The sequence below is a fragment of the Apodemus sylvaticus genome, chromosome 3 (genome assembly GCF_947179515.1).
Source record: "Apodemus sylvaticus chromosome 3, mApoSyl1.1, whole genome shotgun sequence".
Lineage (NCBI taxonomy): Eukaryota > Metazoa > Chordata > Mammalia > Rodentia > Muridae > Apodemus > Apodemus sylvaticus.
Window position 1 is genome coordinate 147,806,249 of NC_067474.1, and position 140,448 is coordinate 147,946,696.

The window sequence follows — 140,448 nt, forward strand, 5'->3', positions numbered from 1 at the left end:
TTGAGTGTTACAGAAACCACACCATAAGCTGCACCCTTCGGCTCAGCACTGTTGCAGAGAATCGTCTACATTATAAACAGCAACACTCCTTCCTTCTGATGCCCAGTGCTCTCCCTGCTGTGACCACCACTTATGTGTTTCTCCCAGTGATGGTCATCTGGGCCTGTAAGGTCCAGTGTCACACACACACACACACACACACACACACACACACACATCTTGCCATGTGTTATGGCTCAAGTCTGTAATTAGCACTCTGGAAGGCTAAGGCAGGAAGATTGCTTCAAGTGTGGGGCTAGCCTGGGTTATATATCAACTACCTGTCTCAAAAAAATATATGCGGGCAGTTAAAACATATCTATTATACATCTACTGATGGTTTCATAAATCTGGTTCCTCAGAGCCCAAGTGCTGGTGCCATGTATGAATATATTTACATCTTTGGTATTTTCTGTGTATGGCTGTTTTGCCTACATGTATGTCTGGGTACCATGTATATACAGTGCCCAAAGGAGGCCAGAGAGGATGTTGGATCCCCCACCTCCCCAGGAGTTAGACACTTGTGAGCTCCCGTGTGGCTGCTGGGAGTCAGATCCATGTTCTCTGCAAGAGCAGCCCGTGCTCTTAACCACTGAGCCGCCTCTCCTGCACCGTGTGAAAAGTTTACATTGTGATTTTTATCAAATTTCATTCCCCCAAAGTCTCGAGAGGAGCCAATATTTATTTTGCCAGTTTTATAGAAGAAAATCTGGCTTCATGATGCCTTTGATGTGACGTTTATTCGAGAACACAAATGAGCACTCTGCCTCAGTCCTTGTCCCGGTGGCTCGGTCGGTACACCCTGTGCCCAGTGAGCCACCTCTGTGTGCCCTTTGCCCTCTTACCCTTTGACCTCCTCACAGCACCAACACCCAGTCTGGACACATGTCTCCAGTGTTTTTGCCCCTTAACGTGTTACTTGTCTTTTAGTCTTGTTTACAGAGCAACCACAGGTTTAAATATAGTCTGCCCCCCCCCCCCCCCGTTGTTTATGATTTGGATCATCTGGGAAGCTGTGTGTGGCAAGCCCCGGGTTCCAGCTGGTGGGGGAGGGGTGCAGTAACAGCTGGACTCCCGAGCTGGCTCTCTGAGGTCCAGGCAAAGGGGCGGCAGAGAGCCACTGGCTGGCCGTGTGCCTGGCACGCTTCCTACAGTTCTTTCCGGGCCCTTCTGGGGAGTTCAGGGTGCCTACTGGGCACGGCACCCTCTTCTCTGGAAGTGTGGGAGTCAGCCAGTATGCCCGGGGCAGAAGAGGAAGAGAGAGTCCCTTAAACTCAAGCTTGTGTGAGCATTCTCTGTGCCTCTGTATCTCTCTCTCTCTCTCTCTCTCTCTCTCTCTCTCTCTCTCTCTCTCACACACACACACACACACACACACACACACGAATTAAAAATGCAGTTATCTACTTGGGCTGCCATAGGAAGACTTCCTCAGACTAGCAGGATTTAACACTAGACATGAATTTCTCACAGCTCTGGAGCCTGCGGAGTCCCTGGCTGGGCAGGCGCTCCTGTATATCTTCCTCACTGTGTGCAAGAAGGGAGGCCGGACTTGCTGTTGCGGTCCCCACCACTGTTCTCATTACTTAATTTTTAAGGCGTGGCCTTGAATTTCAAACGGAAGGGAGGCCTCATCTCTACGCATCCCCACTCCCGGTTATGGCTGTGAATCTGGGGGGGGGGGAATGCAAGCTTCTGGCTCCTGCAAATTTTCTGGGAGCCTAACGTTGGACTTATTACCGAGTGTGTGTGGGCATATGACGAAGTTTCCTTATCTGTTCAATGGGGATGGAACTGGGACGGACCTCATGAACTAATAAATCAGGATCTATAAAATGCTTACGACAGCCTCCTGGAAATCCCTCAGCAGCTCCCTTCCTTGTGTCCACACCCTTGTGCGAGCCCCTAGAATTTAGTCACAATGAGAGAGTCTGCCTTTAGAGACGGCTCAGTGCTCGCCACTAAGTCTGACCTGAGTTCTAGTCCTGGGCCCCACACGGTGGAGGGAGAGAACTGATCCCTGCAGGCTGTCCTCGGAACTCCACACACTCACACACAGCCGTGCAAAAGAAATAAATAAAAGTTACTTAGAATTCCAATAGTGTGTGGCTTCCAGGCCGCCTGACAGAAGGCTCTGCCGTTGCCTCTATCTTCTCATTCTGAGCCACGATTTAGGAATGCGTGCTCAGGTACCTGAACTAAAGGAGTGCAAACTGTAAACCCCGAGGAAGCTTTCTTGAAAGTGACTCCCCTCGCTCGGATAAACGGACCTGTAGTCCAGTCAATGTTTTTAACACAGACTCTCAGAGGCCCTGAGCCAGCACACCAATGTAGCAACTCTCAACTATGGGAGCCTCCAAAACTGATAATCTGTGTTTTGTTAGTGTTTTAAGCTAAATCTGGGGATAATTTGTTAGGCGGCAAAAGACAATCTGTAGATGGCGGTTGTGGGGCGAGGAACCCAAGCTGAGGTGGGCAGGCACAAGGTGCCAGTCTGGGCTGCACATGCAGACTTCACCTCAGAAAGAGGCGAAGCCAGCAACTCACACTGGAAATCTCAGCTCTCCAGAGGCTGTGGCAGGAGAATCGGGTGGGAATCGAGATCGGCCTGGGTTATGTTGCAAGTTCCTGGTCAGTCGTGCTTACGCATTGAGACTGGGTATAGCTCACTGATAAGGTGCTTGGCTAGCATCTGTGAAGCCCTGGGCTCCATCCTCAGCACCACAGCAGGCCAGATGTGGTGGTACAGACTTGGGATCTCAGCACGCAGGAGTGAGGCCCGGAGGGTCAGGAGTTAGAGCTTATCTTGAGCCACACACTAAACTCAAGGCCAGTCTGGGATGGATGGGACTTACTCTCAGTGAACAAGCACACAAACACATATTTAGACCGGTAAGTTCCACCAAGCAGAAGGTAGCCATCCCTGCCTGCTAACCAGGATGATAATGGTTTTCGTGAAGAACTGTCAGAGATCAGACAGAGGCTCCCTCTTCATGCTGTAGAAAGCTAGAAGGCTAGCCATGAAGAAGTCTAGACTCTTGGTCCAGAGAGATCTCTGTGCCTAGCTGCCATTTCACGGGTCAGCAATCTGACATGCCTGGAGAGGTTGGCTACCCTGCCCGAGGTGACAGAACTGTTGCCATAAAGCACCTGACCTCACCTGCCTTGGTCCTTAGTGGCTCTGGGACTCCACCACGTCTCACACTTCACAAAGCCCCTTCATGATCTTCTTGGGGCCCACCAATCCACACAGCTGCTTCATGTGCTTGCAGTTACATCTCCTGAGATAGCCCCTTTAGTTATTTGATTTTGTTGAGACAGGGTTTCTCTTTGTATCCCTGACTGTCCTGGAACTCGCTATATAGACCAGGCTGGCCTCAAACTCACAGAGATCCTCCTGCCTCTGTCTCTTGATTGTTGGGATTAAAGGCGTGTGTTTCCATGCCTAGCCTGAAGTCCCTTTCTTTAAAGAGCGTCCACTCCCCAGAGTCTTCAAGCTGTCAGGAAGCATTGCCTAGACCTGGGGACAGTAGAAGAAGGCCATGGGGCTTCTGGCCCAGGCTTCATGTGCTGAGCTCCTGGGACACTCTGCTCTCTTCTGTGGCATGTGGGTCAGGACCAACGGACACCGTCCTGGCCCCTGGGACAGTGCATCATGACCCAGAACCCATGGGCTCAACTCTGCCAACTGCACTACCTTTAGCCTCTAGATCAGATGACCATCAGTTTGGTCCTGTGATTTGGGATGATTCTTCACTGAGGGTGATGTCAAAGCCTATGACGAGACCTCAGGCCCTAGCCAAACAACCGTTCCTCTCTGTCCCTGTCCCTGTTCCCGTTCCTGTTCCTGTTCCTGGGGGGAAGTCCAGAATGAACCCCACAGCCGGGGGAGGGGAGCAGGTGGGAGCAGGAAGACACCTGAGACAGATCTGCTCTGTGGTGTACTGTGATAGACCAGGGAAACATTTCAACAAGCCAGAAACAGGGGGGTGGGGCATGAAAGGGAAGATGGGGAGATTCCTTCCCCTGTGGCACCACTACCCCTGCAATTTCATCATCTTGGGCCAACTCCAAGAATAGGCCCCTGGGGACAACAAAGGGACCCTTGGGGATCTACTCCAATAGTTCTTCCTTTTGGTAGATGAAGCCATTGGTCGTGGGTGTGGCCTTCTGGGTATCATGTTGCAAGTTTTGCTCAGACAGAGTCACAGCCTAGGTTCCAGCCCTTGGCCAGGGCTCTCTCCTATGAGCCAAGAGGCCTCAAACTCTCAGGTTTCTGAAAAGTCCCTTTTCTAGTGACAATCCCAAAGAGCAGAGACTTAGGGATTAAGTTCCAGCCCTACCCGTACCGATTGTGGATACGCCGTAACTCCACATGGCGGTCTGCTCCCATCTGTAAAATGCAGACAATGATGAGGACCTGTGTAGCTGAACATTCCAGCCAACCCTGTTAGTGCCTGTCTATAACCCCGGCTGCTTGGAGACTAAGGCAGGAGGACCAAAAGCTGAAGTGTAAAAGGCTACAGAGTGAGCTGAGATCAACCTTCTCATCTTGGTAATATGCCATTTTACAAAAAGAAAGAAAAAGAAAAAAAAAAGATTGGCAACACAATTGAAAGAAAGAAAAAAAAAAAAGAAGTAGGTTTCTTCCTAGAGTCCACGGCCTTTCTCCCCAGCCAAGCATGTTGACCAGGTTTACAGAACCAGCCATAAGTTCGCCATGATGTATCATGGTGGCCTGTACTTGTAATCTCAGCACTTGGGAGGCAGAGGCAGAATGATCAGGCCTTCAAGGCCATTCTTTGCCAAGTTCCCAGTGCTACACGAGACCCTGTATTAAAATAATAAATAAATAATAAGTAAATAATTGAATGAGTCTTGCCCTGCACTCCTTTGATCTCAGCACTTGGGAGACAGAGGCAGGTGGACCTCGGTGAGTTCACAGCTAGCCTCGTCTACACTGTGAGACTCTGACTCCCCTCAAAACAATCCTGGGCCCAACTCTCCACTGATGATTCGTATTGATCGCTTCGGCTGCCCGTCTCGTGACTTTCTAGTTTGTTCTAATGACTGGTAGTGATTTGATTTGTAATTTCCTGGTGATGCTACTGGCTGTCACTTGCTTCTGGTGGAGTTTGGCCATGTGACTGCAACCATGTCTCTGAACCTCTGCAGATCATCTGGCAGCAGGTGCTACTCTGGCCCACTGAGTCACTTGGAATGACAAGACGTATGGAAAAGCCGCGGTACGAAGCACTCAGCAACCTCTCTAACTCAGTAGCACAGGTTTGAGGATTGCTCTGCTGTTTGTGGCTGTGTGACTTGGGCAAAGTCAACTCCCTCTCTGGGCCTCATGTCCTACTGGGAGAGGAGAAACAGCTCTCCCTGGAGGACAGGTGTGAGGCTTTTGCCCAGTGCCACCCACGCGGGAGCTTCTGCATCTCACCCCTTGACTTTCAAAGGCCATGGCAGCCGGGCGGTGGTGGTGCATGCCTGTAATCCCAGCACTTGGGAGGCAGAGGCAGGTGGATTTCTGAGTTCAAGGCCAGCCTGGTCTACAGAGTGAGTTCCAGGACAGCCAGGGCTACACAGAGAAACCCTGTTTCAAAACAACAACAAAAAAAAAAAAAAAAAAAAAAAACCCAAAAAACAAAAAACAAAAACAAAAACAAAGGCCATGGCCTTACCAGCGTCCAGGCTGGAGGCTGTCCCACTGTCCCTTTGCTGGGCCTCTGCACCTGGCCTGCCCAGCCTGGCTGGGGAAGTCAACAGGAAGCTGTGACTCATTCCTCCCCAGTGACAAGCATGTCCAGGACACAGACAGCAGCCGGGTTCTTCCTCCTTCAATGCAACCCTGACCCAATCCCTCTCTGCCACTGCCCAGGCTGCCCTTGTCGCCTTCCCCTTGAGCCGTTCTCCATGACTGGGTTTCTCAGTGTAGTCTTTCTTGGTTCTCATCTCCTTCTCTCCCCTGCCCCCCTCAGGTGGTCTGGTATCAACTTGTCCCAAACACACCTCCACAGAGACACAGGGTCGGTCTGGGCTGTGTGTCAGAGCCACTGCTGCAGGCTGTGTGACCTTTCATGGGTTGCTTTCCCTCTCTGTGCCTGACCTGTCTGTCCACGCGTGGGGGTGCACAGTGGACTGTACAGGTGAAGAAATAAAGCAAGGCAGGTGAGTGCCTAGCACAGTGCCTGGCATGTAGCAAGTGCTCAGCAAACACCAGGCACCAGGATTTGGGAATGAGAGGAACCGCCAGAACCTCAGATATTGACACGGCTCCATGCTACAGCCCAGGTCGGCTCTGAACTCAAGGGCTGCCCTCGCGGCAGTCCTCACGCCTAAATCACTACGCCCTTTGCTTCAAAGGCCTCCTCCTCTAATCTTGCTGGGACTGGTTCCTCCTCATCTCCCTTTTCCTGAGACCGGGTCCTCTGCTCTTAGGCCTCCCTCTAAGTTTTTTTTTTTTTTTTTTTTTTTAAGATTTATTTATTATTATATGTAAGTACACTGTTGCTATCTTCAGACACTCCAGAAGAGGGCGTCAGATCTCATTACGGTTGGTTGTGAGCCACCATGTGGTTCCTGGGACTTGAACTCAGGACCTTCGGAAGAGCAGTCAGTGCTCTTAACTGCTAAGCCGTCTCTCCAGCCCACCCTCCCACCCCCTAAGGTTTTTTTATTTCCTGGGAAATAATTGAGAATTGAACCTAAACCCTAATCCCATATGCCAGGTAAATGCTCTATCATGAAGTCATATCTTCAGCACTCTTTTTTTAATCCCCTTTTAAAAAGATGTATTTATTTTATTTTTCACATGGGTGCTTTGCATGCATGTATTTCTGTGCACTGTGTACAGCCAGAAGAGGCATCGGATCCCCTGGAACTGGAGTTACAGACAATTGTGAGCCACCGTGTGGGTGCTGGGATTTGAACCCGGGTCCCCTGAAAGAGTAGCTAGGGCTCTTAACTGATAAACTATCTCTCCAGCCCCTATTATTTTAAAATTTTATTTTATTTTTATGTGTATTTTATTTTATGAGTATTTTACCGGTATGAGTGTATGTGCCACAAGCATGCAGTGCTCATGCAGGCCAGAAGGGGGAGCCAGACCCCCAGGAAGGGGATATCTGCTGTGAACCACCTTATGGATGCTAGGAACTGAACCTGCTCTGTCTAGTCTTTTTATCAAGGAGGTGGTGGCACACACCTTTAATCCTAGCCCCTGGTGGGCAGAGCCAGGTGTTTACAAAACAAGTTCCATAACAGTCAGGACTACACAAGAAACTCCCGTCTCTTAAAAACCTAAAACACTAAAAAGACAAAAACAAACAAACAAACCCCAAAACAAACAAACAAAAAACTTTTTTTGTTTGTTTTGTTTGTTTTTGTTTTTGTTTTTTGAGACAGGGTTTCTCTGTATAGCCCTGGCTGTCCTGGAACTCACTTTGTAGACCAGGCTGGCCTCGAACTTAGAAATCCACCTGTCTCTGCCTCCCAGAGTGCTGGAATTACAGGTGTGTGCCACCACGCCCGGCTGCCGTATTTTAATATATGTATTAAATCTTTTGGGGTGGGGTGGTTTTGGGTGAGGGTTCATGGTGGTGACAGGGGTGTGTAGTGACAGTATTTTGTTATTTTGTTATAGGGTCTCATGTAACCCAGGCCAGCTTTGAACTCCTGCCTCAGCCTCCTGGGGAGCTGGAAATATAGGCTTGCAGATCACTCGCTCTTGAGCTCTGATCACGCCTGTCTCGAGCGCCATATACCCCAGCACCTGGTCAGTTCTTCCTGGGGCCCAGGAACGAACTTGTATACTACGGAGCGCCAGCAGAGCCTCTGGCGGACTTCCAGGTGTCAGGGCAGAGTTCTGAGGCAGAACAAGGGAGTTCATGGTCGACTCCTTTCTGGGCTGTGAGCATGCCGACACAGGGAAGACAAATGAACCTATGAAGGCAAGTTGTCAGCTTTGGCCGAAAGCCCCTTTACCCACGGAGCCGTTGTGCTGGCCCTCAAGAAAGCCTTGTCAGGATGAAATGTTATGATTGGCTGAGGGCTGTCAGGGTGGGCTGCCCAACATGGGAGTCTCAAAGGACTCTATTGAAATGCTTGACTGGCGTCTGAGATAGGGTTCACAGAAGGGCTATCCCAAGGCCTCAGAGCTACTCAGAATCCAGAAGGGGAACAGACCAAGGTTGGAGTGCTGGCTGTTAATCCTTTGAATGCCAGCCCCAGCCCCCCACCCTGCCAGGTCCCATTCCCTTACTCCCAACTGAACGGGTGAGGGGAGGCGGAAGGGGGGGCGGAGACCAACTTGTGCAGGAAACTAGGGTATCTGGCTCTCCCCGAAGCTGGCTCTGAACAGTCTGTTCTTGTTTACGACCCCCATTGCAGGGTGACAGCGATTGCTCACCCCTGCATGTGATCTGAGAGGGCCAAATCTTTGAGGCCTGGAGGAAACTCAAGCCCCAGCCAGCAGCTTGGCTTCGGAATGCTCAGCTGGTCCCCTCCCGGGGCTCATGTGACCGAGGTGCAGCTATAAATATCAGAGGGGCCTCAGACCAAGACAGAAGTCGGGTGTCCGGGGACGAAGACAAAGAGGATCCGAGTGGGCTTGGGGACAAAGACAAGCCTTCCGTTCCACTTGGTGTGACGCAGGTGGAGGACACAAGTCGCATTTTGAAGCAATATGGATTATAAATCTAGCCTGATTCCGGATGGAAATGCTATGGAGAACCTGGAGAAGCAGCTGATCTGCCCCATCTGCCTGGAGATGTTTACCAAGCCTGTGGTCATCCTGCCCTGCCAGCACAACCTCTGCCGGAAGTGTGCCAACGACATCTTCCAGGTCAGCGCTGGGCAGGGCTGGGACCTGGAATTCCCCTTCCCCTCCCTTCCCCCATCCCCCCCTAGACCCCTGACGGCCTCTCAGACGCCCCTCCTTCTCAGCCTAGGGCGTTTCCACCACTTGCTCCGTTGAGAAGTCACACAGGGAAGGGCTGGGGGCAGGGAAGGGGCTAAGGAGAAAGGGGTCCTGCTCCGGTCCTTCTCTACGAAGGACCCATTTAGTCCCCACCCTGCCCACAGCTCCCTGCTCTGCCTGGACTGCTCTCTGTTGAGTCCCCAGTCAAGGATCAAATACCTCAAGCGATAAGACTGGGAGGTGGGTAGAGAGGCGAGAGAAACCAGGCCCTGGGGCAGGAGCCAGCACTAGGGTGGCAGGGGGCCCAGACTTCAGGAGGAGGGTGGTAAGAAACACGTGGTCACAGCAGCATCTCAGAGGCTGTGTACTCTGACACAGAGGCAGAAGGGACTCCATCTTCCTGAGGCAGGAAAGGGAACAGTTGAGGGTCCAGAGCCACGACAGGAAATCGTCTTCCAAACTCAGGTCTAGTTGCATATGCCAATAATCCCAGCACTCAGGAATCCGAGGCAGGAGGATTGCTAAGAGTTTAGGGTCAGTCTGTGCTACCTAATTAGTTTGAGATAGCAAGACCCTACCTCAAAACTAAACCAAACCGAAAACAAACAAACAAAAAAACCTTTTCCCCCACAATTATCTTTAAAGTAATATCCTAGGAGCTGGCTCTAATTCTAAGACCTGTGGTATCAGTGGTAAACTGAGGCATAGAGAGATTATAGTTGCTTGTCTAAAGTCACATGACTTGAACTCCCTGTTGGCCCGTACTGAACCTCTCGCTGTTTGAGTACTTCAGTCACACGGGAGGGCTGGTTCTAGGTCAAGACCAGGAACCGGTAGGTGCCCTTTGGTTTGGCCAGCGTGTTTGGGGCAACTGGGGTAAGGAGAACTGAGACTGGAGAGGGTAGGAACGACCGCCTCATCTTTGTCTTGGCTGTCTGCAGGCTGCGAATCCCTACTGGACCAACCGCGGTGGCTCAGTGTCCATGTCTGGAGGTCGCTTCCGTTGCCCCTCGTGCCGCCACGAAGTGATCATGGACCGGCATGGGGTGTACGGCCTGCAGAGGAACCTGCTGGTGGAGAACATCATTGACATCTACAAGCAAGAATGCTCCAGGTCAGTGTGCAGCTGAACAGCCCCGCCTCCTGCCCCGCCTCTTCCACAGGCTCCTCCCACCTCCGGGAGACTAAAGCTGAATACATCAGCACAGAGAGCCAGCACCCTCTAGGCAGACAGAACCTCTGCTCTTGAGTTCTGGGGATACTGGGGGCGTGATAAAGAGTCCCGAGACTAGGGTGCAGGTGTGTGTGTGTGTGTGTGTGTGTGTGTGTGTGTGTGTGTGTGTGAGAGAGAGAGAGAGAGAGAGAGAGACAGAGACAGAGAGAGAGTCTTCCTCCTGTGGGATTATTCCCATGTAGAGAGGGAAATGGAATCTGAAAGGACAGAAATCAGTTTGGCGTGGTGACTCACACCTATGAACCTATCTCCCGAGAGGCAGAGATAGGGGGATTACTGTGAGTTCCAGAGCAGCCTAGTTTACAGAATGAGACCCAGTTCACCCCTCCTCAATAACAACAACAACAACAACAACAGTAATACTAGTTTGGACAGTTACCCAAAGTTTACCAGTTGGGAAGGGGGTGATCTCGGCAGAATTGGTGTGTAGCAGGAGTTGGGCAGTGTTGGGCATCACCTCCTTGGGTGATGTTTACAAGGAAGACCGTCTTGGCTGGGGCTCAATGGTAGAACTTCCTTGGGGAGAGGCAGCCCTGAGAGTGCCCTGGGGGCTGGGATCCCAGCCCCAATGCTGATTGATCCATCTATCCACCAATCAAGTCAATCAGAACATGCCAACAAGAACTGAGTCTGTGAGGGCTGCTGTCCTCCTGGCTGTACAGCCTAAACCCTTCACCAGGCCAAGTAAAACGGAGCATTTCTGTAATTCCAGCGCCCAGAAGGCTGAGGCAGGAGGGCTCAGAGTTCAAACCCAGCCAAAGTAGCCAGACTCAGTCACAGGAATGGACAGTAGGATCTGTGTTGGCCAAAGAGAATGTCACTAGGATGAACAAAAATATTAGATCTCCACGGAGCATTGAATGCTGCCCTTGGATGCTCCGTGCAGTTCTTGTCTAGCCTCAGTGTGATATCACAAGGCCATCTCATCCCTGAAAGAGAGGGTGTGACCAACTCCAAAGTGAACATTCTGCGCGGCACTCATGGTAGAGATTGAACCTCACTAGGCAAATGCTCTACCACTGAACGACATACCCAGAGCTTGCATTTTCAAGATGGAGCCTTGACACGTAGCTCAGGCTGGTATCAACTTGAGATCCTTTTGTTTCTCAAACTCAGCTTTAAAAAAAAATATATTTATTTATTTTATTTTGCTTACAAATAGGTGTATTGCATGGGTGTACACGTGTACCTGGCTTCTGTATATATACCAGAAGAGGGTACTGGTTCCCTGTATTAGTATTTGGGAGTAATACACACACACACACACACACACACACACACACAATACTTCAAAAGAATAGGCTCTAACAGCAGTGGAGGAACAGCATTGCTAGTGAAAACCAGAGAAAGTGGGAAAAATAGAGAGCTTCCTTCTTCCATGTCCTTTATATTAGCTGCTGCCAGGAGAAGGCATGGCCCAGAGTAAAGGTGGATTTTTCCCACCTCAAAAAAAGATCTAGATTAAAAGTGGGTCTTCTCACTTCAAATGATTTAAGAAAAAACTCCCTGACCAGGCAGTGGTGGGGCACGCCTTTAATCCCAGCACTCAGGAGGCAGAGGCAGGTGGATCTCCAAGAATTTGAAGCCAGCCTGGTCTACAGAGCGAGTTCTAAGACAGCCAGGACTACACAGAGAAGAAACCCTGTCTCAACAAACAAACAAACAAATAAGCAGACCCAGCCACTTGGGTTTTAGTTATTTCCAGATGTAGCCAAGTAGACAAGAGTCAGCTATCACAGCGGCCCTGGAAGTAGGACTGGAGTTACAAATGGCCGTGAGCTGCTGGGAACCAAACCCAGGTCCTTTGCAAGAACAGTAAGCTCTCAGTGGCGAACCCATCTGTCTCTCTGCTCTTCTCAGGGAAGATCCAACACTTCTTTGTTACATTGTGTCTCGTGTCGCTGGAACACAGCACTACACATAGACTTTGCTGAGTCTGTGATGCCAGCTACGTGGGAGTCTGAGGCAGGAGGATCTCAGTTTCAAGGTTTACCCAGGCTACCCTGCAAATGCAGGGCCTGCCTGGATGACTCAGAAAGACGCTGATTCACAGTAAAAATGTACTAATGAGGTTAAGGGGCTGGGAAGGGAGGGCGCTGGCAGGACTCCTGTCTAACACTGTCCAGCCCCCAGTCTCTTCCCCAGACAACACACACATACATATACAGGGAAAAATATTTTTATCTATTATCATTATTAGCGTGTGGTGTGGGTGTGAGTGCACACCTGCCATGGCCCATGTGTGGAGATCAGGGAACAACTTTGTGGAATCAGTTCTCTCCTTCTGTCTTTACATGAGTCCCAGGGATCGAACTTGGGTTGTCAGCCTTGTGCTACAAGTACCCTTATCTCCTGAGCCATCTTGTCAGCCCACAGATGCCTATTTTGGATGATGGTGATGGTGGTGATGATGATAACAATGTAATTTATAGTATACTCATGTTAGCCTAATGCCTTTGAGTTTTAAAGATCATGTTGTTCCTTTGCGGTTTTTTCCCTAATAAGGAAAGACAATGGTAGTTAGTTGCCATTAACCAGGGTCTGCTCAGAGCTCTGCAGATCACATTCCAGCATGGTAGGCACAGCTCTGAGAGACTCCGAGGCATGAAGGACTGGGCCCAGGGAGGGAGGTGTTCTCAGGAAGCAGGCCCTCTCCATCCTGCTGCATACCCTGTACCACTGTCCCAGGGCATTGCCACAGGTGGCGCGGTGCCAGGGACATCCCTGTCACTATGGTCACCGTATGGGGTTCCTGGGCTCAAAGATGAAAAAAAAAAAACCAAAACAAAGTATTTGGACAGGGGCTCCTGGACGGGCTGTGAGCAGCCACACAGGGCTGTGGGGAGGTGCCACATGGACTCTGGTAGGGGCAGTCACTGTTGGGGAAGGATTGCTGTAAGGGACGGGGGAGTGCAGACATGGAATGTAAGGTCTCTCCAGCCTCGACTCTAAAACCCCAATGTAGGCTGGGAAATGTTGGAGAGGACCATGCCCAGTACCCTAGTGGGGGAAGCCATAAAGGGGCGGGGCGGGGGGAGACAGAAAGAAGAAACTCTGGGGTCGGCAAGATGGCTTAGTGGGTGAAGGTGCTTGTGGCCAAGCCCGATAAATGGAGTTCTATCCCCTGAGCCCACGTGGTAGAAGGAGAGAACAACTCCTTCAAGCTGTTCTCCGACTTCCAAGGAGAGGCACACATGCCTCCCCGCGCCCCCAATACACATATACTAAATAAATGCTGTTTTAAAACTAGAAAAGAAGAGATTCTGGGCCCCGGAGAGCCTTTGTAGAAGAGAGCTTTGCTCTGCGCTTCTGTGGAGCCCAGCCCCCCACCACGCGTGCTTGTATGGCTTAGGGTGCACAGGCTGGCCCGTTCTCTGAACTCTAGGGCACCGTCAGGATGTGTTTACTGATGGGCTTTTTCTACCTGTATTTCATTTCCACGGTCTCCACACCAGGTAGTTTACGTTATAGACTCAGGGAAGAAAAACAAGCAGGCTTCCCGGCCCGGTTGGAGGGTACAGTCTCCTGGAATAAATATAGACATGAACGCTGCTGTCGGAATAAATTGCACAGGCCCCAGCAACCAACTCTATGGGGCTAAAATTAGAGCACAGGGGTTGTGGCCTCTCCTGCCTGTGCTGCTGGGCCACCTTGGGAAGGTTCGTTTATTTGCTGCAGACACCTGTTGTGTCTCCCATAGGGTCAGCATCTTCTGGCCTGACTGGAGTTCTGGGGCCCTCCCCATACCCTCTGTGCCAGCTCAGGCCAGGTGCAGCACCGGAGCCTGAGTTTTAAGGTTGGAAACAGGTTTGTTTGATAGCGTTATCTTTCTTGCCCTGGGGCTCCCAGAAATTCAAAAGGAGACTGGAGCAGTCTGACCCACTGGGAGCCGACCTGTGGATGGACGGCTGCCTGGGCTCAGAGCTAGAGCAGGACAGGGACATGGGACAACCCTGACCTGTGATTCTCCTCCACCTCAGTCGGCCCCTGCAGAAAGGCAGCCACCCGATGTGCAAGGAACATGAAGATGAGAAGATCAACATCTACTGCCTCACGTGCGAGGTGCCGACTTGCTCCTTGTGCAAGGTGTTTGGGGCTCACCAGGCCTGTGAGGTTGCCCCTTTGCAAAGCATCTTCCAAGGACAGAAGGTACTGGCTACAGCTGCTGGTGCCCTGACAATCCTGGGGGTGGATCTGACCCTTGTGGATGTGCTGAGCCGGCCTTTCAGGAATAGTCCCTCTGGAGGGACTTCCCGGGCCACAGGGACAGCAGCCGTGGCCTCCCTGGGGAGGTGGCTGAGCTCATGGGTTATACTTAGAGCCACTTGAGAGCACCTGGGTGTGGCCGGAGGGAAGAGGCCATGGCTCCCCTGTCCTGTCTACCACTCCATGGTCGCAGACCTCTCCACTTGAGCCTCTCATGAAGTATAAGACAGATTTGAGGCTCTGCCCTGGGCCCTGGCGACCCAGCGGCATGACATGGTGTAAGCTGTCCCCTGCTTTCTGAACAATCTGTTCGCCACACTCCACTTGCGTTATTCTCTGCTAGAACTTTCCAGTTCTTTTCCTTCTCTCAGCTGGGATGGTAGCACAGGCCTTTAAGCCTAGCATTCAGAGGCAGGAACAGGATCATTATGAATTTGAGGTCAGCCTGGTTTATATATTGGGTTCTGGGCCATCCAAGGCAGCACAGTAGCACCCTGTCTTAGGGAGAGGGAGAGGGAGGGGGAGAGAAAGAGAGAAAGAGAAAGAGAGAGAGAGAGAGAGAGAGAGAGAGGGAGGAAGGAAGGAAGGAAGGAAGGAAGAAGAACTAGTTTTCCGTTGACCCTTTGTCAGTGCCTTGCTGTGTGTTTCCGGTTGCTCATTTCCCTTCTCTGGGCCTCATCTATCCATAAGGGACACATCTGTGGTAGTCTCCACTTTAGCCCTGAGCCACACCCCAGAAGGAGGGATAGCAACCCCCACTGGTGACTCTGTCAGAGACAGGGAGCATAACCACCACAGTGCTGTACCGCTGGAGAAACCGCGGGCCCTGAATTATTTCCGTCTCTCCTCTCTCACCCCCACCCCTACCATTCCAGACTGAGCTGAGTAACTGCATCTCCATGCTGGTGGCGGGGAACGACCGAGTGCAGACTATAATCTCCCAGCTGGAGGACTCCTGCCGAGTGACCAAGGTGAGGGTGCGAGCCGCCCTGTCCCTGCCCACGCCCACGGGGAGGAGTCCAGGGCAGCTGCTCTCTGCTCTCTGAAGACCTGAGCTATGAGTGCAGTTTGCAGTTTGGAATCTTGGGTGCCCAATAGAGGTGACAGGAAGGGACACAGCCACTCCTCCATTCCCTCGGCGAACATAGCAGTGTCAGACCCTGCTGAAGGACAAGACAGACCCAGTTGGTCCCTAACCAAAGACCCGCCAGTAACTCCCCGGATGTGTCCACCATTAATCATTTTGCTGTAAAGCGAAGCTCCTGGACCTTCAAAAGCTCACACTTGACTCAGGGGCTCTGGAGGGATGCAGGATTCTGCACTTCTCCCTTGCTTAAATTTTATTTTTTTATGTATATGGGTGTTTTGCCTGCACATATGTCTGTGTACCATGTGTGTGCAGTACCAGAGGCGGCCAGAAGAGGGAGTCAGATCCCCTGGAAATGGAGCTCAAGATGTAGGTGCTAGGAATTGAATTGGGTCTTCTAGAAGAGCAGCCAGTGCTCTTAACTACTAAGTTATTTCTCCAGTCTTCTTTCTCTTTCTACCTCTGATTTGATGTTTGTTTGTTTGTCTTTTGGGACAATGTTTCTCTGTGTAGCCCCGGTTGTCCTGGAACTCCCTCTGTAGTCTGAAATCAGAGATCCACCTGCTTCTGCCTCCAGAGTGCTGGGACTATAGGTGTGCACCATGGCCATGGCAGATTTGATTTTTTTTGAGACTAGGTCTTGTGTAGAACAGGATAACCTTGTGTTTACTATGTAGCCTAGGTTACCCTTGAATTTCTAATCCTCCTGTCTCTACCTGCTGAGTGCTGAGATTACAGGCATCACATACCTGGCTGGAAATCTGCATTTCTACTGAGCCTTGGCAGGCTGCTGGTTCTACAGACTGCGGAAGGCAGCTTTCCCAGCCAGATGTGATGGCACATCTGTAATCTCAGCATTTGGGAAGTGGATGCAAGAGGAGCAGAGAAGTTCTGGGTTGCCTTCCTACACATAATGAGTTTGAAGCCAGCCTGGGATACACGAGGCTGTCTCAAAAACAAGAGTAGAGAAAGAAGAAGAGAAAGGAAAAAGAAAGAAGGAAGCTTTCTCACTCCTGGAAGAGTGCAGTGCTCAGGAGGCAGAGGCAGGGGGATCTCTGTGAGTTTGAGGCCAGCCTGGTCTACAGAGTGAGCTCCAGGCCAGCCAGGGATATACAATTATGACAATGTCAAGAAAGAAAGAAAGAAAGAAAGAAAGAGAGAGAGAGAGAGAGAGAGAGAGAGAGAGAGAGAGAAAGAAAGAAAGAAAGAAAGAAAGAAAGAAAGAAAGAAAGAAAGAAAGAAAGAAAGGAGGGTAGGAGAGATGGCTCAGCGGTTAAGAGCACTGACTGCTCTTCCGAAAGTCCTGAGTTCAAATCCTAGCCCCCACATGGTGGCTCACGACCATCTGTAATATGATCTAAATCCCTCTTCTGGGGCCCTGTCTGAGGACAGCTACAGTGTAGTTACATATAATAAATGGATCAATCTTTAAAAAAAGAAAGAAGAAAGGAAGGAAGGGGAGAAGAAAGAAAAAGATATAAATTCTGGTCTCTTCTTGAGGAGGGTTGGAGCTGGTAAGACATGGCGGGGAGACATCATAACTGCAAGTGGGCTGCGCTGTGGAGGGGAGGGCCACGGCTTTGCTTCCTGTGAGATGGAGACTCTTCCTGCTGCATGCAGATAGGGCTGGGGCCCTTCTGTCTCAGAAAGTGGGTTGGGATGCCATGGGATGTGACCGTGGGATTTCTGTCCTCAGGAAAACAGCCACCAGGTGAAGGAGGAGCTGAGTCAGAAGTTCGATGCCCTCTACGCCATCCTGGATGAGAAGAAGAGTGAGCTACTGCAGCGGATCACACAGGAGCAGGAGGAGAAGCTGGGCTTCATCGAGGCCCTGATCCTCCAGTACCGAGAGCAGCTGCAGAAGTCCACCAAGCTGGTGGAAACGGCCATCCAGTCCCTGGACGAGCCCGGGGGCGCCACCTTCCTCTTGGTGAGTGCAGTCTGAAGGGGCAGGGGAGATCTGAAACTCCAATGGGGAGTTTAAATCTTGTTTCACTTTCGGTGAAATGCCAGGAATTGCCACTACAGGCTCCTGACTATAATCCTAACTCTTAGGCAGCTGAGACAGGAGGATTCCAAGTTCAGAGGAAATCAGGACAGTTTGGTGAAATATCATCTCAAAAGAAACCATACCAGGCTAGGCTTGGTGACACGAGACTTTGATCCTAGTACTTGGAAGACACAGGCAGAGCAAGAGGATCTCTGGGAATTTGAGGCTAGCCTGGTCGATATAGCAAGCTCCAGCCAGCCAAGACTGCATAGCGAGACCCTCTCAATAAACAGACAGACAGACAGACAGACAGACAGACAGACAGACAGACATAAAAATATTGGGAGTGGAGAAATGACTTCGTGGTTAAAAACATTCCTTGTGTCAAACACTTTTAATCCCAGCACTGGGGGAGACAGAGACAGGCAGATCTCTGTGACTTTGAGGCCAGCCTGGTCTACAGAGTAAATTCCAGGACAGCCAGAGCTTCATAATAGAGAGAACTTGTCTCAAAACAAAATACAAACAAACAAACAAACAAAAACAAAATACAACCAACCAAAGAAAGAAAATAATACTTTGGTTTTATTCTTGCAAAGGACCTGGGTCCAGTTCCCAGCACCTACATGGTGGCTGACAACCATTCATAACTCCAGTTCCAGGGCAACCAATGCCCATTTCTGACTTCCAAGAGCACTAGGCACATATGTGGTGTGTGTATATACATATATATGCAGGCACTCATATATTCACTTAAAACAAAAATAGATCTTTTAAACAACATCAGCAAATCCCAGAGGGGCTGGAGAGATGGCTCAGGGGTCAAAAGTGCTTACTGTTCTCCCAAAGGACTTGAGTTAGGTTACCTGTACCCATGCCTGGCAGCTCACAAATACCTATAAATCCAATCTGATACCCTCTTTCGGCCTCCAGGGGCTGCAACATACATGCATACATACATACATACATACACACACATACACACACACACACACACATGCACGCACATGCACACACGCATACACATAAACAAACATTTAAAAACATAAAACCCCCTATACTACCCAGACCACATGCCCTCAAGCTCTTGTGGTCTAGCTTCGTCCAGTCCATGTTCTACAAAGGAAGTTTGGTTGGCTCTCATCCAGGAGACTTCAGACATTGTGAGGGTGTGGTCAGAGAACCCTGGCTTCTGCCAGGACAGTGGAAGCATGCAGGGCTGTGTGGTGGCCAGCCAGGTACATGGTGCTAACCAGGGACAGAGAGAGTGTCCGTCTAACAGGGCAGGAATCGAGCTATGCCTGTACCATGGAACGGTACCTGGAGTCTATCCTTGGGAGTTCAATGTTAACCTCTGTTCCTTCTCTCCACAGAGTGCCAAGCAGCTCATCAAGAGGTCAGTATTTCCGGGAGTGTACCCCACATTCCTATTTTCCCTAAGGCTCCTGACACCTGCCCAGTAGGACCCTGCATATGAGTTCTGCAGGGATTGGGGCTCACACACACCTCCGACCATGTCCCCTACTTTCTTAGATCATCCACTCTGCATCTCCTCTTCATCCCCTCACTTAAGGGATGGATGGTGGGGCTGGGCTGGACCCACACAGCCAAGGCTAAGCCGTCCCTTCCCGCATGGAACCCGAGATCTCACGCTGCCTCTCTCCACACACACAGCATCGTAGAAGCGTCCAAGGGCTGCCAGCTGGGAAAGACAGAGCAAGGCTTTGAAAACATGGACTACTTTACTCTGGATTTAGAACACATAGCAGAAGCCTTGAGGGCCATCGACTTTGGAACAGGTAGGTAAAGGATGTAATGCTACTTTGCTTGTGCATATTTGACCTTCGAAAGGCAGCGTTCCTCTTGAGCTCTGAGGGGAAGCAGATTCATTTTAAAAAGTGAACTTTACACAGCCAAGGTTGACAGGTCTCTCTACGGAGCCCTGACTGTCTTAGAATTCTCTAAGTGACCAAGCTGGTCTGGAACACACATCTGTCTGCCTCTCTCTGCTTCCTGAGTGCTGAGATTAAAGGCATGTGCCCACTATACCTGGTTCCACAGCCAACTTAGTGATGAACCCAAGCACAGTGCCTGGTCCATCGTTGTTACTAAATAAATGAAGCGTGGATCCAAAGTTCATGACATCTGGCATTTAAACAGATCTGACTTCAAATCCTGGTTCTGCCATTTGTGTGTTATCTGTGTGATCTTTGGCACTCCCCGGAATCCCCGCCTTTGTGGTCTCTTGTTTTAGCTGGTTTTTTGGGAGGATCCATTACTGGTGATTGAACCCAGGGCATGGAGCCTTACTCAGCACCTGGGAAGTTTAGGCAGGAAGATGGTGAGCTGGAGGCCAGAGTGGGCTACGTCATCACAAGGATATTCCAGACAGGTTGTACTGTGTGAACATAACACATTGAAGGCTTGTCTATCCACCCCCAGCAGGGAGAGCATGCCAACAGCGTTTCTTGAGCCCATTCATGAAGATCAGGGTGGCCTCAGATTCCCAGAGATCTGATGGCCTCTATCTCCTAAGTGCAGGCATTAAAGGCATGTGCCACTACATCCAACCCTGAGCCCACTTACAGGTTAGACTTTGCAGCTCTGAGCTCTGGGAGGCTGCTGGAAAGATGTAAATCCCATCACTGAATACAATTCTAGGATGCGGTTCTGTTAGCGCTTCCATTTGTAGCTTAGGAAACTTGAGTTTAGACAGCAATCCCTTGTTCAAGGCCACACGGCTAGTAAGTGGCTGGTGCACACCTCACCTGGGGCCACTTGGCTTACAACACTAGCTGAGGACATATGAGACAATATGAAGACACCACGGGACATGCCTGTAGTGATTCTCTGGGGAAAACTATTATGAGCAGTAATGATGGCTTAAATTAAACAGGTCCTCTGCGTTATAGAGATTATGCATGGGTCCTGGATGTATAGCTGGAGGTTTTACCTGACAATTTTGTCGTTTTGCTTTTTTGTTTGTTTGTTTCTTGAGACAGGGTGTCACTATGTAGCCCAGGCTGTCCTTGAATTTGTGGCTAATCTCCCACCTCAGTTTTCTGAGTGTTGGGTTTCCAAATTAAAGCCATGGTAGGCACTCTGGTTTGTAGATAGGCTTGAGAAATGTTGACTCTGGGGCTGGAGAGATGGCTCAGTGGTTAAGAGCACTGTCTGCTCTTCCAGAGGTCCTGAGTTCAATTCCCAGGAACCACATGGTGGCTCACAACCATCTGTAATGGGATCTGATGCCCTCTTTTGGTGTGTCTGAAGACAGCTACAGTGTACTCACATACATAAAATGAATAAATCTTTAAAAAAAGAAAAAGAAAAGAAATGTTGACTCTACAATTCCCAGAGGAATTCCAGGCCCGAGGCCTGGAAAGGAGTTGAGGAAGGGGCAGGGTTCAGTTAGGAAGGTTTGAAGGTCACACCCCAGGATAGAAAGTGAGAATGCAGGCTGTGGGGGTGGGAGGTGGGGGAAGGGGGTAGGATGGAGACTGTTCCACTGTCCTGAACAGAACCCCACCCCACAAGACTGCCTCTCTGTGGACTGAGGCTGAAATCAGGCAAACAAGGAGATGCCGAGCCAGCAGATTTCAAAGGCTGAGCAAATTCCTTTCAGCCAAGGACTCTGATCCCTAAGAAAAGGCAATGTTTGCCCTGCCTCCCCGCCGTGATGTGTCGGTTCCTCTGAGATGCACAGAACGATAAGTGTGCCTCGTGGCCCCCTGAGGCCACAGACCTGATCAACCTGAAGGAGGAGGCAGGGGATAGGAGGCCGGACTCTGTGAGCTTGAGACCTACCCCCCAGGTCTCTGCTGCTCTAAGTGCCCTCTAGGCCAGTCTTCTAGTAGCTGCTATGAGAAGCCAGTCCCATCTTAACACAGCTGGTCTCCTCACAGATGAGGACGACGAGGAGGAGTTTATTGAAGAGGAGGCAGAAGAGGAAGAGGGCGTGTCCACAGAGGGTAAAGAAGGTAGGAGCTCTGCTCTGTGGCTTCCCTGTTGGAATGCCAAGCCACGCATAGCCAGGGTGTGTGCCTAGTGTCTATTATCATTACCTCTGCTTTCCTCTTTTGTTCTAAGTGGCGAGGATGCGAGCATATACGCATGTCTGCAGAGATATTGTGTGCTCAGGGGGGGCCCATGCGGGGCCCAAAGCTGGGCCCAAAGCTCTCCACTGCGTTCACTGAGGCAGGGGCTCTTAATAGAACCCAGAGTTCATGGATTTGCTAGTCTATCTAGCCAGGTGGCTCAGGGATCCCTTTTCCTGTCGTCTGAGCGCTGGAATCACAGGGGCTACAGCGGTCACCTAGCATTTCTTTGAGTGCTGGGGATATGAATTCTGGCCCTCCTGTTTATATAGGGACCCACCCACCAAGCCGGGACCCACCCACCAAGCCGTCTCCCAGCTGCTGCTGCTTTTTCCCCTTCTCCCCCTTCCTGCTTCACCACCATCACTACCACCTCCTCTTCCTCCTCCTCCCCTTTTCCTTCCGTCCTCCTCCTTTAAAGTAACCACAGTTTGCCAGGAGCTCACTGTGGAGGCCAGGCTAGCCTCTTTGGGCTTGGGTCAATGGCATGCATGCACCCCTAGCCTGGTCAGTGTTCTACCCTAGTTACTGGAGACAAATTCCAACCCGGCTAAAGTAACTGGCTCCTTAGAGTCTAAGGCAGCGGTCTCCGCCTGTGGGTCCCGACCCCTTTGAGTGGGGAGTGGAGGTGGGGGTGGAATGACCCTGTCACAGGGGTCACCTAAGACCACTGGAAAACAGAGATTTACATTTCAATTCATAACAATAGCAAAATCACAGTTACGAAGTCGCAATGGAAATAATTTTATGGTTGGGGGTCACCGCGACATGAGGAACTGTACTAAAGAGTCATAGCACCGGGAAGGTTGAGGACCACGGCTGTAGGGAACCTATAGCCCACTGGATTCTGACTGATAAATTCTACCCAGGCTGGAGATGTGGAAATTTGGCTTTATTTGACTTGTCACCATAGCTCAGGAGGCCCTGGGTCCTCTTGAGTCTGTGTCTCATGAGCCTGTGTCTGATCTTCTCCTTCAGGACACCAATGAGGAACCGGATGAGTGAGACACCCTCTGGACGCAGAGACAGAGATGGAGGTGGTGGGGGACAGGCCCATCTCGAGAGGGAGTTAGGGCTCCTTGGGGGGGGCACAATAGGGAAGTGTGTCTTCTCCCTGCTCAGAGAGCAGGGACTAGTGCAGAACCCACCACTACTGTGTCCAGCAGCTGCTGAAACACGATTGGAAATGTATCCAAAATGTCACAGGACACTTTTCTACGTTGGTGCAAAATATTTTGTATGTTTTTAAAATGTGATTTTTGTATATACTTGTATATGTATGCCAATTTGGTGCTTTTTGTACGAGAACTTTTGTATGATCACGCCTGGTCATTGTGTGACTGGGGAGTGTCACAGTGGGGAAGGAAACCAAGACAATAGAGCTGTCCACTTCCTTTCCTCAGCGGGAGGGCTGGGTCTCACTCAAAGGCCTAGAAAGGGCAATGTGCTATATTTCAGTGCCTGTCCCCAAACGTGGGGATAGGACTGAATTTGTGTTATATGTTGTTTTAATAAATGCACAAGGGGCTAGGCATTGGGGCACACACCCTTTGATCCCAGCACCCTGGAGGCAGAGGCAGTTGGATCTCTATGAGTTCAAGGCCAGCCTGGTCTACATGGAGAGTTCCAGACCAGCCAGGGCTACATAGAGAGACTTTGTCTCAAAAATAAAAATGAAAAAGAATAAAAAATAAACTCACAGCGCTCTTTTCCTGTAACTACAAAAGAAGTGTGATTTCATTTCGCTTGAGTATGTGTGTGTGTGTGAACGAGGGAGAGAGAGAGAGAGAGAGAGAGAGAGAGAGAGAGAATATGTGTATGTGTTGCTAGCAGTGAAACTGAGGGTTGAGGAAGTACTAGATGAAAGTTCTGCCCTGATCTGCAGGAGGTCTCAGCATTGGCCAACCTTTAATCCCAGCCCGTGAGAACTAGAGACAGCTGATCTCTGTCTAAAGAGACAGTCAGTGTCAATAAGCAGAAAGCCTGAGAGATGGCATAGCCAAGGCTAGACTTGTTTATATCCCCCACACTCCCCAACGTGAGCTTCACGGAGAACCAGTTCTGCCAATAGCCTCACTGAACAGGCTCTAGTTCTCCCAAAGACCTGCCCCTGGCCAGTCAGGGGTTTTATCCGGAAGTCCCATCCCAGGGCGGATAGCAAAGGAGAGTGGAACTAAGGTAGGAGAAGAGGGAGCAAATGTTCTGTGACTGAGTCGGCCACTGCTTCATGCAGGGCTCCTGCTAAGTGTCAGGCCAGACAGGGATGCACAACAAGATGTGGCTCCCACAACAACAAAGCTAGGGAATGTAGCTCTGCAGAAGATTCATAAGGTCGGAGGTTTGATCCCCAGCCCAGCACAGACCGAGTGAGGTGACAAAGTCTATCATCCCAGAACTTTTGGGCTAGGAGTAGGGGGATCAGGAGTTCAAGGCCAGTCTGGATTAGAGTCAATTTGTTTTCCTATGTATGTATCTATGTTTCTATGTATTATGTAGAGTCTATGTTATCTATGTTTATCTATGTATCTATCTTAGGGTTTTACTGCTGAGAACAGACACCATGACCAAAGTTTTTCTTTTTCTTTTTTTGTTTTTTTTAAAGATTTATTTAGCCAGGTACATGGTGCATGCCTTTAACCCCAGCACTTGGGAGGCAGAGGCAGGAGGATTTCTGAGTTTGAGGCCAGCCTGGTCTACAAAGTGAGTTCCAGGATAGCCAGGGCTATACAGAGAAACCCTGTCTCAAAAACAAAACGAAACAAAACAAAACAAAAAAAGATTTATTTATTATATGCAAGTACACTATAGCTGTTTTCAGACACACCAGAAGAGGGCATCTGATCTCATTACGGATGGTTATGAGCCACCATGTTGTTGCTGGGATTTTGAACTTAGGACCTCTGGAAGAGCAGTCAGTGCTCTTAACTACTGAGCTATATCTCCAGCCCCTGACCAAAGCAACTCTTATAAGGACAACATTTAATTGGGGCTGGCTTATAGGTTCAGAGGTTCAGTCCATTATCATCAAGGCCAGAGCAAGGCAGCATCCAGGCAGGCGTGGTGCAGGAGGAACTGAGAGTTCTACATCTTCATCTGAAGGCTGCTAGGAGAAGACTGACTTCCAGGCAGCTAGGACGAGGGTCTTAAAGCCCACGCCCACAGTGACACACCTACTCCAATAAAGGCACACCTCCTAATAGTGCCACTCCCTGGGCTAGGCACACTTAAACTACCACATTCCACTCCCTGGCCCCCCAGAGGCTTGTTCAAACATGTGAGTCTATGGGGACCACACCTCCATAGCATAATAAAAAATACATTTAGTCCAACTTCCAAAGTGCCCTTGTCTATAGCACCCTTAACAATATTAAATGTTCAAAGTCTCTTCTGACATACATCCAATCGCTTAACTGTAATCCCCAAAGCAAGAGAGGAAACCAGCTGGGCACACTCCAAACTCTGCATCTCCATGTCTGATGTCAAAGTGCTTTTCAGATCTCCAACTCCTCTTTCATCTTTGTTAACTGCAGCAAACTTCTTTCTCCTGGGCTGGTTCCACTCTGTTAGCAGCTTTCCTCAGCAGAGAGCCCACGGCTCTGGCATCTCGAACATCTTGGGTTCTCCAAGGCAACTTCAACATTACAGTTTCTTGTTCCAATGTCTGAGATCTACATATGATCTTCTGGGCTCTTCCAAAGGGTTTGGGTCACATCTCCAGCTCTGCCCTCTGGAGCACTCTAGGTTGACTTCACTCCTGTTCCTGGTGGTCATCCCATGGTACTGGCATCTACAATACACTGGGGTCTTCTGCTGCAACTAGGCTTCCCCTCTCATAGGCTCTCTTCATGGTGCCAGGCCTCAACTTCTTTACATGACCCTTCACTCCTGGACAGTCAACTGCAACTGATGCTGCACCTTCACCAACGGCCTTCCATGGTCTCTTACACTGCCAAGCCTCGGCTGTTCTCCATGACCCCTTCATGCCTTCAAAACCAGTAACACCTGGGTGACTCTTCGACATTACCAAGTCCAGCTGCAGGGCGAGGTACAACCTTGGCTATACATATTTGTTTCTTTGATGTCTGTGTTAGGGCTGTTTTTGTAAAATCATACGTATGTGGCCAAAGGAGTAAGTCCGTGTCCTCTAAGCTCAGTGAGCAGAGGTTACCTCCCCTCTCGCCCCCTGTGAGACACCTTGTCAAACAACTGGACGATGGGAGCTCTGGCTGAAAGCACTTAGCTTCCTTACAGTCTAATTTTTGATATTTTGTTCAGCTTTACTAATGTGGGGACCCATATCTCAGCACATCTGTGGAGGTCAGAGTGGAACTTACAAGGGGTCTGTTTTCTCCTCCCACCACGTGGTCACCAGGTCACCTGGCTTGGTGACAACCAGCTTCGCCTGCTGAACCCTCTTTAGGGTCTTGTTCTCAAGTATTTTCCCACAGAAGACTTTAAAGGCTTCAGAAACCAGAAGGAGAGAAGCCGGGTATGGTGACCTTGGATTCCAGCACTCAGGAGATTGAGGCAGAAGGATTAGGAAGAGTTCACAATAGCCTGCAATACACAGGTAGAGTATGTCTCAAGAGCGGACAGTTCAGGGCTGGAGAGATGGCTCAGCAGTTAAGAGCACTGACTGCTCTTCCAGAGGTCCTGAGTTCAATTCCCAGCAACCACATGGTGGCTCACAACCAACGGTAATGGGATCTGATGCCCTCTTCTGGTAGCTACAGTGTAAATAAAATCTAATGTAAAATAAAATAAAATAAAATAAAGAATAGTGGATAATTTAAAAGCCAAAGGCTTCAGCCTCCTTGAAATCGCAGCACAACTGGTACACAACATCCTGTTTCCACATCATCTGTTCGTGTTACTGAGTAGAGAGGCAGGCATTGTCTCCCTTCATCTTGTCACTTGTCAAGAGGAGATTCAAAGAAGCACTTCCTTGCTGCAGATAGGGAACTGACAAAGTACAGATACCAAGGTCCAACTTGGTGGACCAACGAGCTTTATCTGGGCTACTTACAGGCCTGTGGGTGAGAGGGTTCCTCCAGGTGCTGCCATGACTCAGACAGCAGCATCGCAGATACCCCACTTCAGCACAGGCGACAGGGCAAAAGTTGGAAACCTGGAACATTCAGCCTAACAGACAGTCAGCTCAGCAGGCTGGAGAGGATCCTTATCAGGCAGTTAAGTTAGAAATGCTTCTTCCTGGCAGCTCAGCTGTCCTCTGCTTCTAGTAAAAAAAATTTTTCCAAGACAGGGTCTCTCTATACAGCCTTATCTGTCCTGGAACTTGTTCTGTAGACCAGGCTTTCCTCATAGGAACCTGCCTGCTTCCACCTTCCTAGTACCAGGAGTGAAAGCATGCACCACCATTGCCCAGCTTTCTAATATGACCCTTTTGGGCAGTTCAGCTCATCTCAGAGTGTCTGCCTGTAGTTCAGGTGCTGCTTATGTATGCTTGGCGAAGGAGGGGCCTAGAGAATCTGGTCAGTTTCAGGAACTTCCTGAGGCTACTGAGTTGTTTACTTCCTGAGCTTAAGGTGCTTTCTCTACAGAACATCCTGTTGTTTCATATCTCTATAAGCATCCTCTCTTAAAATACCCGGTTATTTTACCTTCCCTTTAACATCCTGCATCTGAATTTGCTTCCTTTCAAGACACAAGACTTGACCTGGAAGGAAACTGCTACACAGTACATAAGCAGCGTCTCTCACACCTTCCTCTGCCTCTCAAGCCCTGGGATTAAAAGCATGAAGCACCACCTCCTAGCTTGAAGTCCTCTTGAAAACCAGTGGGAACTTTTTACAACAAGCCCATCTCTCCCACCCCCTTGTTGGAGTTTTAAATGAAATTTTTGTTTAGGTGTGTGTGTGTGTGTGTGTATGTGTGTGTGTGTGTATGTGTGTGTTGAACCCAAGGCCCCAAGAATGCTAGCCCTACCCTATTACTGAGCTACATCCTCAACACAAACTCTTCCAAATCAATTCAAATTCTTTCTGAAGATACAGGGAAAGGCTAGAGTCAAATACAGTTTCCCCTGCTAAACTCTCAAGTCGGAGTTTCAGATGCCAGATGCACGCACTAAGAAGGCAATTGATTTCCCAGTGGACCACAGCAGGTTGTCCACAAATTCAATTCAGCTCTGCTGCTGTCTTTCTGCAGTGTTAGGCCCTCAGGTCAGTCCCCCTTCTCTCCTGATGCCAAACACAAACTCCAGGTCATTTTATCTTCTTATGGCTTTCCTCCTAGGGTACCATCCATTTGCTAAGAATCCAGGGAAATGCTACCTTGACGTGTATTAGTTCATTATAAAGGATATCACGAAGGCAACAGATAAAGGACAGAGGGCAGGGAGAACGGGAAGGGGTGGAGTCACTCCATGCCCTCTCTAGGCACAACAGCTTCCAGGAACCTTCCCGTGTTTGCTATCTGAATCTTCTGTCCCTGTGTGCATATGTGTGTGTGGGGTGGGGGTGTTTGTGGGGGTGGCTGTGTGTATTGGAGATGTCTTCGTGTAAACACAATTAAATTGCAACCCTGGGGCATTTGATTGGACGAGAAAAGTGAGACCCAATGTTAATAGCAGGTGACAAAACCAAGCAGAGCCTGTCTGCTCACTTTCCTCGTCCCAGATACTGGGCAAGCCTCTCAGGTTGGTCAGGCCAGAGGATTCTTTTATGACCAGCTCCTAAGATTAGAATTTTAATGGCTTCAAGGGAGAAAACAGGGCAGGAGAATCAGTAGCTCGAGGTCACCCTCAGAAAATTCATGATCAGCCTGTGCTGGTTGATACAGTCTCAAAAAAACAAAACTAAGACCAAAAGGAATTAGTTAGCCTATAATCCCACTACTCAGGATGCTGAGGCAGGGGCATCTCAAATTCAAACCAGCCTTGGTTACATAGGGAAACTGTCTCAAGTCCAAATAAACCAAGTCAAACTAGATTTTATATATAATATATGTATATATTATAAATATATATTTGCATATACACACTAGATTATATATATGTATATGTATGTGTGTATACATATATTATAATATCACATGCATATTGGAATATGGATTTAAAACAAATCTGCTGAGCTGGCCATGGTGGTGTACACCTTTGATTCCAGTGCTTGGGAGGAAGAAGCAGGCAGATTTCTGTGAATTCAAGGCCAGTCTGGTCTACCAAGTTCCAGGACAGCCAGGTCTGTTACACAGAGAAACTCTTGTTTCAAAAAACCAAAAGCAAAACATTGAGAATTTATATGTTTTGCACCAAGGAGACAATGGGTGCTCTAACACACTGTTACAATCTTTCTACCTTAAGTAAGATATGACAGTAATCTGTGGCTGTCCTAAAGAAACTCCCTCGGACAGCACTTGCTGCCTCTCACCTAATACATGTTTGCAGGACCAGGGACTGGACTCAGGGCTTTCTGCCTAGTCGGGGTCCTCTACCGCCAAGCTCACACCCTAGTCCTTTTTCACTTTAAGACAGGGTCCCTGGCTAGCCTTCTGCCCAAGGCTCCTAAAGTCCTGAATTACAGGCTGGTGTGACCTTGCCAGATCCTCCTGCTTATTTCAATTTAATTTCACAGGTGTTAACGTGCCCACCCAGATGCTCAGCCCTACACCAGGCAGAGCAGGTGTCTTCGTTAGGGTTTTACTGCTGTGAAGAGACATGACCAAGGCAACTCTTATAAGCACAACAGTTAACTGGGGCTGGCTTAGAGGTTCAAAGGCTTAGTCCACTATCATCAAGGCAGGAACATGGCAGCATCCAGGCAGGCAGGGTGCAGGAGGAGCTGAGAGTTCTACATCTTCATCTGAAGGCTTCTAGAGAAGACTGGATTCCAGGCTGCTAGGGTGAGGGTCTTAAAGCCCACACCCACAGTGACACACCTACTCCAACAGGGCCACACCTCCTAACAGTGTCACTCCCTGGACCGAGCATATATGAACCATCACTCCAGAGGAGGAGAGTTCCCGTTCCTGCTCCCTCACCAGCTGAATTCCAGGCCTAAGCACCCAGAAATACTTGTTTCTTCTGTTCCCACTTCTCTAACTGAGACATTTGGTATGACTTTCTTTTCATTATTGTTTGTTTTTTTGAGACAGGGCCTGCAAGTCTTAAGTACCCCAGGCTGGCCTCAAAGTAGCAAGATAGCCAAAGAGAACCTTGAACTTCTGATCCTTTCCCCCCTCCCTCTCTGGGACGACAAGCGGACACCATCACACTGGTTAGGGTGGTGCTGAGGCTGGAACTCGAGGCTGCATGCTACCTGTCCTGGCCTTCCTCCAAGGTCTACAGTTTCATTCTAGCCTGGGCTACACATGGCCATAGTCCTTCCTTCTTCCCCGCTGGGCACTGGAGATAGGCTCCAAGGCTTTGTGCAGGACCAATGGATCAACAAACTACACCCCCCAGTTATGCTTTCCAAGATGAAGTCATGAAGAATCTGGGAGATGGAGTGACTGAGTAAGGTCATCAACCGGAAGGAGATACTATCAGCCATCAGCACTGGGGTGTGGGGGAGGGAGTCACAGGACCCAATCCCCCCAAAACAGACTATTTAGAATACTTGCAGCAAGCTGGCTATAGTGGCACATGCCTTTAATCCCAACACCTGCAGAAGCAGGTGGATCTCTAAGTTCTGAGCCAGCCTGGTCTACAGAGTATGGTGTGTTCCAGGACAGCTGGGCTACACAAAATACTTTGTTTCAGTAAAGGGGAAGAAAAGAGAAAGAAGGTGTAGGGCGTGGTCTTCGCGGTTGAAGGTCTCACATCATCTCTCAGGAATTTGCCTGCCTCCTGGGGTATACAGGCTGCTGCAGTGGGTCTGTTCCCCCCAGACTGCATCGGGTAAAGAGGCAGGACACTCACTGTTCTTGGTAGAGATGGAGATAAGGTGGCCACTGCAGATCGCAATCAGAGAGCGAAAGGCAGGAGGAACTTTCAAAGTGGGTCTGTAACTCCAACGGCCCAGTGGTGGGGTACCGCCCCAGCAAGGGGAGGCAGACGCATTCGCTGGCTGCAGCCACAGGGTAAGCTCACCAGCCCACTGCCACTCCCTGAAATCAAGAATCAAGCTCCAGGAAGTCTCTCTTCCCCTCACAGCTCCCATCAAAGCTGCTAGTAGTCATATCCCTGTCCTAAGGGCAAAAGATTTTCTTTCTTTTCTTTTTCTGAGGATTTATTGTTGTTTGTTTGGTTGGTTGGTTTTTTTTTTTTTTTTTTTTTTTTTTTTTTGAGACACTCTGTGTAGCCCTGGAACTTATTCTGTAGACCAGGCTGGCCTCGAACCCAGAAATCTGCCTGACTCAGCTTCCTGGATGCTGACATTAAATGTGCGTGCCACGATTTTCTAGAAACCCAAATTCCAAGGCTTTTTTTTTTTTTTTCTATAGGATTCCGGGAAGAGTGGGTGTTTGGGCCATCCAGCCCTAATTTAGCAACTCTAGGCAACTCTTAGCAAGTGCTTTCCTCTTTGCTCCAGGCAAAAGCTTTAGGTCGCAGTCTACACAGCTCCTTAGGGCTTGGAGATGCGGGGGACGGGTCCTGGGGGCAGAGCCGCGATTCCCTTTGCAGCCGGCCACCCTTCCCCCTCCCCGCGGGCTTTTGCACACGACGCGCGGCGGGCGGCTACACACGAGGTGGCGAGGGCCGGTGATAAAGCGGGCGGGCGCGGGGCGCAGCGGCAGGACCGGAGCGGAAGGTGGAAGGTGACTGCGAGCTGCCATCGTCCCGCGCGCAACTTCGAGGGCGCAGCGGGTGAGGCGGCATGCAGACCATGGACGAGCAGAACCTGCTGGAGAGCAAGCGCGGAGCCCGGTAAGTTCAAGCCCCAAGAGGCGGGAATCTGGGCGGCATCACACGCACCTCCTCTTTGACCATCTTGGCTGTGGTTGGTCCGGGCGGGGGCTTGAACTGGGACCCGACCGGAGGGATGGGGTGAGGCTAGAGAAAGGAATTTGGCGGCGGCCTCGTAGCCTCAGGGATCACCTGTCTCACCTGGCCTAGCACCCAGATCCCGATCGCTGCCTGCCGGTGCACCCGAGTGGGACGTAGGGTGCCGGGAACCCCGCCTTCACTCCAGCACTTTGATCCCGGGCAGCCCTGAGGTGGGGAGGCCCTGTGCCCTCGGGTGCACTGAACTGTGGGCTTTAGCTGCGCTCTGAGCCAGAACTCTCTGCTCCTTCTCTGAGCTCGACCGGACGGACTGCCCTGTGACTAGTTCGCAAAGACTCTGCTCTCAGCCTGGGAATGGGTGGAGGAGGAGGGGACCATCCTAGAACTAGGTCCCACGACTCACCTCCCCAGAACCACCCCATCCCCTTCCTAACCTCGGCTGCTTACCCGCCAGCCACTGCGGGGGTTCGGAGTGTTCTTAGTTGTTCTGGAAACTGCAGACCAGCAGTAACTCCCGGAGACTGGCGCAGTGCTCCCTCCCCTCCCTCCAGCTGAGCGGTTTTCTGTCCTTCCTCTTGCCTCCAGGTCATTGTTCGGATCTCTGTGGAGGAGTGAAGCGAGCCAGATCCCTGCTGTGGACCTGCCTGCAGTTGAGCTGGCTGTCCAGAGCAACCATTATTGTCATGCCCAGAAGGATTCTGGAAGTCACCCTGACCCCGAGAAGCAGAGGGCCCGACGGAAACTCTATGTGGCCTCTGCCATCTGCTTGGTGTTCATGATTGGAGAAATCATTGGTAAGGCCGTGTGTGTGTGTGTGTGTGTGTGTGTGTGTGTGTGTGTGTGTGTATTAAGTGAAGTTTTGAGGATAGGCTGATTTTTCATATTAATGCTAATGGCACTAATAGCTACCTGGTTTTGTTTGTTTGGTTGGTTGGTTTTGGTTTTTTGAGACAGGGTTTCTCTGTGTAGCCCTGGCTGTCCTGGAACTCACTCTGTAGACCAGGCTGGCCTCGAACTCAGAAATCCGCCTGTCTCTGCCTCTGAGAGTGCTGGGATTACAGGAGTGCGCCACCACTGCCCAGCATAGCTACCTGTTTTATTGGTTACCTTTTCTTTCTTTCTTTTTTTTAGAGCAGTTGGTTTACTAAGTAGCCTTGGCTGGCCTGGTACTCATATCTGCTTCTGCTTCTAGAGTGTTTGGAATTAACAATATGTGACATCACAACCACCAGTATTTTTTATTTATTTATTTATTTATTTATTTATTTATTTATTTATAGACAGGGTTTCTCTGTGTAGCCCTAACTGTTGTAACTCTCTTAGACCAGACTGGCTTCGAATACGGAGATCTGCCTGTCTCTGCCTTTCATGTGCCACTGCCACCGAGCTAATTTTTTTAAGGCAATCACTTGCCTCCAGCCGTGGCTCTGTAGTTAAGAGCACTGGCTGCTCTTCCAGAGGACCTGGGCCTGATTCCCAGCACCTAGATGGCGGCTCACCGGCATCTGTTACTCTAGCCCCAGAGAATCGGAGGCCCTCTTGCGGCTGCTGCGGACACCGGGCATATGGTATACATACATATATACCATACATATATGCATACAAGTAAGCAAACCCCATGCACTTAGGTTAATAATCAGAGATGAGAAGAGACCCTCTGAGGTTCCCTTTCAGTCCCGAGGTGAACTCGATTCTCAGTCTGTTAGGATTCAGATCTGAGACAAGCTGCTGTTACGCTATTTGACCTGACAAAGTGGACTTGGCCTCCAGGTTCTCCCAGCATCCCTCGGTCTCTACTTGGCAACCTCTGCGTTCTCCCCTGCTCCCCAGGGGGCTGACCTTCGCCCCCAGAGGCTCTTTCCTGTGTCACCAGACATTTTGGTATCCTGCTTTTCAGGCTTGAGCACTGACTGCCCCCCATATCCCCCCCACATGGTTTCTCTCTTTCTCTTCCCCCTCCTTTGTCTCCCTCCCCATGGCAACTTCCCTGGCCTGGTTCTTGGGACCAGTGACCTCCCCTGAGAGCTGCCCAATAACCCCGCCTTTATATTGCTTTATATGCTTTAATATGCCTGAGTTAGCTCAGTTCTCCCGTGGGGAGATGCTTGCCGCTATCTTTTCTTCTTTTCGTCTTTCTTTCTTTCTTTTTTAAAAAGATTTATTTATTATTATGTGTGAGTACACTGTAGCTGTCTTCAGACACAACCAGAAGAGGGCAACAGATCTCATTACAGATGGTTGTGAGCCACCATGTGGTTGCTGGGATTTGAACTCAGGACCTTCAGAAGAGCAGTCAGCACTCTTATGTCTGAGCCATCTCTCCAGCCCTTGGACCTCAACTCTTAAATCAGGCTGGCCTTGAACTCCTAGAGCTCTCCAAGTGCTGGGTTTAACGGTTTTCCCACCACCAGCAACACCGCGCACGCACAGGGCTCCTTTGTGTAGCCCTGGGCTGCCTTGGAGCCTGCATAGTAGCCCATGCTTGCCCCGACTCAGTGATTTCTGTCTCTGCCGGGTTTACAGGTGTGTTCCACCACAGCCTGAGCCTGTGAGCAGACGTGAGTGAAATCCATTCACAGGAGAACTTGAGGCAGGAGTGGAGGTCAGGTGCCCACGTTGTACAACTGAGAGGTGCAGAGACCTTGAGCCCGCTGTGTCTCATCTGTGAGGGCTCGTGGGCTCTCTGCTGCACACAGTTGGGAGAACTGACTCTTTGGGGGAACCTCACGGTCCTGGCTCTCCACGTTCCAGGCGGGTACCTGGCGCAGAGCCTGGCCATCATGACCGATGCCGCCCACCTGCTCACCGATTTTGCCAGCATGCTCATCAGCCTCTTCTCCCTCTGGGTGTCTTCCCGACCGGCCACCAAGACCATGAACTTTGGCTGGCAGCGAGCTGGTAAGGATCCTCGGTGGACAGAGATGGGGGCTGGCCAAGGGAAAACATACGGAGCACAATATGATTTCATTTGGAATTTTAAATGTTTTGAGACAGTGTCTCTAGTAGTAGTCCAGGCTGGCCTTGAGCTTGTAAGTCACTAAGGCCACCCATTAATTTCTGTTCCTCAAATCTCTACCTCCTGAGTCCTAAAATTCCAGGCTTGTGCCCCACACAGCTCGTTTTTGACCTTTCTTTACAGGATCTTGATACGGTAGCCCAGGCTGGCCTCTAACCCACTCTGTAGCCCAGGCTGGCTTCTAACCCACTCTGTAGCCCAGGCTGGCTGTAAACTCATAGTAACTCTTATGTCAGAGCCTCCCAAGAACTGGAATTAGGCATGCACCAACTGTCCCAGGAATGCCAAGCTAGAACAAGGTCTCTTAGGGGTATCCCTGAGTAAGGCCAAGAATGTAGCTTCTGTGGCACCGGAGAATGCCAGCCTTGGCCTCTGTCCTCGGGAACTCCCGGCCATCTGGGAGTGGCTAGTTAACGGAGAAGCAAAGTTCACCTCGCTTAGAAAGCGGTGGCTCAGAAAAATGACTCCAGCAGCATTGCCTGTCAGTAGGGCTCAGCGCTGGGAGAAGGAAGTCAGTCAGCACACTGCCTTAAGCCCTCAGTTCACTTCTGGGTTGGCGCAGATACTGCTCTTTAGGGAGAGATGGCCTGGTGGCCTCAGCCTTCAATTGTCAATTGAACCAAACAAGGAACTTGGGATGGCCCAGTAGTAAGCACCTGCCACTCTTGGTTCGCAGCTATAACTCCAGCCTAGGGTGGGGGCTGGGGGCAGGGAGAGGCGGCTCGATCCGGGCCTTCTTCTCGCCTGCTACCTTAAAGTAGGCAGTGATCCTATCTTAATTTGAGAGTGGGGGCAAAAAACTTGGCATACGCCCTTAATCTTAACATAAGGGAGACAGGTGACTCTTAAGTTCAAAGCTAACCTGGTCTACTTTATATGGCCGCAAAGAAATGTGAAAGGGAAGGTATCAAAGCCAGGCAGGCCCCTGCCTCATGCCCATGCTCTAAGATTAGAGATGGCCACCAACATGCTAGCTACCATATATATTAGTGTCCGTTTCTTACCATGTAGAGCAGACAAGGTTGGCCTAGATAACTCGCTCTAGCTCCGATGTTCCCAGACATCGTTGGTGGGATGAGGCAGGTCTTAAGGAGCTGACAAAGAGACCCAGGCCCTGACTGTCCAGTAGGAGGGTCGAGCCTGGGGTCGGTAGGTTCTCCCGCCCTTGAGCCTGGGCTCAGATAGCTGTGGTGGTTGGGCTTTTTTCCAGAGATCCTTGGAGCCTTGCTGTCTGTGCTGTCCATCTGGGTGGTGACTGGGGTGCTCGTGTACCTGGCTGCACAGCGGTTGATTTCTGGAGATTATGAGATCAAAGGGGACACCATGTTGATCACTTCGGGCTGTGCTGTGGCCGTGAACATCATGTGAGTGTGGCCCCAGTTCCCTGTAACACACACACACACACACACACACACACACCACACTACCACTGCGAGCCTCCATCAGCTCCCAAGGGAGGGGGTCTGTGCTCCCCTTCCAGGTAGTGTAAATGACAGCTTTAAAGTTTAAGGCATTCCATCAGGACAGAATTTCCCCCATGGTTTTGAGTTCCTCATCTTCTTCCTTTAGACCTTGGGGCAGGGGCATGCGTGTTATGGAATATAATGGAGCAAGTGGGGACCGGGTAGACCCAGGCCCAGGTGTGCCCCTGAGCAACAGATCCTGTATAAAGTGGGTTATTGGGGGAATGGAGAGGGGTGAGGACCTGGGAAAGTGTCGAGGCACAGGAGTGGACATGTAGACAGGGGGAAGAGATGGTGTGCAGAGAGAGAGAGAGAGAGAGAGAGAGCGCTGAAATGGCCAGCAGTCCTTTCCTATGCAGTCCCCCGACCTGGCAGAGGATGACAGAAGCCATTGTTGGAACCCAATGGAACCACCTGTGTGTTCCATTGTGTGGAACAACCATTTTGTGTCTGAGAATGACCTTGAAGGCCATCCACAGCAAACGGGTGCATCCGCCATGCTGGGACAGAGGCCAAGACAGGTTGACCTGGCTAAAGCTGGTCTCGGTAGGAAGGGCCGGCTGGACAGAGCATGAGTTTGGGGTTCTTCCATCTTCTGTGCTCACTATCTCAGTCTCCCCACTTGTATCGTGAAGGGGGGTGACCCTGCTGACTTCATTGCCCGCTTGCTCTGAAATTCAGCTCTGGAGATTGTGTTCCGACAGCCTGGGCTGAGCTCTGCCCTGTGGCTGTGAGCCAAGGCAGTAGGACTCGATGGCTAAGCCTAAGAGGCTCACTGAGTGCTGAGACTCCAGAATTTCGCCGTCGTCGCCAGGGAGGCCAACCCTAATGGGCAGACCGTGCCTGGCTGACTCGAAACCTCATGGAGCCCCTGGGCTTTGTCTGCCTCCACAGCATGGGGTTGGCCCTCCATCAGTCTGGACATGGGCACAGCCACGGGAACAGTCGTAACGACAGCAGCCAGCAGCAGAACCCCAGTGTCCGAGCCGCCTTCATTCATGTGATTGGGGACCTTCTGCAGAGCGTGGGCGTCCTGATCGCAGCCTATATCATATACTTCAAGGTCAGATCTGGGCACCCAAGGAGAGGGACAGGTCAGCTGCTGGGACGGAAGTAGGGAGACCCAGGCTGATGCTGATGAGGCCGGGGTTTGTCTCCTCCTGCAGCCCGAGTACAAGTACGTGGACCCCATCTGTACCTTCCTCTTCTCCATCCTGGTCTTGGGGACAACGTTAACCATCCTGAGAGACGTGATCTTGGTTCTCATGGAAGGTAACTTGGACCTTAGGGCTTTGGGTCTATGGGGGAGGGTGGTGCACACGTATGCAGATATCTTTGTTCTCCCTTAGGTTGTGTGTGGACACCAGAGCTTGCCACCGGGGTGTGTCTTCCGAAGCCTAATTTTGTTGTTTTTGCTTTGTTTTTCTTTTTTGTTTTTTTCTTTTTTCCTTTTGGTTTTTCAAGACAGGGTTTCTCTGTGTAGCCCTGGCTGTCCTGGAACTCACTCTGTAGACCAGGCTGGCCTCAAACTCAGAAATCTACCTGCCTCTGCCTCCCAAGTGCTGGGATTAAAGGCATGCGCCACCACTGCCCGGCTTGCTTTGTTTTTCTGAGCTAGGGTCCTACTGTGTAGCTCTGGTTGTTGTCCTGGAACTCACTATGTAGACCAGGCTAGCCTCAAGTTCACAGATATCCACCCATTTGCCTCCGCCTCCGAAGGACTGGGATTAAAGTTGTGTGTCTGTCACAATGCTCGGATTTTTAAGACAGTGTCTTGCTTAGGGTTTTACTGCTGTGAACAGGCACCACGATCAAGGCAACTCTTACAAGGACAACATTTAACTGGGGCTGGCTTACAGGTCCAGAGGTTGCAGTCCATTGTTATCAAGGCGGGAACAGAGCAGTGTTCAGGCAGGCATGGTGCAGGAGGAGCTGAGAGTTCTACACCTTCATCTGAAGGCTGCTAGCAGGATACTGGCTTTCAGGCAGCTATGGTGAGGGTGAGCCCACGCCCACAGTGACAAGTCTACTCCAACAGGGTCACACATCCTAATAGTGCCACTCCCTAGCCTGAGCATACACAAACCATCTCAGGCAGGGTCTGGCTGCGTAGACCAAGCTGGCCTTGAACGCACAGATTTATCTGTCTTTGCCTCTGGAATGCTAGGATTAAAGCTGAAACCATACCCACCTTGTTTCTTTAACTTACATATTAGAATCGCTCACTGAACCTCGAGCTGTCTGCTTTCTCAAAGCTAGGCTGGCCAGCAAGCCACATCTCCTCGTCTTTCATCTCCCACCCTGCTCTAGAGTCACTGAAGAAGTTGTTTGTTTAGTGCTGGGCGCCTGAACTCAGGTCCTAACTTACCCACTGACCCTTCTCCCCAAATCTGAGGCTCTCTAATTAGACTAAGTTGACTGGCCAATAAATCCCAAGGAATCTGCCTGTCTAAGATTATGAATGTGCACTACTGTGTGTGTGTGTGTGTGTGTGTGTGTGTGTGTGTGTGTGTGTGTGTTTAGTGTGAGTTCTGAGAGATCTAACAGGCATCTAATTGTTGTTACCAGCTGAAGTATCTCTCCCGCCTGACTTGGGGGCTCTCAGCCCGTGGTTCACAAAGTCTAATCAGCCTCAGGGATGGGGTGGATGTTTAGAGAACCATTCCACCACACCAGATCTGGGGTCTGGGACCTAACCCAGCTCCTCAGGGCTCCGAGCTGACTTAAGTGTGCCAGTTCCTATAGTTCCTAGCTGGGTCCCAGCCAGTGCTTACCTCCCTGTAGGCCCAGGGCTGCCTCCTCCCCCCCTCCCTTGGAATGTGTCTTCCTTGGCTGGTCCAGAGGCTGAGAGGCCTTGGTAACACCTGGAGTTCCATCCACCCCTCCCCCAACAGTCTTCAGGACTTCTTTCAAAGGAAGACTGGGATTCGGGTATGTTTAGGTTCTTTGGTTTTGTTTGAGGAGCAGAATTAGAAATAAGATCTTTCTATGTAGACCTGGCTGGCCTGGAACTCAAGACCAGGTTGACCTCAAATTCTGCTTCCCAAGTGCTGGTTTAAAAACATCCACCACCATACCCAGCAGTTCTTTAAAAAGAAGATTTTAGCCGGGCAGTGATGGCGCACGCTTGTAATCCCAGCACTCTGGGAGGCAGAGGCAGGCAGATTTCTGAGTTTGAGGCCAGCCTGGTCTACAGAGTGAGTTCCAGGACAGTCAGGGCTATACAGAGAAACCCTGTCTCGAAAAAACCAAATCTAGAAAACAAACAAACAAAAAAAAAATAAAATAAAATAAAAAAATAAAATAATAAAATAAAAAAAAGAAGATTTTATTTCGTTTTTTGAGGCAGAGTCTCAATATGTACCCCTGGCTGTTCCAGAACTCACTATGTAGCCCAGAGTGGCCTCAGATTTACAGAGATCCACCCACCTTAGCTTTCTGACTGCTAGAATTAAAGGGTGCTGGGATTGAACCTTGATCTTCTGGAAGAGCAGCAAGTGGTCCCGGTCTCTCTGATCCCTTGTTTGTGAGACTGGGTCTCTATATGCAGCTCAGACTGGACCGCCTCGGCTTCCTAAGTGTTGGAAATACATTGGCTTGTGCTGCTATGGTTGCTGGGTGAACCATAAGTCTACCCCTGCCCTTTCCCATAAGTCTCAGGGCCTACATCCTGGTTGGGCCCCAGCTGCAAAGTGGCAAATGACCTGCTTGGAACCACCTCCATCCACAGGGTTCAGGGACAGTTGGGAGAGTAGCCCTGGGGTTAGCAGGGCTCTAAGGCAGTCAAAGCATCCAAAGTGATGGTCCTTGCTGCTCCTGGTGGGGCCACATCTGTAATCCCAGCAAGATGAAGCAGAATTTTCCAAGACCAGCTTGGAGTACATAGCCAGACTCTGTCTAAAAAGCAAGCACGTTTTTTTAAAATTTATTTTATGTATGTGAGTACACTGTTGCTGTCTTCAGACACACCAGAAGAGGGCATCAGATGGTTGTGAGCCACCGTGTGGTGGCTGGGAATTGAACTCAGGACCTCTGGAAGAGCAGTCAGTGATCTTAACCGCTGAGCCCTCTCTCCAGCCCCAAAGCTAACAGTTTAAAATGGGTCTGCTTTGGGCACTGGCCTTATAATGTGAACCAAACAGCCTTACACTCTCAGAGTCCATTCTAGACAAAGGTAAGTTAAACCATTCCAGGGGCTGTCCCCTGTAACGGGACAGAGTGAGGGGTGGGACTCACAGAACCCGCTGGCCGCTGAGGAGGCCTTCTGAGTAAATGGCTCTGGAGGAATGGGGAGGGATTGGGGGCGGGGGACAATGACCTTCAGCATTGTGCTTGATGTCCCCAGGGACTCCCAAAGGTGTGGACTTCACCACTGTGAAAAATCTCCTTCTGTCCGTGGATGGCGTGGAAGCCCTGCACAGCCTTCACATCTGGGCGCTGACAGTGGCCCAGCCGGTGCTGTCTGTCCACATAGCCATTGGTGAGTGCAGGCAGAGGGAGAAGCTCTAAAGGCCTGGGGCCATTCAGGAGGGTTTGCCAAGCTCTGACCACATGCTGAGTGTTCAAACGCCCTCTGATCCTCCCCTCAGAGAGAGAGAGAGAGAGAGATAACTAAGGTCCTGCTTGGGGCAGTCAGATCCCTTGTTCTGTTGGGTGTTGGGTGGGACTGACAGGTTCAAGCTCTCAGGCTTGCCGAATGTGGGACACACCCTAGAGTCTCTTGTCCCCGCCTGTCAGTATCCCAGGGGTAGACATGAACCCAAGCATCATGGAAGTGTTTCTCTCTTCCCAGCCCAGAACGCTGACGCCCAGGCTGTGCTCAAGGTGGCTAGGGACCGTCTCCAGGGGAAGTTCAATTTCCACACCATGACCATCCAAATTGAGAGCTACTCCGAGGACATGAAGAACTGTCAGGAGTGCCAGGGCCCCTCGGAGTGACTCCCCCGCCAGACACCATCTCATTGGATCCGTGGCCAAGACTTGGGGTAGCACAATCGATGGTCAACCAGGACTCCAGTAGGGCACAGCCTGGTCCACGCCACAGTGGGACTCTCCTTAGCCTCTCTGAGCCACAGGATGGGGACCCAGCAGATGAGGCCCCACTTCTTCCAGGACTGTGTTTGGGCTGGATCCTGAACAGATATCATCTTAACACCACGGCTGGAGAGTCACTGAGGCACAGAAGGGGATTTTGGGGTGTCCTGTATGATCTAGAGTCTCTGTGTCTGAACCAAAAAATTTTGAATAAGATCCATGTAACATGTGACTGGGTAGTCAGGGCTCCTGTCGGCGGGTCGGTCTCATTGATAAGAGTTTTGAGCAGGACTCAGGAGGAAGATCTGAGGACATTCTATTAGAACTTGGGAGAAGGAAAAAAAAAAAACAACCACAGTCCAGGCAAGCCGTAAATCTCAGCTTTTGAGTTAGGGTCAGCAATGGAGTTCAGTAAACAGCTGGATGGCTGTAGTGGGGGAGGGAGTGACTAAAGGCACGGTGAGAAAGCTGCGAATGCGCAACACAATTTAAAAAGGGAAGGAGAAATCGGGCTTCTGAGTTTGGGAAAACAAACTGGCTGCAGTTAAGGACTATAAGCAAGCGTCCATATGTGGGGCCCCAGAGAGCCGGACATGCCTTTTTTTTTTTTTTTTTTTTTTTTTTTTTTTAGATTTGGTTTTTCCAAGACAGGGTTTCTCTGTGTAGCCCTGGCTGTCCTGGAACTCACTCTGTAGACCAGGCTGGCCTCGAATTCAGAAATCTGCCTGCCTCTGCCTCCCGAGTGCTGGGATTACAGGCGTGCGCCACCAAGGAGATAATTGTTCCTCAGGTGACTGACAGGCCCTGTGTGCTCTAAAAAGACTTCGTAGGTCGGACCATAACTCAGAGTTGTTTCTCTCCGTCTTTACGTGAATTTCTGTCATCAATGTCAGGTAGTCAGGTCTGAGCTACCTTTGAGGGAGAGGAGGGGGCTGTGGGAGGTCGTGTTCTAATCTTTGGGACAGGTTAGTTAGATCTTCGCGGGGGGTAGAGTGGGCGGGGGTAGAACCTAGTTTCTATTCTTTTGACGCGGAGGAATTTGCTTCTAAGGGAGACAGGGTCTCAAGGATCTCTCCCTGATCTGCTTTAGGGAGTTGGGAGAAGAGCCCTTGCCTCTGCTCTGTGACGTGGCATACCCAGGCTGTGGGGACAGCATTCATACCACGCCCTCTGAGCTGAGGGGCCAAAGGGCACCTGAGGCTTCTCTTCATCTTGCTCGCTTTGGCTGTGGACCCCATGTGACTTCCTGGAAGAGGAGGAGGAAGAGGCCTCTTCATAGGGAAAAACATAACAGGTTTCTTCCTTCCTGGTACCCCAGCCAGGAAGCCGTGTCTGTATCTATGGCCTTGAAGGAGGTGGCAGGGACAGATTCCAGTTAGACCGTGTTCTTCCAGCCCTGGGGCCAGGCCACTTCCCTTGACATGACTATCCCAAGAGATAGTAGGCCCTGCTCTGAGGCCTGAGTGACCCTGACCTAGTTAGGGATGAGGATGTGTCCAGAGGCGGACGGGAGGGGTGTCCTTGGAGTCTGTGTGAAGAATCCTTAGAGCTGGTTTGAGGTTTACAGATCCAAGTGGTGAGAGCTGTCTCCAGTCTCAGGTGACAAGCCTACTTTCTTAGGAAGTCCCAGTCCAATGTCTACATCTGTCATTGCAGGCCAACTGAAGGTTGTCACTTCTCAGTGCCTGTGACTCATACAGAGACCAGGAACCTCATGACATCTCCCCCACAGGAGTGTGCAGACGGCCAAGCCTGCTAAGCGCCTGGTGGTTGTGTATTGGTCTCTTTGGTCAGTGTCCTGGAAAAGGCCAGCCAGGCTTCCCAATGTTCCTGTATTGGCTCTGTCCTGGCACCGTAAGGAAAGGTTAGGTGTTGGCCTCCACCAACACCAGCCCCATTTTTAAAAAATAAATGGCATTTGTTTTATGTGTGTGAGCGTTTTTGCCTTGCAGGTATATATATGTGTCATGTGCATCCTTGGTACCACAGGAGACAGGGAGAGGGCATCAGATCCAAAGATGGTTGTGAGACACCACGTGGGTGCTGGGGCCTGAGGCCAGCGTCTCTAACCCTTGAGCTACCTCTCCAGCCCTCAGTTTCTGTTTCGTTTTGTTTTTCAGACAGACTGCTCAGGTAGCCCTGGAGACAGCCTTGAATCCCTGGTCATCCTAATTTTTTTATTTTTTTTATATTTTGGTTTTTTGGGTTTTTTTTTTTTTTTCCGAGACAGGGTTTCTCTGTGTAGCCCTGGCTGTCCTGGAACTCACTCTGTAGACCAGGCTGGCCTCGACCTCAGAAATCTGCCTGCCTCTGCCTCCCAAGTGCTGGGATTACAGGTATGCGCCACTACCGCCCAGCGTTAATTTTTTTTAAAAAACTTATTGTGTGTCTGTGCCACAGCTGTGGGCATGTGTGTCCCATGGTGTGTGGGCGAAGGTTGGAGGACAACTTTGGGGTGTTAATTCTCTCCTTCCACTGTGGCCTCTGGGGATGGAATTTCAGTCACCAGACCTGTCCTTCCCCCACAGAGCCAACTCACTGGCCTTCTTTGTCTCTGCCTCCTAAGTTCTGGAATTAGAGGTAAACAGCAGACGTCTGGCCTTTTCACTCTTAATTTTAGATAGCCCTCACTAGCCTGCCATTCCCATCCTCCTGTCTCAGCCTCCTGCTGAACTCCAGCATGTTCCATGCACCACCCCTGACCTTACCTTTGAACTTGTCTGTAACTGTAAAGAAAAACTATGCCTTCTGGCACTGTCACATTTATGGAGGGTCAGGTCTGCGAGTCAGTGTGGACCTGGAATGGGGACAGTACTCCAGTCCCAAGTGATCAAATACCCACCCTGCAGCCTCCACCAGCCCCAGGATTCTGGATACTGGGCATCGTGGTGTGCCACGTCCTTAGACCTCTTAAGAGATGCCCACCTGGGAGTTCCAAAGGGTCTCCTGTCCCTGCCCCTGCCTCCTAAGTGTTGGGACTACAGGTCCTCTTTTTCCATTCTTTTAAATTTTATGTGTGTGTGTGTGTGTGTGTGTGTGAACACACATAAACTCACTTTCTGTATGCAAACCACACATGTGAGTGCCTATGGAGGCCAGAAGGGGTGTTGGATCCCCTGGAACAGGAGTTATAGGTGTCTGTGAGCTATCCAATGTGGGAGCTAGGAACTCAGGAAAGGGGCCTTAGCAAGAGAAGTGCTTTTAACATTTGAGTGATCTTTCTAGCTCCCCACACCCCAACTTTGTTTTTTGTTTTTGTTTTTTGGATTTGTTTTTTTTTCGAGACAGGGTTTCTCTGTATAGCTCTGGCTGTCCTGGAACTCACTCTGTAGACCAGGCTGGCTTTGAACTCAGAAATCCACCTGCCTCTGCCTCCCAGAGTGCTGGGATTACAGGTGTGCGCCACCACCGCCCGGCTCCAACTTTCATTTTTATAGATGACAAAAGGAAGGTACAGAGAGGCTAAATCCCACAGCTGGTGTGCGACAGGTGTCCCTCATTCCTGGGCAGGAGTTGAGGCCTGCCTTTAGCATAGTGTGAGCCCTGAATCCAACAATGCCTCCACACAGGCACAACCAACCCCAAGGCAGTCAGTCCATCCTCCTGGGTGTCCAAGCCACCACTGCAAAGGTGCCTTCTGTCCCCAGGCTGGCCCTGGCACCGGGTGCCGTTTCCATCCTTGGCTGGTTGCCTAGACTGCAGCTGTGTGAGTCCTCTCACCCTCAACTGCTCTTGACCCTGGGCCAGGCCACCTCCCCCACTCTAATCTCCAGTCCGCCCCTCCCCCCACCTTGCACCTCAAAGCATCTGACAGCTCCCGGCTTCCATTAGATGGACTGGCTTTCTGCACCCAGCTGTGACAGACTCCAGGAAGGACCTGAGTCATGGGGGGGGGGGGGGGGAGGCAGGAGTGAAGTTGGAGAAAGAGGGTGGGAGGCCTCAGGGGACAGCCTGTTCCAGCCAGCAACCTAGTCACGGGAGTTTCCACAGCAGCCGAAGCCATCAAAGAAGGAAAACACCCGATACCTTGGACTAGATTAGACACCCCCCTCGCCATCTGGAGTCACCCCAGTTCCACACCACGCCCCTTGTTGACCCTGGGTGTCCCGCCACACGGTGCAGCTGCTGGAAGGGTATTTATAGCCAGAGCCGTGAGTGGGCCACGTGCTTTATTTCGGAAGCGATAATTCCAGTTCCAGGTGGACGAACCCAGGAAAAGCAGCCTCCCCTCCCCAATCCATTCTCACCTACAGGACGCCGAGGACAGCCCTCTTCCTCGCCACCAGCCCATCTGCCAACAGCCCGAGCGACAAGTGGGCCGGCCAAAGTGGAGTTCTGTCATATTCCTCCCACGTTTTCATACTGGGGTCTGCACACACCGGAATCTTTAACTCCATTCAGTCAGGCATTGTGGCTCACGCCTGTAACTCTAACACTTGGGAAACTGAGGCAGTAAGACTGCTGTGAGTTCCAGGCCAGCCTGGGTTACATACCGGGACCTTGTCTCCTCCTCCTCCCCTCCCGACCCCCCAAGTTCAAGAAGCAGCCGGGAGGTGATGGGCATGAATTTAATCTCAGCACTCAGGAAGTAAAACGCAGGTGGATCTGTGAGTTTGAGGCCAGCCTGGCATACAGAGTGAGTTCCAGGACAGCCAGGACTACACAGAGAAACCCTTACTTGAAAAACAAAGACAAACAAACAAACAAACAAACAACAAAATGCCAAGAAAGCAAAAAACAAACTCCATTCCTTCGGAGGAGGAGCAGTGCAACGGCTGACCTCTAGTGGTCAAGATTGGTAGTGCAGTGCTGCTGATCGCCCAAGACCGGGCATCTGCTGTGAGGCTGGCACATAACACCCAATCCTCTGGTTATCTCCGACTCGTGGCTTCTTTGTTCACGCTTGATTGAGCCTGGAAATCCTGGTGTCCGCTTTCTACGTGGACCAGGACCTCCAGAGTAAGGGGCAGCATTATGTCTCGTGCGCATTCGGCCCGTGTTTACCACGCTGGCAATCAGTTAATACTCTTGCAGCTATTGCTCAAATATTTACAATGCACCTGCCAGACCAGAGAGGAGGGCGGGACCCGCCCTTCGGTGCTCGACGGCCGGTTCTGGGGCAGGGTGACGTGCTCAAGGCCACACCACTCAGCGTGAATCCTGCTAGGGCTTCACTCCAAGGAGGTGAGTGCAGGTTAGACCTGGACCAGGCAGAGATGCAGAGAAAGGCATCTCAGGGCACCAGATCAGCCTGTGCACCAGCCTGTGCGAAATGCAACCCCACTGCAGTCGGGGAAGACCTCGGCTCGGCTCTCCGGGATCCCTGTCGTGATTGGCCAACCAGAACAGGACTTTGATCCGTCTCTGTTGGTTCGCTCGGTTCTCTCGTGTCTAGCAGACAGGTGTACACGTCTCCTCGCCTATGGCTTCTCTAAACTGCGATACTTTTTGCGTTGCACTGAAACCGGGTCCTTGAACAGCACCGGGTCCAAACGCACTCGAGAGGAAACCAGAGGCATGTGGCCGAATCCTGCTGCTAAACGGTTGATGCAGTCCTGATCCAGGGACTGCGGCTCGGGCATGGGTCGTGGACCCGCAGAATCCTACGAGGTGAGAGGGAAACGAGTTCCTGAGGTTTGTTTTTCGAGCCCTCAGGCTGCTGCCACAAGATTTGGATTAGAGAGTGAAGAGACTCCGCCCCCTATTCCTCCCCCCCTCCCCCAGCCCGGACCAGCCCCTAGAGTCGCCTCACCATTGGGGTCGCCTCCGGGTGCCGTCTGCCATAAGGCACCTTGATAGGGGGCAGTTTGGTGACGGTGGCTACCAGGAAGTTCATCAGGATGTCAACACAGGTGGGAGTCTCATCGGCCAGGGTCCTCAGGGTTTTAGGCAGGGAGTGGGTGAAGAGGGTGTGGTAATACCTGTAAGATACACGGCAAAGGGGCTGGGGCAGGGAAAGGGTGCAGACCCCAAGTTCCAAGACCTGTACCCCACCCCTCCTCTCACAGGGCGCTCCCGCCCTGGGCAGGACCCACTGTCTAAGTGCCCTGGGATTGTGCAGCCCTCCAGTCGCTCCTTGGGGCCCTCTCTGAACTCCCAAGTCTGAACTCTGATAGAGCCAGACGTGGTGGCAGAGGGGGAGGGGTGTGTGAGGTGGTTCCGAAGCTATCAAACATGGCTACCCAAAGCCCAGCTTCAGGGAGGCCGTGGACCATCTGGGCCCACTCCACCCACGAGGGTTATCCTCTATTCTGAGTGCGCCGTGCAGAGAGCTCCTGGGGAGGGAAATCTATAAAAGGTTCCATGGTACATGGATGAGGTCTAAACAGATTAAAGACTCGCTTTCCAGAGGCCCCAGAAGCCAGGCCTGGTGGCTTCTTGTAAGCTCAGCGCTTGGGAGGCAGGAGATCACACGCCTGAGGTCAGCTTGGGCTACCTAGGGAGACCCTGTCAGGGTTCCATGATCCCCTGGGCCTGACCTCAAACTCACTGCCCTGCAGACTGTGACCCTGAACTCCGTATCCTCCGGCCTCCACAGGACCAGTGCTAGATTACAGATGTGTGCTATCCTGTTCATTTTGGCATATTCAGTGTTAAGGTTAGAACCCATGTGCTAGACAAGCGCTCTCACCAACTGAGCTATAGCCCCAGCCCAGCGCCATGACATCTTGTTTCAAAGAGGAAAAAAAGGGGGGGGGGGGGCTGGAGAGATGGCTCAGCTCTTCCAGAGGTCCAGAGTTCAATTCCCAGCAACCACATGGTGGCTCACAACCATCTGTAATGAGATCTGACGCCCTCTTCTGGCGTGTCTGAAGACATCTACAGTGTACTCATCATATACATAAAATAAATAAAATCTTTAAAAAAAAATAGGGGATGAGGACCCCCACCCACTCCAGGTCAGGACTGTAGCCTCCCGCCCTTCCTCCCTGCTCCGGGGCCAATGTTTGCACCTGTGGTAGAAGGCAGCCGTGGTCTGGACCATGGAGAACTCATTGGCTATCTCAGTACTGTAGCCCCAGCCACCCTGGGCTTCATCCCAGAAGTGGTTCCTTGTCAGGAAGCCCACCATCCGCTCAGGAAAGCTATGCCACACTTCAAAGGCAAAGTCCACCTGCAGAGGGATTAGGTAGCTGTGAGGAGGGGTCTCCTGACCAAAATCCTTATATATGGCTGTGAGACCAGCCCACTGACTAAGGCTGGGGCAGGGCAGAGAGCACAGGGGATCAGAGCATCGCCTGAAGTCCTTTTTTGTTTGTTTTGGTCTGGTTTTTGGGTTTTTTTGAGACAGGGTTTCTTTGTGCATTTCTGGCTGACCTGCAACCAGCTCTGTAGACCAGGCTGGCCTTGAACTCACAGCGACCCACTTGCCTCTGCCTCTCAAGTTCTGAGATTAAAGTCATGCACCTGGGAGGACTTGAAGGGAATCTGCCCAGCCAGGACTCTCTGTGTTATACTTCTGTTTGGAGACCACCACAGCAGGAGGCTGGAACTCAGGGCCTGGGAACCTGAGGGGGCGGAAGTGCCCTAGGGCTCCCTTCATGCTGTGCTGGGCATCTCCCGGGCCCGGTCCTCACCTCACTAGTAGAGAGAATGCTCTGAGCATCAAGGCTGAGGATGACATTGGTACTGATGTTGCTATACGGGAAGAATCGGTCGCTGACCTGTGGTGGGGCAGAAGGAGTTTAGGGCCACTCAGCCATGAGAATCACCCCTCAACACTCCCACCCCCAGTAAGTATGGACTCTTCAAATGGGCTGTAGAAGGGGGGGCAGGAAAACAAGCCTGCCTACAAGCCTAGATTACAGTTTCCCCTTTGGCTCTAAAGGCCAAGTTCCCTCTACATTTCATGCTTACTAAACCTGGAAAGAATCAGATGCGGAGAGATGCCAGTGTCTTGCCTAGACGTATGCAACCAGCAGGTGGTGCATGTGGCACCTGTGGTGCCCTGGTGCCTGGGGTCCCAGCTCACCCACTCCTAGCCTAGTAAGCTATCCTCTCTGGTGTTTCTCCATGAGCCTACATTTCTCCCCACTCCTTATCCAAGACATCCACACAGTCTCCTGTCTCCTACATCACAGGAACTCTGGTGCTCTAGAAGTGGATTACCCAGGGCCAGGGAGAGAAGGGTGATTGATGGTGCTGGAAACGCGGAACCTGGGACCCTGCACATAGCCGGCAAATCTGTACCACTGAGCCCAACTCTAGTGTAAGAGCAACATCGTTCCGATTAGACCCATCTTTCCAATGGGTTCTGAAGCTAGAACCCAACACTTGATTCCCTCAGACCCATATACAACTCCAGCTTGGCTCAAAACATCCTGTGGCTGTCCTCCCCTGTCCCTAGTGGGAGTCCTCCCGCCTGCCCGCTCACCTTCCTGTGCCCCTCAATGACTGTTAGGGGCACCGCTGTCTCGGGCCACCTGTCAGTGGGCGACTTCTCACTGTTCCAGAGAATCAGGATCTGGGAAGACAGGGGAGTTGTCTGAAGTCTGAGATTGGGTTAGAATGGGAGTCCCGGGGGTGACTTGGGATGGATGGAGCACAAGGAACAGCTACTAAGGTGCATAAGAGAGAAAGGGAGGGCAGTGGCATCCCTGTCCCTTCATTACCACCTTTGGTCATGTCTCTGGCCTTACGGCAGGCAAGAGTCCTGGCTGGGACAGGGTGCATGCCTGTAATTCTAGCATTGGGAAGGCAGAGGGAAGCAGATCTCTGAGCTCAGGACTAACCAGGATTACATAATAAAACCATCTCAAGAAAAATTTTGTTTTTTTTTTTTTTGTTTTTTTTTTTTGTTTTTTATTTTGAGACAGGATCTCTCTGTGTAGTTCTGGCTGTCTTAGAACTTGCCATGTGGGCCTGGCTGGCCTTGAATCCACAGTCTGCCTCCATCTCTGGAGGGCAGTGCTTAAAGTCACGTCACTGTACTGGGCTCTGACTTTAGGCACAGTCCCCACCTGCCCTCTAATGCATAGCTATGTTCTCCTTGTCATTTCCTGCTCTGCTCGGCCCACACCTCATCCGCAGAGGCTGCCTCTGCACCTTGGCCTAGCAACTGACTCTGATAATCAACCTGGATTCTGGGCGGGGGGGGGGGTAGCTTGTTATTTTGACTGATTTATTATTTTATGTGCATGAGTGTTTTTGCCTGCATGTCTGTGAGCCACATGCCTGTCTGGTTCTTGTAGAGGTAAGAAGAGGTGCCAGGTGCCCTGGAACTGGAGTGAGTCAGAGTCACTGATGGTGGTGAGGGAGCCATCGGGTGGGTGCTAGGAGCTGAACCTGGGTCCCCCGCGATAACAAGCAGTTTTAACCAAAGAGCCATTTCTCCAGACCCGTGGTTTGTTTGTTTATTATTTTCTTTTGTTTTATTGCTTTTAAGGCCGGTGGTTCTTCTTGTGTAATCTTGGCTGGCCTTATCTCACTGTGTGGCCTGAGGCTAGCCTGCCTCCGACTCTCCACAATCCTCCAGCCTCAACTCAAGGGCTAGAATTACAATCAGGAGCAGCCATACTTAGCAACCTGTGTTCTCTGGAAGTGAGATTGGACAGCGTTGGTCCTAGGAACCTCTGGCATTATGAATTATGGGGAGGAACCCTCTCCTGCCTATCCTTCGGTCCTCAGTACTTGAAGCCCCAGGCCTGGCCCCAAAGTACCATTGAGTGGGAGAACGAGTGAATGAATGTATGAATGAATGAATGCTTCTTTCTCCAGCCTCCCCACGAAGCACCAGCTCTCCAAGGGCTTCACTAATTCTGATGGTGTTTGGAGAAAGAACGAGAAACCTAGGACTTGAGGTCAGCAAGAATCTTTGGAAAGAGTCCCCGTGCCTTCCTCCAGATGTGTGGTCATCTAGGGCCTAGCTCTGTTCTTTGAATTCACCCCGGATCCCAGAATCCCAGCTGTCAGGGGGGGCAAACCTGGGCACAGTGCCGGGAACCTGCCACCTCCTGGATGAGTTTCCGCAGGGGCTCTCCAGAGGTCCCCACCCAGATCACAGCGCTGAACCGCCTCCCAGGGCTGGAACCTGGAGAAAGGAGACACCGCGGTTAGGAGGGTGAAGGTGGAGCCCCTTGGTGAGTGACCTTTGTTAGAGAACCCCAAAGAACCAGAAGAGATGGAGTTTGACAGTGTCTGCGGATGAAGCCGGAGTAAACCTGGGGAAAGCTGAGGTTACCTCAATTTGTCCGACCCCCAGGACATACCCAGTTGCAGATGATAAAAGGGGAAGTCTTGAAGGCTCGTGGAAAACGTGGGCAAAGCCAGGAGTGCCCCCGGGGGGCTATTCCACATGAGTGAGGGGTGAGCTGATGCACCCCAGATCCGGTCCTGAATGATCTGTGGAAAGAGGAAATGGCTTGCAGGGGGGAGTGGCTAGTGTGCGGGGCTCAGACAGCAGATTGTGGGTGGAACCTTAGGAAGAGCAGACCCTGAGAGGCGGGGCCTGAGGAGAGGCGGGGCCTGAGGAGAGGCGGGGCCTGAGGAGAGGCGGGGCCTGAGGAGAGGCGGGGCCCGAGGAGAGGCGGGGCCCGAGGAGAGGCGGGGCCCGAGGAGAGGCGGGGCCTGAGGAGAGGCGGGGCCCGAGGAGAGGCGGGGCCTGAGGAGAGGCGGGGCCTGAGGAGAGGCGGGGCCTGAGGAGAGGCGGGGCCTGAGGAGAGGCGGGGCCTGAGGAGAGGCGGGGCCTGAGGAGAGGCGGGGCCTGAGGAGAGGCGGGGCCTGAGGAGAGGCGGGGCCTGAGGGTGTGGGCCCATACCTTTCCCTTCCGGCTTCTAGAAGAGAGACTAGAGCACAGAGCAGCTAACAGAGTAGCTAGAAGCCAGAAGAGGTGACTTCTGGAGTGGGAATCAGGTGACAGACTCATGGCTTTTCTTCCTTTCCTCATCATCACAGACAAAACTGTGGGGTCATGCCTTTCTCTCAGGCCCTGCGGGTGAGCCCCCTCACCTCGAGGGTAGTTTGGATGACTTTTTCCACCGATGAGAAGTAAGCGGTCCACAGAAACTGGGTCTGCTGGCGCAGCGCGAGAACCCTCGAGGGGAGCATTTCACGGAGGGCAGCCAGGACCTGGAGGCACAGAGCGGGGATCAGGAGAGGAGGCCTGGGGTCCTCCTGACGACTCCGGTTAGGAGAGGACTCAGCCCAGAGCTCAGGATCTGGAAGCTTCTAGTGATGTGCACTCAGTGTTCAGGGTCACACAGAGCTGGCTTTAAGTGACACTGTGAGTGGCACATACCTATAAACCCTAGCATGTAGGAGGCTGAGACAGGGAGATCTTGAGCTCAAGAACAGATTGGGCTACATAGGGAAGAGATCAACAAAAAAGGTAGGAGTGGCTGGGGATGTGTCTCGGTTGACAAAGTGACAACGCAGCACAGCATGGACAAAGCCCTGGGCTTGATCTCCAGCACCACATAAACTGTCACCATTGACACGTGCCTGTAATCACAGCATTCAGGAGCTGGAGGCGGAGGATCAGAGAAGTTCAAGATATTCTGGGCTGCATCGGGAGTTTGAGATCAGCACGGGCTACATGAGACCCTATCCAAAACACCAACGTGAACAGGGCAGCAACAGTAGCTATTACAAAGCCTCCTAGCCTCAGTTTCCCTGTCTGTGGAATGGGTGCATTAAAACATCTCCCTCACAAGTGGTTGTAAAGCCTCAACTAGAAAATACCCATTTAGTGCTTAGGCCATGTGGAGATTCTGAATAAATGGTGGTAGCACTGCATGTGTGTGTGTGTGTGTGTGTGTGTGTGTGTGTGTGTGTGTGTGTGTGTGAAAGCACAAGCAGGTTCCTGTGTCCGTTTCTTTTTGAGAGGATTCCAGGCTGGCCTCAAACTTGCTATATAGTTGAAGATGACCTTGAACTCCGGACCTCCTACCCTGCTCGCCCTGGTGTTGGGACTGTAGGTGTGGCCCCGGTTAGAGGACAGCCATTGCTTACTTTCCAGCCGCCTTCCTCCACCTCCCCAGACCTCTCACAGCTGCTCACACAGATTCTTCCAGCCTGGGCAACTTTTATCGGATGGAAGAGACATGGTTTCTTATCTATGTGTTTCCTATCAGCTGAGCCCCAGAGATCTAACTTATCCCATTATGCAGATGGGAATACCGAGGCAGAAAGTGGCTCAAACTTGCTCTCAGCACCCTCCAGAGGCCCCACCTTCATCTACGTCTATGAGAGCCCCAGAGGGAGGCAATAGGTATAGATACGACTACTAGAAGGGGGCGGAGATCCTGGGGTCCCTCCCCTGACATCCCCCCCACCATGAGACAGACTCTGAGCTACCTGCAGCGGGAGCCTCTCGTCAGCAATGACGGCTGCCTTGGTCCAGTCGATGACTTCAGAGAAAGGCAGCTCCCAGCGGGGGCTGAGGAGCACAGGGATGCAGCCGGCCTGGGGGGCAGGGCAGTCATTGGGGAGCCCAGCCCTTGCACATATTCACCACCGCCCCGGGCCACAGCAGCCCCCCCTGTTAAGGGAAAGGACAAAGAGGAGAGTATTTGGGGGGCGGGAGACAGGGAACCCCCTTCCTGTGTGCATATGCCCAGCATTTCCTGAGAGTGCAAGGGCAGTGGTACAGAGGCTGGGGAGTGCTCAGATTGGGGTGTACCTGAAGGGCTTGGAGGAAGCAGGAGGTGGCAGACCGGTGGCCAGGAATGAGGCAGAAGGTGGCATTGGGAAGTGTCTCTTCTGGGTAGATCCTGAGAAGGTACAGGAAGGTCCCTGGACACAGGAGCCCGAGACACCTGCCCCTCACCCTCACCGTGTGTGGCAGCGCTAGCTCCCTGCCGCCTTACAGTGACATTCCTTCAGTCACAGGAGGTCCCTGCTGCTTCGTCAGACACACAGCCATACACTCACAGACATAACCAAGAGCAGCCCTGGCCTCTCCACAACCAGTGTCATGGGAACTCAGACGCCAGGCCTGCTAGCTCTGTCTCTGCCCCTGGCAGCCTTACGCTTCTCCCTTTTCTTCCCTGTGCCTCAGTTCCCCCATCTGCAAAATGGGGGTAACTGGATCTCCTGTCCTTCCTTCCACTTCCACTCTGGCCTAGGCATCCCTCACTTCAGCGGCCCCCACACCCGGCCCCTCGCCCTCACTTGAGTGATCCCCACACTCAGCTTTCCCCAAATTGGTAGCCTAGCCGTGAGAGGCTTCTCTGTACTGAGTGGGCTGGGCCTCCAGCCTGGAACGCCACAGGAAGCTCTTGCCCGCAGCCCCGAGCCTGAGGACAGGCCTCCTCTGTTCCCCCTGCTCCTCCCCCAGCCACAGGACCACGATCAGGTTGGGCCCGGGAATCTGTGAGGGACCCCGTCAGAACCACCTCTCTGGGACCAAGGCCTAGCAGCATCCAGCCGGGGAGGGAAGGACGGGAGGGACCCATGGGTGTGCGTGGTCCTCAGTGAGGAACATGCAAGGGGTCCCCAAGGCCCTCCTCAGCTGCGCTGACCTCCAGCAGACAGATCTGGGAGTGTCGGGAGGGCGGGGCCTCTGAACAGTTGGGGAACCTGAGTCTCAAGGCGAGGGACCAGGCTGTGGTTAGAATTAAGCCCGGGCCAATTCCAACCCCAGGTTATTTCAGCCACCATGAGGGTTAAGTCCAGGCGTGCACGGGGAGCCTCTGGAAGGAACCACAAAACAAACTTCTCCCCACCCCCATCACATCACAAGCGACAGCACTGGCCAGGCAGGCCCAGCTCCCTCCAGCAAAGCGTAAGGAACTAAAAGGCCCTAGCAGAAGATTCCAGGGAACCCACAGAGAGAAACAGGGCTCTACAGATTGTACCCCTTGGCCTTCAGCTCCCCTTTATCTCTTGTCCCATCCCCTCACCCCTCACCCTGATGCCCTCTGCCTCACCTACTTGGGGGAATTCCTTTTGCTCTGCAGCAGAGTCCAGGCTCTGCGCCTCCTCCTCCGGGAAGCCCTCCTTGATATCCCAGCCAACCACCATCAGTTCTAAGTGCTTTCCAGGTATGGAAAAGCCGCTCTCACAGCAGCCGTCTGACATGGAACCCACTGCTGTATCATCCTATCTGACAGCCAGGGAAGAGAGGCCTGAAGGCACGCTTAGCTCTGAAACAGATCAGACACCAAAGCCTCGCTCTGCTTCCCGCTCTACCTGCCTCCTGATAGGACTGAGTTAACTCCGGGTTGTGGGAGATGGTAGGCAGAGGTTGAATGAGCAGCTGTGTGGGGCTCAGGAGAGAGTTAGAGAGGGAACTTGTGACTCTGTGTGTTGACCACCAAGAAGTCCAAAGATGTTCTGCTGTTTAAGGTACGCACCCTAGGCCTCGGGTTTAGGGGCCCAGGGGTAAAGTCATGGCTCTGCCCACGGTCACGGGGTTCACCAGGGCCTGGCCAAGGCAGAGCCACGTGTGATTTCCATGGGTCCTAAGTACTTTAGCCTTGGCTGTTGCTCCTGCCCAGGGAGGAATTTTATATTTAAAATATTAAAAAAATATATTTAACTACTGTGTTGAAATAAAACCAAATACTGTTATATATTAAAACATTTTCTTTCTTTTTTTTGTTCTTGTTTTTTAAAGATTTATTTCTTTATTGTATGTAAGTACACTGTAGCTGTCTTCAGACACTCCAGAAGAGAGCTTCAGATCTCATTACAGATGGTTGTGAGCCACCAAATGGTTGCTGGGAATTGAACTAAGGAGCTTCAGAAGAGCAGTCAGTGCTCTTAACCACTGAGCCATCTCTCCAGCCTCCAAAACACTTTCTTTCACCTAAGCATTCAGACTTTTTTTTGTTGTTGTTGTTGTTGTTTGGGTTTGGTTTAGTTTTGGTTTTTCTAGACAGGGTTTCTCTGTGTAGCCCTGGCTGTCCTGGAACTCACTCTGTAGACCAGGCTGGCCTCGAACTCAGAAATCCGCCTGCCTCTGCTTCCCAAGTGCTGGGATTAAAGGCGTGCGCCACCTCTTTGAAGCTACTCTCCTGTGCTCTCAATTCCTGTGCTTTCAACGTGTCCCTGGGCTCTACATATCATCCATGAGTTGGGAACAAGGACATGGAAACTTGATTTACATTAAAAATGGGAGAGATCACCAGGACTGGTCACACACACCTCTAATCCCCGCACTCAGAGGCAGGTGGATTTCTGGGAGTTCAAGGCCAGCCTGGTCTACAGATGTTTGATTTGTGGACCCATGGAAGATGGAAAGAGACAACCAACTCTACAATGTTGTCATCTGTCTGTCGGTCTGTCTGTCTGTCTCTCTCTCTCTCACACACACACATATACACACACAAACACACACACACATACATGCACATACACAAGGGCACAAAACTAAACTTTTTCATGGGGAAGGGAGATGGGAATACGGTTCAGCAGGTCAAACACCTGCTGCACAGGAGAGCTTGGTTTCGGGGCTGAGAGCTGGCTTAGCAGACAAGGGCCCTTCTTGCTCTTGCAAAGGACCCAGGTTTGATTCCCAGCGCTCACAGGGCAGCTCACATCCCCCTGTAACTCCAGTTCCAGGGATCCAGAGCCCTCTTCTGGTGTCTGAAGGTATCTTCATAAATACATGAAGGCATATACACACATACACGCAAAACAATAAATAAATAATTTTTGTTTGCTTTTCAAGACAGGATTTCTCTATAACCCCTGGCTGTCCTGGAACTCCCTCTGTAGACCAGGCTGGCCTCAAAACTCAGATATCCACTTGCCTTGGATTAAACGTGTGCACCAATGCTGTTCAGTTCTAAACCTTAATTTTTAAGAACATAGACTCTGGATTCCCCAGCCCCCCAGCTAAACCCATCTAAATGTGAGGTATCTGGAGATGAGATTTCTTGCACAAGCTGGCTAGCTAGACTAGGTGAACAGGCAAGCTCTGGGTTCAGGTGAGAAACCCTACCTCAATGCATAAGGCAGAGAGTGATCGAAGAATCGGCCATCAACTTTGCTTCCCCATGCATGCACACGCATGCGCACATGTGCCCCCCCATCATTGTGGCCACATAAAGGTGGACTAGCATGCATGTATGCACACCATAGACAGGTGCAGAAATTTAAAAATGGAGAAGGTCATGGTGGCCACACACCTGAAATCTCAGTACTAGGTCAGTGGAGGAGGGAAGATCGGGAGTTCAAAATCATTTTCATGCAGTCTGGGCTATAAGTGACTCTGTTTAGAAAGATCTAGAATGCTGGGCAGTGGTGGTGCACGCCTTTAATCCCAGCACTTGGGAGGCAGAGACAGGTAGATTTCTGAGTTCGAGGCCAGCCTGGTTTACAGAGTGAGTTCCAGGACAGCCAGGGCTACACAGAGAAACCCTGTCTCAGAAAACAAAACAAAACAAAACAAAACATCCAGAATAACAAAAAGAAGAGGGGGCTGGAGAGATGGCTCAGTGGTTAGGATCACTGACTGCTCTTCCGCAGGTCCTGAGTTCAAATCCCAGCAACCACATGGTGGCTCATAACCACCCGTAAAGAGATCTGACACCTTCTCATGCATCTGAAGACAGCTACAGTGTAGTTAGATATAATAATAAATACATCTAAAAAAAAGTATGTAGGGGTTCATATACTCAAGCCATACAGAGTTCCCCAGAAAAGAAAGACACCCGAGAAGCTGCAACCAGTGCTCAAAGGCAGGAAGAAAACCTGGGTGGCCGAGCCAGGGGGGAGGGGACTTTGACTGTGTAACCCTTTGTACCATTGGAATTCTTCATCCTGTGAATGAATCACCTATTCATAGAAATAAAGAAATTGTGATTTAAGTGGGTGGGCACTTATTCCAATGGAACAGGAACCTATTCAACCAATCTGGAAAAACACTCTTGCCACGGAGCCAGAAGTATCATTTAGACTCCCAACTGCACTTACAGCTGCTGAGTGCTTCCTGGATCAGAGAACTGGGGGCCCCTGACATTCCCCCACACCCTCTGGGCCCTGGGATGGGGCCTGCGATCTCCTGTGGAAGGTACAGGGAGAATCAGCAGTCATGGAGGAAGGTAGGTACGGTCCTCTGGAGAGCCTTCATCACCACCACCTGCCTGCCAGCCAGAATGTGGGACAGTGGCTGGCACTGAAGCATCTCTTTCTCTGGCCAGTGCTTGTTTATTCAGGCTGTCTTCTGGGGCTGGCCTCCCTCTCTCACTGTCCCTATGCTGTCTGGCCCAGGCAGCTGCCAAGTACTTCTGAGAAACTGAGGCCAGTGGAAGACTACCATGCAGCATACCTTGGAAAGAAAGGCATCATGGGAAACGCTGCCCAGAGTAGAAGGGAGGGGCACTCACCTATAAACCCCTAGCCCTTCCCCCCCACACCCAGGAGTCAAAGACAGCAGAATTACTGCAAGCTCCAGGCCAGCCCAGTCTACCCCGAACCTTCCAGGTGGGCAGGGAAATAACAGAAGGAAAGAAAACCCAACAACACAAAGTAGCCACACACAGTAATCACAAAGTATCAGCACACAGTAATAATCATAGTTAGCCCAAAGAGGGACTTCCAGAGCCAGTGAGTGCACAGTGCAGTGATACAGTACTTGCCTAGCATGTACATAGTAACACACACACACACACACACACACACACACACACAGGCATACAAAGATGGCCACCAACAGCAAGTTTTTTTTTTTTTTTTTTTTTTTTTGGCTTTTTCGAGACAGGGTTTCTCTGTGTAGCCCTGGCTGTCCTAGAACTCACTCTGTAGACCAGCCTGGCCTCGAACTCAGAAATCCACCTGCCTCCGCCTCCCAAGTGCTGGGATTACAGGCGTGCGCCACCACCGCCCAGCCAACAGCAAGTTTTTAAGACTACTGTTTCTAGTCACAGGAGAGTTCCTGTCAGGCCTCTGGGTCTGAAGAGTTCCAAGTTCTCTAGTCTCTGGAAGGCCTGGTGGGAGGTGGGGAGGAGGGAGGGGGAATGACAGGGCAGGTTCCCAGGAGGTCTCCAAGTGCCTTCAGGAGGGCAAGGATTCCATTCCCTGCAGATTCCCCAGAGCCTCAGGCAGAGGCAGAACTGGAGCTTGGCTGGGGAGGGAGGGAGTCCTGGGGGAAGCTGAGCTCAGAATGGCCATGTTGGAGGACAGGGAGGGACACCACAGAAAGACACCGAAAAAGAGAGATGCCAGGGGACTACAAACTCTGGAGATATGGGAAGGGAGCCTTGGGACCCACAGCCTGCACAACCTGGAAGGAGACAGGGGACCTGCCGGACACCTAAGGGTTCAGTCATGAGGGGTGACCGACCACCTTCATCACTGAAGTGTGCCCCACTCAGGCACAGAGGGAAGCCTCTGCCACACACGATCTTCATCCCCTCATGTCTATGCAAGTATTCTCACAGGTAGAAGCTCTTTAGATCAGACCTAAGTCCCGTTTCTAAAACCAGAGGCTGTTATTTCCTTGAGAGATTAATCTTCAAAATGAGACACAGGAGCAATTTCCAGCTGGGACCAGCTACTTCTCTGTGGCTCCCCAGAGGCCTGTGACAAGATTAATCCAACCAACTCTTGCTTAAAACTCAGAAGCCTTCAAAGACAGACCAGTTCTGTGTTCACAGTGGCCAGGTGGCCATGGGTAAGTCACCTAATGTCTTTAGAATAACAGATACCTTAGCGACAGCAGTTAGAATTCTTTTACTATACATAACAGCCTTTGTGCGTGCGTGCGTGCGTGTGTGTGTGTGTGTGTGTGTGTGTGTGTGCGTGTGCGTGTGCGTGTGTGTGTGTGTGTGTGTGTGTGCGTGTGCGTGTGTGTGCCAGCCAGAGATTGAGGGAGTGTGCCTTGTTCAGTACTGTGAGTGAGTGGGACACTTACGTGTCTTGGACCGCGTGTGGATGATGGCAGAGGACAATTTCTAGGAATCTCTTCTCTTTCTAACTTGTGGCTCGGGGGAGGGGGGACGACGGAACCCTCCAACCCTCAGGTTTGGTGGCAAGGCCTTTGCTCTTTCAGCCATCAGCCACCTCTCTACCCTCAGGGTCTCTCACGGATCCTGAAACTCACCCACTCCGCCAAGTTGGTTGGCCAAGAGCTCTAGGGGATCCTCCTGTCTCTACCTCCTCAACTTGGGACTGACTCATGGGGTGGAGGTGGGGTGGGATGGGGCGGGGCTTGAGCTCGTGCCTCCTCGTTCGAAGGGAAACACCTTCTGACTGATCTAATCTCCCCCTACCCGCGTCATTGTTTATGGGAGTGCTAACACCCGAGCCAGTGGTATACAAATGTCTGTTACATAAAAACCGTAGAGTAGGAGGAACAGCACACCAGGCATGGAGGAGACGGGAGGGGAGGCAGCCTTGCTATGTCTCTAAGATCCCCAAGGGAGAATTCCAAAAATCTGCGTTTCACACCCTTGGAGACAGCACTCCGGAGATCCGCTGCGCGGTCTTAACCCTCTCTCTCCTGCTGCTGCCAAGAGTTGGTCGTGGCAGGATGACAGTTTTAACCCTTTACTCCACCCTCTGGACCTGCTCCGGTCCCAGCCGGCTCCCACTCAGGAGTTCCCTCCCACTCTGCAGTCCCCCACGGGGTAGGTTTACTTACTGCCGAGGTCCGGGGTCCTGCTCACAGTGTCTGTCCCAGGGGCAGGCTGAGGCGTGGATACTTGTGATCCGCCACCTGCCTCTCTCCTCTGCCACGGCCAGTAAGGTGGCCCCAGGTTGGGGACTGTGCTGCTGCAACCTGCCAGGAGCCCCACCTTGCAATGGGTGAGCATCGGGGAGATACGGGAGCGCTATATCGAAGCCCGGGCGGAAGATGTCTGAGGAGGGGCTGGCCTCAGCTACCATCGCCTGTCCCAGCCTGGTGCAAGGGGCTGGGGAGAGACTGAGCACCAGATGGTTCCGGCCTCCGTTCCAGTTGGGAGGCAGGGACCCACATGCTCCTCTATGGTCCTGGCTCGGGAGAGAGAGAAGAAGACAAGCGTCTGCTGGGCTGCGGGCAGAGTAGCGGGAGCCTTCCAGGGAGTCCAGGACCCTGCGCTGAGTCTCAGTGCTCGGACCAGCCGGAGAGTGCACAAAGATCTTGAGGACCTTCCCCTTACATTTGGAGGTGTCAAAGCAGGCTCCCCAGGTGCAGCTGCTCCCCCGGGAGACTTGAGGGAGCTGTGCGACATCTTCTGGCTTCGTCTCAGACTGGGAGAAACTCTGTAGGAAGGCAGCATCCAGCCAGCGGGGCCAGCCTTGGGAGCGCCCGGGAGGAGGACCGGGCGACACTGCCAGGCGAAGAGGGAAGACTCCTAGGAGGATGAGGAGGAGCCAGAAGGCTGACAACGCCGCCAGCCAGAAGGACTTTCTTCTCCACAGCATGTGGCCACCCACAGCTAGGGCTAGAAGGAAGTGAGGATTTTCTGTAGCAAGAGGGGAAGAAGGCGACCCCGGGCAGGAGAGAGGAGCCTTCTGGTCTAGAGCTTCCACCATTGAAGGCAGGTTCCCTGCCTAAGTTCGAGCAACCATTGGCCACCTGTGGGAATGGCCCCTCGGGGGAGGTCCAGGGAGGCTCTGGCTTTCCAAATTTGCCTACCCACTCTCCGATTGCTTTTTCTGTTTTCCCACAACCTAAGTCAGCCTTTGCTCTCTCATCAGGGCCTCTGCCCCGGGCCACTGCTCGTTGAGCTGATGCAACCCTTGCCCAGACCACAAGATCGCCCGTGTCCGTCTGCGATTGGGTCTGCACCCCTGACCTTGCCCTTGACCCGGGGTCAGGCTATCTGCCAGACTGCGCAGAACTGCCCGGGTTCATGGAGAGTGAACATCGGGAAGGGGTGGCCAGGGAAGATGTGGAAGGAGACAGGACTGGCCTCTCCCACTCTTGCCTCTGCCCCCAAAGCCCTTGAAAAAACCCTGACTACCCTGTGCTTGGTGGCTGGTCTTTCTGTGGCAGAACTATAAATAGACCTTGTGTCCGTGTGGGCCACCAAAGCCAGCAGAAGTTGGAGTCTGAGTGCATCCCATGCCTGCTGCCTGGAGGATGAGAAGATTCGGAGTACTGGTCTTCTTTCCCTCAGCTATGACCCCTAATCCAGGCAGCTGCCATGCACCCTCCGGCTAAGAGCTGTCACGGGGCAGAGGGCAAGACCTACGCTCCGAATTTCTGCTCCGGCCCCACAAGTCCAGCCGGCAGCTCCAGGTCCCACTCCAGAAGGTATCTGGTCGGTCCAGGTCTCTAAAGCAGCGGCAGCCTGGCCACGCCCCCGTCAGCTCTGATTGGCTCCTGGCTAGGAGGCAGGGTCTCCACTTAACCCCTTGCAATCTCTCTTGCTGGGGTACCGTTTCGTTTTCATTCTTTTGAGACCGTGTGTGTGTGTGTGTGTGTGTGTGTGTGTGTGTGTGTGTGTGTGTGTGTGTGTGTTTGTGTGTGTGTGTAGGGGGGGAGGTGTTTCCTGTAGCCCCGATTGGTTTCAAACCCACCTTGCAACCAAGGACCTTGAGTTTCTGACCAATCTGTCTTCACCTCCAAAAGCTCGGATTCCAGCTGTGTGCCATCACACCTGGCTCTGGAAGATTAATAATGGCTAGCAGGGCGCCGCACTTCACTAGTGGCCGTGGACTGACAGTTTTCTTCTCTCCAAGGTCTTTACCAGTGATCCAAAGTACACATTTATCTGTCTTTTTCCCCTCTTATTATTCTTATCATTATATATTTTTAAATTGATTCTGTGGTACTGGAGGCAGAATTCGGGGCTTTGTGCACACTAGACACGTGTTCTATCGCTGAATCACATCGCCAGCTCTTTTTTCTTTTTTACTATTGAGAAAAGTAAAGCTCAGAGAGGGGATTGACTCTTCCTAAGGTGACCCAGCTCAGATGCGTCCAGGTGAAGATTTGAACTCAGAGCCTGGCCCAGTGGGGTTTCTGCTTGTCCCCCCCCCCCGCCCCCGGGCCACTGAAGGGATCTGGGTAGTGGCTACCTGCATCTATAAAATGGATTGACAGCATCCTCCTTGGAGGGTTGCTGAGGGAGGTCCTACGAGCCCTTGGTGGGGGTATCCTTCCACAAGAAGGTATCCTTCCGCTGACCAGGGAGGTCAGCTGATTTCTGAGGCAAACATTCTCTCCTCAGTGAGCAGCCTGAGGGCACAACAGTCAGGTGCTCAGGAACATCCTCAAAAAAGGGATCAATCGCAGTAAGAGGTTGGTCGCTCTGTGATAGACAGCTGCTCAGGCAAACCGCAGGCTTTCTCATGCGGTTGACAGGTGTGGGCATGCGCCAATCCTACCAGACTTGGGATTGGCAGAAGGTTCCCTTCCTGAGGGAAGCTGCCTTGACTCTCCTGGGTCAGAGCCAGGATGCTCCTCCAGGTCCTCATATTCGCTCTTCCTCCATGCACGTTCATTCATCTGAGAGATCCTTAGCATCCTGACTTGGACCAGGGGAGACACCAGAAGTGCCATGCTGAGTAAGGGTAACAATGTAGGTGACCATGTCCTGAGCAAGCTAGAAATGACTATAAGGGAGATACTATTATCATTCCCATTTTACAGAAGAGAAAGTTGAGGCTCATGGACCTTGAGTGACTTTGCCTGCATTCCTATGGCTTAGCCAGGTCCTAAACCATCTATAGATCTTCTCTTTCATTCTGAGGCAGTGTTTCTCTTTGTAGCCCTGGCTGTCCTAGAACACACAATGTAAGCCAAGCTGGCCTTGAACTTGCAAAGATCTGCCTGTCTCTGTGTCCAAGTGCTAGGATTAAAGGTACATGCCACCATACACAGCTATTCCTTTTTTTAAAAAATATTTATTTTTATTTGGTGAGTATGAATGTTTGCCTGTGCAAGTGTGCGTGCGTGCATGCGTGCGTGTCTACAGTGTGCGTGTCTACAGTGTGCGTGCCTTGTGCCTATGGGGGCCAGAAGAGGGCATCAGATTCACTGGAACTGAGGTAAGAGATAATTGTGAGCTGCCGTGTGGGTTCTGGGAACCAATCCTGCTGGGGACAAGCGCTGGGCGATTCTTCCAGCTCTGCCATTTATTCCTTTAACCACTGAACAGGCAATTTCCTCAGTGAGATGGGCCCTCCTCCACCCCTGTTGTTAGTGTGTGTGTGTGTGTGTGTGTGTGTGTGTGCTCTCTGGCAGCATACAGTGGGGCTGCTGGACCCAGGGGCAGAGAAGGCCTCTGAGGAGTGACCTTGACCCTAGAACAGGAAAGGAAGCAACGCTGTTTGGGGTTGTGCTTTGCCTGCACTGGGATGAAACCCAAGCTGGGTAGCCGCTGCTCGACTGGGCTAGCCCTGGCTCAGTTTTGTTTGGTTTGCTCTGGAGGCTGGCCTTGATCTGTGTAGTCAAGAACGCCTTTGAATGTCTGCTCGCCTTGCCTGGACCTCCTGTGGGCTGTGATTGCCGGTGGGTACCCCCTCCCCTGGGTTTATGTGCTGTCACACCTAACCCAGGGCCTCCTCCTGCATACAGCTACCAACTGAGCCACCCTCACAGCTTGAAAATAGGTTTTGGAGAAAAATCACCTTCACTGTTAGGGAATAAGAAGAAATGGTTACCTCCTTCCGCATTCCACAGTTGTTTAGTGCGCATTGTCTCGTGGGCCAGGCAGGCCCTGAGGGGAGCAGGTAGCTGAGAACTTCTTGACTTCATGGAGGCTTTTTTCCCCAGAAGGAAACATAAGCCGGGGATGAAAATCTTCCATAGTGTCGGGAAAGGGTGAGAAAGGCAGCGTCAGGGGCCTGAGGTGGGCCTCACCGTGTTGCTCCCCTCAGAGCTTCCAGGGAAAACTGCTCCACACACAGGGACGGTAAGGACACAGGTTCAGGGGCAGGAGAGTGGATATGTGACCCTGCTTTCCCAGCGACACACAGACTCCAGCCTCCCCGTCTGGGGTGAGTAGATGCATTGGTAGCATCTTCCCAAGAAAAGATTCGTCACACAAGAGGGCTAGCCAGTCTGATTGCCACCCAACCCCCAATCCTGGGCTTGTGGCTGGTTCAAGCTGCAAGCATGCTTTCTTTATATTGCAACATACACATACACAGCTCGCGCGCATACACACACCACATACATACATACTCCCAGCACATATACATACCACCTACATACACACACACCACACACAGACACACACATACCACACACAGACAGCATAAACACACATCCAGCACACACACACACACACACACACACATACACACACACACAGCACAAACACACACATACACATATACCCAACACACATGCATACACACACAGCACAAACACACACACACACACATACACCCACTACACACGCATACACACACACACACACACACACACACACACACACACACACACCCCTTCAGGGGAGATTCTCAGGCCAGCTGGGCCTGGGCTTGTCTAAACCGATTCCCAAGCTTGCCAGAAGGCTTGGGTGGAGGCAGGGGAGCCGGGGTGTCCTCAGCTCAGCCTGAAAACAGACTTGGCTAGGCTGTGCCAAGGGCTCCCGGGCACAGGCATCAAAGCCACTAGGAGGCCCTGCCCTGTAGCTGGGTGCTGATTTATGGGATGGAGGCCATCATCCTGGGGAGGAGGGAGTGGCCAGGGAGGAGGGTGCGGGGAGGTGAGGCCATGGATGAGGGCCTGGCTTCAGTGGGGAGGCAGTTCCCCCCTTTTGCCTCACAGCCTGGGGAGCCCCCCTCCCAGCTGGGGACAAGTGTTGCTTCCTGCCTGAGGCCCAGGGGCTCAGGGAACAGGGGCTTAGGCCACCACTGTGGGGTTTGTTCTGAAGCTCTGGTCCTCCTCTTCCTTTGTTTTTCCTCAGGCTGGACCTACAACCCTGAGAAGAACTTCTATAAGCTGCTGTGAGGGAGGGCCCTAAATGTGAGCAGGCCCCGCAGTTGACAGTACAGTACAGTTCCCCAAAGCTGTGCCTTCCTGGGTAGGCGACTGTCCCTCTCTGTGCTGTTCTCTCAGCAGTATGATGGGGATGCTCAGAAGAGCTGTTTCCCCGGTGAGATTTCACACATACAATAGTCTCCAAACCATGCCTGGTAGGCCTCAAACAGATGGCTTCCCGGCGGCTGGGGTCTGGCTCAGCGGTGATAGAGCACGTTTGTCCTTTGCCCAGGGACGAAGGTTCAGTCTCTGGCTGTGCCGGCCTTGTCCTGTGGCTTGTCCTACCTCACACACTTGGCACAAGCTTGAGGCTCTAGTGGGTCTCAGCCTTCCTTTTTTTTTTTGGTTTTTTGGATTTATTTTTTTTTTTGTTTTTTTTTTTGAGACAGGGTTTCTCTGTGTAGCCCTGGCTGTCCTGAAACTCACTCTGTAGACCAGGCTGGCCTTGAACTCAGAAATCCACCTGCCTCTGCCTCCCAAGTGCTGGGATTACAGGCGTGCACCACCACCGCCCAGCTTTTTTTTTTTTTTTTTTTTTTTTTGATCAGCCTTCCCAACAATGTGACCTTTTAATGCAGTTCCTCATGCTCCTAAGGTTATTTCTGTTGCTGCTTCATAACTGTAATTTTGCTTTTGTTATGAATTGTCAATATGTAGCATGCAGGATAACTGATAGACAACCCCTGGGAAAGGGTCTTTTGTCCCCCAAAGGGGTCGGGACCCACAGTCCGAGAACCACTGATAGAGTCCTCTGGGGAAAAAAGGACCTTGCTTGAAAAAGTATCTCTATCTGACTAGCCGGTGGGCAAGTCTGTGGGGGACTTCCTCATCAGTGAATTGCGTGGTCCTGAGCTGTATAAAAAAACCAAGTGGGCTGAGGAAGTCACAATCAACAAGCCAGGGAGTGGCCTTCCTCCACGGCCTCGGTTTCCCTTCCTGCCTTCAAGTCCTGCTCCTGAACTTCTCTGAATGGGGACCACCCAATGGAGGATGAAATAAACCCTTTCCTCCCCAAACTGCTTTTGGTCATGGTGTTTACCACAGCAACAGAAAACCAGGTAAGGGGCTGGAGAGATGGCTCAGCGGTTAAGAGTACTGACTGCTCTTCCAAAGGTCCTGAGTTCAACTCCCAGCAATCACATGGTGGCTCACAACCATCTGTAATGGGATCTGATGCCCTCTTCTGGTGTGTCTGAGGACAGCTACAGTGTACTCACGTACATGAAATAAATAAATAAATCTAAAAAAGAAAAGAAAAATCTATTTTAAAAAGAAAGAAAGGAAGGAAGGATGAGAGAGAGAGAGAGAGATCGAGAATCAGCTAAGACATCCGCTCACGGTGATACCTTACCTGAGGACAGCCCGCCAGCCAGCAGAAACCAGCACCTGGACCACACAGGGGGAAAGGGCTTATCTCTTCTTATATCACTGAGGTAGAGGTAGGGGGATTGACAATTTGAGGGATGTTAGGGATAGATGTAGCTCAGTTGATAGAATGCTTGTCTACCGTGCACAGAGTATTCGGTTCTCTCCCCAGTAATGCCCAGACCAGCATGGTGGTGAACACCCTGGGAGGTGGAAACAACAGGATCATAAATTCAAGGTCATTCATAGGTCACAGGTAGGTTTGGGCTAGCCTGGGCTACATGAGACCCTGTCTCAAAACAACAAAATTACTACTACTACTAATTTTATTTAACTAAAGTCTACCTTCTAAGTGGCCAAACCTGGACACTGCCTGAGATCTGAACGTCTCCTCATCCCTGTGCAGGTCTCTGCTTCCTGTAGGATGAACTTGTGTTGAAAGCTGGGTGTGGTGGAGCTCCAGCACTCAGGAGTGCAGAGACAGGGGGATTGCTATGAGTTCAAAGCTAGCCCAAGCTATATATACATAGTTTTAAAAAAAAAGAATTATTTATTTATTTTATGTATATGAACACACTGTAGCTGTCTGTCCTCAGACACCCCAGAAGAGGGCATCGGATCCCATTACAGACAGTTGTGAGCCACCATGTGGTTGCTGGGAGTTGAACTCAGGACCTCTGGAAGAGCAGTTGGTGCTCTAAACTGTTGAGCCATCTCTTCAGCCCTATATACATAGTTCAAAATCAGCCTGGCTTTCATAGACTTTGTCTCTAAATTAACTAAAAAAATGAAAGCTGGGCAGTGCAGTCCACGACTTTAAGCCCAGCACTCAGGAGGCACTCGGAGGAAGAGCTCTTGTGAGTTCGAGGTCAGCCTGGTCTACAGAGCAAGTTTCAGGACAGTCAGGGCTGCACAGAGAAACTAAAATAAATAATGAAGCGAGAAGCCATGGGGGTGAGCTGGCACGGTACACAAGCCAGCATTTATACCTCAGGCTGCAGGCTGAGTTTTGAGGCCTGGCCTTTCCCAAGGGACAGAGTTCTTTGAAATGCAGGATTGGCCAAACTGAGTAAGTAAATCTCAAAGCTTGATCCTGAAATAGTTTTATTCTTCCCTCCATCATGTTCCACTGACATAGACTCTCTGATGGTTTCTGAAGCTGATGATCCCTCAAGGGAGTTCCTGGCCCTTCTCAGAGCTGCTCACACCCAGACACCTTCCTGTCAGCCCTGACCACCTGGGGATAAACCAGAAGAGCCCGGCTGTTACCTAGCAAGCAGGCTGTCTCAACCCCAGGTAATTAAGAGGCTGCCTTCCAAGCTGAGGCTAGAGGATTCAGTTTCTCCTCCTCTCCCTCCCCAGGGTCAGCTGCCCAGCATCCTGAGCTATGATTTCTGTGAGTGCCTTGAGGAGAAAGCCTGCTGGGGGCTGGGGTGGGGCAGGGAGCCTGTCCAGAGGCGAGCTCTGAGGAGGAGACAGGGCCCTCAGTTCCACAGTCCTGTTTCTCTCTGAGTCTTGGCTTCCCTCTGCAGCCCAGCTGTGCTACCTGAGGTCATGGCTGCTGTAGCTGACGGAGCCTGTGCAAGAGCTGGGCCCAGACAGTCGGAGCCCCATTCAGCTCCCCTAACTTCGAGAAGAACTAGACGGAGGGAAGATGGCGCTTCAGGGTTGCCTAGCTACTGGAGAATAGAGCTGGTACCCAGAGCATGATCTGACATCGGGCTCCACTAAACTTTCCACTTTCTGAGCAGACAGGGCCGCAGCTGTGAACCGAGTCCCACTGTGGGACAGTGTGTTCCACTTCCTGTCCATCTTGAACCCTGGGGTTATCAGGGTCTGGGGGGAAAAATCCCTTTACTAAGCCAACAAGGTCAGAAGTGTCATTTTGATATAGTGTAGGACACAAGAGGCTCTGCGGTAAGAGAAGAAGAAACACATGGGAATTTCCGACTAGGCACAGGACGGGCCTCTTATGATGTATGTGACACGGTCTCTGGCTGTCTATAAACTTCTTCCCATGCCACTTCCAAACAAGCCCTGAAGCCTAGCTCCCACCCCCTCTCCCCACCCCTTCTTCCCACCCCCTCTCCCCATTCCCTTCTCCCCACCCCCACCCTAGCTCAGCTGCCTCCATGTGGCAGTAAGGTCAGGGCACTGGCCTCTGCTCTCTGCTCTCCTCCCTCTCTCCTCCACAGCCCCCACCCCAGCTTCGCCTGGACCCCTACCAAGGCTCTCTTTGTGAAGGGAGAGTCAGCAGCTAGCCCCGGAGTGACCTGGACCTTTCCAAGGCTTAGCACTGGGCTGGGAGCTCAGCCCCACCTTCTCGGCAGAGCCCACTCACAGGGCCAGTGTTCTGTCCTGTGTACCTCCAGGACAGGGTACCAGAGACCCAGGGACAGTGGCTGCTTGATGAGATGGTGCAGATAGGCCAGGCCGCACCTTCCCGGTGCACTCCCTCCTGTTCCCAAGGAGACCACACTAGAGAATCCTGCCTCCTGGCTGTTCAGACAGTTCTTTGGATGCCCTCCCAGGGCATGATGTCAACCCTGCTCTTAAAATCTACGAGGAGTCTTCTAATGGAAGATGCGATGATTTGTGGCCCCTGTCACACTTAAGTGATAGTACAGCCAATATCTATTTATATTCCTTTGCGTGTACGTGGGTGTAAGCATAGTGACATGTGTGTCAGTATACCTGTGTCTACGTGTCTGTGGAGCCCTGAGGCTGACACTGGGAGTCATGTTCAATCACTCTCTGTTTTATTCATTGAGGCAAGGCCTCTTAATCAAACCCAGAGCTCACCTAGAAGGCTAGTTCAGCGAACTAGTTTGATCTGACTTCCCCCAGTCTCTTCCTGGACTAACAGGTGGGCTGACACACCCAGCCAGCATTTGCATACTTGTGTAGCAATCTCTTTATCCACTGAGCCATCGCCCCAGTCCCTGTAGCCAATGTTTTAAAGCCAGTCCCTGGTAGTTTCCATCCACATGGGATAAGATACACACAAGCTGCGTATGATGACTCATGCTGATGCAGGAGGATTGCTGGGAGTTCAATCCTAGCCTGGTCTACTAGCCAGAGTGTCTTAGGTTACTCTTCTCATCCCCGTGACAAAATACCAGATAGGAAGAAGGTCATTTCAATGTTGTGCACTATCTTGGCGGAAGAGGCGGGGGGGGGGGGGGGTAGGGGGTGGGGGGAGGTGTTAGAGGACCACAGAGGAGCATGGGAGGGGCAGGGAGGGGGAGCAGGGAAGGAGGACCAGGAGAGACGTCTATACTGAGCTTGAGAGAAGGTACTAAGCAGCAGGAAACCATAAGAGAAGACAGGTGGTCAGGTGTGCACCGGCAGGGACCGGAAGTCACTCTGTCTGAGTGGAGTCTGGCTCGCGGGACGCTCGTCAGAAACGTTGTTTGTTCGGAGCTTTTGACAAGGGCTGCTACCTTTGTGTCAAGGTTGTGACTGGCCCCAGAAGGGAAAGTAAGGGCTGACAGTAACCTCTCTACTTACAGCCTGTTCCGGCATCAGCCCCATCCCTAAACACCTGAGAGTTTCATCCCTCCAGGCTGCCCCACACTTGGCAGGAGGTCAAGCCTCTGCCAGGTCTGTGATAGCAGGGCCAGGAGCCAGAAAGAGGGGAGTGGGAGTGAGGGGAGTAGGAGTGGGAATCGGGCCCTGCCTTGGCCTCTGGCATCTCTGAGCTGGCTCCGTCTCCACCAGTCATTTCTGAGGAGAGATTCTGGGAAGCAGAACGTTGCTGGGGCCAAGAAACTCTCAATGGCCTAGGAGAGCCAGGAAGCAGAATGCAGAGTTCCCGCCCAGCTCCCTCTGCCCGCTTTCCTCCCTCTGGGCGCCAGAGTCCCCCATTACTCCCACCCAGGACTCTGGTGATCTGGAGGTCACACCCAGGCTAGAGTCGGGAGAGAGGAAGAATAGGGGGACCCCAGAGACTCCACTTCTGGTCCTTTCTATAGCCAGAAATCAAGATGTCATAGCAGGTTTTGATCCTGGTTCTGCCCAGTCGTCGAAGAGAGACCCTGAGAAGCCACCTGGCCTTGGTCTCCTTCTGCTTCCTGCCTACGAACTGGGTGTGGTATGACAGACTTGGTCCTTCCTCACGATGAAAGACATTTGAAGTTTGTCACAGAGAGGACAGGATGGAGTGAGGATGAATGTTGTGGTTTGGATGTGAAATGCTGTCTGAGTTTGGTTTATATCGCTGTGAACAGACACCATGATCAAGGCAACTCTTTTTTTGGGGGGGGGGTGTTCCGAGGACAGGGTTTCTCTGTGTAGCCCTGGCTGTCCTGGAGCTCACTCTGTTGACCAGGCTGGTCTCGAACTCAGAAATCTGCCTGCCTCTGCCTCCCAGAGTGCTGGGATTACAGGTGTGCGCCACCACCCGGCAACCCCAGTTTCTGAACTGGCCTCTTGGCCTCTGCTCCTTTCTCCCTGTCTCTCAGGCTGCCATTTATGTAGCCAAGGATGACTTTGAATTTCTAATCCTTTGTCTGCCCTGGGATTATAGGCAGTACCACCGCACCCAATTTTATACTGATGCTGGGAGTGGAACCCACTCGGCAAGCACTCTACCAGCTGAGCCCCGTCCCCAGCTGAAGGCACCGTGGAAAAGTGACTCTTACTCATCAAGATGCTGACTTTATCAGCGGTTTAATCCATCACTGAGTTCAGGGCGGGTGGGCTGTTAATTAGGAGTTGGGGCCGGGTTGGATTAAGTAGTTTACTGGGAGCATGCCCTGGGGAGGGGGGTGTTGTTAGGACAAAGCGGTGGAAAGGTACCTTGTTCTGGTTGGCGCCAAGGAATGCCACAAAATGACACCAGGAAACAGATCTAGGGCAAGAGGTTTATTGTGGGAAGGGGGAGAGTTAAAGGTTGTCTTGGAGTGAGGACATATGAGAGAGAGAGAGAGAGAGAGACAGAGAGACAGAGAGAGAGACAGACAGAGAGGGAGGGAGAGAAAGAGGGAGGGGGAAAGAGAATGAATGAACAGGACAGGGAGGGAATGAGAGGAAGGGAGAAGGAAGAGGGAGGATAGAGAGCAAAAGAAGGGGAGAGAGAGAAAGGAAAGGAAGGAGAGAGAGGGAGAGAGATGGAGAGGAGGGGGAGGGGAATGGGAAGGAGGAGAGGAAGAGAGAGCGCGAGCTCTGGGGTGGCCAGGGCCTTTTATGTACTTCGGTGATGACCTAAGCTGCTGCTGGCCAGGCGCTGAAAGGCAGGCTCGGGAACACCTGATTTACCGCTGTCTCCTCTCCACAGCCCTTCCTGTTGTCTCTGCCTGCTCTCCACTATGAGATGAGCCACTTTGCACCAGTTTGCACCAGTTTGCACCAGTTTGCACCAGTTTGCACTTGCTGCCATGATGTTTGGCCTTCCCACAGGCATGGAAGCAACTGGACAGAAGCCAGATCCTGAGTGACTGCACTCCCAGCAGCTGGCGTGACCTCCCCACCAAGGTGGCTCGGGGGTGGGGTAAAAGGATATAAGGTGGGCAACTGACAGCGTCTGTTGGAACTTTTCCACGACTGTGTTTCCTTGTTTGAAAAATATAGCAAGGCTGTTTTCTGTTCTGGAAATAAAAAGCTACATCCCACTGGAGGATTAAATAAGAAAAAACACTACTTAACAACACATGAGACACGGTGACTTAGTAAGGGTTTACTGCTGTACACAGACACCATGACCAAAGTAACTCTTTTGTTTTTTATTTTGGTTTTTTTGAGACAGGGTTTCTCTGTGTAGCCCTGGCTTTGTCCTGGAACTCACTCTGTAGACCAGGCTGGCCTCGAACTCAGAAATCCACTTGCCTCTGCCTCCCAAGTGCTGGGATTAAAGGCATGCACCATTGGGGCTGGCTTACAGGTTCAGAGGTTCAGGCATGATGTAGGAGGAGCTGAGAGTTCTACATCTTCATCTGAAGGCTGCTAGGAGAAGAATGACTCCTCAGGTAGCTAGGAGGAAGGTCTCAAAGCCCACCCTCACAGTGACACACCTACTCCATCGAGGCCACACCTACTCCAACAAAGCCACACCTCCTAATAGTTCGACTCCCTGGGCCAAGCATATTCAAACCACCACACAAGGTGACTCGCTGACTGGTCTGTGTGGTTGGACTCAGGACTCAGTTCAGATACTGACTCCTCTAATGTGAGGGCCCGATGGCTGGGGCTTCAGTCCTCCCATTGATCACCGAGGATGAGTCAGCTCATGCAGCTGGTGTTGCCTTCCTCCATCACTGCTCCATGTGTGTCCCTCCTGATGCTGCAAGCTCCATTGGCGGCGATCACATCTGCTATAGAAGACCTTTCCTCAGTCAGGAGTCCATAGGTAGAGGCTGGCGAGATGGCTTATTGGTTAGGAGGATGGCTGCTCTTCCAGAGAGCCTGGGCACGCAGCACCCACATGAAGGGTCACAAGCATCTGTAATTCCAGTTCCAGGGGTTCTGACACTTTCTTTTGCCCTCCGCTAGTACTGCATGCATACAATATACAGACATGCACGTAGGCAAAATACCCATACGCATAAACTAAAAATAAAAGTTAAAACGTTTTTGAATAAAAAAATTAGTATATAAGCACAGACAGAGAAAGCTAGTTTCTGGTCCTCACTGAACTTATTTTATTATTAATTTTTATTATATGGACTAAATCCTTAGCATCACAGAAAAAGATGAGAAATTAAAACTAAGGCATTTATGGGCTAGAGATGCAGCTCAGCACCGACACAGAAGCTATCATGGAGGTTGTACACCTCTCAGCATTCAAGAAATAGAAACTGGAGGCTTAAGAGTTCAGGCTGTGCTCAGTTATAGAGCAAGTATGAGAGCATCCTGGGATGCATACGACACTGTCTCACAGATAATAAAAGTTTAAAAGACAGGACTAGGGAGGTGGCTCACTGGTTGGTTCTTCCGTGGAGGATCCCAGTTCAATTCCCAGCAACGACAGGGCAACTCAGACTGTCACTAACTCCAGTTCTACAGGCTCTGGTGCCCTCTTCTGGCCGCCATAGACACTGGGCCATGCAGGCAAAATATACAATTAAAATAAAAATAAATAATTTCTTTTCTAGTCCTGGCAGTCCTGGAACCAACTTTGTAAACCAGGCTGGCCTCAAACTTAGAGAGATCTACCCGCCTCTGTCTTCCAAGACATGTGCCACCATGCCCAGCAAATATATATATATATATATATATATATATATATATATATATATATATATATATATTAAAGAAAAACAAAGCCAGGCTGTGGTGGCTCATGCCTGTAATCCCAGTACTCTGGGAGGCAGAGGCAGGCGAATTTCTGAGTTCGAGGCCAGTCTGGTCTACAGAGTGAGTTCCAGGACATCCAGGGCTAAACAGAGAAACCCTGTCTTGAAAAAGAAAACCAAATCCAAAAAAACAAACAAAAAAAAAAGAAAGAAAGAAAGAAAAAGAAAAAGACAAAAGAAAAACAAGGGCTGCAGAGATGGCCCAGAGGTTAAAAGCATTGTCTATTCTTCCAGAGGTCCTGAGTTCAATTCCCAGCAACTACTGGTGTCTCACAACCATCTGTAATGGGATCTGAAGCCCTCTTCTGGTGTGTCTGAAGACAGTGATGTACTCACATAAAATAAATAAATAAATCTTAAAAAAAAAAGAATGAAGTCATCATGTCCTTTTGTGTCCTTTCATTGTCGGGGTTGCTGTTGGGTTACCGACAATTCTGCTAGGCTCCTCCCAACAGTGACTTTGCAATAACTTGCATCATCAAGTGTCACCAGGTGGGGGTGGCCTGGCTATGTATAAGAGGACTGCTTTCTTCCCCAGCCCCTCCCTCCTCTCTCCTCCCCCCTCCCCTTTCTCCCTTCTCTCTCTCTCTCTCTCTCTCTCTCTCTCTCTCTGTTCCCACATGTCCCCAGCTGGCCTCTCTTTCTCCTTCTCTGCACCCCTTTCTCTGCCACTGCCCCTTTTCTAAGTCCCCACTCCCTTCTCCCCACTCCCAATAAACTTTCCTTGTGTCGGATCTGTCGCATGGCTATGATTTCTCAGGGGGACCCTTGGCTTGGGTACCCGCTTTTTCCTATCGCCATTGCATTAGATTTCTTTTTGTTGTTGTTGTTGTTTTGTTTTTTGTTTTGTTTTTTCGAGACAGGGTTTCTCTGTGTAGCCCTGGCTGTCCTGGAACTCTCTCTGTAGACCAGGCTGGCCTCGAACTCAGAAATCCACCTCCCAGAGTGCTGGGATTACAGGCGTGCACCACCACCACCCAACTTGCATTAGGTTTCATAACAGTCACAATAGAGCTGGGAAAGTTTCCCCTTCCTGTGGCCCTGGGAAGGGACCTAGGTCATGTGGTTTGAAGTTTATTACAAGGAAGATATTTTACAATTCTTTTCTTGCTGTGTAGATTGGGCTAGCCTGGAACTTACTATGTAACAATGTAGCCCAGGCTGGCCTCAAACTTGCAGTGATCCTTCTGCTTCAGCCATCTTGAATGCATTACAAGCTTAAGCCGCCATGCCATCTGTGCCCAGCGTACTCCCTTTTCCAAAAGAGGGTCCTCCCTGTGTTATGTAAGGAGGCTTGGGGAGGGGTCACTGCCTGCCACTCACAGCAGTGCCTCCGAAGCTTACACCCAGGCTGTTTAAACTCAGGCGGCAGGCATGAGGGCGTAAGCCAGTGCCAGAGCAAAAACTTTGTGTGTACAAAGGTCTGAGTATGATCCAAAGTCCCCAGTCACCTACTGTCCCTGCAGACCCTGGAGGACACAAAGTCCAGTCATCTCCACACATCCCAGCTACAGCCCGGGTGAGACAGCAGACATTATCAGAGAAGAGCTAAAAGCCACCGGCCAAGCTCTGGGAGCTGATCTAGTCCTCCGCCAACAAACAGCAACAGACTAGCTCACTCTGGGGCCGGGAAGGATCGAGACAAATACGAGTATAAATAAATAAACAAATAAAGCTAAGCCATTCTTGATGCCAAGACTCCTTCCTTCCTTCCTTCCTTCCTTCCTTCCTTCCTTCCTTCCTTCCTTCCTTCCTTCCTTCCTTCCTTTCTTTCTTCTTCTTTCTTTCTTTCTTTCTTTCTTTCTTTCTTTCTTTCTTTCTTTCTTTCTTTCTTTCTTTCTTTCTTTCAGATTTATTTATTTATTTATTTATTTATTTATTTATTATATGTAGGTACACTGTAGCTGTCTTCAGACACACCAGAAGAAGGTCTGAAAATATGGTTGGATGTGAGCCACCATGTGGTTGCTGGGATTTGAACTCAGGACCTTTGGAAAAGCAGTCAATGCTCTTAACCACTGAGCCATCTCTCCAGTCCAAGACTCCTTTTTTTTTTTTTTTTTTTTTTTAGTCTCTGATAACTTTAGCTGAGTCCAGACTTCCCTCCTTCTAGACAAATCTTATTAGAATAGCTTTCCATCAACTCATGGATAAGTTATTTCTCCACTAGTGAAATGAGCCAATTCAAGCCAGGTTAAATTATATTAAACACAGGTTTATTGGGAAGCAGTCCCCAAGGACTGAGGTCAGAGGAGTTGCCATAGGATGAGAGAGAAGAGAAGGGGTGGAGGAGGGGTGGAGCTAGGGAGACCAAAATGTCTGGATTATAGAGGGAAGAGACTCTGGGGGAGGGTCAGGCCAGCCCCTGAGAAAGTTCAGGGTTGGGGGCAGGGTTTGCCAGGTAGGAACTGAGGGATGCTGGGAGAACCTGGAGGCCAGATCTGCTTTGATCTGTAAAACACACACCTCAGGTCCTTGTCTCTGGGTCTGAAACCAAACATGTATTGCAACGTCTTTAAATTTTTAAAGTTCATTTGTTTGTTTGTTTGTTTGTTTGTTTACAAGTGTGTGCGTGTGCACAGGCTCGTGCTGGTTATCTCCTCTCATCGGTGAGGGTCTGAGGTTTAAAGTCAGGTGGTCAGGCTTGGGGGGCAATTACCTTTACCTACTGAGGCAGCTAGTTAACTGGCCATGGTACTTCTTGGAATCCTCCCTCTCAAAGCAAAGCCCCGTTTCTTTTAGTGGTCCCCCAGAGAAGCTAGCAGAAGTCCAGACATGGTGAGGTGTCCTTTGCAACAGCGTCTTACTGAACCCTCACCCCCATCCCATGAGTCCCTGCTGCCTGCTTTGCCCTTCTCTGCAACAAGGGTAAATGCGGCTAGCTTACGGCTAGCTCCCCTGGCCTTGGAATGACACTGACGTGAGTATCACTCAAGGGTATATCGTAAATACCACTATTGCTTGCCCCACTTTTGAGGGAAGGAGGGGCCAGGAGGGTTAGCATTTCTTCTAGGTTCTGTCCAATGGTTACCTAGCAACAGCCAGATATGGGCCTCGCTCAAGTATAAAACCTTTCTCTCTCTCTCTCTTTCTCTCTCTCAACACAACATGCTGCTGCATTACAAAAACATATCAAGGTGATTGGTGTTTTAAATTGCAGTTGCAACATTTCAGGGTATAGGAATTGCTCTACATTTTGACGTGGGCAGAAGTTACAATAGAGGCTTTAAAGACAGTGTCGGGGTGGGGCACAGTGGGTGTATTGGAAAGAAGGCTCAGCAGTTGAGAGCAACTTCTTGGCCACTTAATACTGTCACAGCTCTGATCACAAACTACATAGTGTGTAAGATACCAGCCTGATGTTTGCCTCTTCTCCTTCCTTCCTTCCTTCCTTCCTTTCTTTCTTTCTTCCTTCCTTTCTTTCTGTTTTCCTTCTTTCTTTCCTTCCTTCCGTCTTCCCTTTCCTCCCCTCTCCCCTCCCCTCCCCTTCTCCTCCCCTCCCTTCCATTCCCTTTCCTTCCCTTCCTCCTCTTCCTGCTCCTCCTTTTCTTCCGTTTGTTTTTCCAGAGATGGTTTCTCTGTGTAGCCCTGGCTGTCCTGGAACTCACAGAGATCATCCTGCCTCTGCCTCCCAAGTGCTGAGTTTAAAGGCCTTGCACTACGTTAGCACAGTGTTTGCCTTTTTCCTTATTGGATGAAGAGCAGCTTTTTCTATGTTACGGATCAAATCTCCTTCAACCTGGCTCAGGCACACGGGGAAGGTTAGTGTCCACATGGTAGCTGACTGGAAGGGGGAGCCTGCATTACTGGAGCTCTGCAAGCCTGACTGGAGGTAGAAGATGGAGATCCGTCATTTCTAGCCCCCCTCTCATGGCCCGGGACTCTGTGTTGGTATATGAGTGTGCTGGACCAGCTGCACAGCCTGGATTAACTAGCCAAAGAAAACCTTCTCTGATCCACACTAAAATTTTTATGTTCTGTGTCCACCAGCACTAACCACAGCTTTAGGTGAATCTGTGACTTAATATATTGCTGTCCCCATCCTTCTGATGACCTGGAAGGATATTGGTGGCAATACGTTTCAGGAGGAAACATATATTAGGAACATAAAGGAAACCTTTAGGTAAAGCTGGATTCAAGACCCTGGTGATTCAAAGGAACATGCAGATCATATATGTATGACCCTTGACCTCCAAGAGCTCAGCTTGTTGAATAATGAATGTCTTCATCCTGCTGGGCAGGGGTGGTACACACCTTTAATCCTAACTCTCAGGAGGCAAATCTCTGAGTTTGAGGCCAGCATGGTCTATTGAATGAGTTCTAGGACAAGCAGGATGACGGAGAAACCCTGTCTCAAAACAAAACAAAAGAAAACAAAAAACCCAAAACAACAACAACAACAAAACCCACAAACCAAAACCATCAACAAAACAAACCCCACAAAAGACCTTCATTTTGATGGATGGCATATGACAGTGAAGGTGAAAACTCCCAGCAAAATGCAAGACTGTAACTGTAACTGTTCCAGCAACTGCTAGGAAGCAGAGATGGGTTGGGACCATGGGGTCATGAAAATGTCTTGGAGAATTAAACTTAGAAACAGGACAGGAGTAGAGAGGCCGCCAGGCAGGGAAGAATGGGCCTAGAGTGGTGCAAACTGAAAATCCAGGCACCTTCAGCTTGCTGAGGCCTTTCCTGCCGGTCAGCTAGGTCAGTGCAGGGTGGAGGGGGCGGGGCTCCTGTCCGGAGGTCAAGTAAACAGTACGCAGGTGGTAGTGTGGCCTTTTAAATACCAGGATAAGCAATGGGAACCTCATTCATTAGGTTTTTAGGGTGTATATGTGTGTGTGTGTTGGTATTTTGACAGAGTCTCACTATGTAGTCTAGGCCCAGCCTCTGTGTCCTGAACACTAGAGCTACAGACACGTACCCCAACACCCATGGGGTGTTTTTGAGCTTCATGGATGATCTTGTCTTTGTTGACATTTAATTTATAGGACTCCCCAGTCCGGCCCTCATCTCCTGTGTAAGCGTGAATTCACTATCTCATCTGAGATTTCTTCCTTTAAGCATCTTGAGACATGGTGTCTCTCTTTCCTAGCTTGGGCGTGTGCCATTCAAGCCTCCCTCACTTGCTGAGTTCGCCCCCTCCCTTTTCTGAATTCGGCTGGATTTCTGAATTCTGTTAACCCTAGAGACAATGTCTCGTTCATCAGCGTGTCTCCAAAAACCAAGCGCCGGTCACTCAAATGCAGGTGAATAGAGGAAGGAGGGTTACGTTGTGGATGGACCCCAAGATCCCTCAGGGTCCACCCTGTTCTCAGCTGAGTCTCCTGAGAACAATGGAAAATCCAAGGTATCACCAGGGACTGCTTGATGTGTCCTCGACAATCAGTCTCATATTTACACACACACACACACACACACACACACACACACACACACACACACACACAAATGTCTACAACCTCTCATCATCAATCTCCCTGAGAACAAAGTGAAGCCGGGTTTGTTTCCAGGCACGCCTGGAACTATCTGAGGACCGGTGAGGCGGAGGGTTACTTTTCAGCACTATAACCCTCCGCTCGAGGCGTGTCACCGCGGCTGCTGCTCCTCAGACACCAGGGGGCGCAATCTCACCGCATCCCTGGTCTTGGCGGATTCCACACCGCCCCAGGGTGTAGTCAGGAAACCTGGGAATTGTAGTCCTGGGAAATGACAAGGAGCCGTGTTGCTTTCTGGGACTTGTAGTGTAACACTTAGAGGCAGGAGATGAGCTTAAGCTCGCACATTAAGTGAAAGAACTACTACTCCCAGAGGGCCACGGACTAGAGGGCGGTGTCGGGTTCCGTCGAGTGACACTTCGAAGTTGCTTTTGAATGATCAGCGTGACTGGGTAAGTTTGATTGACCAAAGCTCCAGTTCTTAACAGAGCTCTCCAAAGACCTTTTCATATTCCAGCGTGGGGGCCTCTTTGTCTCTCAGTGCCAGAATCTGCGCGTTAATCTTTGCTCTTCATCGTCTCTGTTTCCTATTCAGATAAGTCCTGTGAGAATACACCCCGCACCTAAGCCCTCCCAGGGTCATCGAGGACTGTCACTCCCTCACCTGAGGTTCCTGCCCTGACCTTGCCTCACGTCCCTGAGAGAGGGCAGCTCTGTGTCCTTCACGCTGCGCTCGACTCTTCGCTGTCCTGTTTTCCATACTGATGGAAGAAGACACCCAAATTCTTCCTCGTAGTGCTGTGATCTTGAAGTGCAGCAAAGAACTCTGTCTGCCTCACTCTCCCTGACCTTGGGCGAATCACTCAGGCTCTCTGGGACTCACTCCTCCTCCTCCTCCTCCTCCTCCTCCTCCCCCCCTCTTCCTTTTCCTCGTCTTTACCCTTTTTCCTCTTCTTCCTCTTCCTCGTCTCCTTTTTTCTTCCTCCGTCACTTTTCCTCCTTTTTCTCCTCCTCTTCCTTCTGCTCCTCCTCCCCCTCTGTTCCTCCTTCTCTTCTTCTTTTATATTTCAGTGGATGAAATTACTTTGTAAACTGCAAGGCCTCCACAAGCAGCAGAGGTTCTCTTTGTGCCGTTTGTTGCTGCCCTAGAACGGTCCTATCCGGCGGCTTTTCTCATTTTACCACCTCGTTGCTCAATCCCATCCCTGGAGTTCTTGATGTCTTCATCTAAAACCAGGTTATTTCTTCACTTCCCCCAGAGTCCAAAGATCAGATAGGCCCCAAGCCCACAGCCAGCAGAGAGCTTTGTCTGAAAGGATTCCCAAGAGGGGTGCTTGTCCTGGACTCTGGCCTGTGATGAGAAAGTCCACGGGGCTGGCAGGGGGACAGAGCTGCTCTCCCTGGGAGCAGGAATGCAGAGCCCGTTCTTTCCTTCCTGGGCCTCTTTAGTGGACTGTGGTAGGTGTGTCTCAGGCGTGAAAAGCCCGAGAGAGAAGAATTCATTTTGCCAAAGGACCTATGCCAGAAATAACAGAAGGCCTCAGCTGGGTGTGCTGTTGAAAGAGCAACAGGACTGCTGAATAGCTGCTGACATTTTTATGAATAGTTACGTGTCTCTGGCCTTAGGCTGTATCAGTTTTCTCCTTTAAACTTTACTTATGAATGTCCCTATGTTACATATATGTAAGTCAGTCTTGGAGGAGTCATAAAAAGAATTGGTTCATAGCTGCCTTACAGAGTCATAGTGTCTTCAATATGTCAGATATTCTACACACATAGCCTTTAACCTCCTGAGCAGCTGTAAGTGACGGGTTTAGAGTTGAAGGCATTTGTTGAAGATCTCACTGCTGGGGCTGGCTGGCTGGCTCAGTGGGTAAAGGTACCGCCATGCCTGGTGACCTGAGTTCTATTCCAGGAACAACCCTTACGGTGGAAGGAGAGAACCAACTCTTGAGGATTGTTCTCTGACCTCCACATGGGTGCCCTGGCACACCCTCCAATAAATAAAGTGTGTGTGTGTGTGTGTGTGTGTGTGTGTGTGTGTGTGTGGTGTGTAGCAGAGATTGAATACAAAGTCACCTAAACTTCTCTTTTTCTCTCTATAGTATAGAGCCTTATTTTTTTTGATAATTATGACAGATTAAAAAATAATTGAGCTGGGAAACCTAGAGAGATGGCTCATCAGTTATGAGCATGGCTGCTCTTCCAGAGGACCCAGGTTCAGTTCCCAGCACCCGCGTGGCAGCTCACAACTGTCTGTGGCTGCAGTTCCAGGGGCTCTGGCACCTCCACAGACACACATGCAGACAGAACACCAATGCACATAAAAAAGTAATTGAGCTGGATGCTGGAGTACAGACCTCAGATCCTGGTACCTGTGAAGTAGACAAGGAGATCTTGAATTGGGGGCATGCCTGGGCTACACAGAGAGACCCTGTCTTAGAACAACCAAGGAAAAGAATTGGGGAATTTTAAAATCATGTGCTACCCGTGGAAAGCACATGCTAGATAGTTTGTCCTACTGGCTAAAGCAGGCTTTTTACCCCCTGGGGTTCATGTGTAGAGAAAAAGCACAAGTGTGAAATTACATAGCACTCATTGAAGAAAGTCTTTTTTGTTTGGTTGGTTTTTTTTGTTTTTTGTTTGTTTGTTTGTTTGTTTGTTTGAGACAGGGTTTCTCTGTGTAGCCCTGGCTGTCCTGGAACTCACTCTGTAGATCAGGCTGGCCTCGAACTCAGAAATCCACCTGCCTCTGGCTCCCAAGTGCTGGGATTACAGGCGTGTGCCACCACTGCCTGGTGAAGAAAGTCCTTTTTTAAAGACGTGTTTATTCTGCGTGTGACTGAGCACCTGCATCCCATGGTACATGCATTGACATCAGATTTCCTCTCTTCATAATGCAGTTTCTGGAATCGAACACAGAACCTCAGGCTTACAGGCCAGCTTCTTTGCCTGCTGAGCCTTCTTGCCCACATGAACCAGTGTGTTTCTGGGTGGCCGTGGCTGTTTTTCCAATGAGAAGATAGAGAGGTCCACAGGGCACACTCAGGGTTTTGGTGCATGTGTGCGTGCATGTCCGAATGAAAGAAAAGACCCCGCCTCTGCCAAAGAACTCTCAAGAGATTCTCAAATCCTGCTACCCAGAAACACCTAGGACTTAATTACAAAAAAAAAAAAAAAATTAACTTGGGGTTGGGAGTGTAGCATAGTTGGGAAGCACTTGCCTGCATGTGAAAAGCCCTGCGTTCTAGCCCAAGCCCCTCAAAAATTGAAAGAAAGGAAGGAAGGAAGGAGCCGGGCGGTGGTGGCATACACCTGTGATCCCCAGCTCTGGGAGGCAGAGGAAGGTGGATTTCTGAGTTCGAGGCCAGCCTGGTCTACAGAGTGAGTTCCAGGACAGCCAGGGCTACACAGAGAAGTCTTGAAAAAAAAGAAAAGAAAAGAAGGAAGATAGCAAGCACTGACTTCTCCACAGCTGAAAGAGTTACACTATTAGAGATTGTAGAACAGTTGGGTTGTGGGTTCAGAAACCTCTGATACAGATTTCACATGATTTACTGTGAGAAGCAAGTCACTGAGTCAGCCAACGCAGGCACCACACCTCCAGCTGCCTGAGCAGCCTGTGTGGGGAGGCTAGGTAAGGGAGAAAGGCCATGCTTAGACCTGAGAGGAGGGCAGGGAGGGGCTTTAGGAACGTGTCCCAGTGCCCTGGGAGGTCTCACTGGGCCTGGATGATAGTGAGGCTCTGGCCAGGCCCTGCCTGAGCTGTGGAGCTGTGGAGAGCTGGGGAGCACAGCTGACCGATCCCCCCTCCCCCAGAAAATCCTATGGCATTTATGAGAGACAAGGCTGGGTGTCTCTTCATGCTAGTTTAAACGAGATTGGCTTTTGATCTCTTTTTTCATCTTTCTTGGGCATCAGTTAGCGTGAGCCTGGGGAACTCTGGATGTCTTCAGGTTAGCCTCAGTCTGTCCAGTTGTCTTTAGTTTTTTTGTTTTTTGTTTTTTGCTTTTTTTGCCAAGCAGAACTTAACTTTGACACTCCCTCCCAGAAGCCTGCCAGGATCTCCAAGGTCCTGTGCATCCCACCTCCATGCTCCACGACTCTTTTGAAATATACTTCCCTGATACCTGACCCAAAATGCCTCACCCTGCCTCACCTTTGCCTGTCCCCTCTTTCTTTTGGGTCCCAAATCTACACAGTTGCCAAACTCCATTGTTTCCGCTTTTCTCAAGATTGCCAAATGGGTCTAGATACTCAAGCCAGGTACTGTGCAAGGCGCTTTAATTGCATGGTTTCATTAATCTCCATAGCAACCACAAGGCTGACACAAATCCTGGTTTGCAGATACAGAATCAGGCTGAGAGAGACCAGGTTAACTTGCCCAAGCTAGGTAGCAAAGCAGATGGGTCGGGGGCTTGGGGCTTTCATGGTGAGACAGCTTAGTGGCTAAGGTGCTTGTCTCACAGATATGAGGACATAAGTTCAGATCCTTAGGGCTCACGTTAAAAAAAAAAAGAAGAAAAGAAAAGAAAAAATCTGGGTGTGGTCGCACATGACTTTAACACCGCCCCCAGGAGACCGGCAGGTGGATCTCTGAGTTCAAAGTTAGCTTGGTGAACATTGCAAGTTCCAGGACAGCCTGGGATACTTAAAAAGACCCTGTACCTTACCCCCCCCCCCCCAAAAAAAAAAAGCAATCCAGAGGCCAGTGAGATGGCTCAGAGGATAGAGACACTTGCTGCTAAACGTGACAGAGTTTGATCTCTGGGACCCTCAAAGTAGGAGAGAAGCGACTCCCTCCAGACGTGGTCAAGCTCCAAGCTCACCGGAGACTGAGTCTCAAACAAAAGGGTGGGAGGCACGTGAGAACCAACAGGGGAGGTTGCCCTCCGCAGGCACACGGTTACGCTTACCCCACCCACGGGAACGCGTGGGAGCTTGCGCGCGCGCGCCCCTTTCTCCGGCTTCTGCCAGCACTAAACTGCCCCCGAGTCTCACACACTTTCTCTTCTATCCTGCCTTCCCCTGCTCTCTGCTCCCACGCTCAGGGGACTCTCTCTCTCTCTCTCTCTCTCTCTCTCTCTCTCTCCTCAGAACTCCAGTGGCATTTTATCTGTCTTTGAACGACAAGAGCTGCAGCTGCTTCGCCGTCATGTGATCCACATGTGTCCCGCAGCTGCAGTCTTGGCTCTCCAGTGTGTGCACTCAGCCCCGGGGGAGGGGACGGAGGGAGGGAGGGGCGGGGAGACCGGCAGAGGCTCCTCCCCCTTTCCCACTGGCTGAGCGGTCTGCAGCCTGCAACAAACTTAGCTCCCCCTCCCCTGCCTCCCCCGTCCTCCTTTTTGTAATAGTGGGTGTCTTAAAATTTGCACTGGAAGAACAAAAGAGGAAAAGGAATAGTAGAAAGAAAATTATTGCCCTCCCAACATTAAATAGAGTGACTCTTTGGGGTTCTTGGGGTTTTCCTCTGGACCAGATGATTGGAAGGCAGGGAGGTTGTGTGTGTGTGTGTGTGTGTGTGTTTGTGTGTGTGTGTGTTAACAGCTGTGACCTTGAGCCGCTCTCGGGGTCTCTCAGGACTGTGACTTCTTTAGTAATGCACATGGGTGTTCCGAGGTGGGGACAGGGGTGATTGCAGGGAACCCTGGCTGGCAGCAACCTTTTCCAAAGTCTCTTTTTGCCCAGGCATGCACTGACTTGCACACTGACTCTCCCAGAGGAGGAATCAAAATGTTCAAACAAACCATGACGGGGGCGGGGGGGCCCCGGGATAGGACCCCCGCCCATGCAGGTGACTTTGGCTGTAAGGAGTGGTGTAGGTTATGAGTTAGACCTCATAGCAGGATAAACTCTCTCTGCCTTGCTCTCCAGTCTGTAAAATCGTGCAGCTACCTCACTCCTCAGCAAGCTGTTGAGGGGGTTGGATGGAACAGTGTTTAGCAGGGACTTAGGACAGTGCTAGCTGAGGAAGAGCTGGACCTCAGTAGTGTTATTAGCCAGGAAAGGCTAAGTCTGGGTGGGCTGTGATCACTACAGCAGTCCTGGTCGGGGATAGCTGCATGGTGGGTGCAGTGTCTGTATGTATTAATCCTGAGACAGTCTCACGCATCCAGGCTTGCCTTGAACTCCTAACCCTCCGGACACAACCCTCCTCCAGGTGTTCATTGCCGTAGCTATTTATTGCAGTTCTGGGACTCGAACCCAGGGCTCCTTGTATGCTAGAACTGAACACACCCTTGTGGTTTGAAGGGTTTGAGGGATCTGAGGACTAGCTCATCACCCCCCATCTCCTCACCCCACTAGAAGGAAATGAAGACCACAGTCTGCGGGGGCTGGGAACGGAGTGGGTCGCTGGTGTGTGTAAGGCCCCGGCTTTCACCCCGCCCCTGCAGAGAGACAACCGAAAGACCAGCCTGCAAACGGTGCCAAAGTAGCGAGTGCAGATACTGCGTATGATTTAGTGAGTCGCTGGCAGGAAGGTCCGTTGGGGTGATAAGGCTGTCAGGAAGTGGACAGGGTTGACACACGACCTAGAGAAACAACAAGCGAGGAAGAGACCAGCAAGAGGCTCTTCTGCGCTCTGTCTTGCAGCCAGCAAGTTCCAGAGCCCCTGGCCTCGGCCCAGCTGGTGATGAGATGGGGGCCGGCCCCCTCTGTGTGCTTCCCGCCCATCTCGGGACCCCACCACATTGGCTGCACAGATGTGATGGAGGGTCACAGTCTTGAGGTAAGTGTCCCAAGCTCCACCTCTGCTCTACTCCACTGTGGTGGCTTCATCACCACAGGTCCAGGTGTGTAAGTTCTGGGCCGCTGAGTTACAGCTGGGCAGGGCTTGGTCATCAGCCCTTAGGCCTGCTTTCCTACCGGGGTTTTAAATTCCTCATTCAAACTATTAGAACCTCTCCAGATGACAGAGACTGAGTTCTTTCTCCAGCAAGGAGGAGCCAGAGGCACCCAGAGACCCTTTCTCCCTGTCTTGAGTCCGGGTATCTGATCCTAGAGAGGTTTTTTGGTGCCACCTGATGTAGGGGAATGGGGGAGGCACAGTGGGTCGCAGGCCACTGTCCCGACTCCGGCTTGGGTGCGAAGGTCGTTCTTGTCTCTGTCCTCCTGGTCACTCCTCTCCGGCTTCCTGCCTATTCTAGGCTTTCCTTCTTCTTTGTTTCCTCTTCTACCTCCTCCTCTTTCCTTTTTAGACATTTTTGAGGTTTCTCATGTAGCTCAGGCTGCCCTCCAACGGGAAATGTAGCCAAGAATAACCATCAACCCCAGATCCTTTCTTTCATCTCCAGGGTTCCAGGCACGTGCCATCATGACCAGCAGGATCCTTAGGTTCCCACCCCACCCCCACCCCCAGACAGGGTTTCTCTGTGTAGCCCTGGAACTCATTCTGTAGACCAGGCCGACCTTGAACTCAGAAATCCACCTGCCTCTGCCTCCCAAGTGCTGGGATTAAAAAGGCGTGCATCACCACTGCCTGACTTTGGTTGGACTCACCTCTCTTCTGTGAGAGACAACCCCTCTCCTGCTCCATCTCCTGACCAAACATACTGCTGTCACTGAGTTTATCTTAAGAGCAAAGATCTAGCCCCCCCTAACCCCACCCTTGTTCTCACCAAGCCTAGATCCACAGTGTGGTGCCATTCCAGGATGTAATTAGAAATGCACTTGACAATCAGAAGAACATAAGCCTTCTGATGTGCTAGCAACAGAATTGTTTCTGGATCTGAGGAAGCCCCTGTTTCTCTCTGTGCTGGTGTGTCCAGCCTGGCTGGAACCCAGACTCCTGCTGACCTAAAATGCTAAGCTGCTTGGTGCCAGCAGCTGTTCCCCTCTTTCCTCCAGGGGAGCCTCTTCCGACTCTTCTACCCTTGCCAAGCATCGGAGAAGTGCGAGCAGCCCCTGTGGATCCCCCGCTATGAGTACTGCATGGGCCTGGCTGACTACCTGCAGTATAACAGGCGCTGGGTGGGCTTGCTGTTCAACGTGGGTCTCGGTAAGGCTGGCCTGGCCCTGGCTGCTTCCCCAGTTGCCTGGTTACGTCCCCAGGGAAACCCAGGCAGACGCAATCATTGTTTACCTTGCACAGTCGAGACCTTGGTTTGGAGAGATGGGAGAGAATTGAATGCCTGAGAATCTGGGCCATCGGTTCAAGTCCAGGCTTTGTAATTTACTGGCAGTGGGACTCCTGCCAGTTTTTGTAGATCTGTGGTACGTGTAGAAGTGGAACCTCTTGGGCAGTGTTTGGGGCGACAGATGGGACACAGTACTGACTGTGATCCCTGAAGCCAGCGTGTATTCTTATCCACTCTACAGACACCCCCCCTTTTTCCAGTACTGGGGAGCATCCAGGCCTCATACGAGCTAGGCCAGGGCTCTGCCACTTACCACTTAGCTGTATCCCGCTAGCCACACGCTCCACCGTTGCTCGCTCCAGCAGCTGTGTCGGACACTCCTGGCTCCCAGGAGCACCCGCTCTCCTGCAGCATGCCTGCTGCTCTTGTTTTCCTACCCTGTCCCAAGACCCTACCCCAGGGTTCCCCCTGTGGCCTTGGCTTCTCACAGATCTGCCCCAGATTTCTTCAGGGCTGCCCCTTTGGGTCTTTTTCCCCTGGTGGTTCTGGAGAGGGGAGGACCACATATCTCCCCCCACTACCCCCCTCCCCACTCAGGCTGCCCGTGATGGGCAGCCAGAGTCTACAGACCGTGTCTCTGCCAGGATCTTGTCGCTTGCCTGTTAGCTGGAACGGCCCCTTTAAGACAAAGGAATCTGGATACCCTTTGATCATCTTGTCCCATGGCCTAGGAGGCTTCAGGTAAGAGCTTTGCCCCTGGACCTTTCCTACCCTTGCTATCTTACTCCCACCACGCCCCTCGCCAGAGCATTGGGCCATCCTGCCCTACACCTGGGCTCCATAAGGCTTCTCACTTGTGACTCGCTTTTGCCTGACCTTTTTGCATGACTGCCCACTAAGTGAATAAAATGGGAATACGGGTCAAACATTCATTGGTAAGAAGTCACAACGATTTTAGGACAATGATTTGGAATGCATATTGCCTTACTACTCATTAAAACCAAAGGAAATTTGCATACTAACCAGCTGGGTGTGTTATTTTTGTATAAAGAATTTGACTCTAAGCTGAACATTTGATAGAGTATCTTTTCACAATAGATTATTTTTTTTTATAATCATCAATGTTGAGAATTCTGTTTCGCATAAACACATAGCACAAAATGACAGGAGTATGTTTAAGGCCATTCCAGAAACTGGAAATTTTGTCTTAATCTCAAGCCAAGATCCATTTAACACTGTGTGTGTGTGTGTGTGTGTGTGTGTGTGTGTGTGTGTGTGTGTGTAACTCAGTTTAGCAACCCAGACACCAGTCTTTTTTAAGATTTATTTTTATTCTTTTAATTATGTGTGTAGATCGAGTGTCTGTTCGTGTGGGTGTAGGTGCTCATGGAAACCTAAGGTGTCAGATCTGGAACTGAAATTACCGATGGCTGTGAGGCACAGGAAACAGGTGCTGGGAATCAAATCCTGGACTTCTGTAAGAGCAGCCTGTGCTCTTAACTGTTGAATGGTCCTGGTCACCTGGTCCAGGTACCAGTCTTTAAAGATTTCTTTATTTTTATGAATATGCTGTAGCTGTCTTCAAACACACCAGAAGAGTTCATCAGATCCCATTACAGATGGTTGTGAGCCACCATGTGGTTGCTGGCAATTTAACTCAGGACCTCTGGAAGAGCATCAGTGCTCTGAACTACTGAGCCTTCTCTCCCGCCCCCCCCCCCCCCAGTCTTTAAAAATACAACATTCTAATACAATGCAATCCACAAATAGACCAACTTGGTACTTACCTGGTAGGAAAACACGAAAAGCCATTGCTCTCTGTAAGTCGGCCATTGTATTATCATAATAAGCACAGAGATCTTTGTCCAGTAAAAACACTGCAGTTTGTGACATGCAGTGGTATCAGATCTACGTTCAGGTGTTTCGGGTAGCCTCTTTGACACATGAAGGGCACGAGAGTATGCAGAGCACACATGTGTGTGCAGAACCCAAGGCTGTGGAAGTTTCCAGGTGCAGCCTGGGCCAAGCACTGTCAGAAACACCTTGGCTTTACCTCGACTTTGATTTTCAGTACATTTTTATTTTTTTGGCCGTCTGGAATTTGCTAGCCTGCATGTATGGCCTGACCTACCTACGGCCGTGTCCCCGAGTGGGCTAGGGACACTGCCACTCTCTGAGCCTCGATTTCCACACCTGGAGGCTGAGGGGTGTGGCTTCCATGTGTGGTTTTTGAGGTTTCAGTTGGATCAGTGCCTATGAGATGCACGGCCTGCCCGTCTCTCCTCATTCCGTGGAGAGATGTGGTGGTCGTATGTTTGATAATCTTTTACAACTGGCCTCAACTTCATAATTCAGTATCTGGACAGGATGGCTCCCAGGACTTTCTCTGTATGTCACAGCTGTCTATAACTCCAGCTCCGACCTGACACCATGGGGTGATATTTAGCTTGTGACAGTGGGTACGCACGCTTACTTAAGTTTGTTAGTTCTCTCTCTGTTCACCCGTGAATATCTATGTCTGGTTTATATCCCAGAGTGCCACACAGCTCAGAAGCTGCCAGCCCTCCAACTTTTGTCTACACTATAGCCAAGGAGATCGCTTCTAAAGCTGGCAGTGTGGCAGAATGACGTCGGTCATGAGTTTGGGGCAGTGTGTGTTGTGTGGTGATACCACATTTTAATAGCGCTTTAAAACTTAATTCTGCTTTTTAAGCTTTCAGTGATCGAGAGTACAGGTTTGTGCATCCGTTGCTGATGGATACCTGTCCTGACCCTTCTATGAGGCTGAGTTTTCAAGGACTATTTGTGCTTCTTCCCAGTATTTAACATAATCACAGTGTGTTTTAAAGATGATTTGTTCTAGTTTTAATTGTATATGTATGTGTGCATTAGTATGCATGTGGTGTGCATCGTGTATGTATGTACATATGTGTATGTTTGTATGTGTGTGCATGTGTGATATATGTGTGTATGTATATATGTATGTATCTGTATGTGGTATGTTGTGTATTGTGTGTATGCATATGTATATATGCATGTTTGTATGTGTGTATATGTGTATACATGTTTGTATGTTTGTATGGGTGTATGTATGTATGTATGTATATGTGTGTGGTATATATATATATATGTATGTGTGTGTGTTTTTGCGTGCATGTGTGTACATGATCATAGGTGTCTGAAGAAGGATGAAGAACATCAGGTCCCCTGGAGCTGGAGTTTCAGGTGGTTGTGAGCCTCCCAACATGGTTACTGGAACTGCATGTGGGTCCTCTGCAGGAGCAGTACTCTATCTGTGTGTTACTCACACGCACGATTATGTTCCAGTGCCTCTCTTCCCTGCTCGACTGTAACCTTGTGAAGACAGATGCCACTCTAGTCTTCTCTGCCCCAGTGCCTAGGACAGTGTCTACAAGTCATAGTTTCCCAGTACATACCCATCCCCGAAAGAGCACAGGGCTGTTTCGCTGGATTTTTGTTCATTCAGCCAACTTCTGTAAGTACCCACTGGATGTCGGCCCCTGGAACAAAGAGAAAGTGGGAAATCCAGGCACGCACACATCCGGGAGTCGCTCACATGAGGAGCCGGCATCCAGGCAGGCATAACTAGTGGATGGCCAGAAGTGGAGACTAGGTATGAAGACAAGGCTGGCGAGTCGAGTGATTTCTCTGCTGGTCTCTTTTGTAGTAAACCAAGAGCCTGCCTTGAGTAGAAGAGTTCCTGTGTGTGTGCGCAACAGTGCCTGTGAGCATGTGTGTATGTGTGCACAGGTGTTAGCTACCTTAGCAGAATGAAGCTAGGAAGCACTCCCTCGCCCCCCACCCCCTGTAGCTATGCTGGAGAGGGCCATGGAGATGGAATGTGGAGGTGGCCCTTTTGACTAGGAATCACCACTGGCGTGCCTTTCCTCAGTAGACCAAAGGGAGCCAGGAGAAACAGCCTTCGTTAACTAGGAGTGAAATTCCAAGAGAAAGGGGAAGAGGGGAGTGGTGGTCAAAGGTCAGTTTCTTCTTTAGCTTGTCTGGTTGATTTCACCTTGACATCCTTCCCCGGTTCACAGACATTTGTCTGCCCAACCCAGGGAGGAGCGTGTGTATGTAAACACTGCCTAACAGGCTTCCAGAGCACCATAGTTCCCTGTGCTCCCCACACAGCCCTCTGAAGTAGGCAGATAGGAGCTCCTGGGCCCTGCGCAGTAGGCAGCAACATGCCTACTTTACACAGTGCACACCAGGAAGGGGAAGGATCCGGAGCCATTCGTCCTGCTCACTGCCTCTCTAGAAACACGGAAGACATGGGAAGGAGTTTTTAGAAACTGCCTTTCCTGTATAAGTTAGAAAGGTGTATTTAACAGAAAGCCCCGAACATTGGTTTGTAGGACACGATCAGATTCCTTTCTTGCCTAGGGTTTGGGTGCATGCCTGTACTCACAGGCTTGAGGGGCTGAGACAAGGGAATCCTGAGTGTAAATGTGGTCTGGACTACAAAAGAAGAAAACACCACCAACCACCAACCCAAACGACTTTATTTCTCTCTCAGTTAAAGCAAGCTAGAAGGGCTGGGGGTGGTGACACCTGCCTTGGCCCCAGCACTGAGAAGGAGGAGGAGGAGGAGCAGGGGGAGGAGGAAGAGGAAGAGGAAAAGGAGGAGGAAGAGAAAGAGGAGGAGGAGGATCAAAAGTTCATGGTCATCTAGTGCCAAGTAGTGAGTTTAGGCTAGCCTTAGCTACATAAAACTCTGCATCAAAACAAAAGAAAGGGGAGTGGGAGTCAGGGATAGACTATTAGGGTTGCTGTTGTAGTTATATGAATATAACAGGGAATAATCAGACCGTAAAGTTACCTCCTAACCTAGGATGGCTGCTTTTGTTCAGCCGTATGTCTGCATCTCTGGCAGTATAAAGAGAACACTCTACTCTTTAAAGGGAATCCCCGGATAGCTCTATGTAATACAGCCATCTGCATCTCAGTTATTAGAGCTATTTGCTCCGTTCTAAACTGTCTGCTCTATGTGACTCTTAAAAGCCTTAGGATATGGTTGGTCAATGTCGAGCCATGCTTCAGGTGTGAAATATACACCAGAGAGTCCAAAGGCTGCCCAGGAGTAAAAGAGTACAATGGCGTTTCAGTAATGACAATTTTAATTATATTTTAAAATTACTTTGGGTTATATAGGTTACAATAGGTTAAATAAGGCATAGTAACTCTAATAGGCTATTATAGCTTATATTAGTAATTTCAATAATGTTAGTATGCTTTTTCTTATTTTTAAAGAAAAGATTAAAAATAGTTTTTTTAGTTATGTGTATGTGTATGCGTGTATGTGCACATGTGTGCAGATACCCATTGTGGCCAGAAGAGGGCATCAGACCAGTTGGAACTGGAGTTATGGGCAGTTGGAGCAGCAAGTGCTTTTAACAGCTATCTCTTCTGCTCTGTGTTTCTTCTTATTTGTTTTGAGATAAGATCTTGATGCATAGACAAGGCTAGCCCTGAACTCCTGATTCCACTTTCATGTACCAAGTGCTAGGATAACATGTGTGCGCTAGCATTCCCGACCTGGCTGCCTTCCTGCCTTCCTTTTTTTTTTTTTTTTTTTTTTTTTTTTTTTTGGACAGGAACTCATGTATCCCAAGCTAGCTTTATACTTACCATGTAACTAAGGATAACTTGGAACTCCTGATATTCCTGCTTCTGTCTTCCAAGTTCTGGGATTATAATTCCATGCTACCACAACTGGCTTAAAAAAACCCTTTGTTTTTGGCCCAGTGGGCCTTGAACCTATCACTTTGTGCATGCCATAGGCAGGTGTTCTACCATTGAGCTACAGCTCCTGTCTGTGTGTGTGCGTGTGTGTGTGTGTGTGTGTGTGTGTAGGTGGTTTTCTTACATGTATGTCTGTATATCACATGCATGCAATCCCTGTAGAGGCCAGAAGAGGGCACTGGATCCCCTGTGACTGCAGTTTACAGGTGGTTGTAAGCCACCATGTGGGTGCTGAGAGTCCAGCCTGGGCCTCCAAACGAGCAGCTCGTGCTCTTAACTGCTGAGCCAGCTTTCCAGCTGCCTCAACGTCCCTTTTTAACTTTTTTTAAAAACATGACTACTTGAAAACGTCTAATTACTTTGATTGGTATTTGTGTGTGTATTTAAAATGTATTATTATCATATGTGATACTTGTGGACTTAATTTGTGGAAGGCAGAAAATAACTTTGCAAAGTAAATTTTCTCCTTCCACCCATTACGTGTGCTCTGGGGATCAGATTCAGGTTGCGAGGCTAGTGAGGCAAACGCCTTGACAGATGAGTCATCTTGCTAGCCCCTGTGTGGCTTTAAAAAATATTATGCTGAGCATAATATTCCAAGGCCAGCCTGGACTGCAGTCATAGAGAGTTCCAGGCCAACCGGGGTTATGTACTGAGACCCTGCGCAGTGGGTCAAGTGCTTGCTGTGCAAGCATAAGACTGACTTGAGTTTGATTGGCAAAGCCCATATATAAAATCTGGCCATTACACACACACACACACACACACACACACACACACACACACACACACACTTCCACTAGAGCAGTCAGATTGTCTGGGGTTGGGGTGGGCTGGTTCAGTGGGGTGGAGAGGCTCATCAGTTTGAAGACTGTCTTGCAAACACACTGTGGAGGACACCAGGGACCTATCTGCACTATCTGGGGAAGGTACTTGGGGAGGGCCACCCATGACACCTACCTAGCTAGTGTTCTGAGGTGGCCACTACTGGAGCGTGGGTAACACTGGGCCATGCTTTTGACCTATGCTCCTCATGACTCTCCAGGGCGTTGTACTCGGCCTTCTGCATGGAGCTGGCCTCCCGTGGCTTTGTGGTTGCTGCTGTAGAGCACAGGTGAGGGGCAGAACCCAGAGTTGCAATTGGATGCTGTGATGAGCTAGGTATAGGCTAGTTGCCTATCAATCTTCTTCTTCTTCTTCTTCTTCTTCTTCTTCTTCTTCTTCTTCTTCTTCTTCTTCTTCTTCTTCTTCTTCTTCCTCTCCTCTTCCTTCTTATTTTCTTCTTTTCCTCCTCCTCCTCCTCTTCTAAAGGTTTATTTATTTAATGTATATGAGTACACTGTAGCTGTCTTCAGACACACCAGAAGAGGGCATCAGATCCCATTACAGAGGGTTGTGAGCCATCATGTGGTTGCTGGGAATTGAACTCAGGACCTTCAGAAGAGCAGTCAGTGCTCTTAACCGCTGAGCCATCTCTCCAGCCCCCTCAAAACCATTATAACCATTTAAAGGGGTAGAACAACAAAGCCCAAAGGTGTCCATTAGCTGCCTGAAAGGGACACAGCTGACTCTGGGCTCAAACGCAGGCCTGTCCCTGACCTGTGTTTATTCTGCTCTCCTGTGTGTGCCCCGATTGTCTCTCCTGTGTGTGCCCCGATTGTCTCTCCTGTGTGTGCCCCGATCATCACTCCTGTGTGTGCCCCGATCGTCTCTCCCGTGTGTGCCCCGATCGTCTCTCCCGTGTGTGCCCCGATCATCTCTCCTGTGTGTGCCCTGATCATCTCTCCTGCGTGTGCCCTGATGGTCTCTCTTGCCAGCCAGGTGGAGAGCCCGTGTGTCATTGTTGTAAGGGAGACCTGGGTGCAGGGGAGAAGGACCCTCACCATTGTCTTTCTTTCTCCCCGATGACACGCGTGTCTCAGGGACCAGTCGGCCTCTGCCACCTACTTCCGCAAGCAGACCTCACAAGAGAGCTCGCCCGCTGAATCTCTGGAAGAGGAGTGGATTCCCTTCCGTCGAATCAAGGAAGGGGAGAAGGAATTCCATGTCAGGAATCCCCAGGTAGGCTTGTGCCGTGGCACAGTCACATCCTGCCAAGCAGAGATTTCAGCTCTTAGTTCTGGGATTGCAACCCCAGGTCAGGCGGACCTATGCTTTGGGCCTCTGGTAAGGGTCCCAGATGATGGGAAGTGGGAGTGGGGTTTGGGGGTGGTGGTGGTGTTAGCATCCCATAATCCCTTTTCCAGACAGCTCTTCAGTGACTTAAAGACCTCTCACTGGGTCCCACCCTCTAAAGACTCCATCTTCCAATAGCGTCCCCAGGAGGACCAGATCATTAGCATGAACTAGCAAGACTTCTCTCTCAAAAGACTCAGCATAGTAGGTCTGAGCTCTCCGTATCTGAGGGAATAAATAAATCCTCTGAATTGTAAGATGCTTGCATTTGCTGGAGAAATCCAGCTTAAGCCTGCTTAGGTGGCAAGGGTGCTGATTGGCTCATGCGGGTAGGAGGTAGGGAGAGGGAGACCCTGGAGCTCGCAGCCTTGCGGTGCCTGGGATTTGCTCATCCCTGTCTCTGCCAGGACTCCCTCCCGGCTGCAGGTTGGCTTACTTCCTGAGCTCCAGCCAGCTGTGACTTTGCAGATGTTTGGCTCATGAGCCCAGAACAAGGCTCCTGTGTTGTTTCTGAGTCCTCCCTCCCGGAGCGAAGTTCATTTTGAAAACTCCTACTAAAGGATTCCTAGCCTGGGGAGGAGAGGCAAAATGAAAATCGCCACCTAGAAATCCATTGTCAGATTGTTAGGGGGGGGGCAGGGTGGAGGACTCTGGGAGGAGGGGAGGCAGACAAAGGCACCGGCCTGTGGTATAAATGGACAAGTTGAACCAAACCAGCCCGAGAACAAGAACACTGTCCACTCCTTCTGGTGGAAAATTCTCTCATGTACATCCTGTCATCTGGCCATCCTCGGGGCCTGGTGGGTAGGCAAGTTGAATCTGAATTCTTAGGTCCACTCTCCATGCTGTCCCGAGAACCCGTGTGATCTGCGAGAGGCCTGCCCTGTTTGCTGAGACACGGTGGGCAGTCTCTTCTCCCATTGCATGGCTGGGGGTGGGGGGTGCTGAAGTCCTCACTGTGTGGTTGTGGGGTGCTACTGCAGACCATCTCCGTTGCAGGTGCACCAGCGGGCAGAAGAGTGTGTGCGCGTGCTGCGAATCCTTCAGGACGCCTCCGCTGGGAAGACCGTTGTCAACGTCTTCCCAGGTGGACTGGATCTGACGACTTTGAAGGTAATACAATGGTTGAGGTGACCCAGAGGTACATGGTCCTCACAGCCTCACTGACTCACACGGCTGCCGGGAGCACAGGCTGACCTCAGGCCTGCACAGTGAGATCCGCGGTCTTGGGCCATCAGTTCTGCATCTTACCTTTTGTACAGTGTCCTTGTGCATATGTGACCTCCATCCTCACAAGATTCCAGGCAAGAAACATGGTTGCTAGAAATCAAGGCCTGTGCCTGAACAGCCCCCAGAATCAAACAGAGAAGAGTCTCTTAGCTTCTAGTCTGTGGTCTTGTGTGGCTTACACGGTCCATATAGACCACTCACTGTGTCAGAGAGAGAGAGTATTTGGGTCCATCTGCCTAGGCTATGCCACATTCCCTGTCAAAGGAGCTGGAACACCAGAACTGAGGCCCCACTGTGCCACATGGTAGAGGAAAGTTCCTTCCCAAAGTCAGGGTGTTAAGGAGAAGTGACTCCCTGCAGCCCAGTAGCCAAGAAGGCTTCTGAAAGAGTCCTAAGAACCCTTCTAGAAGGCACAACACTGTCCTGGCTGGGGACTTGGAGACAGGGAGATGCAGAGTCTGCCTTGCAATGCCTGATCTTTGTCCTTTTCTCCTTTTCTCCTCTGATCTTTCTTTTCTTTGCCCTGTAATGTTAAAGCAAAATGTAGTAGCCTTTTCTTTTTTAAGTATCAGACACACAGACACACACACAGACACACAGACACGTACACACGCACACATGGGAGGGAGAAGACAGAGAGAGAGAGAGAGAGAGAGAGAGAGAGAGAGAGTTTTATCATGCTAGTTAATTTGTTTATTTGAGACAGGATCTTGATTCATAGCACAAGCTAGCTCAAAACTCATTACATAGTTCAGACTGACCTTGAACTCACAGCAGACGTTCTGCCTTAATCTCCCGAGTGCTAAGAGTGCTAAAGTTACAGATGTGAGCCACCACACCTAGGTAGTTAATCTTTTCCATGTTTTTTTCCTTGTTTTGTCTTTTTGAGACAGGGTCTTGTGCATCCTAGGCTGGCTTCAAACTTACTGGGTAGCTGAGGCTGGCCTTGAGCGCCTCCTGGCCCTCTGAAGTACTGGGATTTGGGGTGTGCACACCAGTGTACTGCTTACGGCTTATGTTTCATGTAATATTCTACTGGATGAATCCTACTGTGGTAAGGGCTCCCTAGTAAACCCATGGAGTCAATGCCTCTCTATGCCAGATGCAGACAGGCACAGTACCTGAAAACCGCATTTGGTTAAGAAAGTGGTGATGGAGGAGCTGGAGAGATGGCTTGTGGTTCTGAGTTCTGGCTGCCCTTCCGGAAGACTCAGGTTTGATTTTTTGGCACCCACCTAACCGCTCACAGCCACCTGGAACTCTACCTCCAGGGTATCCAGTACCTCCTCTGGCTTCTGTGGGCTCAGGCACAAAGTAGTATACAGACATGCATACAGGAAAACACCCATGCCCACAACCTAAAATTAAAATAAAAAAAAGACAGGGAAAGGTTTTTATGTCTCAACACCTTTCTCTCTCTCTCTCTCTCTCTCTCTCTCTCTCTCTCTCTCTCTCTGTCTGTCTGTCTCTCTGTCTCTCAAGACCTGTTTTAAAGGAAGGCACATATATCCATGTGTGGCCTAGAACCTGGACTCTGGTGGGCGTCAGTGACTGTTCACTGAGTGAAGAGGTAGCTCCCCAGGGCTGACGCACAGACCCACCCGCCTGAGATCAGGAGCGGCAACCACTGTCCTGCTGAATCTCAGAGGAAATAAGAAATCATCTAGCTAAGTAAACCTCACCCGTGAGGCTGAGTGAATCTGAACATCCGTTAGTTTCCCCCTGTAGTGAAGAAGAGAGCCTTCTCCCGCCACCCTGAGGAAGGCGGAGTGTCAGAGCCATCGACAGCACAAATAGATGCTTTTCCTCCCTCCTTCCCTCCCTCCCTTCTTTTCTTCCTTCCTTCCTTCCTTCCTTCCTTCCTTCCTTCCTTCCTCCCCCCTCTCTTTCTTTCTTTCTTTCTTTCTTTCTTTCTTTCTTTCTTTCTTTCTTTCTTTCTTTCTTTCTTTCTTTCTTTCTTTCTTTCTTATGCAGCAGTTTCCAGTACCCTGTGTGAGCATCACTGCCCCTAAAAGCTAACAGTTGGAGAAGCCAACATGTTCCTCTGAGAGCCCCAGGGAAGGCTAACTGCTGGGGCACATAGACCCGTCTCAGTGACTTCATCAATAGAAACGTCTCTCTCTTGTGTAGCATCCACAGGGTCCTGTGCTATAAGAGGCAGTCCCTGGGGTCCGGGCTCCTTTCAGAACTGGGTACTTAGGGCTTGGCACAAGCTAGAAAGCCACACCACCCGAGACTCCATTCATCTGAGGGCGCTACCCTGCGGACTCTTGAACTCAAATATATTACATACCTTAGGCCGGCAGAAGGACACAGGCAGGAAGCTACCTGAGAGCCTTGATAATGGACTATATATTCATCATATATATATATATATATATATATATATATATCACATATATCACATAATTTTAAATTATGTGTTAATGTGTGCATCTGCATGTATGCATGTACACATGAGTACAGGTATGTGTATGCAGAGGCCAGAGGTGTGGAATCCTCTGGAACTAGAGTTACAGGTGGTTATGAGCTTCCTGGTTTGGATGCTAGAAGTCAAACCCCAGTCCTCTGTTGAGCAGCAAAGTGCTCTTTACCATATAACCATCTCTCCAGCTCTGAAAGTTAGACTTTTGCTCAGACTGTTAGCCAGGGTCACCTGGCACTGCAGAGAAATGGTCTAGCTGCGCGTCCGGGGACAGATTTGGTGAGCAGCCAGCTGTCTATTTCCGAGTGATGTCAAGTGTAGCCATTGGGCAGGACGAGCAGCAGCCGCTGTGCTAATACCACTGTGCAGAGACACTGGCTGGGGGAGCACGTGCGGGAGAGCAATAAGTGCGCATGCGTGCGGTCCAGGTTTCCTTGTCTGTCCAGCCTCAAACTCCACTAGGGCGCTGGAGAAACTGTCGCTGGTTAGGGGCGGAAGAAGCAGCTGGTGGAAAGAAATCCTTGGGTGGGAGGCTTTTCTACGGAGCTGAGTTTGGAGGCATACAGATAGTCACTTAGGTTTAAAAGGCTAAGGAGTCCATCTGCCTTGGCAGCATCTCAGCCAAGGGGAAGAACGGACACACACCCGGGGCTAGAAGCAGAGGAGAGCCGGGCTTCTGAACAGAGGCTGGCGCGCAGAGCCTGCAGAGAGATCTCCCCAGCCCCTTAGCGGGCTTCGGTGGTGGCTTTTTATAAAACCATGCCCTGAAGGCTTCTGGGAACCACCAGAAATAGACACTCAGAGAGCAGACGGAGCGCAGAAACTCTCCCCTGGGCTGTAGATAAAAATTAGGACAGATCCACAGAGGAAGTGGAACCTGAGCGGCTTTCTGCACAAGCAGTCATCGCTCTAGGGCAAAATAGAGGGCACCGGCAGTTCCGTGTGCTTCTCCTGTGTCCCTGAGGTAGCCTTGAGGACCAGCTTGTGAGGCGGGAGCTGAGGAGCATCGGCTCACAACCTTCCTAACGCTTCGACCCTTTAATCCAGTTCCTCGTGCCATGGTGAACCCAGCCATAAAATTATTTTATTGCTACCTCATAACTGTAATTTTGCTACTATGATGAATCATAATGCAAGTATTTTGGGAGGTAGAGGGTTACCTAAGAGTCCACCCACAGGTTGAAAACCGCTGTCTAGAGGCTGAGAGGGGCCGCTTCTCAGCTGTTTTCAGATGAGCTGGTGAAACTTGGGTGTCTGTCTATCTGGGTACTCATAGAGGTAGGTGTCCCCAACCCCCCCAACTCCCCCACCCCCCACCCCGCCGCAGAGAGTCTCGGGAGCCAGAGGGTTATGAAGTCAAGGAGGGTACAAAGCCATGGCCACGGTGGCATCACAGCCTTTAACCCCAGCACTCAAGCAGAGGGAGGATTTCCATGAGTTTGAGGTCAGTGTGGTCTACAGAGTGGGTTCCAGGCCGGCAAGGGGTGCGTGGTGACTCTGTCTCAAAACAAGGCAGAAACAGAAAGTGTCCAGATGAAAAGCAGTCCTTGGAAGGTCGTTCACATGGAAGGCTGGCTCTCCAGGACGGAGGTCTTTTCTCTTTTCTTCTCTTTGCCTTACTGGGTGTCAAATCCAGAGCCTTTTAATGCCAGACCTGCTCTCTGACACTGATTAGCACCCCGGAAGTTCCTTGATTTGTTTTGTTTGTTTGTTTGTTTGTTTTATGTGCATCAGCGTGAGGGTGTCAGATCGCCTGGAGTTGGAGTTGCAGACAGTTGTGAGCTGTCACGTGGGTGCTGGGAATTGAACCCAGGTCCTGTGGAAAAGCAGCCCAGTGCTCTAAACCACGGAGCCTTCCCCCAGTCACCGCCTCACTGTGTGGCCCAGCCCAGGCTCGACCTTGCCCTCATTCTCCCTCAGAATCAAGCTAGCCAGTGTCGCCTCTCTGTGAGTGTCTGACTCAACTAAGTTCTCTGCTTTCCTCAGGGTGGCATCGACGTGAGCCGCGCGGCCGTGGTGGGACACTCCTTTGGAGGAGCCACGGCTGTTCTCGCTTTGACTCAGGAGGTCCAGTTTCGGTGAGTGCCGGTGATGCTGTGGCCGTCAAGCTTCACACACCATTCATTCATTCATTCATTCATTCATTCAGCAGGGATGTGTCACACAAGGGTTGAGTTCTGGGCTCTGTTTGATGGGCTGGGCATTCAGTGGTGATGAGCAAAAGTGATCTGACTTGAGAGATTAGGTTCTGGGGGAGGAGGGCAGCTAGCAAAGAAGCTAAAAATCCTTACACAGCACCTCAACGCAATGCAGAAAATAAACAGGCCAAGGGATATGATGTATACACCCATATCCATGCACTCTGGAGGCTGAGGCAGGAGGATCACAGAGTTCAAGGCAAACCTAAACAAGACCCTGTTGTTTTGGTTTTTGGCTTGTTGTTTTTGTTTTTGTTTGTTTTTTCGAGACAGGGTTTCTCTGTGTAGCCCTGGCTGTCCTGAAACTTACTCTGTAGATCAGGCTGGCTTCAAACTCAGAAATTTACCTGCCTCTGCCTCCCAAGTGCTGGAATCAAAGGGGTGCGCCACCACTGCCTGGCAAAAGATCCTATCTTAAAAAATAAAATAAAGGGGCTGAAGAGATGGCTCAGTAGTTAAGAGCACTGACTGCACTTCCAGAGGTCCTGAGTTCAGTTCCCAGCAACCACATGGTGGCTCACAACCATCTGTAGTGGGGTCTGATGCCCTCTTGTGGTATGTCTGAAGACAGCGACAGTGTTCTCACATAAAAGTAAACTATTTTTTAAAATGAAATGAAATAAAGAACATCATTAAAGAATTTTAGGCCGAGAAAGATGAATCACATTTTCGAAGCATCCTGGCTACCGTGTGATGTAGCGGGTCCACCTAAGCGCTGGCTGGGTACGGGCTGAGTCAGCAGAGCTAAGAGAGGATGTGGAGGTGGAGGGCGGGGATGGTGGACAGGGTCATATGCGTTTGAGTTGTAAGGCCACACGTCAGTGTAAGAGCGAGAGAACAGGAAGCGAGGCCTTACGGGCAGGTGCACCTGTCCTTGCAGTGGAAGGTGACCGTCCCTGCTGAAATGGAGAAGACAGAGTGCGTGTGCCTCTGAGTCACAGTGCCACAGGCTCGCCCTTGGTACCAAGGAAGTTTGCAGGGTTCCCTGCCACCACGGCTCAGGGCATCTTGTGTATGAGGGATTTGATGCTCCTAAAGTCTCTGCGTCTCCCTCCACCCCACCCCCGCCTCGCCCTGCTGTCCCGGGAGGCGTGACCCTTCTCACTGATCTCTGCATCAGGGGGGCTCAGCCCACAGTGGTCACTCACTAGTGAGCGAATGAGTGATTAAATGGATGAGGTGACATTCTGCAGAACTAGTCACCCGAGGGTAGATCCAGAGGAGGGAATATGACCTTTGCTGAGAGGGAGTATATATTCTAGAAGGCTCTTTAGGGACAGGTAAAAGGAGCTCCTATGTAATGTCATAATAGAAAGGTGTAGGTCCCAGCACCCAACTCCTGGCTTGCCGAATCACCAGCCCATTGGTGAGAAGAGTCCCATTCGAACCCCCTCCACTGTAACTGGTCTTGCCTGGGTTTCTTAGTGACAGCTCCTCAATGTTTGCCTGATCCCAGGTGTGCTATAGCCCTGGATGCTTGGATGTTCCCTCTGGAACGGGACTTTTACCCCAAAGCCAGGGGCCCTGTGTTCTTTATCAACGCCGAGAAATTCCAGACGGTAGAGAGCGTCAACTTGATGAAGAAGATATGTGCCCAGCACGAGCAGTCCAGGATTGTGACTGTCCTGTAAGTATCCTCCAAAGGCACTACCCCAGTGTCCTGTTCATTTTTGTCAGTCAGGTCAGACTCCCTCCATTTCTTCTAAGTTATCCAGAACGTTTCATATATCCACAGAACATCTGGATATCGCCAAATTCCCACATTGTAATTCCTGTAGCGTTTCATATGTCTCTTGTCTCTGCCTGGTTCCTCCCAGAGAGATTTCTTCAACAATCTGTGTGGATGCATGATAGGACTTACTCAGTACTTTCTGGAAAATGCACCAGTGCGTTGAGCCCGGGCAGAGTCCAGACATCTCTAGCCTCCTATGGGAGTTTTACTGGGTTTGGAAGACTGTGGATATAGTAAGGTTTGACAGTTTGAGGGGATGAGTAGAATTTCCATGGATATTTAGTTCACAGAGGTCATAAAAGTCATTTGTGCAAGCTGAGTCCAGTGATGAATGTTTGTAATCCCAGCACATAGGCAGTTGAGGCAGGGGGATGGATAGTTCAAGGCCAACCTGGGCGTCAACATGAGATCCGAACCAAATAAACCTCTTCGATGCTGGCTAAGTCAGGCACATTCTCTTTACCTGGTCACGGCTTTCTTTAGGAGCCATTTTCCCCGGATCAACAGGCTTTTGAATCTTGAGCTGTGGGCCATGTTGGAGGCGTGTGGAATTCAGGCAGGCCTGAAACCTCCCAGTCCTGCGCCTGTCCCACGCAAGCACACATGCACCAGTGCCTAGTGCTCGCCATGCACCCTGGGAATCAGCTAGGTCATGCCAAGCCCCCAAGTGCCAGTGCTGCAAGCAGTGGCTTCAGTGGCTTCCTCCCTTGGCCACCCTGGTCCAGCCCCTCCTCTTTCATCGTGATTCATAGCGTTGGAGGGACAGGACTACAGGGCCAGTCAGATCCAGTTACTTGTAATCTGTAGAGAAGGGGCAGGGCACACAACGGGGACCTAACTACAGCCAATGTATTCTATGGATACGCCTTTAATTCCAGCACTCAGGAGGCAGATGCAGGTGGACCTCCATGAGTTCAAGGCCAGCCTGCTCTACATAGTGAGTTTCAGGACAAGCCAGAGCTACATGGTGAGACTCTGTCTCAACCTCCCCACAAATTTTCTAGATGTATTAATTTTGTTATTTTATGCATACGAGGTTTTCCTGAATGTATATGTCTGCTGTCCATGGAGGCCAGGAACGGTGTTGGATTCTTTTTTGTTTGTTTGATTGATTGATTTTCAAGATGGTATGTCTCTGGGTAACAGTCCTGACTGTCCTGGAACTCACTTTGTAGACCAAACTGGCCTTTAACTCACAGAGATCTGCCTACCTCTGCCTCCCGAGTATGGGAATTCTTAAACCTGGAGACTTGTGAAGCACTCACTATGTGGGTGCTGGGACTAGAACCTATGTCCTCTGCAAAAACAAGGGATTTTAAGTGCTGAGCCAGGCCCACTATATTATTTTTTAAATCTAGTTCCGAATACTCAAGAAGCCAATATATTTATTATTCTACACACATTTTTCATGTGCTTTAAATAATACATTTTGAAAATCAGTTTGGGGCTGGCAGAATGGCCCAGCAGGTTAAGGCACCTACCATGAAGCCTGGATGCAGAGTTCTGTCCCTGAGAACAGTAAATGAATAGATCTAATTCTTAAAAATCTGTTTTTCTACACACCAGATGGGTGCTTTAGCCTTTGTATTTTTCCATACCACATTTATTTGAGTTACGAGTAATTTAGCTCAATGGGAATCCAGCAAGGATTTCACGTGTGAATTATATGTGTTTAGAGGGCAGAGAATGTAATGTAATGGCAGGATCTCTGCCTAGCATGTGCAAGGCCCTGGGTCAGTCTTCACTACCACGAATGAACAGATGAATGAATGAATGAATGAATGAATGAATGAGTGATGCCTTTTCAGGACTTAATTCAAAATCCATTTTCCATGCTCTCCCCACCATGATCATTGTGTTTCCTGCCTGTTGACCCCAGGGCAATTCTGGCAGTGGGGTTAAAGGTTCCGAGGGCCTCGGAGGTCTCTGGATAAAAGCTGTGGCATGAATGGAACAGTAGGTGTTGGGAAACTCCCCTCCCTCTCTCAGGTCCCCTCTAATGAGTTCGCCCTCCTCCCCTGAATTGTCAGGCCTGGCGAGCTAGGCATGGAGCCAGCTTCGCAGTTTCGCAGTCAGGCCCACCTTGGTTCAAACCCTAGTGCTGTTTGCTTGATGTCTCTTGGCTCCTCCTCAGATTCTATCACAGGGGCAAATAATTCCCGGGCAAGGTCGCTGGCAGTTACGCTGACACATAGTCAGCACTTTGCACACAGTAGGTGCTTGGCGCCTGCATTTAACCTCCACCCGCCTATGGGCGGTTTCTCTTTCTCTTTAGAGGAGCTGTTCATCGAAGTCAAACTGACTTCGCCTTTGTGACGGGCAACCTGCTTGCTAAATTCTTCTCCAGTAATACTCGTGGGACCTTGGACCCTTATGAAGGTCAGGAGGTCATGGTGCGGGCCATGTTGGCCTTCCTGCAGAAGCACCTGGGTAAGGAGACAAGTGGGGCTTATGGAGCACATGTGGGTCTCTGCAGTGTTCTGTTCTGTCCTGACATAACCAGGACCAAGGGGATTCATGGTAAATGGAAGGCTGACTGCAAGAGTGGTCAGCACAGCCTCACAGACAAATCGTTTCCTGAAGGTTTGCCCCTCTAGGCCCTGACTTGCTAGGTGAATGGTCTTGGCCTGATTGTTTAACTGTTCTGAGCCCTGGCTCCCTCGCTGTGAGAATACCCTATCTTTTCTTTACTCCACCACCTCGGTCCCCAAACCTACCACTTTGTGCATTGTGGGGTGTTTGTGGAAGTAATTGGCCAAAATGTATGGGAGTTTTTAAAAGAAACCGAGTATGGAAAGATTGTGACCGATATCGTAAGTCACAGACCAGCTATATGCAAGTCCTTTGAGGTCTCTGGTGTCACCTCTACCCAGAGAAGGTGTCTTTTCCGATGGACATGACAATCAGCTCCCCCAGTGGGACTTTGGATGCTAGAAGTGATTGTCTAGGGCAAGATGGCCCCGTGGGGGACACGGTGCTTGTGGCACAAGACTGATGACCCAAGTTCAATCCCTAGAACCCACATACAGGCCCAGGTGAGAACTCGGCCACAGAGCTGTCCCCAGACCCCAACACCCTCTGTGGTGTGTGCGCACATGTGCACACATGTGCACACACACAAATACTGCAAAAGGGAGTTGATGGTCTAATTAAACTTTTTTGGCCACGAAGATGACAATTTTAGTTTACCTCAAGAAAAAATAAAAGTGAACGTCTGTTTGTGAGGGGTCCCAGCCCAGTGGACTGCACTGTTCAGGGGCCGGGGTCAGTTGCAGGATGGGTTGGGTTTTTCTCTGTGCTTCCTCCTGTGGCTTCCTGTTTCCTCAGTTCCTTCCTTCCTTCCTTCCTTCCTTCCTTCCTCCCTTCCTTCCTTCCTCCCTCCCTCCCTCCCTCCCTCCCTCCCTCTCTCTCTCTTTCTTTTTGGTTTTTGGTTTTTCGAGACAGGGTTTCTCTGTGTAGCCCTGGCTGTCCTGGAACTCACTCTGTAGACCAGGCTGGCTTTGAACTCAGAAATCTGCCTGCCTCTGCCTCCCAGAGTGCTGGGGTTACAGGCGTATACCACCACACCCGGCTTCTTTCTTTCTTTCTTTGATCTTTTATTCTACCCCTGAAGCATCTGTTTCAGTCTCTACTTCCTCAGATCTAGGCTTAGTTTATGCCACCGATGACTGGGTCTCTCTCCTTGAGGGTTCACGTCTTCCTCTTCAGAACCCTCTCCTCACAGGTGTATTTGGGGGGCAGGCCTTGGCTGTGGTAACTGTTTACTATATGTTTATTATGATTCTTGCTTTTTTCTTTTTTCTTTTCCAAGACGAAAGAGTTTCTCTGTGTAGCCCTGGCTGTCTTGGAACTAGCTCTGTAGACCAGGCTGGTCTTGAACTCATAGAGATCTCCTTGTCTTTGCCTCCCCAGTGCCGGGATTCAAGGTGTGTGCCACCACCACCATATGATTATTTCTTGACATCAGACTCCCAAGAGAGATACTTGGGTCAGCCTATCTTTGCCTACCAAAACACATTGCTGGTCATGGTTCGGCCCCAGCCTGGAGCTCTCGTGGTCACATGACCCTTTCAGTGAAGTCAGCAGGAAGGAGAAGTGCCTGACCTCATGAGGGTGGCCCCTCACACGCCACTTTCATCAGGAGGCAGCCAGGCTTGTCCGACTGCTGAGGTTTGAACTCTAATTTGACAGCAAGATCAGATACCTCCCCTCCCCTGAACACACACACTCATGCAAAGGGTCATGCACATAAATGCATACACACACACACACACAAGTACACATGCATGCACATACCACATATACACGAGTACACACTCATATGTACACAAAAGGGCATACAGTACATACACATAAACATAAACACATACATACACACATGTCACATGCACACACAGGCACACACATCACATGCGCACACGTGCATGCACACAGCACAGTTGCTCTGGTTGTCACTCAAGCTGACCAGAGAAATCTCAGATCGCACATGGCAGCTTGTTAGGTATCTGTGGTCGCCTCTAATGTCCTCTGTTTATTAAGCTGATGTCCCTGGGACTTGCGGGTCCTTCAGTTCCCCATGTAGTTTATTAGTGTCTCCTTTGGGTGTAATTTGTCAGGGATTGTCTTTTTTTTTTTTTTTTTTTTTTTGGTTTTTTGGATTTGTTTTTTTTTTCGAGACAGGGTTTCTCTGTGTAGTCCTGGCTGTCCTGGAACTTACTCTGTAGACCAGGCTGGCCTCGAACTCAGAAATCCTCCTGCCTCTGCCTCCCAGAGTGCTGGGATTACAGGCATGCGCCACCACTACCCCCCCCCCCCCCCCCCCCGGCTATGTCAGGGCCTCTTTTAAAGAGAGGTGCCCTGGCTGGAACACGGGACACTAGACATGGTCTGGGCAGCCCGTGGTCCAGCAGGACTCCCCTCTCCGTGCTCTGGACAAGGCTCTTCCCCTGGATAACCTGCTACATTCCCATCTCCCACAACGTGTGCAACTCGGTTGGTTTGGACTGTGCTTGTGTTTAAGATACACGTGTCCTTTTAACAATGCATTGATGCTTTGAGCCAGATTTGTGTTTTTTTGTTCATATCTCCTCATTCCACCTTGCAAATCATGACCAAAGAGCTATTCTGACCCAAATTCAGAGATTTGTAGGGGCCTCACAGAGCCTTTTCTCCTGGCTGGAAGGGGTGGGCCCTTCTCCCGAAGTCGTTCCTGCTCCCTGCTCCTCAGCCCACACTTCCTGATTCCCTGGGCACATAGGAGCTCAAGATTAAGGATGACAGGGGATCCTAGGAATGGTGGCACAGGCCTTTAATCCCAGCACTTGGGAGGCAGAGGTAGGCGGGTCTTGGTGATTTGAGGCTAGTCAGGCCTACATAGAGAGTTCTAGGCCAGCCAGGGCTATATGGTAAGACTGTCTCAAAAAAAAAAAGTTGAGGTGCCAGGTGAGCCCACAATAGTGACCCTTTGGTTGTAGAGAGAGCCAAGGGGAGTTTCCAGCAGAGGAGCAGGTGGAGGGCAGCAGCCATGACTGTGGGAATTCTGCTGATGATTTGGTTGCTTATGCCAAGGGCACTGAAGCCACCAGGACTTGTCGCGCTCAGTAGCGTGGATGCATCATCTGTCCTGTCTGATTCTGAAGACGGCCCTTTCTGGTAGTTCTTTTATTAGTTTCGTTTTTAAAGGTGAATATACCACAGCTTAGAAGATTCCTGTAACCACTCATTATTATATCAAGGTTATCTGGTTACGGGATTATGCCATGCTGGCATGTAGCCTGGCTCTCTAGCTCCATGGCCCACGTCTGGTCATTGGTGTGCCAAGGCGTGGTGATATACAGCGGTGTCTTCAATTCCTCGGACCCACGTGGCAGCTCACAACTGCCTGTAACTCCAGTCCCAGGGGTTCTGACACATGCAGGCAGAACACCAATGTACATCAAACAAACAAACAAACAAATAATAAATATTTTGAAAGGGAAGATTTTTAGGCGACTTCATAGTGCCTTGTCACATGCAGAACTAAAATGGGCCAGAGCGGGCTCTGTAGCAGTTCTCAGCTTGTGCCTAATGCTTCCCGAGCACAGCGCAGCTTCCGCAGCTTCCGGGTCCCAGCGAGATCCCTGCTTCCTTCCTGGTGACAACCCACCTCTCTGTCCTTCACCTGCTCTCCTGGAAGAGCGCATGTCTACGCAGGCATGCATGCGCACACACACACACACACGCACACACACTCACGCACGCACGCACGCACGCCTCCAGCACCTCACCCCTCACCCCTCACCCCTCACCCCTCACCCCTCACCCCTCACCCCTCACCCCTCACCCCTCACCCCTCCCTGAATAGCTCTGCTTCCCACTTGCCCCAGCGCTTCCACATCCTCTGGGCGCCTGCCTGGGTGGACCCAGCTATCCCAATCCCTGGATCTCCCTCCTCAGCTGCCCAGGAGGCTGCCGGAGCCTGTCCCTTGTATATCCCGGGGACTCCTCTCTCCAGGATGCCCCACTGGCTCACAGGAACCACAGGCCCTGACTTTATGGTGGTTTGCCTCACCTTCCTTCCTGTTTGTGCCAATCCAGACCTGAAAGAAGACTATGATCAATGGAGCGGCTTCGTGGAAGGCGTCGGACCGGCGCTCATCCAAGGCGCCCCGCACTATCTGTCCTGTCTATAGGTCGCCTGAGCAGAGTTTCCACTTAGGAGCTGCCCAAGGGCACCTGCGACCTATCGGCGGGACCCTTTTTCCTAGATGGAGAAGGTGTAATCAGAGAGCTGATTGGGCAACTGGATGCTTTGCCCTTGGGACTGTTGATCTTAAATGAGTCTTAGAACAGATTGTGGATGATTCACTGGCTGATTGGGAAGCTGATTTTAGTTTGAAGTCAAGGACTCGCGACCCAGACTGGCTCTGAACGAACTACGTATTGAGGATGATTCTCTTTCTGAATGGCAGACATCACCACTATACCTGGCTTGTATTCACACTAAGAATCAGACCTACGTGAGCCACTGAGCCTTATGTGCAGAGGACCTGTTCTCAATAACAGTAGTCCCCACCTCTGTCCCGGGTTCTGTTTGCCTTAAGAACAGTGTCTACCTGCTCAGCCGAGTCCTCTCTTGGCTTGGGCCATTCCTACTGTTCTGACCATGCAGGTCACCATGTGGAATCCATACCAACAGGCGCCATTCCCTCTGTGCCGCCATCACCCCATAACCAGTCTTTTTGCTGTCCAGGCACACATCTCAAGGAAAACCCACTGGATCTGTGGGACCTACTTTGGACTGACTTTACGGTGGTTTGCCTGTAAAGGTTAGGCAGACCACTGTACTAACTGACCACATCCCCTACTCTTGGCGAGCTAACTTTCTTAGGGTGAACCAAGAGAGTAAGTCATGGGGTGGGACTGCCTGAGTCCCCTGTCCCAGGCGAAGCCCCATGGAGCCTGGATATGACAGCTTGATTGGGGAGCCCACTCTCTCATCTTGGGCACCTGTTGCCTCATGAAGCCAAAAGCCAGACTTTGGAAACCTTAGGGCTTCCAGCCCTGGCTGGTGCTCTCCACCTGCCCTCCCTCTCTCCAGAGTCTTCCCACCATATAACTAGAGTAATGGACACTTTGTACTGCTAAGCTCAGGGGCCCGTGTAGGCCAAACAGTGTTGTCCTCGGAACATTGCCACCAAGGAGCCCCTCAGAAGCTCAGCATCTTTGAGGTTTCACAAGTATATCTTGTCAGGACACATCCTGAGTAGGTTGAGATGGGCTGGGAGCGATCAGCGGAGCTGACCGGGCCACAGAGGATGCCGGGCTGGCCAGCTCAGCTCCGGGAATGTCCCTGGAGAGGTCTGACGTCAGCTTGCCTTGCCTCCTACTCAAACCAGGGTGCTTCAGTTGTCAGTTTTGTTTTATTTCTGTTTTTGGTTTTTTTTGAGGCCTTCCCCCAATTTAAGTCAAGAAACTGATCCAGTCTGTTTCATCCTGTTTCGTTGAATATTGGGGTTCATGTTGGCCTAATGGCAAGGTAGCCTGGGTGATTAAATGTGCATTTCTGAAGTCCCACACATGTGCTTTCTAATTGTTTGAATATTAAATGTTTCCTAGTCAGAATGACCCCTGTGATCTCTACCCTTCAAGATTTGTCGAAACATAATCACTGTATGAATAAAAGCCATCTACTCTGAAGTCACTGGCTGGCTTTCCATTTCTATAACCTGTGGAATTTCTTTCCAAGAGAGCACATACTGGTCTAAAATAGGGTCCTCTAGTCCCCCACATGGGGAGCGGGGTCACCACAGGCTACCCTAAGAAGATACTATCATGGGCTGGCCCTGGAAGCACTTGTGACCTCACTTTTACCCGAGATCCCAAAAATAATACAGGTGAGAAGCTGTGAGGGAGACAGGTCCCCTCTCCACTCAGCCCATTCTGCTAGCGGCCCTCGTGTCCGGGAGCACCAGACCAGGGAGATCCTCTTTCTAACAGAAGTATTCAATAAGTCACAGGAACAATAAGTCAGGCTGGCCCCAAAATTTTGCCTTTGTCTCCCAAGCAGGGAGACACCTGCCTTTGTCTCCCAAGCACAGGACTTAAAGACATGTACCACCACTTCCTGGCAGGAATTATATTATTATTACTATTATTATTATTACTATTATTATTATTATTATTACCTCCTATAGTTATTGAGATCATTCTAGTTCCACTTGATAAGTTCCTGGTGGCTACCGCGGGCTCAGAAAACAGTAGCTGCCACCTGTTGTTCCCTTTATCCTTTCAGAGATGCTAGGCCTGGTGCCATTTCCCTTTCACTAAATAGCCAGGGAAGTCTTGGATTAAATTTTCATTGTGGTGGAGGGCCTGCCAGAGTCCGGGAGGCCCTGGGTTCCAGCCACAGCACCGACAAAGAAAAGCCAAAGGTCCTGTCTCATTCTAATCTCTCCTCACATGAAGACTTCCCTTACCTCAGCCACTGTGTCCTCCGCCAGAGCCAAGCTAAGAGAAGAGAGACACCCGCCCATTGACTGTGCTCTGATTTCTCGGTTCTCATATCAGAAATCAAAATTCATAGTGCAGCTGTAATCCTCCAGGCCTCTGACCGCCCCCCCCCAGTAGTTCACGCTAATGGATTGATTTGGGTTTTAATTTCACACCCAGTCATCCAAACACAGACATAGGTTCTAAAACATCAGATGGTCAGCAGGAAAGATGGAGCTGGGGTTAAGAAAACCTACTGCTCTCACAGAGGACCTGGGCTCTTGGTGACAGGACCCTGGACTAGCCTCTCAGTCACTACATTCTGCTGCCAGATCTGTCTGAAACATGGTCTTTATGTCAAAAACCCCAGCCTGACAAAGTTGTCTGTCTAGTGGAGAGAACAAACCAGTCTGTTGCAGGCCCTGGGTTTTTGATTAGTTTTTTAGATGTTATTAGCAATTATACATGATAATAGGTTATATCGTGATATTTTCTTTTGTTTTTAATTTCTTTTGAAACAGATTTTCTCTGTGATTTATTATTATTATTATTATCATTATTATTATTATCATTGTCATTATTATTATTTGTGTGTGTTGCATGTTTGGAAATCCCACATACATGCAAGATTCTACAGAGTCCAGAAGAGAGCATCCGGTCCTCTAGAACTGGATTTACGAATAGGTTGCAAAGCCACCATGTGAGTGCTGGGAATTGAACCTGGGTCCTCTACAAGAGCAGTCCATGCTCTTAATTGCTGAGTCATTGCACCAGCTTCCTCATTATAACATGTCCATTTGTACATAAAATATACTTTTTCAACTAACTAGACCTCCCCCCAGAGCTCCCAGGGACTAAACCACAGACCAAAGAGCACACGGAGGGACCCATGGCTCCAGCTGCATGTGTAACAGAGGTCTACTTTATCTGGCATCAGTGGAGGGGAGGCTCTTGGTCCAGTGGAGGCTTGATGCCCCAGCGAGGCAGGAGAGTATGGGTGTGTGGAGGAGCACTCTCTTAGAGACAAAGGGGAGGGAGGGAGTGGGATAGGGGTTTGTGGAAGGGAGACCAGGAAGGTAGACAATATATACACACCTTTACCAGTTGATCTCTGCTCTTCCCAACCATCTCTCTTTCTATATTGATGGTACAGATGTATGTGCGTGTATGTGTGCATGTACATGTGTGTATGTATGTGTATGTCTGCATAAATGTGTGTGTGCATGGGCATGTGCTCATGCATGCATATTGCATGTGTGTATGTGCATGTGTATATGTATGTCCATGCATGCATGCTATGAGTGTGTGCACATGCGCATGCGTGTCCTGTCTTGGTGACTTCACTGAGGATCCCTTACAGAAGCACAGGTAAGGAGGAGTCATTTCCAAGAGCTATCTGTGGCTACAGCACTGAAGAAAACATCTCCCTAGATCTTTGTGGGGGCGTGTGTGCTTCTGTGTGGACTCCAGCTGTCTTCTCTGCAAACCAGGATGCAGGGAAGCAGTGGTGAGTTGGCTGCTGCCCGAGGCCCCTTCAGTTCTGTCTCTTGGTGCTGACAGGATACGGGATGCCCCTTTCCCATAGAGTCACATTGTATTTCTTCCCTGTTTGCTCTCTCCGGCCTCTGTTCATTCTTCCCTCATCTTTCCCTTCCCTCGTCCTCCCTCGGGGTGCTTTGCCGACCTCCCAGCCCCACTTCCGTGCATCTCAGTACCACTACCGCTTCAGTCTGGTCTACCACTTCCAGCCAGTCTACCTCTTCAATGAAGTGTCTTGATTGCGTTCAGTTAACATTTGATCTCTCAGCCTCCTGCTCCCGGGAGAGCTGCGGTCTGGACCGTATTGAATGTTACACTTTATTACACCACTCCAGGGCCCATCTGTTGGAGGGGAAAGAGCATCCTCCTGTTGACTGACATGCGAAGCAGGAATCCTGCCCTTTGCCCCCTATCAGCTTCTTGTTTTCTGCCCAGACGTGCGACCAGCTGGTGCTGGCCCGGCTCTCTGATGTCTCCAGCAGCTGCCCCTCTTCCTTGTCTTCCAGCCCTCCCCAGATCCCAGCTGCGGGGCCAGGGCAGAGCCAGAGCCAGCCCAGGCCTCACAGGACTTGGGGACGCCTCAGACGAGGAGCATTTGGGAATTAGAAGAGCAGAGCTGAGCACAGATCACACCAGTCTCGAAAACGAGGGAAAGCAGTTTGCCAGCTTCTGTTTCCTATCTTGCTCTCATCTAAAAAAAGCTGCTTAGAAGCTCGGGCCTCCTCGAGCTGTGAAGCCAGATGGCCCCGAGACACTCAGCTTGCCCGGTGCGCATGCGTAATTATTCATCTTCGCAGAATCACGCCCAAGACCGAATTCAGACACTGACACTTTCTTTTGCTGTTTGATCTGGAGCCAGTGGGCCCTCCTGAGCTTTTGTTTCTTTTTTCTTTTTTCTTTTTCTTTTTTCCCTTCAGTAAAGTGGGGTTACTCGAGCGGGTCTTGCCCACCTCGGGGTGTTGTGGTTGGGACTGGATAGCTAATGAAAAACGCAATGGCCTTTGCTGTCTGCAAAGCACTAGACAGACAAAAACGTGTCACCGTTCGCAATAAGGTGCGCCAAATTTTGCATTTGCTGAGATAGCTTTACTTAGTAAGTACTTTGCTTCTGGGCGGGTACTGTGCTAAGTGCTTTTTGCAGACTGCACCATTTAAGCCTAACCTCATTCCAGTAAGACACTGTATTTATTCCTATTGTTTGGATCAAGAGGGTGAGACTCGGAGATTTACTGGGCCAGCCAAGACACCACTACTAGGGGGAGGGGACTAGGATTTGAACCTGGAATGCAGCCTGGCCTCCCCAACGCCAGTGCTTTAGCGCCTAACCATCCCCGTTCCACGAAAAAAAAAGGTTCTCAGACTGGGTCAGTAAAGTATCTGAAGCACAAAGAACTGAGTCTGGATCCGCAGGACTCACGTAAAAGTTAACTGTGAGGGTCCGTGACTGCAACCCTGGTTCTGGGGCAGAGAAGGTGGCGCCCAGGCTGACGGCCAGTCGGCCCAGCCAGTGTGTGTGCTATGGGCTCAAGGAGAGATGCTGTCCTAAAAATGAGATGAAGCTCAATAGAGGAAAAGATACTGCCTCAGCCTCCACATACATACATACGTGCATACATACATAGACAGACATATATGCATACATACATATATACATGCATACGCATCTACACTCATGAGCATACATGCACCACACACATAAATACACAGATAAAGAAATTAAGGACTGGAGAGAGGGTTCAGCGGTTAAGAGCACTGACTGCTCTTCTGAAGGTCCTGAGTTCAAATCCCAGTGAAGACGTGGTGGCTTACAACCATTTGTAATGGGATCTGATGCCCTTTCTTCTGGTGTTGTGAAGACAGCTACATTGTACTTAGATATAATAATAAATACATCTTTAGGCCGGAGCCAGTGGGGTCGACCAGAGCGAGCAGAGGTCCTGAATTCAAATTCCCAGCAACCATCAGTACAGCTACAGTGTACTCATATATACATTAAATAAATAAATCTTTAAAAAATTAAAAAAAGAAATAAAAAAATTCTTGTATCAGCTCCTGTATCAGCTGAAATAACCCACACCCTCTTCACCAGCAAAATGCGTTACCGAACCTGTTCATACAAAGAGCTGTTTCTGTTGAAAACACCACTAGGTCCAAGCAGTAAAACGTGCACTTTGAGTAGCAGTAAAAGGCAGGTGTCATCCATCTGTCACCCATCCATCCATCCATCCATCCACCCACCGGGTAGAATAGGAGTGTCTCCGTAATCTGCAGAGCCATTAGCTGAGGGAAACTTCCTTGGAAATTAGTGATCTCAGTTCTGAGTAGTTTGCCCTAGATGCACATCAGACTCCCTTGGGAACTGTGAGCAGAGATGCTGAGGAGTCATTTGGGGTTCTGGAGATGATGGTCCCCGAGGATCTGAGGTGGGTGGGCCCAGATGGATGGCATATGCAGACACTCAGCAAGGTCAGGCCCCCTGCAGTGACTTAGGCCAGTGGCCTCATTTTAGGGAGTAAGAGGAAGTCCTAGAACTCAGAACGATGACATTTTAGAATTGGAAGAAAAATTGGCTGATTTTGTCCAAACCAGGGGTCGTAGATATAAACTTGGGTTAAAATCTCGGATTAGGCGTTTGGCTCAGTTGGTTGGGCTTTGGTTTGCTTTCCCCCAGGTCTCTGAGAACAAGCAGGCCCTCGATGTTCTAGCTTACACAGTACAGACCACACACATACTTTAGAGACACTCATGGCTGCCCAGGTTTTGTTCTCAGTCACACACACACACACACACACACACACACACACACACACACACACTTCCCATTCACCATGACACCATAATTTTCAGTAATTGTACCTTGGAGCCTTTGTGTAAGGAAGAAGCCTGGCCTCCAAGGTCTGGAGAGTTAACAGCGATCCCTGCACTGTGGCCGGGCCTCCGCTCACGGAACTGAATCTAAAGGCTTAGGAGGGCAAATCCACAGGTAAGCCTGCTGGGGTGAGGGCTGTCATTGGGGACCTACACTGCCCAGAGGTGACACAGGTGACCAGTCTCAGCTTAGCAGAGAGGAGAGCTTAGAGAGCTTCAGGTACTGAGCGCAGGAGCCAAGCCTGGTGTGATCCCAGCACACAAAAGGAAGAGGCAGGAGGTCCAGTTCAAGATGATTCTCAGCTTCTGTCATAGTTAGTGCTCACTATCAACTTAACCAGGTCTAGAATCATTAGTTATCATTATTACACTGATTGGAACGGGAAGACTCTCCTGCTGTGGGCAAGGCCATTCCCTGGCTGGACCCTGGACCCTCTGAGTCTAGAAAGGATGCTGGCTGGAATCTTGTCATCCCTCCCTCCCTCCTTGCTTCCTAATGCTGGACGCAGTGTGAGCATCTGCTTCAAACTCCTGCGTCTCCTGCTGCCCATCACCACGGACTATACTTGGGCCAAGATAAACTCCTTCTCCCTCATGCTGCTTTTCTTGGGGTGCTGTAGCACAGAAACAGGAAAAGAAACCAAGGGAGCTACATAGTAAGTTCAAGACCAGCCTGTGCTACATGGAACCCTGCCCCCAAAACAAAACGAGTGCCATCTATTTGAATACACTTAGTGTGTTTATTATCCATCAACGTATAACCAATTGTCCCCAAATTTAAGAGTGTTCTTTCACCTTCTCAATGGCCCTGGGACTGGGACCCTGGAGTACCATAGCTGGATTGTTCTGACTGGCATCTCCCGTGAGGCTGAGCCAAGGGGCCTTCATGATTATACCTGTCTGTCGGTGTCATTACAAGGCCTGCATCTCATGAGGAGTGTCCAGTCTTAGCTCCTGGCTCCCCCAAAGCGATGGAAGAGAGAAAACAATGGGGGATCCAGGATTTCCAGGGGAGTAAAATGCGAGCCACCCTATTATTTATTTATTTATTTATTATATGTAGGTACACTGTCTTCAGACACTCCAGAAGAGGGCATCGCATCTCATTATGGATGGTTGTGAGCCACCATGTGGTCGCTGGGATTTGAACTCAGGACCTTTGGAAGAGCAGTCATTGCTCTTAACTGCTGAGTCATCTCTCCAGTCCCCCCACCCCCGTACTCTTTTTCAAATGTTATTTTTTTTATTGTCGTTATGCATGTGTATGTGTGAACATCCAAATTAGTATGAATGCCACATGCATGCAGGTGCCTACAGAAGCCAGAAACAGGCAGCTGATTTCCTGGGGCTGGGACAAGAGGTAATTGAGTCACCTCACATGGGTGCCCGGAAATGGAAGAGGAGTCCTCTGGAATAACAGTACACGTTCTTCACTGCTGAGCCATCTCTCCGGCGCGTTGACATCTTTTATTTTATTTTTCATTCATTGCATGGGACGGTGGCTTGTGGAGGTCAGAGGGCAGGTTCCTTGGGAGTTGGTTCTCTCTCTCTTCAACACGCGGGTTTCTGGAAGGAGACTCAGGTCATTCGTCTTGGTGACAAGTGCCCTTCCTTGCCGAGCACCAAGTAGGTCTCCGCTGTCACTCTGTAATGTGTCTCCCCGTAGCACACACTGCGGAGATGGGCCCTACATGGTTTTGGTGAACAAGATCATGGCTACGGCTACGGAGTAGGTTCTGGTGGGAGCATCTTGGGGCCTGGCCACCACAGTGTTGAAGATAAACAGTGTGTTCTAGTAGATGAGGCAGAAGAAATAACATGTAAAGGAACATGAATGTCCACAGAAAGGTGTGACCTCTTCAGGATGTTATAGCCGGTGTGGAGAAAACAGATGAAAGTCACGCAGGAGGCGTCTTAAGCCGGAGATGGTCTGCTGCTGTAGCCACAGCCTCCACCCACAGGCCACCAGTGTCTTCACTGCCAGTCAGAACCTGAACACCAGGAAGAGAGAGAGAGAGAGAGAGAGAGAGAGAGAGAGAGAGAGAGAGAGGAAAGAGAGAGAGAGACAGACAGGTGAGACAGAGAGAGACAGAGACAGGAAGACAGAGACCGCATTTTGTGTCTTTCCACGGATACCATCTAAATATCTGCCCTTCCTTTCTCTTTCTTTCCTTCCCTTCTTTCTCCCTCCCTCCATCCCTCCTTTTCTCTTCTCTCCCTCCTTTCTGTTTATCTCTTCTTTTTCTCTCTCCCCCTCTTCTCTCCCTCTCTCCCTCTCCCCCCTTCCTTGTCCCCCCCCACACACAGGGTTCCTCATTATCCTGAGACTTGACAAGCAGTCTAGTCTGAGAGGCCAGTGAGTCCAGGGATCTGCTGGTCTTTACCCCCAGAGCTAAGAATATGAGATGTGACCTCTTGCCCTGTACCTGCGACCTGCTGCCGTGCCTCTGACCTGCTGCCAGGCCTCTGACTTGCCAAAAAGGACTCTTATCCCTCTGGGCCTTAAACCAAAATAACCTGCCTTTCCTTAAGCTGGTTATGGTGTTTCATAACAGCAGCAACAGAAATGTAATTATCAAGCTTGGGGTTGCTATGCAGCCCTGCTTGTTCAGGATTCACGAATTCTTTGGGTCCCCGCAACAGGCTCTGAGCAGGGAGGGCTACGCAGGGGCACCGCCATGCCTGGGTATTTCTCTAATATTCACAAATGTTTTTTGTGTGTGGGTATGCAGATACATATATTTTTAAGGATTTTAAAAATGTAAGTAGTGGTGTGTGTGTGTGTGTGTGTGTAGCAGCCAGAGGACAATGTCATGTCGAGTTTTGGTTTTAGTTGGGGTCTCTCAATGGCCTAGAGCTGGCCAAGCGGGCCTGGCTGGACGCAGTGAGTCCCAGATCTGCCTGTTTCCACCTCCTCAGCACGGGGATGAAAGTCGGCCACCACACCTCACCTTACTTATGTATTACATGGTTTCTGGGATCAAACTCAGGTCCCCATACTGAAAAAGCAAGAGCTGTAGTAATTGAGCTGTCTCACTAGCCCAGGCTGTCGATCCCCCTCCCTTTTTTTTCTGAGACAGTGTCAGGCTCTTGTAGCCCAGGCTATCTTCAGACTTCCTATGTTGCTGAGGCTAGCCACTCCTGATCCTCTTGCCTTTACCTCCCACCTGCTGTGATTAAAAATGTCTGCCACCACTGCCAGCATTGAATACATTTCTTTGTATACATTGTTTGGATCACACACACACACACACACACACACACACACATTTGCACACACACACACATACAAACATATACATACACACATACAAACACATATACATACACATAAACACACACATACAAACACATATGCATACACATACACACATACACCTGAACTTTTTGGATGTGGAAATTGGAGATTAGAGAAGTCAGAGGCCACACTGCTTGTCTCTCGTTTCCGTGGACAGCCAGGACACCCTGAGTCTTGGACTTGCGTTGTCACCGTGCCACCTGGCTCCTACTCACTGGAGACCTGGCCCTTCCTGGCTTTCCTCGGGGCAGAGTGGTTCTGATCTCCCACTTTGGCTCTGACATCGACTCTCTGGCCCTTACATCATCCTCAAGTCCCTCATCAGTTTGGCATAATTGGAGCCTTGCCCCTCGGGCCTCCTGGGAAGGGGACACAGACAGTGACTAATGTTATGGACACCCAGCCTCATCTCCTGGCGCCTGTGCCTCTCTGTGGGCCGATGCTGGGTGCAGTCACATGGGATCTATCTGCTGTGTCCTCTCTCCAACCTGGAATACTGTCTGACTCAATCTGGCAGAACTTAAAGGGAATATAGTGTTCACTTGCTAATCCTGACCTGTTTTATAAAATTAATTAATTAACAATTAATTAATAATAAGGAATCAGGGCTGGGGAGGTACCTCGGAGGTTAAAGCATTTGCTGCAGAAGCCTGTGGTCTGGAGTTCAGAGCTCCAGAAACCCACGTAAACGCTGGTGAGGTGTGGCAACTGCCTGCAGTTCCAGCCTTGGAGGGCAGAGATGTGGGATCCTTTGATCTAACTGCCAAGGGGGGCTACATCAGTGAGCTCTGGGTTTGATTGAGAGAGCCTGCCTCAATGAAGACCAGTCAAGCCCTGGCTTCGATCTTGAGCCTCCACCTTTGCGCATATGAGCATCCACATGGATGCAAAAAACATGCATATGCACACCTGTGTACACAAAAGGAGGAACTAGAAAGAATGAAAAGTACGAGAGGCTTCGTCACGAAGGTTCGGCAGCGCAGCTGTGGGCTTAGAACCTTGATGCCCTGATCACACCAGGATGGCGCTGAGCAGAGGGCGGAAGGGACAGGCAAGGGCTGGCAAGTGAATGAAGTCATGTTCACTTTGTGGGAAAGCGTCACACCCAGCACAAATGGGATGGCCGATGGAAAGCAGGGGACACAGTGCTCGAGCAGGACTATGTCCCAGAGCACTGGGGTCAGAGGAGCCATCAGCTCTCCACCCCGACTTGCCAGCTGACAGCAGAAGTCCTTCATGGTAGGGAGGGTGTGATGGCTGGGGGCGTGGTTCAGCATGGCTCCTTCACCCCTGGGGTGGATCTGGCAGTAAGAGAGAGCTTGAGCCTGCACTGGCAGTAGGTGTCACCTGCAAAGCCCTCCCCCCCCCCCCAGGGATCCACTCCCACCAGCTAGGCCATACATCCAGAAGTTCTCACAACTCCTCCAAACACTGAAGACTAGGAACCAAGTAGCTAGGAACCAAACTGTCAAACACAGGAGACTGCAGGGGGGACATTTTACATTCGAACCGTAACAGCGAATAAGGTGTGTTTGGTTAGCATGGAAGGAGGCTGTGTACATTTTTCCTTAGAGCACAGGGGTTCCCTTTCCAGAGTGGAAGGTGTAATTAGGGACTGTGGATAGATGAGTGTGAACTGTCAGTATGAAGCGGGGATCCCTTGGGGATCCCTGTATGCGCAGAACTCAAGGAACAGAAGATAGTGTTAAGGGCCTGTTAGTCACGACAAAATAGAGACTCAATCTAGTCTAAGCAGAAAGTGGACTTATTGGCACAGGAAATCCTGAGTACGGCTGTTGGCTCACTGCATGGAGGTAAGATCCTAGCCAGCATCCCAAGCACCCAGCATCTTCTGGACTGCAATAGTAGAGGAGGACCTTGGCTATGCTCTCTGCCTGGGGCCAGCTTATTGGACCCATGGAGATGTAAGCAGATGCTGCTTGGACCATGTGCCTCCCTCTTAGACTTGTCCCTGGGACAGGAGGTGGGACCTGAGACTGGCTATGCCTGCCATTGCCCACCCCTTATGCCACATTGTGCTGTTTTTGTAAGCCAGGTCACAAAGGAAGGCAGGACAGTCTGGCGGGTGCTCCGTTCCTAGGGGTTCCCTTCTAAGACCTGGCCCCTTCACCTGGAGGCTTGTCTAAATCCCTCACTTCACGTAGAAGCTTCCAGAATGTTTAACACCTTCTATGCCCTTCCATACTTTATAGCCGACATTCATTTGTGGACATATTGACACGCCTTTGAATTATGTGACAGCATTTTATTTTTCAAGATTGGGTTTCTTTGTGTAGCCCTGGCTGTCCTGTAACTAGCTAGGTAGATCTGACTGGTCTCAAACTCAGATATCTGCCTGCCTCTGCCTCCTGAATGTTGGGATTAAAAGTGTGTGCCACCATCACCAGGCTAAGGATATTTATTTTTAAGATTTATTTATTTTATATATAGGCGTACACTGTACCTGTCTTCAGACACACCAGAAGAGGGCATCGGATTCCATTGCAGATGACCATGATTGCTGGGATTTGAACTCAGGACCTCTGGAAGAGCAATCAGTGCTCTTAACCGCAGAGCCATCTCTGCAGCCCAGGACATGTATTCTAAAGACCAGATATTGATACAGACTTGCATTATTTTTACGATTTTATTTTTATTGTCTTTACTTATGAGTCTATGTAGGTTGGCTAGATGTACAGGAACCCTACGAGCCCTGAATAAAAATATCAGATTCTCCTGCATTTTGACATAAAGATGGGAATTGAACCCAGGTCCTTGGCAAGAGCAGCAAACCCTCTCTCCAGTCAGCAGATTATTATGATTTTAACCGTTACTGTGAAGTAATACCTGCAGGGCGATGCCCCCAATTCTGCTCTGAACCTCAGCCTACGGCAGCTCTCAGCGCTGGGAGTCAGGAGCATCCACAGTGGAGAGGGGATCAGAGGCCCAGTGACCGTCGAGGACAAAATGAAGGTCAGCGACCGTAGGATGGTAGTCGGGGCTGGGTGAGCATCAGAAAGCAAGTGCGGGCTGGCGGCTAGGTCTCGCAGAAACAATCTGATTTCTATTCTATTCAGCAAAAAGATCCTCCGGTATCAAAACATCCCCTGTGTCCTGTGACTTTCCCAAGCTGCCCTTCTGTGAGGCACAGTTCAACTGGTACTCAGGTGATAACTCCCAGACTCTTATCTGATAGCACACTGTCTCCTTGAGCCTGGGGGATTCCAGACTGACTCTACCCTCATCTGCAGCCAAGCCAATGCTCTGCCCATCTCTTGTCTCCCACACACCACATTCCTTTTCTCCCTGGGCTGCAGATCTGGGCGATGAGGGTAGAGACCGTCGGACTCCCTTTTTGAAAAACATCTGGAGGTGGGGAGTGGTCCCACCTTTGTGCTCACTAGGTCAGCCTGGAGGTGCAGAGCTTGGAAGTCCCCTCCCTAAGCTGCTTTGGGAGACACACCAGAGTCCCCCAGGTCCTTGTAGAAAGCCCCAGGGAGCCATGTCTTCTCCGTTTTGCATCACTGCTTCCTGACGGTCCTATTTTTTCTTGTTTGGGGTTTTAATTTATCTTGTCCCCGCTTGTTCCCCTCTTGCATTTTACAGCACCCACCCCACCTCTTCCTTGTGACAAACAGCTGCCCTCCTTTCCGCTCTGGCTGCGGTAACATAATAGCACAGGCCAGGAGGCAGAAACAGCCACTGCCTGCCAAGGCTGGCAAGCCTGGGAAGGCCAAACTCAAGCCTGGTTGAAGCCCAGTGTGGTGGAGCACACCTCTGATCCCAGCATTGGGAGGCAGAGGTAAGGTGGATCTCTGAGTTCGAGGCCAGCCTGGTCTACAAAAGCAAGTTCTAGGACAGCTAGGGCTACACAGAGAAACCCTGTTTGAAAAACCAAAAATAAAACAAACAACAAACAAACCTCCCACAAAATGATACTAGTCGAGTTGGCTCCTAGTGGGTTAGCCAGTTTGGATGGCTGCATCTTCCTGCCGTTTGCTATCTGTTGCATGGTGGAAGGAAGGATTAGCTTTTTCTTCAGGTGGTCTCCCTCTGAGTTACACCTCCTACCCTTCCTCTTCCTACAAGGACACTAATCATGGGGTCTGCACCCATGATCTTGTCTTCACCAAACTGCTCCCCAAAGCCCCACCCCTAATTGCCATATCATATGAGTTTACAGTTTCAACATGTGCTTGTTTGTTTGTTGTTCTGAGGCAGGGTCTCATGTAGCCCAGGCTGGTCTTGAACTAGTTATATAGCCAAGAATGACTTTGATCCCCCTGTGTCTACCCCCTGAGCACTACCTTACCCAATTTACACAGTACTGTGGACCAAACTCAGAGGGCCAAGCATGCTAGGCAAGGCCCCCCTCAACCAGCTACACCTCTAGCCTCGTGTGAGGATCTTAAGGGAGGACACTCTGTCATAACAGGCTTACTACAGAAAAATTTAAAACAACCTAGGCATGGTGGCTTACATACACACACACACACACACACACACACACATACACACACACCTAGCATGTAAGAGACCAGGATGGGAGGAGTCTCAAAGTTAAAGGCCAGCCTGGGGTACATGGTGACTTCTTGGCAAACCTGGGATACCAAAGGAAACAAAGAAAGCTGGGTTTGTGTTGACAGCTCAGGGGTTAGTAGTATTTGCTGCTCTTGCAGGGGACCTGGGTTCAGTTCCCGGCACCCACAGTGGGCTGCTCTCAGCTCTGTATGGCTCCAGCACCAGGAGTTCTGATGCCTGCGTCTGGACTCTGCCTGCACTTGCACATACATGGTGCACATGCAGACAAGTGGTCACACACATGTTCACATAAAGGAAAAGTATATTAAACTGAAATAAAATGCTGTAGTGAAGCTGGCTTTAGCGGCACAGGCCTGGAGCATCTCAGCTGCTTGGGAGCCTGAGACAGAAGGATTCCAGGTTCAAGTCCAGCCTGGGCCACTTATGGGGTGGCTGGGGATGGGTCCAGAGATAAAGGGTCCTGACTAACATGTGCAAGGGCTCCAGTGTAAATCTCCGGGACTGTACCCCATCCCTGAAAATATTCTCTCTCTGTCTCTCTGCCTCTCTCTGTCTCTCTCTGTCTCTGTCTGTCTCTGTCTCTGTCTCTCTGTCTCTGTCTCTCTCTCTCTCTCTCTCTCTGTGTGTGTGTTATCTTTCATATATACATGTAGACACTGCAGCTTCTAATTACTCCCTCCCACCCTTCCACAAGAGTCCCAGGAGAGAGATTTCAAAGGAATTCAATAAGAAATGAAATCTCAATCTCAGCATATTGGAATTTACTGGCTACATCCCAAGAAGGCTTGTAGGCGTAAACAAATTGATCCCTATACCTGAAAAGAAGAGGGTTTAGCCACACCCCTAGATGGTCCTACAAAGCCAGAACACTAGTTTACTTAAAAACTGGGTTGGTAGCGTGGAGACCAGAAAGAAGCCCTGAGCCCAGTCAGAGCGTCCTCTTCTCTCTGCTCTTCTCCGGTGGAGCTGTGGGAAGATTGGTTGGCAATATGAAGCAAGGGGCTTTAAGTAGCATTAACATTAAGTTACAGCCATCAGACCAATGGGACTGAGGGTGTAGCTCAAGTCAGAGTACTTATCCAGATGGATGACTGCAGCCCTGGGTCTGAAGATCAATGCAGCAAAAGAGAAAAAGACATCAGGGGCTGCTCGGGAGATGGAGATGGCTCACTCAGAGAAGTGCTTGCTATGCAAGCTGAATTCCACCCTACCCCCACCCCTACCCCTCTCCCTATCTCCCCTATAAAAAAGCTGAGTGTGTCGGCAGTTGCTCGCTTGTAATCCCAGCCTGGAGATGGAGACAGGATCCCTGCCCAGTTATCCTGGCCTCCTTGGCAAGTTTCTGGCTGATGCAAAGACCCCCATCTCAGAACACAAGGTAGGTGGTGTCCGAGGAACATCCAAAGATGACCTCTGACCTCCACCGACTCATGCATGTGTGTCCACATGCACCAGCACATGCACAAACATGCACACATATATACACACAAAAGGAAAAGGGGAAGACATCTGGCAAACACTACTAAATATGTTCGTGGTTGTCCCGAGCCATTGCTGCCAGAGACAGATACAGGGGATTGGGGGTCAGGGTACCAGTCCCTCTGCAGTGCCTGAAAGGGGCATCCTAGATTGATCTGTTACTATTTCTGGGCTTCTGTGGTTTGTTAACTCCTGTTCCATAAACACACTGTTCCTTCAGGCATGGGATCATTTAGCAATAAAGCTTTTTAGCCTGTCTCCTAGCACTTGGACCCAAAGCTCAGTTCAGTAGGTTCTAAAAGATCAATCATGCTCACAGAACTGCGTGCAAAACAGGACCTGGTCAAACGTGTATTATCTAGGGAGTTTACAGTGTTTACCAGAGTTGTAAGAGGAGATTTCTGTTTGCTAGTGGGGAGTGCTTGCCACCTTCCCACTCTCCACCACCCACCATGCCAGGCTTTGGCAGGAACTGGGCTTTTCTAAGTGTGATTCCCATCTAATCCCCACTGAGGCAATGCCTGGGCAAGCTGAGGAGACATCTCCCTAAAGTGACTGAAAATCTCTTGCCTGGACTAGTCAGTGTTTGTGCTGTGGGCAAACCTTCCTTATCCTTTGGTCTTTCTGGATGAAGGGGCAGAAGAAACACAGGCAACCTACGCCCTATGGCACTGTGGAATGGTTCTGCCTAGAGGGTGAGGCAGGCACAAACTCCAGTCTCTTGCTTCCTTTCCTTGTTCGCTTGGCCCTGTCCATGCTGAAATTACCTTGTGAGTGAGTATCTCCTGCCCCATCTCATGTTCTATGGTCTGGATGCCACCTTCCGTAGACACCCTTCCTTCCCAAGGTGCCTTGCACCTGGTCTTCCTTCCATTTCCACAGAGTCTAGAACCCACAGGCTCCCTAGAGGTTCTTGGATTGTTATTTATCAAAAGCGGTGCGCACCAGTGATCCCCATTATCTTAGTCACTGTTCTATTGCTGTGAAGAGACAGAGGCTCGTAATTGGAACTTGCTTACAAGTTTCAGAGGTTTAGTCCGTTGTCACGGCGGGGAGTATGGCAGCACGCAGGCAGACATGGTGCTGAAGAAGGAGCTGCGAGTTTTACATCCGGATCCACAGGCAGTAGGAAGGGAGAGAGACACTAGGCCTACCTGGAGCTTCTGAAGAATAAAAGCCCACCACCGGTGACACTCTTCCTTGAAGTCTTGAAGTGGAAACTTAAGAAGGGTTCTTTGGAGAGTCAGTTGTGTGGGATGGTGTTTTGCTGGAGCAAACACATGAAGAAATGTTTTGCTGAAGTGAACACAGGTGAAAGGCTAAGGCAGACTTGTGAAGGAATGTTTCCCTGAAGCAGACACAGGAGAGAGGACGTTCTGCTAAAGCAAGCACGTGAAAGGACACGTGATGAAGGACCCTTTGCTATCAACATGCATGTATTGGTGCGCCTTACAGTGCATAGTTGAGCTGCATTTGTCGGGACTCCACAGAGAGAGAAATGGCAAGACATTTCTGGTGGTGTGCTGCAGTTTCTTGCTGCCTGCTTGGATCGGGCTGACTGGCAGAGTGATGTCAGTTGAGACAGACACACGTGGTGAAGTGAGACCCATGGTGGGCATGTGATGTCTGGACTGTGTAAACAGGATTTGACGGACAGGGGCTGAGACAGGGCTTGGCTTGCTGGTATAGCTAGCTGTGCGAGGCTTGTGGGTCTCCAGTCTTCACTGATCTTCGCTCCTCTGAGAGAGGCACAGCTGAGAACTTCTCTTACCTCTTACCAGAGATGCCTCTGGGTCCCTCCTGCTGACTCGAGCCGAGGCTGAGGCCTGGCTGTCTCTGCTAGGTAATGCCACCGCTGCTGATTCGTGTTTGCTATCCTGCCTCTACCAAACTAGACTGCTGGTGTATCCGTGAAGTGTTTTTGAGTGGATCAGGCTGCCCCTGCTGACCTGTGAACTGAACTGCTGATTTTCAGACAGCACAGATGGGACTTGCTCCAAAGAACCTTTCTAAGCAGGTCCACTCATCTCCCCTGACCTCCATCTTTTCTTTCCCACTGCCTCTGGAGGGTGGTGGGCCAAAGGGAGGTAAAAGCATTTAACAGCCATCATTTAAAACAGGCTTTGAAAAAAATAAAGTTATAGTTCCTCCTACAAGGCCATGCCTCCTCATCTTTCTGAGTAGCCCCACTCCTTGGTGACTAAGTTTTCAAATATATGAGTCTATGTGTGCCATTTTTACTCAAACCACAACAGCAATACTTGGAAGGTTGAGGATGGATGACTGGAGTTTGAGGACAATCTGGGCTACAGAATGAGGCCTTGTCTCCAAACACAAATAGTCAAAGAATCCACCACATCCAAGGACATAACAGAACTAAAGGAGGGGCAGGTACACTGAGGGCTGGGGCTGGAGCACTGTGTGCTGAATCCATCAGGGAAGCCTTGCTATGATGTAACAATTAAGCCAATCTCTATGGTACAGAGAAAGCCTGGGTTTTGGTGTTAGTCAGACCTGTGTTCAAATCCTGCCCCTGCACTATTTGTTTTGTTTTGGCTTCTTTCTACTGTTATTGTTGTTGTTGTCTTGTTTTGTTTTTTGAAATAGGGTTTCTCTGTATAGCCTTGGCTGTCATGGAACTCTCTCTATAGACCAGGCTGGCCTTGAACTCACAGAAATGGCTGCCTCAGTCTCCCGAGTGCTGGGATTAAAGGCATGCGCCACCGCCAGCCAGCTTGTTTTAAGTTAAGTATATTTATTTATCTATGTGGGCGTGTTGGTGCCGTGGCCTGAACATGTAGGTCGGAGGATGACTTGGGGGAGTAAGTTCTCTCCTTCTGTCATGGAGGTGCCAGGGACTGAACTCCGGCTGTCACGCTTGGCAGCAAGTCCCTTTGCTCGCAAGCCATGCCATTGTCCCCAGGGCTCATTTTTGAAGACCGTAGTCCTTTCTCCTCCTTGACTAATAAAGGAGTGGTCTTAAATCCACCGATTGCAAAAACCCCGGATTGCTTCAACACTTGATCTATTTTCATCTCTCCACCGCTTGCTTAAAATAAGGCTCTCATTGCTAGTCTGCCCACGGCTGCGTCTAACTCAGAGCGGGGCTGGGAATTGAATTCATTTTTCTCTCTTTTGCTAAATACCATTTTTATCTTGGCTCAGTCCATGAATCTTTAGATGATAGCATCTGCTTCAGCAATCCATGCCGGGGCCTAAAGGAACAAGTGATAAAGGACCCTCCCTAACCCCGCATGACCTGTCTGTCTTCCAAGGGAAGAAAGAAAGTCTCCCACACTCCCACACACAGAGCGGCCATCCTTCACAAACCTCTCTCTCTCTCTCTCTCTCTCTCTCTCTCTCTCTCTCTTTCTCTCTCTCTCTCTCTCCTCCTTCTTCCTCTTCCTCTTCCTCCTCCTCCTCCACTTACCCCTGCCCTCCCCTCCTCTTCCCCTTCTTCTCGTCCTCCTCCCCCTCCCCTCCCTCCCTCCTCCTCCTCCTCCTCCTCACATTTTTCATTCCTGGGTGACAGATGGGAGCCTTCAGAGTTTCGACAGTAAATTCCCGCATCCCCCACACCCCAGGCTCTCTCCCTTTGAAAGAAGAAAATGAGCACATGGCAAGTCCTCCAACAACAGTTTCCTGCTTGTGCATTGACAGAGATTCCTAGGCCTTAAGTCCCAACATTTGGGAGGCAGAGGCAGATAGACCACTGTGAACTCAAGATCAGCAAAGGCTGCCTAATGAGACTCTGTCCCAAACAAACAAACAAAAAGTCAGAGGTGGGACGGGGTGAGAAGGTGACTCATGGTAAGGTGCTTTCACAGCAACTGTAAAGACCTGAGTTTTATGGTCAGGCTGAAGTTCTTACTTTTTCATCTCTAATCTCCTGTCCTAGCCCTCTGTCCTCCCACAAACCCCTTCTCTTTACACCCCCTCCCTCTCCCTCCCATGCCTGTCCCCAGAATGGTCAGCATCAGTGTCTTCATTTCATAAGCAAATGAGCTCCCCCTCAACTCTCTCTCTCTCTCTCTCTCTCTCTCTCTCTCTCTCTCTCTCACACACACACACACACACACACACACACACACACACTCACACACACACTGAGGGAGTCATCAGGCCAGGGCCACATTAGGGCACCAGGCTCCCCTGAGGACAGCCAGGGCCAGAGGTGTCTTTCAACTGCCTCCTTATTTTAATCATTATGAATTCTCCCTCTTCCGTTAGCCATGGCGGCTCACCTGTGAACAGAAGTCCCCAAACCCTGCTCCTGCAGACATTGTCGACAAGGAAAGACAGCAGAGAGAATGATGAACTTTCTTCTCTGCGCTTGGGACACTGAGGGAAGTCAGGAAGACTAGACAAACAGCGAGAATCCAAGAGTCAGGACAGAGTGCCAAGCGCCCTGTGCCTCAGCCTGAGCTGCGTTCGGCCTTGGAAGCAGATAGCAGTGGCCAGCTATGGGGAACAGCCAGCGGACGGCCTCCAAAGAGACTCAGCCCTTGGCCAGTGCTGGACCTGTTGTCTGCTGGACACCTGAATCTGTCACTTTGTCTTTCTGAGCTGGTGTCCCCATCTATAACATGGAAAGGCCTCTACTTCCTAGTTCTAGGGTGAAGGCCTAGCCCAGGGCTAGAGCTCTAAACAGCCCGTTTTTGCCCTTCAGAGTTATCAAAAAGCTTAAATGAAGCCTGGCACGCTCAAAACCCTGGGTCTCACCCCCACGGCAGCACAGCAGTACATACCTGTAACCCAGCTCTTAGGAGATAGAGGCCATCATCAGCTACATAGTGAGTTCAAGGCTAGCCTTCAATACATGAGACCATGTCTAAAAGTGTCTAACACGGGACACACTAAACAGTAGTCATGTACCTAGTAAATGCCTATAGTGTGTCAACCCTGGGCCAGCCAGTAGAGAGTGGATGTGAATAAGACAGGATCCTCACACTGGCTTGTGGCTAGGGTAAGTGAGGGCGCATGGTACTCACAGCTTATTGGCAGTAGTGCCAGCTAGAGGGACCACGTGGTCTGAAGCTCGGGAATACGTCTTCCTGTCTGCTGGAGAAGCTAATTAGGTGAGACCGGAGACTAAACTCTCTGCTTTAGATAATGAGAGCATAAAAGGAAGCACAAACACGGTCACTACCAGCCAGTTCCAGGGAGGGGTGCAAACCTTCACAGCAGTCAGGGGTTTTGTTTTATCCTCCACAAGGCCAGATAAAACTCAGTGCTAGCCGGGCGGTGGTGGCTCACACCTGTAATCCCAGCACTCTGGGAAGCAGAGGCAGATTTCTGAGTTCCAGGACAGCTAGGGCTACACAGAGAAACCCTGTCTCGGAAAAAAACAAATCCAAAAAACAAAAAACAAACAATCAAACAAACAAAAATAATACCCTCAGTGCTAACTGAAAGTGGCTTTTCTGGGGACTTGAGAAATGTCATCGACCCTCAGGCCCTGCGGAGCCAACCCTTACCTTCATCTCCTACTGGCACAATTAAGACTGCTGGGGTCCACGCTTTGAATCACGTGCCCCACCAACCTCCCGAGGGAGACTATGTAGAAAAATGGCCGAAGAGTGTGTGGGGAGGAGCTGTTGGCCAGAGCTGCTGGATCTGTAAGCTGGACCCGATCCGTGAGCACAGGCACAGCTCCTTGCTGGTTTAGGCTGAAGCAAACTCTGCGCTCCCTCGGCTGGCAATCAGGGGTGGGGGTGGGGTGTAGACCCTGGAGCTTTTCCTCCCCACAGTGTGAATGTTCCCTGGCACGCATAGGACACTTAACAGGGCACCACTCCCTTCTAACCCTGGATCTCCACAGATTCTATAACAGCTCCGTGAAGTGGGCACCCGTCACTGCTCAGGACACTGAGGCTCAGAGGAGAGAAAACCTAATTAAGTGGGTAGCGGGTGTAGTGGCATGTGTGTGATCCCAGCACCTAGAGACTAAGGTGGGAGGGTTGTCAGTTCAAGGTCACCCTCTACCCCCAACCCCACCCCCATCCAAAGAGAAAGAGCAAGTGGGGAGAGCATGGTGGAAATCACAACTCTGCAGGCTCCGAGTCTTTGCGTCCGTGATTCTAGATTGTTCCTTCCCTGGAGACCTGGCTTTCCGCTGAAAAGAAATGGCTCCGGGCAAAAGCCACAGGATTCTTTAATGTCCTGCTCTTCGAGTCAGATGTTTGCAGGAGCACTCGAAACTGGTAGAGGAAGAAATGCACCCAGGCTAGCCCGGAAGTCAGGGCTTCCCGGCACTCGCTGCCCTCTGACCTTGAGCGGGTCCCTCCCGGCACACTGGGGGCTTGACAACTACAGGGCACGGGGTTTCCTTTCTTTCTGTATCTCTTGGGTGTGTGAGAAGCAAACAAAACTGGAAAAGTCAGAAATGGTTTGGAAATGTCGTGGGCATCCATGACCTCAAGGCTGGATTCTGGATATCTTCATCCAAGATGGCAGCCGGAGCCGTCAGCCTGATTCCGTCCTTTTCTCATTCAGTTGTTCCTGCCCCACTGGAGAAGCACCGAGAGACTCCCGCCCCTGCACCAGACGCTGTTATTTTCTTAGGGACTGAGGATACCCACAGGCTCCTGGGAAATCAGACGGAGGAGGGAGCAGATCTAAATAAACAATAATTATGATGAATAGATACGAGGCCTGTTTGTTTTGAGACAGGATCTTGTTGTGTACCCCGGGCTACCAGGCTGTTGGTGAAGGCCTTTTAGGTGGAGATCCATCTTCCTTGAGGTATCCAGGGAGCTGTGAAGTCTAGAAAGAACTGTATGCCTGTGATCCCAGCATGTGGGAGGTGAAGGCAGAAAGAGTAGGAGTCCAAAGTTACTCCTAAGGAAACCTAGCCGCCTGCTTAAAAATGGCCCCAGAGGAACGTGACACACGTACACACATTACATCATCCAAGGGAGAGATCTGTGAGTCTCTGTCACCTATCTGACTTTCGATGGCATCTGGGGCAGGTGACAATCAGTCTCGTGGGGTTTTATTTGTTTTGAAGTCTTCTCTTCCTAAAGCCAGACAGGCCACCGCGGGACTTCTGGATCCAGTTCTAGGCCAATAAGAACACAGAGGAGCCTGAGGGAATGAATGGAAAGGGGAGGGGAGCAGGGGGACATTGAGTGACCTCCTGGCCTGTGACCGGTTCCCTAAGCCATATGTCCTTCCAGACCCCCACTCAGTAAGCCCGAGCACGGAGAGAGAGGGGTGGGGGTGTCAGCAATGAGTGACCGACCGGCAGGACCTCGCTCTTTGTCTTTCCTGAGGAGAAGGCATACCGAGGAGATACAGGGAGTGTCTTTCTGGCTGGCACTGAGCCTGCAGTCCCCACACTGTGGCAGGGAGGCCGCTGACAGAGGCTCCAGGGAGTGGCTATGGGCCTGGCTTCTAGAAGGTTGAAAACCCAGCTCCAAGGTAAGATCCAGAGCTGGGACCCCGGCAAATCAGTCTTTTGGCCTGGTTGCCATGGAGACCGACAGGCGGCAGCTGCTAGGGAAGAACAACCTGCAGCTTCTACAGCTAGGATCGGGAGACACCCGTGGTGGGGGAGGGGGTGGATACCCTCCTTTCTTCCTGGATGCCGAGACCCTGTCTGTCCCCAACTCTCAGGCTTTCAAGCTCTCCACAGGTGCCAAGTCACAAAACAAGAGACAGGCCAAATCCCAAATTCTTGCCTCAAGGCCAACGCCCACTCAGTATGACGGTAGCCTTCTGTTCAGCCTTAGGAGCTCTCCCTGGGGCCCTGGGAGAGCTTCTCAGTCACCTCCAGGAAGGCACCGCGTCCTTAGATGTGATTCCCAGTGTATTAGCCACTAGAGGCCAATTTGGCCCAGCGTTGCCACTTTCTCTCTGGAAAACCTGGCTGGCCAGAGCGTCTGTGAACAGCCTTTGTCTGGGTAGGGAGCTGAAGCTGAGCCCAGAGGCAAATGGCAAGTGACAGGGTTTATTGTCCCCTCGTTGATGCTACACTGATATCATTAATTTGCAGCCTGGCTGGCATCCTTCTGGCCGGGGACCTTGCAGGCCAAGCGCCCCACCTCCCCCCTACAGGTTATCTCAGGAAACCCCAGGCGGGAGGGGCGGGGCCTGGGATCAAGTCCTTCGTCCCCTTTCCAGAGCAGCTGCCAGCACCTAGCTTTCATTCTGTGAAAGGAGATGCGGGGCTGGTGTCATCTGGGGCTTTGAGCTTCTGAGCTGTGCATGTGAGCAGGGTCCTTATGTAAGAGAACGGAGCCGGCGCGTGGAGGAGCAAAAGAGGACCGAGAAAAGCGGAGCTGCGCCTGGACTTCCGGTGCAGCGGGCAGCTGCTTTAATCAGGAAGGGAGCGCAGACAGCGGAGTTATGTAAGAAAAAAGCCTGCGCCAAACACCACAAAGGCAACGAGACAGAGCCATCGCTTCAGACCCCGTTGCCCTTTTTCTGGTGGAAACCATGATGAATTCTCTTCCAGATCTTCTTTCTCTGTGTTTTCACTGCCTCCTTACTATTATTTATAAATTACAAAATGATATCAGAGCATTTTTTAATAAAAAAAAAAAGTGAGTGTGTGTGTGTGTGCGCGCGGCGCACCGCACCTGCCACAGCGTGTGTCTGGAAGTCAAAGAGCAACTTGCAGAAATTGGTGTTCTCTTTCTACCGTGTGGGTTCCCAGGGATCAAACCGAAGCCATCAGATTTGGCAGCAAGCGTCTTTACCTGTTGAGCCGCTCTGCCGGCCCAAGAACCCCCCTTTTATAAAGGGTTAAGACACTAGAGATAAACCGTCCTTGGTGGTCCCCCTGCTCCTCCAGCCAGTAACAATTTCATGGCGTCCTAGAGACTCGGTGTTTCTTTCCTTAGCGTGTACAGCCACCACGTTGCTTTGTCCCGCAGCTTTCCCCACCGTGATGTTTCTCACAGTTCGGTTCTCCAGCGACTGCCAACCCACGCTCTGTATTACAGACACTTGGTGATTTGTTTACATCATCTCGTTAGGAGTCACGCGCTATTTATAGTCTTTTGTTAATGTGAATAATAATGCTTTGGGCACTCATACAGCTGGGGCAGTGGGGAGGGAGGATTTCTGGATGTGGAATTGCTGGGGTAACATGTCTGTGTATCTAATTTTCCTAAATACCACCAGCATTTATTTTTAAGCTTTTTTTGTTTTTGTCTTTTTAATGATCCAAGACAAAGATGTCTATTGGGGGGGAAAAAAAGAAAGAAAGACAGAAAGAAAATCACGCAGAGAGAGAAAAATCACTGTGTCTCTTGATCCAGCAGCCACAAACTGTTTACAAATTTTGGGCATGTTTTTCTTTTAGTTATTTACTTTCATTTGCTATTTCTCTCCCTCCCTCCTCCCCCTCCCCTTGCCCACCGACAGCTGTGTATCCTGGACTTGATTCCCTCCTTCCGCCTTAGGTGGGTCCCAGGGATCCAACCAGGCTTCGGGTCCAGCACCTTTACCACTCTTTGCCGTGGAGCCACCTGTCAGCCCTACATTTTTTTTTATGCTGTTATTGGTAGGGTGGTCCAATCAGATCACACCATTTCCTACCCAGCTTTTCATAACCTTGTGAGCATTTTCCCTCATCTCTAACGCCTTTGTCTAAACACTCCTTTTATGATATTATGACAGACATTTGTAAGCACATACCATAGGTTTTAAATCCCGTTCCTCCATTGGTGGTCTTTAAGTTGTTCTCTACTGCATGATCTCAGTGATTTTTTTTGTCCCCATTCCAATGACTTTCTTTTCTTTCTTTCTTTCTTTTTTTTTTTTTTTTTTTTTTTTGGTGTTTTGGATTTGGTTTTTTTGAGACAGGGTTTCTCTGTATAGCCCTGGCTGTCCTGGAGCTCACTCTGTAGACTAGGCTGGCCTCAAACTCAGAAATCTGCCTGCCTCTGCCTCCCAGAGTGCTGGGATTGCAGGTGTGCACCACCACCCGCCCAACTTCCAATGACTTTCCTAAGCGACACTCTCCAAAGGTACTGGTTCCGAAACCCAGAGATTTAAGTAAATCTATTTTTCAAGTAGAATTCTGCATGGCTACTAATGCGTGCACAGGGAGAAGAATCCCAAACAGAACTAGCTTTACAGAGTGAAATCTTCTTGGTGATGTTTGTAGAGGTCACAGTATGCAACCGATGCAGGCCTGGGACTTGTAATCCTCCCATCCCCCAACCTCCCAAACCCTGAGACACATACGGCCACACCCAGTTTTTGTGTATGAGTTTTAATGGGAAAACTATAAGCACATCCTCCTTTGTCATATGGGACAGGCAGCGAATCAGAGACACATTTTGACAGTTATTTACTATGTTATTGGTTGGCCTGTTTCTGAAACTTGCCAGATTTTCTTTAAAAAAAAAAAAAGTTGCAGAGAATTCCTTTAAATGGATGTGTCCTAATTAAATCAATCAATTCTATTGATATCTTTAAGGTTTTTTTTTTCCCCATCTGTAAGCATTGAGCCAATGCAGTAATAAGTATCGTTACTCAGAAGACGTTCCCACACACATCCTAACAATACTGTCCTGTAAGTGGAACTGAGTCCCCGGGATGGCCTTGCCTTCTCCTGACAACTGACCATTTCATCTTTAGAGGCAAGGGACAAGGTTAGAAGCTCTTCATACAAATGGCCGCGTGGACTCACCTGTTTGTGTCCTCCCCCCTCCCCCTCCCCCCACTCAAAGGGAAACAGTTCGGCTATTTGTACAGAGAGCACATAATGCCTTAGCACAAAGCGGCCGGGAGTAGTGACTTACACTGGAGCCAGCTCGGCCCCAGCAAGGTCTCAAAAGGTGGCAGCTGCCCGAGTCAAACCTAAGACCAGAGGACAGGAGGCTTCTAGGCTGGGAAAAGGCGGCTGGGCGGGGCCGGCGGCTTTGTTCTTTCAAATGCTGGGGCCGGCCTTTGCCGCACTGCGGGGTGCGGTGAGCAGGCTACCAGCCCCAGGGGTGAACACCGCAGCCTCCAAACCCGAGGGCCAGAGAGCTTCCGCAGGACTCAGCCGGGCTGACCAGGTCATGAAAGGGCCTGTGGCTCGTGCAGCGTGCTGGGTGCTGCGTGCTCGGTGCTGCAGCCGGGCTCGCACCTGCGCCCCCATTCCGGACGGTCCCCCCGGGCTACTCTGGAGTCCATTACGCCTCGGGCTCCGGCTCCCATCACCCAGCTGCTGCTCCCTGAAGTCAGCTGCGGAGACGCCACTGCCCTCCTACCCTCCCCCCCAGCCCTCCCCACCCCCCACCCCCCCACCCCCCACCCCGACCGGGACCGGCCAAGGACAACGCCAGTGCCAGTGTGCAGCTGTGCGCGCCGCAGGTGGCTTGGGAGCAGCTCCAACGAGCAGGGCTAAGCCATTTTCTGGGCGGATTTGCAAAAAATTTCCACTCGTGGTGTTATCACCATGTTGGAGCCTCATAGCCATCCCCCCGCCCGCCCGCCCGCCCCGCCTTCCTTTCTCTACGGGTTTGATTTTCCCGGAGAGCAGCCGCCAACCGCACAGAGGCTCCTCACGCGGCCCCACCTGTGTGGTAGCGGTGATGTTGTGGGAAGGCACTGACCTTGAGGCTTAGTCCCGGCTGTGCTCCTAACTGCGCATGCCCCCATCTTAGTCTTTTCAACTGTTGAAAGGAAGGGAAGGATTAAAGCTAGACCAGGGGCAGGTATGGGTGAAGTTGGCGGTTTGGAGGACGATAGTCTAACTCAATTTGTCTTCACCTAATAAAACAGAAAACACTCAGAGCATGCCTGCCATGCCTGCTGTGCCTTTGTGTGTGTGTGTGTGTGTGTGTAAGGGGGAGTGTCTCCGTGTAGTGTTGGCACTCTGTAGACCAGGCTGACCTCGAACTCAGAGATCTACTGGCCTCTGCCTCTTGGGTGCTGGGATTAAAGGCATGTGCGGCTGCCACCCCGCTCTACCTTTCTCTTTAACCTAGTAAAACATGTGCATTCAGGAAGTTTGCCCTTTGGTACAGTTCAGGGCCAGCAATGGAATGCGTAGTAGGTAAGCTGCAGTCTGTGTGTGTCTAGGGGTTACTAGACCAAGCTGGACACAGCAAGCTAGAAAGGTACAAACTGTAAGTCGAACTTATAATGCATTAAACAATGCAGAACAAGGCGTTTACATAATACAATTTTTGGAACGTATCAAACAAATCTCTGGGTTTTCTGTAATTATATTCAAACACATAAATATTATCTGAATAAATAAAGGACAAGAGAGTAATGTGGTCCTAACGGTGGCCATCTCTGCACCTGCCAGCTCCTGGGGGACCAACTCATGCACTTCCAAAATAAATAAATACAATTTCAAAAGGCAAATCAGTGACAGATTACTTAAGGGATTCTACGGTGTGTGTTTATGAAGAAAACACTCAGGGGGTGTTGAGATGGCTCACTGGCCTAAAAGCCCCTGAGATTCCACTCTTGCCCGTAAACCTGACCCAGGTGCTTCTGCCCCAGATCCCGCCCTGCTCTCAAGGTCAGCGAACCTGCCTTCCGCTTGAATCTGGGGCAAACTCCCAGCCTCCCTGGCTTTGCGGGGCTTACTGTTTCCTCTTCCCAGCACCCTGTGCCCCCGCCCCTGCCTGCAAACTTCCTTCCTGTGTCCTTAGGCCCTCCCTCCCCCAGAGGTTTCCCCCAGTTTGGGGTAGGACTGGCTGTTCTCAGTGCTCTGAGCCTGTGGTTTATCTGCTGTGGCCTCCTTAGGATTTGACTTCTGAACCTGATACCTCGCTGTTGAATGAACAGACAGATGAGACGGACAGAATCAAGCTCCTCTCTGGGGTGAGTTCATCTGACACATTTGGAAGGTTTTGCTTGCTCCTGTCAAGAGACAGAACCAGGATTTCAACTTCGAGACTGTACTTCCAAGGTCCATATTCTTTCATTTGTTTATTTTTTTAATGTCACAAAATACATCAAATGTAATTTCACAACACTTCTGAAAGCTCAGGGCATGTTAAATCCTTAGCAAAGAGAGATGTATTAACACCATTCAAGATGGCTCACTTCCTTTTAAGGTATAAATGTTTCCATTTTTGGTGCGTATGTATACGCGTACATGTCCATACAAGTGCTGGTGCGTGCAAATCTGTGAGTTTGCTGCTTGGAGGACAGATGTCAACCTCAGGGAGCCTCAGGAGCAATCCGCTTTATTTTTTGAGGCAGAGATCTTGTCCTGGTGCCTGGAGCAGGAGGATTAGGCGGACCTGGCCAGCCAGTGAGCCTCAGGGATCCTTCTGTCTCTGCCTTCTCAATTGGGAGGATTATAGGCGTGTGTCCAGGGTTTTGCACACTTGGTTTTTTGTTTCAAAAGAGGCCATTTCTATTACGTAGCTCTGGCTGTCCTGGAACTTACTCTGTAGACCGGGTTGGCTTCAAACTCACAGAGATCCACCTGCCTCTGCCTCCTGAGTGCTGGGATTAAAGGTGTGCCACACCATGCCCAGCCGCGTGCCCAGCTTGTTACGACAGATCCTGGCAATCAGACTCAGGTCCTCAGATCTGCTCGGGCTGACACTTCGCACACTTAACCTGTCTCCCAGCCTCCCACATTTGCCCCGAAGATTTGTTTCTTTTTATTTTGGGTGGGTATCTTGCTATGTGCAGTATGTGTGCACAGTGCCCACAGAAGTCCAAAGAAGCTTCCAGATGCTCTGGGTCTGGAGTTAAGGATGACGGTGAATCACCATGCCGGCACTGGGAATTGAACCCAGGTCCTCTGCAAAAGCACAAAGTGCTGTTAACCACTGGGCCATCTTTTCCCCACATCGAGAAAAACTTTCGAACTTATTCTTTGACGATTTCAGTCATCTACTCCCACTAGGCCTATCCCCCACCCTCCCCCTGGAGCTCCCAGAGCCCACACTATTACCCACAATGCCCTGAGCCCCTAACTCACTTAAGTTTTTCGGACACCAAGCATGTAAAGAAACCTGGGGTGCATTGGCCAGTGTTCTGTAACAAAAGGCAGACAAGGCTCCTATTCCCACAGACCTCACTTACATTGAAGCCTAGAGTGGGGGATGGGAAAGGACACTGCCTTCCTGTGCCTGGGGGATGTGATGCCGAGGTAATGAGAAGAGTGGGATGGAAGACGGAGGAGGGTCAGAGTTCATGGGGGGACACATTTGCTTTGGAGGTGGAAGGAATGGGGTAGAAGCTGGTGAACCAATCCAGGGGCATCAACCTTGGCTGCATTTATGAATTAGGATTTAACTTTTATTAAGTTAGGCTAGCATTTACAAATT

At 50.5% G+C, this 140,448-nt stretch overlaps 4 protein-coding genes and 1 long non-coding RNA gene across 8 annotated transcripts in view; 4 read left to right on the forward strand and 1 right to left on the reverse strand.

Annotated features, from left to right (window-relative positions):
• Positions 1-8,579: 8,579 nt before the first annotated feature.
• Trim63 (tripartite motif containing 63) lies at positions 8,580-23,285 on the forward strand. Its single transcript, XM_052177684.1, has 9 exons — positions 8,580-8,887; positions 9,904-10,076; positions 14,177-14,345; positions 15,278-15,373; positions 17,186-17,419; positions 18,853-18,875; positions 19,154-19,278; positions 21,385-21,459; positions 22,555-23,285. Exons 1-9 carry the CDS (start codon positions 8,729-8,731, stop codon positions 22,563-22,565), a joined length of 1,065 nt encoding a protein of 354 aa, XP_052033644.1. The 5' UTR covers positions 8,580-8,728; the 3' UTR covers positions 22,566-23,285.
• A 7,949-nt stretch (positions 23,286-31,234) lies between these two features.
• On the forward strand, positions 31,235-41,225 carry Slc30a2 (solute carrier family 30 member 2). Of its 2 annotated transcripts, XM_052177685.1 has the most exons (8): positions 31,235-31,402; positions 32,066-32,274; positions 34,232-34,378; positions 35,707-35,860; positions 36,854-37,022; positions 37,126-37,231; positions 40,305-40,439; positions 40,752-41,225. In XM_052177685.1, exons 1-8 carry the CDS (start codon positions 31,353-31,355, stop codon positions 40,895-40,897), a joined length of 1,116 nt encoding a protein of 371 aa, XP_052033645.1. In that variant the 5' UTR covers positions 31,235-31,352; the 3' UTR covers positions 40,898-41,225. The 2 variants fall into 2 exon arrangements, with proteins under 2 accessions (XP_052033645.1, XP_052033646.1); XM_052177686.1 differs by lacking the exons at positions 40,305-40,439; positions 40,752-41,225 and adding an exon at positions 37,309-37,534.
• A 3,904-nt stretch (positions 41,226-45,129) lies between these two features.
• Extl1 (exostosin like glycosyltransferase 1) lies at positions 45,130-62,145 on the reverse strand. Of its 2 annotated transcripts, XM_052177688.1 has the most exons (12): positions 62,059-62,142; positions 60,522-61,305; positions 53,613-53,703; positions 53,288-53,395; positions 51,941-52,060; positions 51,202-51,334; positions 50,917-51,023; positions 49,368-49,457; positions 48,571-48,657; positions 47,947-48,107; positions 46,746-46,914; positions 45,130-46,596 (listed from the first exon to the last, which is right to left on the reverse strand). In XM_052177688.1, the coding sequence occupies exons 2-12, from the start codon at positions 61,283-61,285 to the stop codon at positions 46,414-46,416; spliced, it is 2,013 nt and encodes a 670-aa protein (XP_052033648.1). In that variant the 5' UTR covers positions 61,286-61,305; positions 62,059-62,142; the 3' UTR covers positions 45,130-46,413. The 2 variants fall into 2 exon arrangements, with proteins under 2 accessions (XP_052033648.1, XP_052033647.1); XM_052177687.1 differs by having other exon boundaries at positions 60,522-62,145.
• An 18,153-nt stretch (positions 62,146-80,298) lies between these two features.
• On the forward strand, positions 80,299-111,684 carry Pafah2 (platelet activating factor acetylhydrolase 2). The gene is made up of 11 exons (XM_052177689.1): positions 80,299-80,354; positions 86,497-86,632; positions 87,751-87,901; positions 88,625-88,721; positions 94,792-94,860; positions 95,669-95,807; positions 96,921-97,034; positions 101,563-101,654; positions 103,231-103,401; positions 105,782-105,936; positions 110,083-111,684. The coding sequence occupies exons 1-11, from the start codon at positions 80,338-80,340 to the stop codon at positions 110,175-110,177; spliced, it is 1,236 nt and encodes a 411-aa protein (XP_052033649.1). The 5' UTR covers positions 80,299-80,337; the 3' UTR covers positions 110,178-111,684.
• A 27,127-nt stretch (positions 111,685-138,811) lies between these two features.
• LOC127681444 (uncharacterized) overlaps positions 138,812-140,448 on the forward strand; it is a 5,078-nt gene continuing 3,441 nt past the window's right edge. For both annotated transcript variants that reach the window (XR_007977122.1, XR_007977121.1), the window contains exon 1: positions 138,812-138,982. This is a non-coding gene — a long non-coding RNA (uncharacterized LOC127681444). The remainder of the gene's footprint in view (positions 138,983-140,448) is intronic.

Bases quoted from the DNA above. Each gene is read 5' to 3' on its own strand.
- Trim63 (XM_052177684.1), top strand. From the start codon at position 8,729: ATGGATTATAAATCTAGCCTGATTCCGGATGGAAATGCTATGGAGAAC. The intron at 8,888-9,903 runs GTCAGCGCTGGG...GGCTGTCTGCAG, and splicing joins GTGCCAACGACATCTTCCAG to GCTGCGAATCCCTACTGGAC. The intron at 15,374-17,185 runs GTGAGGGTGCGA...TTCTGTCCTCAG, and splicing joins ACTCCTGCCGAGTGACCAAG to GAAAACAGCCACCAGGTGAA.
- Extl1 (XM_052177687.1), bottom strand. From the start codon at position 61,396: ATGGTGGAAGCTCTAGACCAGAAGGCTCCTCTCTCCTGCCCGGGGTCG. The intron at 52,061-53,287 runs GTAGCTCAGAGT...CTGTGCCTCCAG, and splicing joins ACGAGAGGCTCCCGCTGCAG to GTCCTGGCTGCCCTCCGTGA. The intron at 48,108-48,570 runs GTGAGGACCGGG...ATCCCTCTGCAG, and splicing joins GCATTCTCTCTACTAGTGAG to GTGGACTTTGCCTTTGAAGT.
- Slc30a2 (XM_052177685.1), top strand. From the start codon at position 31,353: ATGCAGACCATGGACGAGCAGAACCTGCTGGAGAGCAAGCGCGGAGCC. The intron at 34,379-35,706 runs GTAAGGATCCTC...GCTTTTTTCCAG, and splicing joins CTTTGGCTGGCAGCGAGCTG to AGATCCTTGGAGCCTTGCTG. The intron at 35,861-36,853 runs GTGAGTGTGGCC...CTGCCTCCACAG, and splicing joins GCTGTGGCCGTGAACATCAT to CATGGGGTTGGCCCTCCATC.
- Pafah2 (XM_052177689.1), top strand. The intron at 88,722-94,791 runs GTAAGAGCTTTG...ATGACTCTCCAG, and splicing joins CATGGCCTAGGAGGCTTCAG to GGCGTTGTACTCGGCCTTCT. The intron at 94,861-95,668 runs GTGAGGGGCAGA...CGCGTGTCTCAG, and splicing joins GTTGCTGCTGTAGAGCACAG to GGACCAGTCGGCCTCTGCCA.